Source organism: Hemiscyllium ocellatum, chromosome 9 (genome assembly GCF_020745735.1).
Source record: "Hemiscyllium ocellatum isolate sHemOce1 chromosome 9, sHemOce1.pat.X.cur, whole genome shotgun sequence".
Classification (NCBI taxonomy): Eukaryota; Metazoa; Chordata; class Chondrichthyes; order Orectolobiformes; family Hemiscylliidae; genus Hemiscyllium; species Hemiscyllium ocellatum.
In genome coordinates, this window is record NC_083409.1 from 73,782,535 (window position 1) to 73,926,713 (window position 144,179).

The following is a 144,179-nucleotide window of genomic DNA, read 5'->3' on the forward strand; positions in this document are numbered from 1 at the left end:
CATTCCAGGTAAAACATGCAAAAGCCTACTCGGCCTCTCCCTTCTGCTCAAATCCAGAATTGCACGCAATATTCCAACAGTGGCCTAACCAATGTCCTGTACAGCTGTAACGTGACCTCCCAACTCCTGTACTCAATGCTCTAATAAAGCAAAGCATACCAAACACCTTCTTCATTATCCTATCTACCTGCAACTCCACTTTCAAGGAGCTATGAACCTGCACTCCAAGGTCTCTTTGTTCAACAACACTACCTAGGACCTTACTATTAAGTGTATAAGTCCTGCTAAGATTTGCTTTCCCAAAATACAGCACCTCGCATTTTTCTAAATTAAACTCCATCTGCCACTCTTCAGCCAATCTGATCAAGATCCTTTTGTAATCAGAGGTAATTTTCTTCACTGTCCACTACACCTTCAACTTGGATGTCATCTGCAAACTTACTAACTGTACCTCTTATGCTCACATACAAATCATTTATGTAAACGATGAAAAGTAGTGGACCCAGCACAGATCCTTGTGACACTCCACTGGTCACAGGCCTCCAGTCTGAAAAATAACCCTCCACCATCACCCTCTGTTCTCCCTGTATTCCATGAGATTTAATTTTGCTAACCAGTCTCCCATGGGGAACATTGCCGAACATCCATGTAGCTCATGTCCACTGCTCTGCCCTCATCAAATCTCTTTTTTACTCCTTAAAAAACTCAATCAAATTTGTGAGATGTGATTTCCCACGCACAAAACCACGTTGACTATTCTTAATCAGTCTTTGCCTTTCCGAATACATGTACATCCTGTCCCTCAGGATGCCCTCCAACAATTTGCCCACCAGCAATGTCAGCTCACTGGTCTACAGTTCCTTGGCTTATCCTTACCACCTTTCTTAAAGAGTGGCACCATGTTAGCCAACCTCCAGTCTTGTGGCACCTCACCTGTGACTATCAATGATACAAATACCTCAGTAAGAGGCCCAGTAATCACTTCCATAGCTTCCCACAGAGTTCTAAGGTATACCTGATCAGGTCCTGGGGATTTGTCCACCGCTATGCCTTTCAAAACATCCAGCACTTCCTCCTCTGTAACATGGACATTTTTCAAGATGTCACTATCTATTTTCCTACATTCTATATCTTCCATGTCCTTTTCCACAGTGAATACTGATGCAAAATACTTGTTTAGTATCTGCCTCATCTCCTGCAGTTCCAGACAAAGGCAGCCTTGCTGATATTTGAGGAGCTCTATTCTTTCCCTAGTTATCCTTTTGTCCTTAATGTATATGTAAAAACCCTTCTTCATTATCCTATCGACCTGCCACTCTACTTCAAGGTGCTATGAACCTGCACTCCAAGGTCTCTTTGTTCAGCAACACTACCTAGGACCTTACCATTAAGTGTATATGTTCTGCTAAGATTTACTTTCCCAAAACGCAGCACCTCGCATTTATCTAAAGTAAATTCCATCTGCCACTCTTCAGCCCATCAGCCCATCTGATCAAGATGCCGTTATAATGTGAGGTAATCTTCTTCACTGTCCACTACACCTCCAATTTTGGTGTTGTCTGCAAACTTACTAACTATACCTTTTATGTTCACATCCAAATTGTTAATATCAATGACAAAAAATAGTGGACCAGCACCAATCCTTGAGGCACTCCACTGGTCACAGGCCTCCAGTCTGAAAAACATCCCTCCACCATCATCACCCTCTGACAGGAAAGAACAAAAGGATAAATTTGTAGTCGGCTAGAGGATGAGAAACTTTGTATATCTAAAATGTTGAGTATTTCCAGTAATTTGCGCTTTTATTTCAGATTTACAACATGTTATTTCGTTTTTGAATTTCTCTTCCCTGCCATGATTTAGCTCACTTCTCAAAATAATATATTCAAAAAGTGTTATTGTGACTAATTAGTCACTTAACCAATCAAATTTCTGCTGCCCAGATATTGTGATGTCATATAGTTAGCAAGTTTACTGACTAAAGTCAAACGGCAAATGGTAGCAGCACATGTTAGCTGGAGCTTCAAAGTATGAACTGATGACAAAGCTTACTCAGGTACTGCTTTGATATAATGTCATAATATGATTTAGAGTGTGCAGAATTTGATTGTTTAAGCGATAAATGATGCTGGCAAGTAATGAGGTAATGAGATTTGAATTTGATTGGCTAATCTCAAAAGCAGTGGTCACATCCAGCAATCTAACCCCAATTTAACTAATTGATTAAATTACTTCTAAAAAATTTGATATATCTCATGGACATAAAAATGTTGTCCATGAAAATAATTTTTGAGATGTTTAAACCTTAATGACAAATCTTGGCATAAAGGACAGAATTATATCAGCCCCTGAGAATTGGTAAGGAAAGTTATGGGGCTAAAATAGTGGGCTATTTTGGAATAGTTTCCAGTCAGTGTTCTACCATTGTCCTTAGAGGCTGGTCGCTAATTGCATATCTGGAGATAATGGGAGACTGGTTAAGCAAGGTTAGATCTCATGGAATACAGGGAAAACTAGCCATTTGGATAGAGAACTGGCTCAAAGGTAGAGGACAGAGGGTGGTAGTGGAGGGTTGTTTTCAGACTGGAGGCCTGTGACCAGTGGAGTGCCACAGGATCAGCGCTGGGTCCTCTACGTTTTGTCATTTACATAAATAATTTGGATGTGAGCATAAGAGGTACAGTTAGTAAATTTGCAGATGACACCAAAATTGGAGGTGTGGTGGACAGCGAAGAAGGTTGCTTCAGATTACAACAGGTTCTTGACCAGATGGGCCAATGGGCTGAGAAGTGGCGAATGGAGTTTAATTCAGATAAATGATAGGTGCTGCATTTTGGCAAAGCAAATCTTAGCAGGACTTATACACTTAATGATTAGGTCCTAAGGAGTGTTGCTGAACAAAGAGACCTTGGAGTGCAGGTTCAGAGCTCCTTGAAAGTGGAGTCACAGGTAGATAGGATAGTGAAAAAGGCGTTTAGTATGCTTTCTTTTATTGGTCAGAGTACTGAGTACAAGAGTTGGGAGGTCACGTTGCGGCTGTACAGGACATTGGTTAGGCCACTGTTGGAATATTGCATGCAATTCTGGTCTCCTTCCTATCAGAAAGATGTTGTGAAACTTGAAAGGGTTCAGAAAAGATTTACAAGAATGTTGTCAGGGTTAGAGGATTTGAGCTATAGGGAGAGGCTGAACAAGCTGGGGCTGTTTTCCCTGGAGTGTCGGAGGTTGAGGGGTGGCCTTATTGAGGTTTACAAAATTATGAGGGGCATGGATAGGATAAATAGACAAAGTCTTTGACCTGGGGTAGGGGAGTCCAGAACTGGAGGGCATAAGTTTAGGGTGAGAGGGGAAAGATATAAAAGAGACCCAAGGGGCAACGTTTTTAAAAAAAAAAGAGGGTGGTACGTGTATGGAATGAACTGCCAGAGGATGTGGTGGAGGCTGGTACAATTGCAAGATTTAAAAGGCATTTGGATAGGTATATGAATAGGAAGGGTTTGGAGGGATATGGGCTAGGTGGGACTAGATTGGGATATCTGCTCGGCATGGATGGGTTGGACCAAAGGGTCTGTTTCCATGCTGTACATCTCTATATGCCCTTATCAGAGCCTATCAATTTGCTAGTGGTAAATTCAGGAGGCAGCCTCCTGGTGTCACGCCCGAATGGGGTGGGGTGGGGTGGAGGGCGTGAAGGTTATTAAATCAAATGGGGAGGAAAGGTTGTTAAATCAGAGAACAGTCAGTGGACAGGTAAGGCAACTCCCGCACCCCTGATTGTAACCCAAGGGGCGTTTCCCTTCCACAACTCAAACCCTGCCTAATTTTAAATTATCTTTATGTCTTATTTACTGTAGGCTGAAGATTCTGCCTGCCTCAGCAATGACCATTGCCCCTGATGGCACTGTTGAGCTGACAGCCCTCTGATTGTATCTCAAAGAGGATGGCAGCCAGTTAATGGACTGGTCTGCTACTGTAAGTGTATGTCAGTGTCGATGAAAGAAGCTGCCACTCACTAGATTGGCCATAGTATATTTCCCCTCCAATTTTCTCAATTCCTGTCCTCAAGTTACTGATTTAATTGTAGATATGGTATTGCAGTGTATGAGTGAAGATAGTGAGAACTGGCAAATATTTTACTCGATAGATCACCCCAGTCAAATTTACTACTGTGCTCAACTGACATTCACACAGAGCTGAAAATGTGTTGCTGGAAAAGCGCAGCAGGTCAGGCAGCATCCAAGGAACAGGAAATTCGACATTTTGGGCATAAGCCCTTCATCCTGATGAAGGGCTTATGCCCGAAATATCGAATTTCCTGTTCCTTGGATGCTGCCTGACCTGCTGCGCTTTTCCAGCAACACATTTTCAGCTCTGATACTCCAGCATCTGCAGACCTCACTTTCTCCTCTGACATTCACACAGAGACTGTTTCTAGCAGGAATCACTGCTGAACAATTAGGTGAAGGAACTGAGGCTAACTCCCCTCTGTTGTGTAGGGAATTCAGTAAATTCAATGTTCCCATGAATGAATTTTTAAACAAATTCATCATAAATTAGGGGTTGACTGTGGAACATGTTTGAGGTTTTATGTCTTAACTTTACTTGAGCATTAGGGTTTTCAGGAAAAAAGAAGAAAACTGGGGGGAGAAATATACTATGGCCAATCTAGTGAGTGGCAGCTTCTTTCATAGATGCTGACATACACTTACAATAGCAGACCAGTCAATTAAATGGCTGCCATCCTCTTTGGGAAACAATCAGAGGGCTGTCAGCTCAGCAGTGCCAACAGGAGCAATGGTTATGCTAGGAATAAACAAAAATCTTTATTTTAGAATTTTCTGCAATTGTGAAAATACATTTTCAAGAACACATTTTATAAAGAACGATCCCAACTGATCCGAATACCGTGACTGCAGTGTCCATTTAAAGAAGTATACCGTGTGGTGCATTAACTATAAAATAGGATTATTTTAAAAGGTTTTTTCCATCAGTTATATGACTTTATGTATTGCCCTATTCTGATGATAGAATGTTTGTACACCAAATTTTTTGTCTTCAAATACCTGTGATTTTGGCCACTCATGTTGCTGAATCTTCAACATGCTTATAATTACTTCAAAATGTAAAGCACTGTGTGGCTACATGTTACAATCTGTTTGGTCTTTCAGATTTATGTTACGCAACTAGTTTCATCTACATTCTCAAGTCTTCCAGATTGTACGGGAAGTACTGGTTTTGTGGAATTTTTTTTAAAAATGGTCATCCTTTCTGCCATTTGGTACTAGGAATTATCTTGGATTTAGGTACGAGATGATGCAATTTTAAAACTTTTAGCATAAAATGTTAGTTATTTGCTCTGTTATTTTGTGATTACATAGGTTAGCAAGTTGTTACTTTGTAATATAACCAGAAAAGCTTATTTTCTCTGTGTGGATATATTGTTAGCTTTCATCATTTAAATGCCTGGCATGCCAGGTGGATTGGATGAGAAATAGGGAGGTCATTGTGGGGGACAAGCAAAATTGATTTAGTTTTATTGCTTTGATTCAGTCTGAAACAAAGGGTTACAGTAGAAGACTAAATTGGAAAAATAAACAAGGCAAACAGAAACCAATCAGAAACTCAAAGCGAATAAAGGAAATTAAATCCAAAGAGACTAACAAACAAGTTAAATAAAATATAAAGTAACGAATGTCAAAACAGAACTTTAAAAAGCTAGGAGGTACAATAATTTAAAATAGTGAGAGTTGCAGAATGAATGTAGAAAATAGTAAATCACCATAATTTCAGATGATACAATTCAAAATTAGATATCTGATGTTTGTCAGCTATTGATCATTGGCTACTTCAGACATCGACGTTGCAACAGAGCCATTGATTTTAAGACGACATATACATACAGTTATTTGGTAAAATACCAAGAGACTATTACATGGCCACAAACTTTCAACAGAGGTAGCATTATATTAATTATGGTAATGCAGACTCCACAAGGAAACAAATTCTTACTTTAAAATCCCATACTTTTAAACTTCTAACATAAAAATTAGTTATTTATTGCTTGAAAATACATATTTTGTCAAAGCTTTTCATCTTGCACTCATCAGGCAACTCATTGTGGTACAGTATAAACATTTTATTCCTTTTACATTGGTATTTCTTGCAAATTGTCCTGAGAGTAAAATGAAAAGCTTCAACAAAATGTGCTTTTATTCAGAAATACTCAAATTTTGTAAATACCCAGAGTAATGAATATTTTGGTATTTAATAATATGGTCAGTGCTATATTTGGCCCATCATGATAAAAAGATATGCTGGACACTTCCAGGAAAACAATAAGCCAGTGGCAGTTACTTCCAGCTTTCAAGATAAACTGAAAAACAACAAAATTCATAGTTCTGTTTCTTAGAGCTATTCTTAGTGCTACATGTGAGCTGATCTTTGCATCTCTTGTTCCATGTTGCTTTTTCTACCAGACTACTATTCTTTTCAATTCCATTATTTGTGCTAATGATGTGCATTTCCTATTAATCATTAATTTTTTTTGTTACAGTTCCAGTATTACTTTTCTGTTTAAAATCTAACAATAGACAAGGTAATGGTGACTCAATGATCCACTGTGGTTTTCGAAAGCGTGTGTCATAGACTGAGAAGGAACAGGTTCCCCCAAATAATGTTCCAGTGATGTTGATGTCCTAAAATGACAATGGCCAGTATAAGAGGTAATGTAAGCTGTGGCTTGGAAATACATTGACTGTATGGAATAAGGAATGGTATTTGATGAGGAAAATAATGGAGGAGAAAATAAGGTATGTTTTAACAAGTATTTTTTCCGAAGTAGTATGTCACTTTTAAAATCCTTGTTTTAATGCAAAACACGATAGAATAATTTCTAGCAGAATCATGGTGATCTTGCTCTGCTTTCTTATTTATGTGAGAGCACCAACAGAACAAGAAGTTATCAGAGAACCAGTAAGGTTTACTTTGGAAAAGAAAACTCAACTGAGGGAAAAGTGGGCAACTATTAAAGAAGGAACTCTTCAAAATGGGCTTTCTGGGTAACCAAAGCAACTACCGGCTGAGAAACCAATCCTACTGCTTTAAGGTAGGGCCAACACCACTCCATTTGTTCTTTCCGTACAATAGGTTGGATCAAAACTGAGTTATACAAAAGGTCCTGCCTCTCTTTGGCATGGAGATCTGGCCAATTTTTCCAGGGACATTGAGAAAACAGGTTTGATAAAGATCTCAGCATTGAAAACTTTCCAGTGGCTGTATTGATTGAAACATTTATAAAGATATAACAGCGAAAAGCAGAATTTCACAATAAACCCTAGAATATAAGGCATTTAAGTACTGAAAACTGTTAGGTAATGATATGAGGTTGAATTCTTCATTAGTGTTATCCTGTCTGATGAGCAGTGTACTACCCTCTACAGCTGAACATTGACTTTAGTGATTTCAGATCTTTCTTGTATTCCACCATCATCTTTACATAAGGAGATTCTTATGATTTCAGTGAATGTAGACAGTAGATTAATATTGAGAGGTAGAGAGAAACCTTTTGTCAGAACACAATTCTCTTATGGAGGCTGTGACGTTGACCTCAAACATCAATAGTTTAATTATCCTGGATCTAATAAAAATAAAAGAGGCTATATTAAAAATGTAAAATTGAAAGTAATTCCCAATGAACACACATGCATTGTTAAATATGAAAATGAAAATTTTTTTTTAAGGTTTACTGCTCCCCAAATGCTGAACTTCATTGGTAGGTCATTGAGATTCTTGGCAATGAATTTTGTTTACATCATCATGCTGCCGACTTACAATTTCAACTAAACTAGGGTGTTTACATTCCTAATTTTTTAAGAGTTTGGTATATATTTGTCAAGATTTCGGTCACTGAAAAATTAATTATTTGGTTCACGGATTTCAATTATTGTTGGAAAATTAAAGCAATATTTTAAAACTTTTTCCATCTTGCTCAATCCTATTTTTCTCTTTTGCTTTCTGGTGTATGATTTTACATTGAGTTTAATATCTGAAGTGACGCTTCCAGGTCAGCCAATTATTGGCCATGTACAAATACCTCAATGATTAATCAAGGAGATGTACAGTATATATGTCCTGTTCTCACAGAACTAAGGTCCTCTGTGGAGTACGTCCCACTGTTCTAGATTTCTAATCACTGAAAATTCTAATGCAAAATCTGTGGGGAAGTGGGGGTATAGTTAATGAACAGCAAGCATCATTCACATTGTGCAAAAGCAAACTACTGCATCAGTAGTCTAGAGGTTACAAAAATAACAAAAGAGCAAAACCAAAGACTTTGTATCTGAATGCATATATTTAGAACAAAATAGATAAACTGATAGTGTAATTAGAAATAAGTCAGTACAATTAGCTAGCTAGCTAGCTCATATCCAGCTTGAAAGTGAATTGGTAAATATGGTTAGGAAATCAGTCAATAAAGATGAAATGGCAGACATGAAGATATATTTCGTAATATACAGAATAGGTATACTGGAAAAGGAAAGAAAATCAGAAGGGAAGGACCCACCATTTGTGGTTAATTAAAAAAGTTAAATACTAAGAAAATTACAAGAAAAACTTTACGGTTATATCCTCGCAAAACTCCAATAGATTTGTCAAGCATGATATTGCTTTTGTAAATCCATGCTGACTCTGTCAAATCCTTACTGGTATCTAAGCACTGGGATGTTAAATCTTTTATTATGGTCCCTAGCACTTTCCCAACTACTAATGTCAGGCTGACTGGTCTATAATTCCCTGTTTTTCCCCTACCTCAGTTGCTAAATAGTGGGACAGCCACCCTCCAATCCATACGAACTGTTTTAGAGTCTATAGAATTTTGAAAGATGACCACCAGTGCATTCATTAATTCTCAGGCCACTTCCTTAAGTACTCTGGATTGTAGATTAACAAAAAGTGGGGATTTGTCGACCTTTAATCTCATCAGTTTCCCCAACATCATGTCCCTATTACTGCTGATTTCCTTCAGTTTCCATCTCTCATTAGACCAGGAGTTCCTCACCATTTCTGGGATGTTAATTGCACCCTCCTTTGTGAAAAAAAACAGATCCAAAATCTATGTTTAATTGGACTGGGTGAGTACATCCCTCATTTCTGATTGTAAGGGATCCACATTTGTCTCCACTAATTCTTTCCCTTCATGAGCTCCCCCATGCAAACTTTACATGTTTGTACTGCATATCCACCATAATCCCTTGAGGTAATGCTCCCTAATGTATCATGGATAGCTCATACCATTGAAGTTTCCTCTATTTAAATTCAGGACCCTAGATACAGAATAGAGTATGTCACTCTTCATCTTAATGAAAAATTCTATCACATTATCGTCACTCATCCCCAAGAGGCCTCACACAATTATTCCTTTCTGATTACATAATACCCAATCTAGGACTGCCTAATCTCTGGCTTCAGTTCTCTGTCTATCACTTTCTTATTTCCAATTCAGTCTCTTGTTTTTGCCTTTGTTTCCCTTTCTTCTATCTCCCATGTATAGGTTCCCAAGCCCCCTGCCATTTTAGTTTAAACCTTCTCAATTGCACTAGCAAATACTTTCCCTCGGACATCAGTTCTGGTCCTGTTCAGACTGGATAAATAAAAAGGTGTTTCCCATTTTCTAGCCATCTTCCAATCCATGTTGCCCTAAAATTACTTTTTTTTTTCCCCCTGGTTTCTCCACTGCAACTTATCCTTTTTTTTTGAAACTCCTTTTTTAAAAAAAATGGTATCATTATGTCAAAAAAGAATTATATGTAAATTCATAAAACAGAATTAGCCCCTTAAAGATTTGTCCTAACTGTTCTTAACTGACATGTCTTTCTTAGGTTAGTCTTGACATGATTCTATATAGTCATACAGATGTCTCACAAAACCCTTCAATATGCAATCATCAAAAACAACCACCTAACTATTCTAACTCCGTTTTTCCAATATTTGATCCATTGCATGGTTTGCTGTGGGATTGCAAGTTTATATCCGAATGCTTTTGAAATGTTATGAGAACTTCTGCTCGAATCACGTTTACAGGTAGTGTGTTCCAGATTCCCACCATCCTCTGGGTGAAAATAAATTTCCTCACATTCTCTCTAATCCTCCTCCCCTTACTTTAAATCTATGCCCCAAGTCACTGACCCCTTGACCAAGGGGAAAAGTTTCTTCCAATCGCCCTTCAAAATTTTATATATTTCAATCATGTACCCCCCCCTCAGTCTTCTCTGCTTGAAGGAAAACTAATCCAGTCAATTGAACCTTTCTTCCCAACTAAAAAAAACTTTCCATACCAGGCAACATCTTGGTAAATCTCTGCACCCTCTCCAGTGCTATTACATTCCTCCTATATTGTAGAACCCAGAACTGCACATAATACTATAGCTGTGGCTTAACCAACACTTCATCAGTTCCAGCAACATTTCCTTGTTCTTAAACTCTATACCTTAGCTAATAAAGGCAGATATCCCATATAACTTCTTAACCACTTTATCTACCTGTCCTGCTACCTGAAGGGACTGGTATACGTGCACACCAAAGTCCACCTGATCCTTGGTGCTTCCCAGCACGTAACAATTCATCAGGTATCCTCTTGCATGTTCGATATTGCGACACCCCCTCCTATTTTACCACCTTCCATGTCTCATCTGAAGGCCAAATATCCTGGAATACTTAGCTGCCAACGCTGCCCTTCTCTTAACTATGTCTCAATGAAAACAATTACATCATACCCATGTTTGATTTGTGCCCTCAAGGCATTTGCTTTATTCAGGCTCCTTATAATAAAACTAAATATCATCCAACCTTCACAAACTCTGTTACGCCCTAATTAGCCTATAAATTCTATGCCTTCTCAACTCCCATCCAATTTTGGCTGTTCATCTCCCTTGCTTACCTTTCTCTCTGGATCCCATCTCGCTGTCCAGTTAGTTTAAAAACTCCCCAACAGCTCGGGTAAACCACTCGCTGAGGCTGCTGGGCTCATTTCCACTCAGGTGCTACCCATCCATCTTGTAAAGGTCCTACCACTCTAAAAGACAGTCCCTGAAATATCTTTCTAGCCATATATTCATCTAGACTAACTTCCTATGTCCAAAATCACCAACAATTAACACCAGAAGTAATCCAGAGGTTACTACCTTTTGGGTCCTGTGTTTTAATCTACTTTCTAGGTCTGTAAATTCTGCTACAGGACCTCAGCCCTTTTTTGTGTGCCATGGTACCAATATCTATCCTCCCCTTTCAGAATGCCTTGCAACTGGTCAATGACAACCTTGATCCTGGAATGAGGAAGTCAATGTACCTGGAGTCTGGATGTAGGTTTGTTCGCTGAGCTGGAAGGTTCGTTTTCATATTTCATCACCATACTAGGTAACATAATCAGAGCGCTTCCGGATGAAGCACTGGTGGTATGGCCCGCTTTCTGTTTGTGTTTTGGGGTTTCCTTGGGTTGGTGATGTCATTTCCTGTTCCTTTTTCCCCCCCTCAGGGATTGCAAATGGGATCCAAATCAATGTGTTTGTTGATAGAGTTCCGGTTGGAATGCCATTTTAAATCAAAGAGACTACATTGCGAAAGCGAATGCACTACTTGCAGATACAAACAAGTTTGTATCCGACCCGACCCCACAACTAGACAACTGAATCACAGTCCTACTCAAAAAACTTCAGAAGTTTGAGTAATAAGACCGACTTCCAAAAAATGAAAACAGACGGATCCAACACATCACACTTCTACGGATGACCCAAAATTCACAAGCCATGAGCCCCGCTCAGACTAATAGTCTCGCTACCTGGAACACCAACTTACAGATTGGCCAAGGAGCTACAGAAAAGACTAAAACACTTAGTAGAAGACTCACACCACTCCACCCCAAGAATTCCTGAAGACCAAAGACACCATTATAGAAAAGGATGAAATAATGCCATTGACATAACAGCCCTGGCCAAGGAAACACTGACTACACCATTAGAAGAACCAAAGACACATACACCGAACACAACCAATTTCATCAGCAAGGACAATATTATCAAGCTAGTGGACCTATGTCTTACCACCCACTTCATCTTCAACAACAAAACCCACAGACAAACCAACAGAACACCCATGGAATCTCCAATATCAGAGGCAGTAATGCAGAGACTCGAGCAAACAGCTCTGCCAATGATAACAACCCAAACTTTGGGTCCGCTACATGGATGATACCTTTGTCATCACTAAACAAAACAAATTAGAGGAAACCTTCAAGACTATCAATAATACGCTTACTGGCATAAAATTCACAAAAAAAAAAGAGGAAAACAAACTGCCATTCCTAGATGTTGCAGTAGAGTGAACAGCCAATGGGGAACTTCAAACCAGCGTCTACAGGAAAACGCCACAAACGGATCAAATATCGAACAGAAGCAGTCATCCCAACATCCACAAATGAAGCTGCACTAGATCATCATTTCTATGAGCCACTACACACTGCAGCATGGAGGAACTACACAGAGCTGAGGAAAATCACCTTACAGTGTATTCAAAAAGAACGAGTACCCAATGAACACAGTCCGCCAATTTCTCAGCAACAAACCAAACAAGCAGACAAAACACATCCAGAAATCCTTGCCACTTTCCCCTACATCAAAGCCATCTCGGAAGTGACTGCCAGACTACTCAGACCTCTTGGCATCATGGTAGCCTACAAACCCACCAACACACTAAAACAGCAGCTAATCAATTTGGAAGACCCTAAACAGACAACTAGCAAAACTAATAACATTTACAAAATATCAAGTAAGAACTGTAACAAACACACAATGGACAAACAGATAGAAAACTACCCACCAGGATACATGAACACCACAAAAAGACATGACCCACTCTCACTAGTATCCTTACATACAGATGAGGAAGGACATCACTTAGACAAGCCATCCTAGGACAAGCCAAACAGCAACATGCATGAACATTCCTAGAAGCATGCCATTCCAACCAGAACTCGATCAACAAACACCTTGACTTGGATCCCATTTACTGAGAAAAAGAACAGGAAATGACATCACCAACCCAAGGAAACCCAAACATAAATAGAAAGCAGGCCATACCACCAGTGCTTCATCGGAGGCTCTCCGATGATGTCACCTAGTATGGTGACGAAACCTGAAAACGAAACTTCCAGCTCAGCGAACAAACGTACATCAGAACCTCAACCTGAGCTACAAATCTTCTCAAAACTCACTAGTACCTGCAGTCACTTTTGCAGTTACCTATCTATTCCCTTCCCTATATATAGCCCTGCCATTATCTTCCTCCCAGCTTATGCAGCAGACCAACTCATGGTGCCATAAAGTTTCTCCAAAAGTATCCAAAACAGAATCTCTGTTAGAAAGTGGGGACTTCTGAACCACCTGCCTTCCTCTACTCTGCCTGGTGGTCAATCATGCCTTTTTTGTCTGTTCAGTTTTCACTTATGGCATGACCACCTCTTTGAATGTGCCATCCACAACAGGTTCAGCATTGCGGATGCTCTGTAGTGAATTTACCCACAGCTCCAGCCGTGGGCGGCACGGTGGCACAGTGGTTAGCACTGCTGCCTCACAGCGCCTGTAGACCCGGGTTCAATTCCCGACTCAGGCGACTGACTGTGTGGAGTTTGCACGTTCTCCCCGTGTCTGCGTGGGTTTCCTCCGGGTGCTCCGGTTTCCTCCCACAGTCACAAAGATGTGCGGGTCAGGTGAATTGGCTATGCTAAATTGCCCGTAGTGGTAGGTAAGGGGTAAATATAGGGGTATGGGTGGGTTGCGCTTCGGCGGGTCGGTGTGGACTTGTTGGGCCGAAGGGCCTGTTTCCACACTAAGTCTAATAAATAAAATAAATTCTAATAAAATGCAGCTGGACACACTTTCTTCACACATTGCCACCAGACAAATGAGCATTTTAAAATAATTAGAATTTGATCAATAAATGTGCATTTTATATACTTCAAAATCTTTTGCTTATTGAAAAAGAATTCTGATTCTCTTAAACTTGTATTTTCTTCTCCCATTGCTCTTTAGAATGAGTTTGCTACTGGGAGACTGTTCTAGAAGTACCAATCACAAATTGATTTCACTTTCGTCTGACCAAATTCATATGCTAGTTTAGCATCGCGTACGGTCTCAAATCACTGTTGAACCCAAATCTGTCCTCAAAGTTTGCACATAGTAATATAATTTTACTGAGCAGCTACATCAATAAAAAATATCAACTAAACAAAAACTTGATTTTACTGTCCAAACTTTAATTGCTGTGAAAATTCCTTTTGCTCCTTATGTAATTCCTTTGCTCTGTTTTTGAAAAGTTCAGCTTTTTCATTATTTTTAGGTGTACCCTCTCCTAATTTGTACATTCGACTTGTATTTGCACATGCCCAGATATGCCCTAGATCACATGCTTTGAGAGAATATTTTAGGGCCTTGCCCATATCCTTGGTCACTCCTGGTGCTCCCTGGATGTAGATGGTACTTAGATTGAAACAGCTGGGTGCAAAATTTCCATTGCAGGCTTTGGTGTAGTAATCTCTGGCTTTCACAGAGTCTGGTTTCGTATCGAATACTTGTCCATCATGAGCTAACAATGCAGCGTTATGGCAAGCATCAACTGACTTCTTACCATCTTTTTCACATGATTTAACAAAGCATTCGTAGGCAGTCTTCAGATTTTGTTGTAATCCACCTGAGGTAAAGACAACATTCAGATTTATTCTGAAGATATGTCACTGTTCATAACTACATAGAAAAACAGGAGTGATGTTTTAGCCAATTCCCCACTAATGATAGTGAGGCAGTGGTTGTATACATTATTCTTTTGTCAGATTAAGTGTTAATAGGACTTCAGCAAAATGGGATTAAGTTTTGTTTTATTTCAAATTGAAGTGTGAAAAGCATAATGCCTGTGTACTAATTCTGCAGTTATGTTTCATCTTGATCTATCAGCAACTTCAGTCATAATACATTAATCAAAAGGTATGTTACTGGTGCAGATTGTAATTTAAAATTACAATGATTGGTGGTACAGTATTTTTCTTAAGTGTATGTTTTTTTAAATGGCATGGGTACCAATATTGAACAGACTTGGTGGCAACAATGAACATCAAGCTAATAGGAATCAATGAATGCTCAATTTGGTCCCCATATCAGCGCAGGAATGTGTTTTCGTGACTGAGGCTGCAGTTTTACAGCATTGCGGTCAAATGTAACCCAGCTGTTCACAATATACATTACCAATTTGGATGAGGAATTGAATGCAAAATCTCCAAATCTGTGGATGACACTAAGCTGAGTGGCAAGGCGTGCTGTGAGGAGGATGCTAAAAGGCTGCAGGATGACTTGGACAGGCTGGTTGAGTGGCCAAATACAATATAATGTGGATAAATGTGAGGTTATCCACTTTGGTGGCAAAAACAGAAAGGCAGATTATCGTAATGGTTACACCTGAAACATTGACGTCTGCAACTCCTGATGCTGTCTGGCTTGCTGTGTTCTTCCATCCTGCTGCCTGTCTATTATCTGAATGGTGGCAGTTTAGGAAAAGATGACGTGTCACGAGACCTGGGTGTCATGATGAAACAGTTACTTAAGGTTGACATTCAGGTGCAGCAGGTGGTAAAGAAAGCTAATGGTTTGCTAGCCTTCGTAGCAAGAGGATGAGTGTAGCAGTAGAGATGTCATCCTGCAGTTACACAGGGCCTTGGTGAGGCCACACCCTGAGTGCTATGTGCAGTTTTGGTTTCCTAGTCTGAGGAAGGATTCTTGCTATTGAGCGAGTTTGGCAAAGGTACACCAGCCTGATTCCCGAAATGGCAGGACCGATGTATAAAGAAAGACTGAATCAACTGGGCTTGTTTCCATTGGAATTTAGAAGAATGAGGTGGGGGGGGGGGGGGGGGGGGGGGGGGAAGATCTCAGAAACATATCATATCCTGATGGCACTGGAGAAGCTAGATGCGGAAGAGTATTCCTGATGTTGGGAAAGTCCAGAAGTAGGCATCACAGTCTGCGAATAAGGGGTAAGCCATTCAAGACTCAGTTGAGGAAGAATTTCTTCACTCAAGAGTTGTAAGCCTGTGGAATTCTCTCCCACAGAAAGGTGTTGGTACCAGTTTGTTACATATATTCAAGAGGGAGCTGGACATGGTCTTTGGGGCTAAATGGATCAAATGGGGTATGGGGAGAAAGTAGGAATTGGACACTAAATTTGTATGATCAGCCATGATCACATTAAATGGTGTGATGTAAAATATACGTTGTTAGTTTTACACTACTTAGTAAGTAATATTACTATTTAGCATACTTCTGAACAAAGCGTGACTGTAGCTGTCTACTTCAGTGAGCTTTTCACATTTTTAAAAGAAAACTCAGTGTTATAGAGCTCTAGCAAGCTATCATCTGATTTCCAATGACTAAAGGTAACTGTACTCTCAACTCCTGTACATATTTTAGAAATCTCCTCTGTAATTGATAGACTGTCAACAATGCTGATGCAAGTAAGCATATCAAAGTAGAAATGGAAGGGCGAAAAAAGACACACTGTACCTTTTCCAACTATATAATAAGAGCCAAGTTTATAGCAGCTTTCTCCGTGCTGGTTTTCCTCACAGTTGTGTTTCAATACCTGAGCAGTTGCTTCATAATTTTTTTTAATCCCTTCCAAGTAATCAGCAAGCCTTTGACACCCTGACAAAAAGTGTTAAACTTTATGAAAAAAGTATCACAAGAAGTCTTTGTTAATTTTAAAAAAAACATACATATACTCCAACTGTTCTGCTAAGCAATCTTAACAGATTTACTTAAAATGTTTTCAATTAAAAATGGTTAAATAATGTGATATACTGTGATAACCACAAGTAGATTTACTTATTGTAAAACCATTGAAAAATAAGAATCAATTTTAAACAGTCCTCAACTCAGAACATGCACTTCATCTCATTTTGTACTAGTTTTGAGAAAGTGACCTCAGTGTTATTTTTTTCCAATTAGGTTTGTTTTCATCAAATCACTCTACCTGTGTAACATGGAAATTTAAGAAAAAAAATTCAATTGTGTAACAGTCAATAGCCAATTGGGAGTATACCTCTGGCAGCTGGTTGATTTAAATTTGCCATCAGAAACTCTCAAGTCTAATGGGGGTTTGAAAACTCATCTCAAGAAATGGGTCTGGCTACATTTTGAGGCATAAATGCCACCCAAATTATTTTATAGTTATATACTTCAGAGACTTTGTGAAAACAGTTGAAGAAAAAGATTGCACACAATCATGCTTGGTTTACTTGTACCATGACAATACAATGGACATAAGAAGAAGAGTGGGTCAAACAGCCTTTCAGCCTGTTCCCCACTCATTAAGTGGAAAGATAAACTCAGTTTTTTTTAAACTGAGAGAAATTTAACTTTAAGTGCAAGTGAGGGAAAACATGACAGAACAAGCTCACACACTATTTTTAGCAAGGAAAACAGAAATTACTGGACAAGCTCAGAAGGTCTGGCAGCATCTGTGGAGAGAAATCAGAGTTAATGTTTCACATCAAGTGACCCATTAGTTCTGAGGAAGGGTCACTCGACCCAAAATATCACCTCTATTTTCTCTTCACAGATGGTGCCAGACCTGCTAAGCTTTTCCAGCAATTTCTACTTTTGTTTCTGATTTACAGCATCTGTAGATCTTTCAGTTTTTATTTAGTACCACATTATTTTAAGATTTGAATTTAGACCTAGGCATTGCACACACAATCAAGGCAAAGCATATCTATCACGTGGAATAAGCTTAGAGAGGTGCACACACAAAACATTTCCCATTTTAAATCCATACACTTGTAAATTCCAAAGTCCACACATTCTTAATTCAAATTGCCAATGTAAATCTCGTATTGCAATTGCATTCAGGAGTGACTCGGCAGCACCACCACTGTGTATTAGTGTATGTACAATATGAGGAATTTACATTAACAATTTTATTCTTCATTAGAAATTTCATGTCGTACTTGTAAGGAGCTCACGTGACCTGCACATCAACGAAAGTTTCAAAATAATTGATTGGAAAAAAATGAAGCCATTTAACTTGACTACATATAGTCCATGCCTTGTACTTGTCGAAAATAAGAACTAAAAGCAACACTTTTAAAGAGTCAAGACATGACAATGCTGTTCCTTTTTAAAAAAAGAACACGCCACTTGTCTTGAAAAATAGTGGAAGTAGAATCAAAAGTAAGTCGCAAAGAAGATTTGCATACTATTTTAACAGGGCTATGAGACAAGAACTTTTACATAAGTGCTATAGGTAGGATGAGTCAATTGGTCTCCTCCAGTGCTAAATAATCTTACAAATTATCAAATACAGTTTTAGAAGCGGCTGATTTAATTCATTACCTTCCGGATCTTTCTCTCTGTAACACTGGTAAGTGTATTCGATGCCTAAATTATCCAGAAACTCTCTCACTTCTGCTTCATTCTGGAAATTGATAAGTCCAGCCATCGCTCATTAGTCCAGCAGCGCCTTAACTGCCCCCTCGCTTTAACTCCAAGATCAATTACCAACACAGGTAAAGCCGCCACTTTACCAGCTCAATGCTGTACGACCTAGCAATGAAAACCGGAAATCATTCATTCACTGACAGTGCATCAACAAACCACTCCGTTCCGCCGTACCTTGTCCAACTCTCTCCATTTACCGACATCTGTCTCTGGGCATCACCGTCAAACCTCAGCGACCAGGGCAAAGGGGACCGCCAATAGCGGCGACCCAATCTGATTGACAACTAATCCAACCAATAGCTCGAACGGATGACCTGGAACGGTGAATGAAGAACAGCGGAGGATAGCCAATGGGTTTGTAGGGATTGATAAGGCGGGGTTAAATGTTGTCCTGTCAGCCCTGGAAGTGTTTCCGGGTGGTGATAGGGTCTGGAATTATTTGCATGGCGTATATATAAACAAAATAAACATACAATTCTTGCTGTTGTTTAGAGAAATCTGAAAGAAAACAACACATACTTTCGGCAGTTAGGTTGCGAAAATGACCCGCTCTTCGTAAGGTGCACGCCTAGTGTGAATAAATCTTTGTCGGGTTGTTGTTTTCTTCCAGTCATGTTCAAGTTTTCATTCCTTCGGAAGCTGCCTTAGTCTCGCGGCCGCCGCTTGTCGCCATGGTAAGAGAACGACGTGATGTTTAAGTTTAACGATTTTCGGAATTTTTGAACGTTGCTGCTCGTGACCCGACACCACCCTCAGTCTGGATTAGCTCAGCTCCCTGACAGATGCTTTGATCGGCTTTTTAAAATTTGATGCCTGAAGCGGCTGGGCCACCATGCCAATCGATTCGAAGATCTGTTAGTCAGAAAGGATGTTAGTTTCGTGAAACAATGAATTGAGGACAGTTCACTTGGATAATTAATTATTTTGGTACTCATTTTGTTCAGTATTAAAATTATTTTCACAACGCGCACACTCAATTCATTATGTGTGTATCATACATACCTTCCAATTTGCATCTCAGTTTTTCCTTTGGTACTTCAGAAATACATGCGAAAATGAATTTAATTGAATCCACTGTCCGTGTGAAATGGTGAGTTAATTTACAACTTTCACTGAATTGGAGTAAAAGTGTCCAAATTACAGCAACAAATACTATTGTAATCCATTCATAGGCCTGTTTGATTCTTGTGATTAAGCTTTTTCTAGTATTGTACTTAAAACATCACTGTTCATCGGTTTTGTACAATTGTTAATATTCGACATGTTAAACTGCTTTCGCATTATAATTATGAAATCAAAGCCATTTTGTGAATGTGTCAATCATGTAGCTGGCAATAGCAACAGGATATCTTGCAAAATAGTCAACGGTTATGATCGTCTTGCTTATTTCACAGAATTGTTACAGCTGACAAGGAAGCCATTTGGTCCGTAGTATTACTTCTGAATTAGCGTTTCATTGAGTGCCATTCTCCTAGCCTCTTATGCGTAACTCTACACATTCTTCCTTTTCAATTACCAGTCTAAGTCCCTCTTGAATACCTCGATTGAACTTGCTTCCACCAGACCAACAGGGCAGTACCTTCTCAGCCACTCGCTAATGATTTTGTTTCTCCTACCACTTCCTTTTGCTTCTTTGGTACTTGCATTAAATTTGTGACCTTTGTGTTGGCCCTTTCAATAGTGGGGAACAGTTTTGCCCCATTCTGCCCAGACTCCTGATGATATGTAGCTAAAACAGATCTCCTCTCCAAGAAATTTCACCAACACTGTGATATATAATTATTTCACATTAATGTATTAGATGGTAAAATGTACAGGAGGATGTGAAAGGGTACTTTCTGGCCTTACGGTCTTTTTTTGTTTCCAATTTGGTTCAGTGTGCTTTTGATGGGAAAGGATGTAGAAATTGTGGAAAAGGAAATGGTAGTAAGTAGATAACATCAGATTGAATTTTGAAATCTGGACGTTTGAACAAGAATTTTACAATTTATAACTTTTCAACTGTGATCAATTTTCTTGTATTAGGATTGAAGAGCTTATTGTGTGCATAAATGTTGAACAGATTCTATATAAATTGGAGTTTGGAAGAATTAGATGAGCCTATTGGAAAAATAACATCTTGAGGGAACTTAACAAGATGGAAACAAGAGGATGTCTCCTCGTCTGAATGTCACTAAAACCAGGGGATAAAATTTAAGAGCAAGAGTTCTCACTTTTTAAGACTGCAATGAGATTTGTTTTCTGAGAGTTGAACATCTGGATCTCTTTTCTCAAGGGAAGCTGGATCTTTAAATTTAATTAATGTCTGAGTTTGATGTTTTTGAGGAGGCAAGGGAATCGCTGTTTGTGAGGTGCAAGCGAGAGAGGAAAAGTTGAGCTGCCTTAAATGGCCAAATAGCTTACTCCTTGTCAAAGCAAGTTATTACATATATGTGTACACTTCTGACATTCAAGTTAGCAGTATTTTAAGCAATTTGAAATGTCTAAATTTAGATAATGGGAAATTGTCCAATGGGGGTGTAAGGGAAGTACTACGTTGACATTTGTTCACAGTGCTAAGGTGACCTTTTCAAAATGCAGTTTGTGCTCTCACTCCTGCTAAATATAGGGTGTGAATTGGCTCCCAATGCGAAACTGATTCTGGAGCCAGCCAAAACTGTAATTTTCAGAGAAGCTCACTCCACCTTTAATGTCCTAACTCTGGATTCAAGCCATATTTAGACTATTATTGCAAAGTCAGTATATATTTGTTTTATTTCACCTTTTTTTAGCCACAAACTGAATTGGACTAGCTATCTCAATACTGTGGCATCCAAAAGCTAGGAATCCTGTTGTGGGTAATTCTCCTTTTGGGCTTCCAAAGTCTGTCTACCATCTACAAGAAGCAAGTTGGAAGTGTGATGGAATACTCCAGGTTCTTTAGGCAGCACCTTCCAAGCCCTTGACTATTATTACACAGAGGGACAGTGCACAGCAACATCATCAGCTGCAAGTTCTCCTCTAAGCCACTCACCATCTTGATATGGAATATATTACTGTTTCTTCAGTGTTGGGTCAAAATACTGTTGTCCCAATACCAAATGGATTGCTGTGGTTCAAAAAGACAATTCACTACCATCTTCTCAAGGGCATCTGGCAATAGGCATTAAATGTTGGCCCAGCCAGTGTAGTCTGAGTTCTTTAAAGTAGTTTCTGAAAACACACTGCATAACATGTCAATGGGTTACATCCTAGATCTATTTTTCCTTTTTAGAATACTTGAAATACTAAGGATCTGAAATGGTTGTTTCATCAGGGCAATTGCACATGTTGCTGTCAGCACTTCATACCATAGAGCATGGTAGTATTCATTATAATTCAGTTTTCATTTTAGGATGAACATCTTTTTAAAAAATATCAATGGTACAAGTTTTAAAAAAAAAATACAAAAGAATTGTGGATACTAGAAATCAGAAACAAAATCACATTGCTGGAAAATCTCAGCAGGTGTGGTAGCATTTGTGGAGAGAAATCAGAGTTAATGTTTCAGGTTTAATGACCCTTCAGAAGCATTCTGAAGAAGTGTCACTGGACCCAAAATATTAACTCTGATTTCTCTCTAATAGTATAAATATTGCTTTGAGTTTGACAGCGTTAGTGTGAGTGTTAATCATTTGAGAAAGATTGGTTCAGACAGCAAATACTAATATCTGCACATGTGCAATTACTAAACCTATCAGAATAAGTTGTGTCATTTATTCACATTTAAGTGTTAAAAATGGGCTTAATTGTAAGTAGACAAGTCTTTATTTACTGCTGATCAGCCTCTTTCACATTGAAAAGTAGTAAGTAATTACAAGTAGCCTAATTTCTTCAAATTTTAATTATTGGAGACTTGTTGAAATAAGCTTTACTTTTGCAGTTTTCTCTACCTATTGAATGAATTGGATAAATGCTGTATTCTAATAATTTTGCATTAAATAATTCTCTCACTTGGAATTTTTTGCTCACTAACTTTCACTGAAATTGTTATTGAATTCTATATCTTAGAATTCAATACCAAATTCAGTGAAAGTTAGTGAGAGAAAAATTTCCACTAACTTTCACTGAAATTGGTTTTGAATTCTAGGATATGGAAGACTTCAAATTACTATCTTGCAATGAATTGTACCAGAGTTTTAGTAGTATTTTATGTTCCTGTTTAATGTGTAGCTCCATAATATTTTTACCGCAATGGCACTGCACAATAGTATAATTGTTTTGGAATGTACGCAGAAACTTTTCTTCACATTTTAATTGCATTTATAAAATTGAAGGGTGAACAATGAATATGAAAACTTGCCAATATTGCTTTCGAATTACTGGCTCTTTTATTTTATAAATCCTGATTTTTTTTTTAATGACTACCAGCTACCAACCTGCAGCCAGTTTTAATGTGTTCAGTGCAGCTAGTTCGACAAGAAGCATATATCTGTAGGATTCTGAAGTGTTTGTAATGTGTTATTTAACTTTCCGGGAAGATCATATTGCTGAAATCTTAGAGGAAGGTGGTTCATCAGAAGGAGTAATTACAAGGCAGTAATTTATTGTAAAGGTTCTATTATCAAATGAAATGGGAGCCTCAATGGATGTTAATATTGTATGGGACTATGAATGCTTTGGAAGTGTCATATTATATTTTTATTGTTGGAGTGAGGAGAGGGATTAAAATTCACAGTCCTAAATGTTGTAGTTTCTGAAGAGTTTTGTTGTAAGATTTTACAAATAGATGTACTGATTTTATACATAAATCAAAAAATTTTCTAATTGATTTTCTTTCTTTTCTATCAACAGGAAGATTTCTCTCCCCTTTCATTAACTGATATATGCTTAGATTTCTTGAGGGTGAACTTGGATACATTTTGTAGGGAGAGGACAGATGGCTCATTCTGTCTCAAGGAAGCTGTGGTGTTTCCACAAGAACTGGCAGATCGTCTGCTGCAAAAAATGTCATTGAATGGTAAGACAAAATGTCAGTTTATTTTATTTCTAAATATCAACTTTAAAAATTCTCAGCTGTAGACTATCTGGCTATGCTGATATTTCAAATTGAGAAATAAATTTCAGCTTTCTCACTCCTTGAGTATGTTGGCATTTCACTCAGTTGATTTTAAACTAGCAATGGCTTGTGTGTAATAACACCAAGATAAACCTAGTCAAACTTAAGACATGTAGCATAATATTAACATACTTGCATTACCCTCTGAGACAACCTGTGGGCACCCTGGGTTAGAGTTAAAGGATGTTTGCACAGAGCTCTGAAAATAAATGGATGGTGATTTAATTGGAATTCAGTAATAATTGATGCCACTGTGGCTTGATAAATGTTTCATCAGGAATAAGCCATTTTTATTTTTCCTTTTGTAAGCACACCAGCTGGAGCTCAGGTGAGAGCCTAGTTTTATGGTCAATGCATAAATTAGCTTCTAGATGTAGACTTTATCTATTGCTTTTAATTTTAGATAATTATTTAGTTATTCTCTCGCCCTGTTACGCCCTTTATTGTTCATGTGAATTTTGTTTTTTAATTATTCTCAAAGGTAAAATATCAAAAGTGAAATATTAAAAAACAGTCTTATATGTTGTACCATCGTTTTAAAAATATTCTGAGTTTAGATTAGTACACCAGATAATGATATGCATTGCAAAAGTAAAGGGACTGTATTTTGCTGGGGAGAGTAATGCTGTGAGGGATGTGGAAAATGTTCTTACTAATCCTGTTTAACAAAACCATTTAGCGTGATGATTTAAAACTGCGCTTTCTTCAACTGTTGTTATTCAAGAAAGTTGGAGAGGACAAAGGAAACCAAAAATAAATGAATCTGATACCAGTTTTCAGAAAATGTTGGAATGTATTATTAAGAGATCTTAACTCATTTAAGAAATTTGACTATTATTGGAGAGTCAACATAGACTTACAAAAGGAAATCATGTTTGATTAATTGGGTTTTGAGCATGTGAATAGTGAGCCAGTAGAGATAGTGCACTTGGACCTCCAAAAGACCATCAATAAGGTGTCACATTAAACAAGAGAATGGCTAGTGCAGTTGGAATAATATATTAGTATCAATTGAATACAGGATGTGGCTGAAATGGTGTACAGAGGAAACTTGATTATCTGAATGAGATAGGCTGGCACTATTTTGTTCTGATAATTTGATTATTCGGTTAATTGATTCAATGCCTCTCCTCTAGGGATTGGAGTTTTCTGAAGTTCCTTTTTGCTTGCTCTGCCTGCCTTACTCCCCCTCTCTGTCTCAGTGTTTCTTTCTGAGCAGACACACTCTTGTGTGTAAGGGTCCTGCAGCATATCATTACCCCCCCCCAGCCCCAACACACACACACACACCTGTTCATTGAGATTGACACAGCCAGCACTTGCTAGGTCCACTCCCTATTCAGGAGACTAGACAGCAACACACTGCATGTGAGACCCCAACCTCCCCTGTCCGACCCAGCTCCTCCCCCCCCCCCCCAACCCAACCCAGGGCAATTGTCAAATGTGTTGTGTGGTATCAGCTCATGTGATGACAAGGGCTGGTGTGTGGGGTCTAGGTAAAGACATGGGAGATGATTCCTGAAGCTCAAGAATTGTTGAACTTGATATTGATTGAGTGAAGTGCCTGTAAAGTGCACCTTCATCTGGAAGTTGTGTTTGTGGTTTTGGATGGTGAGGAGGGAGGAAGTAAACAGGCAGGTGTTACATGTTCTGTGATTGCATGGGATGGTATCATACGGTCATGTTGGGAGTGAAGGATGTGGACCAGGGTGTCCTGGGGGGAAATGGTGCTTGCAGAAGACTGCTGGGAGGGAATGTGTATAAGAATTTGAATGCTCGTGGAATGCTAGGTGAGGATAAGGAGGACCCTATCACTATTGTGGGACAGAAGAGGGCTGAAGAGTGGGAGATGGATTGGACCTGGCTGATGGTCCTCTCAGCTAGGTGCTATGAAATCCTTAGTTGTGGGAGGAGGTTTTGGAGGTTCCCTTTATTGAAGTTGGCATCATCAGAACATGGAGGAACTAGGAGAATGGAATAGAATCGTTGCAGGAATCAGGGTGTAAGGCTATATAGTCCAGGGAACTATGGGAGTTGTAGCAGATATGAGACCAGCCTATCCCCAGAAATGAATGCAGATGTCAAGGAAGGGAAGCGAAAAGAGCGATGATGGTGAGGGCGGGTTGGAATTTGGAAGTGAAATCGATGAACTTTAATGATATGGCGAAAGAGTTGGGGGTGGAGATTGGAGTAGGACTAGAACAAGGAATGTTCCATGCATTCCACAAAGTGACAGACATAATTGTGCAGCTATGAATATCCGCATGGGCCTAATGTTTGACCGGAAGAAAGTGAAAGGAGTTTTTAAAGAAGTTGTTCTGAGTGAGGTTGAGCTCGGCCAGATAGTGGTGAATGGGGATGGTTCAGGCACTTTTTTCTTCGCTGGAAGAAGTGGAGATTCCTGAGACCTTGCTGATGGGGATGAGAATGTAAAGAAGCTCTGTCCTGAGTGCTCGATCTGTTTGAAGTCTACAGGAGTAAAGTTCTGTTTTCACAGTTAGGATACTCCATGTTATGTGACATTATCACTGTGCTAAGTGGGATAATGCCACACAACCCAATGGAGCGTAACCTAAGTGTGAAGGTGAAACTTAACCACTGTACACTTTTATGGGAGTTATGTCTGTGTGGCAGGCAGATTGGTGAGGATGTGGTCAAGTATGTTTTTGTATGGAGTTATGTCCTTCACCAACAACTGCAGATTTTTGTTTAAGACTCTGCTGATTTGGTCTAGGGTTCCACTGAGCCACTTCTGGTGATGGACATTGAAATCCTCTATGCAGAGATAGTCTGTAGACTTGTCAACCTCAATGCTTCCTCAAACTGGTGTTCAACATGGATATCTTATTGTAGTCTCAGAATGAGGAAGTTTTGTAGCCCTCGTACAGAGTTTTAGTGATCACATTCAAAGTATGGTGCTGAAAAAGCACAGTCGGTCAGGCAGTATCCAAGGAACAGGAGAGTTGATGTTTCAGGCATAAGCCCTTCATCAGGAATACGGCCTAGTATATAGTGCGCAGTTCTGGTCTCTGTTTTATGATAGCATTCTTACTTGCCTTAGATATATGGTTACTGGGTGAAAGGTGAAGTTTATTAGCCTGAATACTTTGAAGTTAAGAAAAATAAAAGATGTTCTCACTGAAGCAGTAAGGGTCTGAAGGGGCTCAACAGGGCAGACAGTGAGAGGTTATTTTCCTTTGTTTTGGAAACCTGGGAACATCATTTGGGATTGGGATGTGGCGAGATCTGTTCACTCAGGATTGTAAATCTTTGAAATTCTCAGCCCATGGGGATTGTGGATCGTGAGTAGTTGTATATGTTTAAAGCTGAATTGGACAGATTATTTTTTGATGGCTCTCTGGAGTGAAAGAATATGGAAAGTAGCTGAGGTAGATGATTGACAAGGATAGTATTGATTGTTAGAGTAGGGTCAAGGATAAAAGGGATTTTGCTTTTTCATTTTTTTTCTTCCTGTTCTTAAAAGTATTGATGGCAGGTGTTGTGAAGAATGCAGATGGCGATATTGCAGAGTATTATCTAAAAGAAGAATAACTGCATAATTCCATGATTCAGAGGAACCTAAGTAGTCCTAATACATGAATCGCAACAAGTTAGGTACACGAGCAATTAAGACTAATAGAATGTTATCCTTTATTAGGGGAGGAACTGTGCAGAAAGTAAGGGTGTTATGCAGGGCATTTGTGAAATCCATCTCAAATACTGTGGTTTGGTCTTATTTGAGGGTGGATGCAAGTATGTTGGAGATGCTTCAGTGGAAGTTTGCTGGATTGATACCTAAAGAAGTGGGTTGCCTTGTGAGGATAAGTTGGCAGGCTGGGATTGTTACCTCTGTAGATTAGAAGAGTGAAGGGTGACTTAATTGAAGTGCATAAATTTGTCTTGATGTGGAAAAGGTTTCCTCAGCAAGAATCGAGAACCAGGGGATACTGTTTCCAAAATTAAGAGTACCCCTTTTAGGTGCAAGGTAAACTTCATTTTTTCTGAAGCCTGTGAGACTTTGTTGGTCTGTTTCTCAGAAAGTACTGGAGATGGGTAGTTGAATATCTTTAAGGTTGAGCAAAGTAGTTTGTTTCAGGCAATTAGAACCAAAGGTTACCTGGAGCACATGGGAATGTTGTAGTCTAAACACAAACATATCAGCCATGATTTTATTGAATTATAGAGCAGGCTTGAAGACTGACTTCTGCTGTTTAATTTTTATGTTCATTTGTACCAGGAAATACTGGATAAGGTTTCATGTAAGAGATGTGAATTTCCACAATGCAGTTAGTTGCAGCGATAATTTGCTTCTCTAGTTGCTTGACATATTGAAGTTTGACTTGTGAAGATGTGCATGCTTATCATTAGTTAAGTGCTTGTACTGTTTTTTTTTCTTTCCTCAACCCCTTCTAAGTTGCCTACACGTCAGAATAGTTGGATGGGATGTGATGGTTTTAATATTGTTGGGAACAGGTAAAAAGAATGTGTGAAGACTGGTTTAGAGGAAAAAGGCATTTGGGCATGAGCTTGATGGCAGTTCAGAACAACTGTTTCTGTCAATCAATTAACGACCAATCAATGTATTTTTTTCTCTCTGGAGATATTTATATCCTCCAATCCCACCTGAGTTTTTAAAAAAAACCATTGAAGACCTAAATTTCTCCTCTGAATTCATGTAAAATGCATGTAATCTGCAAAGAAATACAAATCAGTGAAGATCTGTTCTATTTCTGTGTAAAATCAGCTGCTTAACCTTGTTTTAAAACTGTAAAATCTCACCAGGAAACTTATGCTGAAGTCATCATGGTTCATTTTTGGTGCTTATTCTGAGCACTTGATAAGGATAGATTGCAAATGGTTAAATCATTCACAGATGATTGTGTGGACCTATGTGCTCTGATCAAGATAACTGTTAATCAGAAATGATCAGTGCTTCTTTATACCAATTAACGTACACTTGAAAGTATTGTTTATCAATCCTTCATTTGTTAAATCTATTGTTTTAGCTGAACTTTCACGACAGCAAATTAATAATGGAGCACCATTGAGAGAAATAGTAATGTCAGTGAGGAATGGCGTACGAAAGCTTCTTCCAGTCTCATACAGTACATATGACAGACCTTAAATTTTTTTCTAAAAAATCATCTTTTGGATTTGCTGGAAGTGTCTTCGAAGTCAGATAGTTCCTTTGTGTTCAATTATGAAATACTGTCTTAAAGTGAAATTGAGTACCCTAATATTGCTGTCAGGAAATTGTATCTGCAGCAATAAACTACTCAGAATTCGCATTTGTATTGCCTATTTTACTCATTAGCTAACCTTTGTGAGAAATGGAAAATTTTATAACAATGTAGCAAAGGACACTCATTTGAGGCAGGGATTTTCCAATAATGTTCAATTACCTGTCCTGGATTCCATCAACGTTCCCTTTCTACATTGAACAAAAACCCTTTCAGTTTACTGATGACTGCCTCTCTTTCTTTTTATATTCCCATAACAGGTGTGCTTAATGAAAAGACTGTGGGTATCTTCCGCAGGAATGATCTGCTGCGCTTGAAACGTGCTTGTATTCGAAATGCTAAACTATCAGCAGTTGCATTCAGGAAAGCATTCTGTCATCACAAGCTTATTGATCTGGATGCTTCTGGTGTAAATGCAGACATCACGATAACTGACATTGTAAATGCACTGGTCACAAACAAATGGAATCAACAGTACCTGCAGTGTCTTATGTTGAATTCGTTAACATTATCTCTGGAAGACCCGTATGAGCGATGCTTCAGCCAGTTAACTGGCCTGCGTGTTTTAAGTGTGACCAACGTTCTCTTCTATAATGAGGATCTTAGAGATGTTGCCTCTCTTCCAAGGTTAGAAAGTTTAGATATTTCAAATACTTCTGTTACAGACATCACATCACTTCTGACCTGTAAAGATAGGCTAAAATCCTTGACCATGCACCACCTGAAATGTCTGAAGATGACAACTACACAGATTTTGGAAATTATTAAGGAACTGGCACTGCTGCAACATCTAGACATTTCTGATGATAAGCAGTTTACCTCTGACATCGCACTTCGTTTGCTAGAACTGCCCGGCATACTACCTAATCTCCGATCCTTGGATATTTCTGGCAGGAAGCACATCACCGATAAAGCTGTTCAGGCATTTGTCCAGCATCGGCCTACAATGCAATTCATGGGCTTACTGGCAACTGATGCTGGGTATTCTGACTTTCTTTCTGGAGAAGGGAGCTTAAAGGTTGGTTTTCCTTAATTTTTTTTATTAGTAATGACTTTGTCTCCACACTTGGTTCTGGTGGTTAAACTGTGATTTACAAGGTTTTTTAATTCAAATGTTTTTGCAGAATATTTTGAAAAAATCTTTGGAGTATCCATTGAAGTTGAGAGGAATGTAAGGTGATCTTATTAAAACAAAAAGTTCCGAAGACAACTTTTCCTGTTGGATTCTGAAATAACGTTTTCCCCTTGTGAGGAAGTGTAGAACCAGAGGACGTAGTTTATAAATCTGTGAGGGAGAGAAACAAGTTTTTTTTTTCAATGACCAGTAGTTGGGGTATGGAATGCACTGTCTGGAAAAGTGGTGGAAGCAGGCTCAATTGAGTCATTCAAGAAGGCTTTGAATGATTTGGATAGTGCTGGAATATGGGGCAAGGCAGGAGATTAGAACCAGTATGCAGGCATGATGGGCAGAATGGCCTCTTTCTGCACTGTTGCAATTTTGTGGTGCAAAGGAGAGCAAAATTTGCAGTGTTTTTTTTTAGGTGATTGACCTTCCATGTCTACATATTTAACATCAGCTGATTGCACATCCGTAACCTTTTATAGAATATGGAACATTACAGCGCATTACGGCCCTTTGTCCCTTGATTTTGCAGCAACTTGTGAAACCAATCAAAAGCCCATCCAGCCTAAACTATTCAATTTACATCGATTTATGTTTATCCAAAGACCATTTAATGCCCTGAAAGTTGGCGAGTCTACTACAGTTGCAGACAGAGCATTACACACCCCTACTACTGAGTAAAGAAACTGCCTCTGACATTTTGTCCTATATCTATCGCCCCTCAATTTAAAGCTATGTCCCCTTGTGCTGGCCATCACCATCTGAGGAAAAAGGCTCTCATTGTCTACCCGATTTAACCCTCTAATTATCTTTTGTCTCAACTAAAGCACCTCTCCACCTCCTTCTGTCTAACAAAAACAGCCTCCAGTCCATCAGCCTTTGTTTGAAGACCTTTCCTTCATATCAAGCAATATCCTAGTAAATCTCCTCTGAACCCCTTCCAAAGCTACCACATCCTTCCTATAATGTGGTGACCAGAACCGCATGCAATACACTCAAATGCGGCCGCACCAGAGTTTCGTACAGTTGTAACATGACCTCATGGCTCCAAAACTCAATCTTGCTACCAATAAAAGCCGAAACAGCATATGCCTTCTTAACAATCCTATCTATCTGGGTGGAAACTTTCATGGACACCGAGGTCTCTCTGCCCATCTACACTATGAAGAATCTTACCATTAGCGCTGTACTCTTTATTCCTGTTGCTCCTTCCAAAGTAAATTACCTCACACTTTTCCGCATTAAACTCAATTTGTCACGTCTCAGCCCAGCTCTGCAGCTTATCTATGACACTCAGTAAACTGCAACATCCTTCGGCACTATTCACAACTCCATCTTAGTGTCATTGGTAAATTTACTAACCCATCCTTCTACACCCTCATCCAGGTTATTTATAAAAATGCCAAACCGCAATGGACCCAAAACAGATCCTTGCAGTATACCACTCGTAACCGAACTCCAGGATGAACATCTCCCATCAATCACCACATTCTCTTCTTTCAGCTAGCCAATTTCTGATCCAAACTGCCAAATCACCCTTAATGCCTTGCCTCCCTATTTTGTGCAATAGCCTGCCATGCGGAACCTTATCAAATGCCTTACTGAAATCCATATACACCACATCACCCTCATCCACCTGTCTGGTCATCTTCTCAAAGAATTCAATAAGGTTGTGTTCAATAAAACAGTGTTGACTATCCCTAATCAACTTATTTCCTTTCTTGATGATAAATCCTATTTCTTATAACCTTTTCCAACACTTTACCCACAACCGAAGTAAGGCTCACTGGCCTGTAATTACCAGGGTTGTCTCTACTCCCCTTCTTGAACAAGGGGACAACATTTGCTATACTCTAGACTTCTGGCACTATTCCTGTAGGCAATGACAACATAAATATCAAAGCCAAAGGCTCTACAATCTCCTCTCTAGCTTTCCAGAGAATCCTGGGATAAATCCCATCCAGCCTCGGGGATTTATCTATTTTCACACTTTCCAGAATTGCTAACACCTCCTCTTCATGAACTTTCACTCCGTCTAGTCTAATAGCCTGTATCTCCGTATTGTCCTTGACAATAGTACTTTTCCTATTTCCTCTGACTCCACACACCGCTTCCCACTACTGTCCTTGATTGGTCCTAATCCTACTCTCGTCATTCTTTTATTCCTAATTTATACCTACATAAAGCTTTACGTTTTTCCTTGATTCTGCCTGTCAATGATTTTTTTCATGCCCCCTCCTGGCTTCTCTCCACTCTCTCTTTAGGTCCTTCCTGGCTAACTTGTAACTCTCAAGCGTCCTAACATAAGCCGCCTTCTTCTTGAAGAGAGATTCAACTTCCTCAGTGAACCACAGCTCCTGTGCTCCTGTGCTCAACAACTTCTTCCCTGCCTGACTGGTACTACTTAACAGGGATATGCAGTAGCTGTTCCTTGAATAAGCTCCACATTTCAAGTGTGCCCATCTCCTGCAGTTTCCTTCTCCATCCTATGCATCCTAAATCTTACCTAATTGCATCATAATTACCTTTTCCCCCAGCTGTAACTCTTACCCTGCGGTATATACCTATCCCTCTCCATCACTAAAGTAGACATAACTGAATTGTGGTCACTATGACTAAAGTGCTCACCTACCTCCAAATCTAACACCGGGGGGTTCATATCCAGTTCCAAATCTGATATGGCCTAGCCCCTTGTTGGCCTGTTTACATATTGTCAGGAAACCCTCTGCACATATTGGACAAAAACTGACCCATCTAAAGTACTTTAACTATAGTACTTTCAGTCAATATTTGGAAACTTAAAGTTCCCCCATAACAACTACCCTGTTACACTTGCTCCTATCCAGAATCATCTTCGCTATCCTTTCCTCTACATCTCTGGAACTATTCGGAGGCCAACAGGGTGACCTCCTTTCCTGTTTCTAACCTGAGCAATACTACTTCAGTAGATGTGTCCTCAAACATCCTTTCTGCCACGTAATACTGTCATTGACTAACAATGCCACACCTATCCCTCTTTTAACACCTTCCTTGTTCTTACTGAAGCATCTAAATCCTGGAACCTGCAACTACCATTCCTGTACCTGTTCTGTCCATGTCTTCGAAATGTCCACAACGTCGATGCTGCAAGTTCACCCACCTTACTCTGGATGCTCCTGGCATTGAAGTAGACACACTCCAAGCCACCTTCCGGCTTGCCTGTGCGCTATTGTGACCTTTCTTAAATGATATTTCTGACCTCTATTACACTCAACTTCCTCTGGAGCTACAATTTTTAGGTTCCCAACCCCCTGCTGAGTTAATTTAAACCCAAATCCCCTGGATCTTGGTATCACTGTGACTCAATTGTAGAGCATCCTGTTTGTAGAGGTCCCACCTACCCCAGAATGAGCGCCAATTATCCAGGTATTCAAAATCCGCCCTCCTGCACCATCTTTGTAGCCAAGTGTTCAACTCCTCTCTCTCCTTCTTCCTCGCCTTGCTAGCACATGGCATGGGTAACAAACCAGAAATAACAACTGTTTGTTCTAGCTCTAAGCTTCCACCCTAGCTCCCTGAATGTCTGCCTGAAATCCCTATCCCTTTTCCTACCTATGTCATTGGTGCTTATGTGGATCAGGACTCGGGGCTGTCCCCCGTCCCACTTAAGGATCCTGAAAACATGATCCGAGACATCACAAATCCTGGCACCTGGGAGGCAACACACCAACCATGAGTCTTTCGCGTTTTCCCCTAACTATGGAGTCCCCAATCACTAATGCTCTGGTCCTCTTATTGCTCCTGCCCCTTCCCTTCTCAACAAGGACTGACTCTGCCAGAGACCTGAACCCCATGACTTACTCCTGGTAAGTCCCTCCCCCCACCCCCCACCCCAACAGTATCCAAAACAGTATTCTTGTGGTTGAGGGGAACAGCCAAAGAGGATCCCTGCACTGCCTGCCAGTTCTCCTTCCATCCCCTGTCATTCACCTGCCTTTTTCTTGTACTGAGGTGAGACAACCTCCCTGTAACTCTTCTCAATAACCCCTTCTATCCCTGAACAATCCGAAGTTCATCCAGCTCTCGCTGCAGTTCCGCTAACATGGTTTTCGAGGAACTGAAGTTGGGTGCACTTCCCGTAGAGAAAGTCAGCAGGGACATTAGTGGTGACACTTACCTCCCACATTCTGCTGGACAAACATCCAACTGCCCTAACTGCCATTCCCACTATTCTATAATTCTCAAAGAGACAACTGAAAAATAAAATAAGTTAGTCACTTTACCAATCCAGTGCACAGAAGCACCAGTGTGAGTGGGTAACACTACCTTTTTAGTCGTGCTTTGGGTAAAGCAGCCACTCAAATGTATTACTTTACCTACCAAGCAGCCCTCTGGTCCTCACTCCTGCTGTAAAAATGCTATGTTCCCTATCAGTTGGTTTCTTAGCATTGGTAGGTACTAATGGTGATTTTTCACATTCTCTTCCTAAAGGCAGGTTTGAACTCTAACACCAGTATGACAGGGAGACAGGTCTCTATTCCACCAGAGCTGAAACTGGAATCAAATCCTGTTGCCAGCAATGTTATCCATTTCAGCCACCTGTGCTCAAGGAAGATTTAATTGTTGTGGTAACATTACACTTTTTTTTTTAATGGAACAAAAGTAAATGATCCAATTTCATTCCACCATATGACTCACTAGCAATCTCACCTACTCATACCATTTGCCAGTGGCATGTGTTGAAGGGTTTAAAAGCTGATCCTTAACCTGCTTGGCCTTGTTATGAACACATCTTCACTGGCCAATAAGCCCTGGAGGATGGTTTGAATGTGGAGCTTCTGGCTCAGATGCATTTGGTTCTCTGATATTGCAGCAATGTGATTTCCCTGAGATTTGAAATCACTGCAAGCTTTTAGCAAGATATTCTGGCTCCAAAGTGTTCTCATTCTTGCTTCCTGCCTTCATGAAAATAAAATAGTCTTGAGTGCTGAGGAATTGAACAATTTTCATTTTTAGAGGCTGCATTGAGTCCATGTTTTGAGTGGATTGATACATTGGTAAATATTCCAGTATAGTATCGAAATGAAATCTTACTTTTAATGTGCTTTTGCTGCAAAGCATGAATTTTTCCCTATGATGTGAAACTTTATTTTTGTGGCCTTTTGAGTAAAATCATGTTAACAGTTCCATATGTGTGATGCGAGGAATGTAGGCTATGGATTCCACAGTCTGGTACATCGTGTTAAAAGCATATTTCTTCAGTTGTTTGAGTACAGCAATATTGCAATCAGTCCATTCTTGCAAACCTCTCAAATGTGCCCAGATGTGATTTCATTACTAGGTCACATTGCTTCACACACTCAGGATTATGTAGCATTATGCTGACATTCAATTTAAAATTTAAGGTTTCAGGTTGGTGCATTTGTGTACTGAAAGCTATATAAATTCATATAAAGGTTATGCTCTTTACAGACAAAACATACACACACAAACTGTGTCTAAAGCAAAAAGGTGACAACCCATTCTTTGGTTAATTTCTTGGGGCAATCCGAATTACCTGGTTTTGTTTAAAATTTAAATAATTCTTGGCAGTTAAGTCAGCCATTAACTGGGTCATTCTTCGTTGGCGGTACCTTTTTTAAATCTGAGCCCAATTGCCAACTGATCAGCATTCTCCTCTCACGTAGTATAAACATTATTTTCCCTTTGCCTTTGAATCTGAGTGAAAATGAAATGCTTTGACAAAATTCATTTTTTAGAAATATTAATGTTTTTGTGGTTTTCCCATCCAAGACACACATTATTAATATTAAGATCATTGTATGTAAGTGGAAAAATGAACTTCTAATGTTTCCCTTAGTGTGTTAACTGGATATTTGGCATGCAAGCATATTTTAGTACATATGGGCATTGCTAAATACTTAAGTATATGCTTATTTATTATTAGCAGAAACAGTTGCTATTTATGTACTAGAAAGTCTTTGCAATTAAGATCATTATTGGATTTGAAGCTCCACTTGGGTCAAAAAATACTTCATAGATAAAATAAATTCATTTTAACCTGTGTATGATCAGGAAGGAGGATAGAATTGGGCATAGATTTGGATGACGACAACAGTACGTTCAAGGGCTTAGACTTGAAGATCCTTTTTTATAGGTTGATTTGATGAGCAAAATAATATTCTTCAAAAAATTCTGCAAAAGTATATATTTTCTCAAAGCTTTTGTTTTAAATTAGATTTTTGAAAGTTAAGCTTTTTAATAAGGGTGGTTCATGCATTTGGACAGATGACATAACAATGTTTAAAATCCATACTTTGTGATTAAATTGACCAACCTTTTAAAGGTTGTAGTGAGTAGTGTAACTTTGACTTTAACTGATAAGTCTCAACTTTTGCTGTGTTAATGGGGAGCAGGTTTGAATGGCAAATTCCTTACTTGTTTGTGCTCCTATTTCTTGTGTTTAAATCATTTATCTTTCAGCATTTCCTTTGAAGTTTTTTTTTCCATTCTATGCAGCTGTTATGCTAACCCTCTGTATTAATATGGAGAGAATGAGCTCCAGTATGATTGCTGTTACTGTAGAATTTAAACATGGTTGGGGAAGAAAGAAGTTATTTCATAAATTTATTTTTGATCTTTTACAACTTTTTTTATCCTTGTTATTAAATGTGAAAGGTATCAGGAGAAGCAAATGAAGTACAGATTTCTGAAGCTCTTCGTCGATACAGTGAAAGAGCCTTTTTTGTAAGAGAAGCATTATTTCATCTTTTCAGTCTGACACACAGTATGGAAAAACCACAGCCGGAACTACTGAAGGTAAAGTTTATATTTAAATCAACTCTTGATACTGAAATTTTTCCTATAGGTGAATGATACCTGTTTAAATGACCTGGAAGCCAATCATTAATTATCTTTGTACTTTTGTGATATAATTGAAAGATATTATACTGTGATGATTCCTCATCACTAAGAGTAATGATGCAGTTCATGTGACAAAAATGGTAGAAAAGTTGCATTTCATATGTTTCTGAGAAAATTCTTGTATCGTCCTGTGGTTCAAAATCAATATTTACGAGCCATTGTTGTGCCAATAGCAAAGTAAAATTCATTTCTACCAGATTTGTGGCGGTCATTTGCCATTGACTGTGTATATGTAGTTTCCTTTGCTGGAAAATGCTTTACATTGTTAATGGGCCACATTTTTCAAGTGGAAAAATAAATCTCTACCTTTAAAAGCAAAATATAAAATTGGCATTACTTAATGCTAATCAGTATGATTGATTCTCTCCATGTTCACGGTAAACCAACATTCCAAGCCCTGATTAATAAAAACAAGGTTTTAAGCATATGATTCTGGAATGCAGACAACACCAGAAAGGGTAATTTTAAAAAAAAATTGATTGGCCAGCTGCTGACCGTCAATGATCTTATTGGACAGGATATTTATTGCCATTACAGATGTCTATATATCCTCCTATGTAATCTACTGGTATCAGTTGAGCTTATAACCCCTCTGAACAACACTGTTGGAAATGAAATTTGGAAGGCAAGGTACTGTAAAAGTATTCCAAACAGGAAATTGCACATTGCTTTTGGGGGAGGGAGTGCAAGGAGAGCTTTATCAAAACAAAATGTCATCCTGACCTTCCCATATTTAAAGAATTTGATCATTGTTACAGCTTGATATATTTTGTTCTTATTTTCAGCTCGTGGTCATTGGAATGAAAAACCATTCCACAAACCTGCCAGTTCAGCTAGCTGCTAGCGCATGTGTATTCAATTTGACAAAACAGGATTTAGCAGGTGGAATGCCTGTGCGCCTTTTGACAGAAGTGACTCGTCTCTTACTGAAAGCCATGGAACACTTTCCCAACCATCAACAGGTAAGTGTTGGAGATGAAATATAACACAGGATAATTAATGGGCATCACTTCATATTTGCATGCCATTAGCTATTTCACATTTTGCCTTCTGTTAATTCAACCAGTCAAAGCAAATATTGCTTTAGCTTAACAACTGACAAGTTAAGACTGCAAATTATTGACCACCAAATGTGTTGTTTTTAAAAAAAAAAGCAAAAGACTGTCTTCCACAAAATGTTGTCCTGTTTAACTTAATTGAGACATTGAATTTGCGAATATGGACTATACTTTCTGAATGGAATGTCAGTCAGGAAGAAGCCACTTAGGTGGTAACTGGGGATTGTCTTAAATTCATTCCTGGCTATGTCCAATCTAATTTGCATTTAATCAGTCTAGTCATTTGACCAGTGTTGAAACAGAAAATTGTTTTAATATTTGTGAAAATAGATTTATTTTTTAGTTGCTGCAGTTTTACTATAGTTCTTTCCACAAACTGTACTCTTTGTCGAAAGAAAGCGTTTACTTTTTAGGTCAGTGACTTTTCATAATTGGTCAAGAGTTTTCATGAAAGATAGTAGACCGATATTGGTGAACCAGCTGATTCCATTCCAACAACTGACAAAACTTTGTCACACTGACTCAAGACATATGAAGCTTGTCAGTATTGCACCTTGGTTATCCCAGGAAGTGGAGTTGGGTCCAAGAAACACTGTATCCTCTGCAGTGGCCTGATGCTGCTACCAAGCTTCTCCTGACTGTTAGCCATGGTCCTCCTGCATCATCTTAGGTACCAGTCACACTGACCAAAATGCACCCAATAACAAAGTACAGGACTCTTCGTGCAAATGACCTACAATAGAAATAGAATGAACAGAAGAGTCTTTTGGATTTCAGAAGACTCATCAGTTCCTCCACATGAGAGCTGAGCACATGTCTCCATGCAGTGAGATGTGCTGCATCCTGATAATGAGGCTCACGTCACCACCAACCATTCACTCAGTATGTGCAGCAACTTGGTGAAGATGCTACTATTGGCAGGTCAGTACTGAGGGAGTGCCAGTGTCAGAGGGTCAGCACAATGACCAGCCAGTGTCTTCTGGAAGAGAATGCCTGCAGAACTCAGACTCTTCCTTTCCCGCACTCAAATCAAGTTCTCAAATTCTCATGGTGTTCTATAGACACCATCATTACACTTGCATGACAGGTGTGTTATGAGTGGTTCACGCAAGGCCACTGGAATTAAATAATGATTTCCCCTTCAGCCAGTATAGCATTAACATTACAACCACTTCCTCCTTCGCCCTGCCATTTTGCATAGCCCCATTAATATTTGCTTGCCTGTTAGTGCAAGACTAGGCAGACATGGTCCTACTGTGTAGTTGGTTGGAAACAAAACATCGTGTTTCCATCAAAATGTCATGCCAGTTGATCAAGTCTGGAATGTGCCTTTAGAGATTGACAATCTAAGCTGGAGAGGGAAAGACATCGCTCCATTTAGTATTGGAGACATTCCATGTTGTATCCTGTCATTTTCATCATATTTTGCATCTTAAACCAGACAGTGTCTCCCCTTTAAGGTCTTCAGGGCACAAATGTATTCTGGCTTACTGTTGTTTGAAAGACATTTACAAATCATCTTGCATTTTGGCAAGCACAATACTCCACTAATCAGAATTTTCATATAAACTATATACATTCAGGAAATGCACTCTTGCAGGATCAGATTATAATACCAAACCAATGCTCCCTTCATAGTAAAGTGTCATCGAAGAGACTACCTAGCTGGAGAGACCAAAAAGGAAAATATCTCTACACTGTTCTTCGATCATAGAATTATAGAATTCCTACAATGCAGAAAGAGTCCAGAGGCCTTTCAACCTTTTGAGTCTGCACAAAATCTCTAAAGAGCATCCTACCCAGAACTTCACCTAGCCTGGACACTATGGGGCAATTTAGCATGGCCAATCCAGATAACCTGCTGTTTCACCATTACTGCCCTCTGACTTTGCAGAATTAATTTCAAATGTCTATTATTGGCAAAGGACTTTTATTGTTAAATGTCTGACCAAGTTTTAACTTCATGCAAAGTATTTTCACAAGATAAATTTGAAATATATTCTTGTTTTAGCTTCAGAAGAATTGTCTGTTGTCCCTTTGCAGTGACCGTATCCTCCAAGATGTCCCATTTAACAGGTGTGTAATCTTGTCAATGATATTTTACCTTTTTCGATTGTGCAAAAAAGGCATTGTCCTAACCTTTATTAATTAATTTTATTAGCAGGTTATTAGATCAGCTTGATTTTTGTTTTGCCTAGTTTAATTGTATATCAGGATCCAAATTTGTAGTTCTACTTCCTCTTACAGTAACCATTCAGCCTTTTTTAAATTCACTTGTGGGATATGGGCATTGCTGGCTAGCATTCATTGCAAGTAATTAAGTTGTCCTTGAGAAGGTATTGGTAGGCTGCCTTCTTGAATCGCTGCAGTTGCTACACAATATATCTAACAAGGGAATTCCCAGATTTTGACCTTGTGATAGTGAAGGAATGGTGACTGTATTTCCAAGACACAATAGTCAGGACTTTGGGTGGGGTGGAATTTGCAGGTGGTGGTGTTCCCATGTATTGGTTGCCGTTGCCATTCTAGATGGATGTGGTCATGAGTTTGGAATATGCTCTTTAAGGACTTCGGGCAAATTTCTGCAGTACATCTTGTAGATCATACAAACTGCTGCTAAGTGTCAGTAATGGAGGGAGTGGATATTTGTGGGTGTCGTGTCAATCAAGCAGGTTACTTTGTCCTGGTTGGTGTCAGGCTTCTTTTGAGTGTTGTTGGAGTTGCACCATCCAGGCAAAAGTGGGGGGAAGTATTCCATCATACTGCTGACTTGTGCCTCCTAGAGCATAGGCTTTTGGAGTCAGAGGGTGAATTACTCACTTTATTTCTAGCCTATGACCTGTTTTATTGTTGCTGTATTTAGATTGAGTCCAGTTGAGATTTTCGCTCAATAAGTTGCTCGTGGGGAAATCAGTGATTTGTTCTCTCTGGTTGTCTCTGCTTCCACCAATTAAATGATTTCCCATTACCTATTCTGTCCAGACTCCTTATGATTTTGAGTAACTATCAAATTGCTCCTCAATCATCCCTTCTCCAAGGAGAGCAATCCAAATTTTTCCATGTTATTGAAGTTTCTCAACCATGGAATAACTCATGATTTTTCTGCACATTCTTAATACCTCCACGATGACAGAAGGTTAGGCAGCATTGTAGCCAGTGTATATGATAGCATATTTGGAGAAGGGATATTGATAGATTAAGTGATTGGGCAAAACTGCAGTAATGGAGTTAAGTATAAGCAAGTGCGCATTATTCATTTTGGATTGAAAATGATAGATCATGGTAGTTTCTGGGTGCTGTAAAGTGGATGTCAGAAGAGACTTGAGGGTTCAGGTATGTAAATCTTTAAAATGTCACAAACAGGTGTGAAAACGAAACAAGAAAGCTAATGGAATGCTAGATTTATATCTGGAGGACTAGAGTACAAGAATGCAGAAATTAAGCTGCAGATGTATGAATGCTGGTTAAACCCCACTTGGAGTACAGTGAGCAGATCTGGGCACTACACCTTAGGAAGGATATATTGGCCTTGGAGTGAGTACAACTTAGGTTTACCTGGACTTCAGGGGTTAAGTTCTGGAGAAATTTGTATAATCTCTTCTCATAATTTAGAAAGTTGAGGAGTGATCTGATCACAGTCTTCAAGATATTAACAGGAAAAGACAGGGTTGATTAAAAATAAACTATTTCCATGGTTGGGGATTCTAGAACTAGGGGGTATAATCTGAGACATCACAACAAGACTGTTCAGGAGAGATGTTAGGAAGCATTTCTGTACACAAAAGGTTGTAGACATTGGGCCACTTCAAATTGATGCTGGAAGCCTAGTGATGGGAGATAAGGAAATAGCAGGAGAACTTAACAAGTACTTTGCATCAGTCTTCACAGTGGAAGACACGAGTAATATCCCAACAATTAAAGGGAGTCGGGGGCTGAGTTGAGTATGGTTGCCATTACAAAAGAGAAATTGCTAGAAAAGCTAGAAGGTCTTAAAATTGATAAATCTCCTAGCCCTGATGGGCTACATCCTAGAGTTCTGTGGGAGGTGGCTGAGGAAATAGCGGAGACATTGGTTGAGATCTTTCAAAAGTCACTGGAGTCAGGGAAAGTCCCGGATTATTGGAAGATCACTGTTGGAACCCCCTTGTTCAAGAAAGGATCAAGACACAAGATGGAAAATTATAGGCCAATTAGCCTAACCTCGGTTGTTGGTAAAATTCTAGAATCCATCGTTAAGGATGAGGTTTCTAAATTCTTGGAAGAGCAGGGTCGGATTAGAACAAGTCAACATGGATTTAGTAAGGCAAGGTCGTGCCTGACAAATCTGTTGGAATTCTTTGAAGAGGTGACAAGTAGGTTAGACCAGGGGAGCCCAGTGGATGTGGTCTATCTAGACTTCCAAAAGGCCTTTGATAAGGTGCCACAGGGAGGCTGCTGAGCAAGGTGAGGGCCCATGGTGTTCGAGGTGAGCTACTGGTATGGATTGAGGATTGGCTGTCTGACAGAAGGCAGAGAGTTGGGATAAAAGGTTCTTTTTCAGAATGGCAGCCGGTGACAAGCGATGTCCTGCAGGGTTCAGTATTGGAGCCGCAGCTGTTCACATTATATATTAATGATCTGGATGAAGGGACTGGGGGCATTCTAGCGAAGTTTGCCGATGGTACGAAGTTAGGTGGACAGGCAGGTAGTACTGAGGAAGTGGGGAGGCTGCAGAAGGATCTAGACAGTTTGGGAGAGTGGTCCAGGAAATGGCTGATGGAATTCAATGTGACCAAATGCATGGTCTTGCACTTTGGAAAAAAGAATACAAGCATGGACTACTTTCTAAACGGTGAGAAAATTTGTAAAGCCAAAGTACAAAGGGATCCGGGAGTGCTAGTCGAGGTTTCTGTAAAGGTAAACATGCAGGTTGAGTCCGTGATTAAGAAAGCGAATGCAATGTTGTCATTATCTCAAGAGGGTTGGAATATAAAAGCACCGTTGTGCTACTGAGACTTTATAAAGCTCTGGTTAGGTCCCATTTGGAGTACTGTGTCCAGTTTTGGTCCCCACACCTCAGGAAGGACATACTGGCACTGGAGCGTGTCCAGCAGAGATTCACACGGATGACGGCTGAGGATCCTGGGATTGTATTCATTGGAGTTTAGAAGATTAAGGGGCGATCTAATAGAAACTTATAGGATAATACATGACTTGGAAAGGGTGGACACTAGGGAATTGTTTCTGTTAGGCGAGGAGACTAGGACCCGTGGACACAGCCTTAGAATTAGAGGGGGTAAATTCAGAACAGAAATGCGGAGACATTTCTTCAGCCAGAGAGTGGTGGGCCTGTGGAATTCATTGCCGCAGAGTGCAGTGGAGGCTGGGACGCTAAATGTCTTCAAGGCAGAGATTGATAAATTCTTGACGTCACAAGGAATTAAGGGCTACGGGGAGAATGCGGGTAAGTGGAGTTGAAATGCCCATCAGCCATGATTGAATGGCGGAGTGGACTTGATGGGCCGAATAGCCTTACTTCCACTCCTATGTCTTATGGTTTTATGGACATTTGAAGTTCTCTTCTGCTAACGGCAGTAGATACTGGATCAGTTCGTGACTTTAAACCTGAGATAGATATTGCTTTTTGCTTAACAAAATTTAAGGAATGTAGACCAAAGGGAGATATTTGGAGTCGGGCCACTGACCAGTCATGATCTTATTGAATAGTGGAACAGGTTTGAGGGGCTGAATGACCTACTGCTTTCCATATGTTCCACATTCTTCCTCAAATGTGGTGTACAGAACTGAAGGCATTATTTGAGTGGAGGTTGACTGAGAATTCTGTACAGATTATTGTGACTTTCTTCAATCTATTTATGTTGCAAAGCATTCTTCTGTCATACTGTTAAAATCAAAAATCATAGCATCTATATACAAAGCAGAAGTAAATCACTCTTGAGATTTGAGTGCCGAGTATATTATTGTTGGGAGTTATGTACAATTTTGTAATTCACATCTACAAGATAAGGAGGAAAAATGACAAAATTAATAACTACTTGGGGTGAGAGACCATAACATAATAAATAGGAGCTAGAGTAGGCCATTTGATCCTTTTAAGCGTGTCCTGCTATTCACTGTGATCATGGCTCATTTAATTGTGCTCTTGACTCTACGTTCCTGTTTGCCCTCCACAATCCTAAACTTTTAACTTGCTGATTAAAACCACTGTCCAACTTGGGTCATTAAATATATTCAGTTGCTGCTGCTCTTTGAAGAAAATTCAAACCTAAAGACCTTCTGAGAGAAGAAATTCTTATGTTCCACACTCCTTGTAAGTGAGACACTCCTTATTTTGAAAATGCCCCACAATTCTAGATGCCACCAGTTGGCTGAATGGCCTTCCTTCCACTCCTATGTCTTATGGTCTTATGATAGGGAAGATGCTAGAGAATGTTTTCCATCATTCTTCTAAACTATGGATTTGCACCTTTCTTCACACAACAGCCTCTTCATCCGTGGAACCTTCTTTTGAAATGCCTCCAATGCATATCCCATTTTATGAAATACTACAAGGGCTATTTCACCAATTTCCTGTAGTAAAAAATCTCCCTCAATTATAATTCTTCTGCTTATTATAAATGATAAAATTCTGTTTGCTTTTCCAAACTAATGCTGGACCTGCATGTTAACCTCTTATTGTTCAAGTACAAGGACACCCAAGACCCCAGCAATTGCTCTTTACAGGAATAGAAAAATAGAATATTACTTAATAAAGTGGACAAGCTCTTATTTTCCAACACTGAACTACATTTAAGTTTATTTTTGCTCACTTTTTTTAATGTATCCATATTTCTTTGTAGACCCTTGTGGTCATATTTTCATCAGCAAAGTCATGGTTCATAGTATAGTAAAATGTGTTCAGAAAGTTTAGTCCGGGGTGCAGAGTCAGTTGGGCTTGTCAGTCCATAGAAGGTGTAGTCATGGATAAGTGCCTTGGTGGGCCTTCTAACAATTTGCCTCCGTTCTTTTGGGAATTTTATCTCAATTGTTTACAAGCTGTTGTGTTCTCAAACACTCACCTCTCACATCTTCCATATTCCATTGCCTCATACCCTTCCCTGTTGCCTTTATAGTCCCATGGCCAGTATCCATCATGGACAGATCTTGAGCCATTCAGTGGTTTTAAAAAAAAAAATTTGAGACCGCTTTCACCCATACACCATACATCTGTGTCAACCAGTCAGTTTTTAAATTCACCTGGTTAATCTCTCAAACTACTTCTGCTCAGATAGCATTTATTTTAAGATAATTAATCCTTCAATAACCTCTTTAAATTGACAATCTGTGAACTCTGTATTCCTATTCTTAAGATTATTGGTTTAAAACTCAGCCAAACATTCACGACAATCACTGTTGAAACTGCATGAACAATACTAATGCTTTATCTTTTCTACCTTACATGAGGATGACCTAACAATCAAAGCAATCCAAAAGTGCAGCTGCAGGCCTTTCATTTTGATGGTCAAAGAGCAAGGAATTTAATCTTCATATCATAGCAATTAAACAGATGTATATCATACTTTGAGAGCATTTATGTTTGCTGAGGCCAAAATGGTGGTATTTTTGAACTCTGTACTAAGTTAAATAGCCGTTGTTATGGTTCTGTTCGCCTAGCTGGGAATTTGTGTTGCAAACGTTTCATCCCCTGTCTAGGTGACATCCTCAGTGCTTGGGAGCCTCCTGTGAAGCGCTTCTGTGATGTTTCCTCCAGCATTTATAGTGGTTTGTCTCTGCCGCTTGGTTGTCAGTTCCAGCTGTCCGCTGCAGTGGCTGGTATATAGGGTCTAGGTCGATGTGTCTGTTGATAGAATCTGTGGATGAGTGCCATGCCTCTAGGAATTCCCTGGCTGTTCTCTGTTTGGCTTGCCCTATAATAGTATTGTTGTCCCAGTCGAATTCAGGTTGCTTGTCATCTGCATGTGTGGCTATTAAGGATAGCTGGTCATGTCGTTTCGTGGCTAGTTGGTGTTCATGGATGCGGCTCGTTAGCTGTCTTCCTGTTTGTCCTATGTAGTGTTTTGTGCAGTCCTTGCATGGGATTTTGCAGGACTTCACAAGAGGTTCCCAAGCACTGAGGATGTCACCTAGACAGGTGACGAAACGTTTGCAACACAAATTCCCAGCTCGACGAACAGAACCACATCAAAGAGCACCCGAGCTACAAATCTTCTCCCAAACTTTGATGTTAAATAGCCCTGCTGAGGTAAAGTTTTCCTTCCACTGATGGGAAAATGCAAAGTACCATCTTTTGGAAAAAGGGATAGAATTTCTGCATCCAGTGCCCTTGTGCCTTTTTTTAAACTGAGAAAATCCAATTCTTAACTTGCTTTCTGAACTGCTTTTTTCTATTAGCTACCAATTTGGCTGCAATACACTCAAGCCTATCATTCAAGTTGTTAATATAGATTATAAGTAGTTGAGTCCCAGCACTCCTTGTGGCACCCTATTGAAATAACTCCACAGAGGCCAGTATTCCATCACTGTTCTCCTTGATCTTAATATCGACACTGATCCAGCTCCCTAAGAGCTAGGTCTGAATGAACAGGATGTCTAACACTTTTTTCTCTTGACACTCCTGTTTTTATCTATCAACCAGGGCTCCTTGATTGGGATGTGACAACACCAACGTGAACCCTCTGTTAAGTAAACCAAACACCCAGAAAGGCTCACCTTGCCTTGTTATCTTTAAAATATGGATGACCGAGAACACTCAGATTCCATTAGTTAAAGAAAATAACATCAATTTATTTTTTTAACTCCAAAAATGTACATTAAACAACTATTCACAATTTTAAGCCCCCTTGCTCTTAAATGCTTTTTATCTGTCTCCAACTCTAACAATATGCTGTTCCAGTTAGACACTTGTTAAAATTACATCAACTATAATTTCAAACATACACCGCTGCTGTTTTTCTTCTGGCTGAGGATCTCCCTGGGTCGTCTTCTTTCTTACTGCGAGTATGTTATATATGAAAAGCTACCTTTGTTTCCTAATTTCTTGGAGAGGAGGATGTTCGGCATCCATGCATTTGTGTCGATGGTAGTTCTGTTTCTTCAATTTTCAAAATGTCTGCATTTTTTACACCTCCGAGATTAGATCATCTCATTGTTATGATATTGGCAAAACAATAAATTCAAAAGCAACTGGGTTTTAGTTTCCTGGGGCATAATTTTTTCAACTGATTAGTCAAATTCGAATAGTTGTCAAAACAGCAACCAAAACTCTGGTATCCAGTTCGCTGCCAGATATTAAATATTTTCAATTTTCCAGTGCACTCTGTCTTGACCATCTAGTCATATACACAGATGCTTGTAAGCTCTCAGTTCAAAACAGCTCCCGCTCAAAACTATAGTACATGTCTTCAACTTGAAAACAGAGGCTATTAATCTGGCCCAATCAGGGAACTCCTTGAGGTCCACTTGACTGACCTCATTACACCTGTTAGTTCCATTGAAACAGGATGACCGAGAACACTCAGATTCCACCAGTTAAAGAAAATAACAGAAATAAGAGCAGCAGTAGGCTATTTGGCCCTTCAAGCCTGCTCTGCTTTCTGTGTGATCATGGCTGATTATCCAATTCAGTAGCCTGTTCCCACTTTCTCCCATATTCTTTAATGCCTTTAGCACAAAGAACAAACTCTATATCCTTAAATATTTAAGGTTTTAATCTAAACCACTACCTGTGGCATAGAATACCAAAGGCTTACCAGTCGGAATGAAGCAATTTCTCCTTTTTCTCCGTCCTAAATGGTTTACCCTGTATCCTTAGACAGTGACCCCTTGTTCTGGACTCCCTGGTCATTGGCAACGTCTTTGCTGTCTTTCCTCTACATACTCCTATTAGAATTTTATAGGTTTTTGAGATTCTTCTTTCTTCTTCTTCTAAATTCCTATGAATATAGTCCTAAACAGTCCAGTCTGCTTCATATGTCTGACCGGCATCCGAGGAATCAGTAGATCTTTGCTGCATTTCCCTCCATAGCTAGAATATCCATCCTCTGGTAAGGAGACCAAATTGCACATAATACTCCAGACGTTGTTTTAGTTGTACAGGGGCTTGGTGAAACAAGACATCCCTGCTCCTGTACAGAAATCCTCTCACTATTAAGGCCAACATGCCATTTGCTGCCTTCACTGCCTGTTGCTTGCTTTCAATGACTAGTGTTGCAAGGATCCCCAGGTCAATAAATTTCATAATCTATTGCCATTTAGGAAATCCAAAGTGGATAACCTCATCTATATCCACATTATACTTTTATCTTGCACGCATTTACCTGCTTACTCAACTGGTCTAAATTGCATTGAAGCATCTCTGCAAACACCTGGGATGGCACGGTGGCTCAGTGGTTAGCACTGCTGCCTCACAGCACCAGGGACCCAGGTTCCATTCCAGTCTCTGGCAACTATCATTCTCCCCATGTCTCTGTGGGTTTTCTCTGGGTACTCAGATTTCCTCTCACAATCCAAAGATGTGCAGGTTAGGTGAATTGGCTATGCTAAATTGCACATAGCGTTCAGGGATGTGTAGGTTAGGGAATGAGTCTGGTGGGATACTCTTCAGAGGGTTGATGTGGACTTGTTGGGCTGAAGGGCCTGTTGGAGAAAGTGAGAACTGCAGATGCTGGAGATCAGAGCTGAAAATGTGTTGCTGGAAAAGCGCAGCAGGTCAGGCAGCATCCAAGGAGCAGGATAATCAACGTTTCGGGCATGAGCCCATCTTCATGGCCTGTTTCCACACTTTAGGGATTCTTTGATTTTTATGATTTTCCTCACCGTTCACCCTCCCACAAAGCTTTGTGTCATCTGCAAACTCGGAGATATCACATAATATTTTCTCCCCTTCAGCTTTCTGTGGCAAGGAGTTCCAAATACACTCAACCTCTGACAGAAAATTCCTCCACCTCTTAGCCTTAAATTGACACCATTAATTGAGAGAATGCCCTCTGTTCCTAGAGTCTGGCATGAGAGGAAACATCCTCAGCATTTATTCTATCAAGCCCCTTGAGAATCCTTTATGTTTCAAGGAGATCTACTCTCATTCTTTGTAATTTCACTGAGTAGAGCCCCAACCTGTTTAATCTTGTCTCATAAGGCTACCATTCTGGGATTTGTCCTTGTGAGCTTTCTCTGAATTGCCTGTAGTGAAATAACACACTAGCAAAGTTTCCCCTTAAGATATCAGTTCTGATCTTTCCTGGGTGTACAGGACCTACCTCCCCCAGAAATCTGAAGCTCTCCCCTTGTACCATTTGTCCAGCCATGTATTAATCTAATATATCCTCCTATTTCTACTCTGATTGATTTACACATTTGCACTGGTAGCAATCCTGAGATTGCTACTTTTGAGGCTCTAATTTTTAACTTGCTTTCTTGTTCCCTACATTCTGTTTTTAGCACCACTTTTTTTTTAGAAAAGTTTGTATATTGTTGGTACCAATGAGTGCTATGACCACTGGCTGTTCACCTTCCCAATTTATAATGTCCTGTAGCCACACTGAGACATCATTGACCCCAGCACTTGGGAGACAACATGCCAACCCGGAGTCTCATTTTGCAGCCATGAAATTTAGATTAGATGCCCTACAGATTAGATTCTCTATAGTGTGGAACAGGCCCTTTGGCCCAACAAGTCCACACTAACCCTCCGAAGAGTAACCAACCCAGACCCATTTCCCTCTGACTAATGCACCTAAACACTGAGCAATTTAGCATGGCCAATTCACCTGACTTGCACATCTTTTGACTATGGGAGGAAACCGGAGCACCTAGAGGAAACCCATGCAGACACTGGGAGAATGTTCAGGCTCCACACAGCCAGTTGCCCGAGGCTGAAATTGAACCTGAGATCCTGGTGCTCTGAGGCAGCAGTGCTAACCACTGAGCCACCGTGCTGCCCATAGAATCCCTACAATGTGGAAACAGGCCCTTTGGCCCAACAGGTTCCCACTGACTCTCTGAAGAGTAACATACCCAGACCCATTCCCCTACCCTATTGGTCTATATTTATCCCTGACTAATGCACCTAAACTACACATCCCTGAGCACTATGGACAATTTAGGATGGCCAATTCACCTAACCTGCACATCTTTGGATTGTGGGAGGAAGCTCATGCAGACCCTGGGACAATGTGTAAACTTCACACAGTTGCCTGAAGCTGGAATTGAACCTGGGTCCCTGGCACTGAGAGGCAACAGTGCTAACCACTGAGTCACTGTGCTGTGTCTATTTATTCCCCTTATGATTTGATCCCCTATTATTATAGCCTTTCCACACTTCTTCTCTCTTGTGCAACACAATCAACTATGTACAACAAATTTGGCTGTTGCTATTTTGAGTAGATGCCTCCTTTTTGCTAGGGAATGGTTTAAGACCGTGTGGAGACAGGCCCTTCGGCCCAATAAGTCCACACCAATTATCATGATACGAGATTCCCACAATGCGTGCCTAGACTTGTTATTGTGCCTGGTGGTCATCCATTCCTCTTTCCCCTGGCCGTCCCCCTCACCAACCTGTGAATGCTTAACCTACAGAGTGACATGCTATTCATAATCCTCTCTGTCTTGCAGATGGTCCGCAGTGTCCCCAGTTGCTTCTACAACTCCATACTAGGTTTCCAGGAGCAGCTGCTGGAAGTACTTCCTGCACACTTTTTCTTGTCTTAGCACTGGAACTGTGTCTGACTTCACACACAGCAGAAGGAGAATACTGTTCTCATTCAATACTTCACTCCTTTATAAATTAGACCCTTTAGGTCTCCCTTAACATTAATCAAATTAATAACTCCAAGGCCATTTTTCTCTGGATGTCTATATCTGAACTCTTTCGCTATGACTTTAGGGTAGTCCTTTGCTTTACAGTTTGCCAAGCTAAAAATAACAATTTATTTTAACTTCGTTTCCTGTTACTTAATTTCTCCTCTTTATACTATGTAACTTCTCCATGCCATTGTTCTTATTGTGTAATACAATTTTGTAAGGCATATTTTATGTAGTGTTTCTTGGAATTGAAACGTGCCACATTTACTGGTTCCCCTTTGTCCATCCTGCTTGTTTCATCCTCAGAATGATAATAAATCTGTCATGCACTTGATAAAGTACAGATTTGAAACTGCCCAGGAAATCCCTTGTGAATTCAACCTGTAAGCCTCTCATGGTTCATCCCAGAGATCATACTCTTTGGCGGTCTGGAATAAAAAAAACTCTAACAGACAGTTTTTAATTTTAATCCCCTTTTACTGATTAATAACATAACACATATAAGCTAAACTTATTGGATTCTAATAACCCAAGAGAGTAGAACATCAGGTCTTTAAGAGCTTTGGCAGGCTACTCAGTTGTACTATCTCAAATAGACAACCTTTATACGCAAGTTTACAAAGGCACTACTATCACAAACACAAAGTTAACAAAAGCACGGCATGTTCTGAACTGGACAGATAATGGTGAAGGACAATAATTCAAGAAACAAGTTAATTCATATAGAGTTTCATTTTGAGGTAAGATTCAAACATTGTTATTAATTTCACAAAGGAACAGCCGTAATGTTATCACTCGGTGTCCTGTTTATACAGATTCACTGATGTAAAGGCAAATGCTCTTAATTGTCTTACCCTCCTGCCTGTCTCTTTTCTCGTGTGCAGCAAATGTGTTCGATGTTTCAAAATTACATTTTAGTCTAAATGTTTAAGGACAAGTTTTAAGGCTCAATACTTTCTCATTCCCTCCTTTTGTCATTTCATGACACACTATTTTCCTTTCCACAAAACTGACTGTGCTTGATTGTGTTATGACCTTCTACATGTCCTGCTATTAACTCTTTTTAATAATGGATTCTAGTTTTTTTCTCGTTTAGCAAATGCTCGGCTAAATACCTCCTAGATTTTTTTTCTTGAATAGCAATGTTACATTTGGAGGTTTCCAATCCTTTTTAGACCTCTTATACAATCTAGTGAATTTACAGAAAATTGCAACCATGTATTCACTATCTCTAACACCACTTTTAAGATCTAAAGATTCAGGACATCCGGTCCAGTTCAAGCTTCATTTTTGCCTCGTGATTTTTTTTCTTTAAACTATTGCTTGACATGTTTTATTTGATTCTTGTCCTAATGATAAAATACAATATATTTCAGAGTCTGCCTTTTTCCTGATTCCTATTATAAGTTTTCTAGTCTTGTCCTCTAAGAGATCAAAGCTGACTTTGGTTGCTCTCTTTTATGCACTTGCTGATTGTTCATTCTAAGCTTTGTTTTTCTTCGGCATTCTTGGCTCTAATATGTTCCTAATCTACTGCAACATTGTATGCATTTTCTTTGAATTTGAAATTGTCCTTAATTTTCTTAGTTATATCCATGGATTTGACATGGATAAAAATCTTGTGGAATATATATTGGGAGTTGTGAAAAATTTCCTTAAATGTTCTACGTTGCTTCTTTACCATCTTGCCTTTCCTGTTTTATTCTCTTCATGCCTTTTATAGCTTCCTTTGTTATATCTCATCCTCCAACTTTTTAAAACAAAATTGGTCATGTGATAGGGGATTTATTGCCCATTCCTAAAAGTCACCAACTTTATTGTAGCTCTGGTGTCTCTCATAGACCAGGACTGGTAAAGACACCAGTTTGCCTACCTCAAAGACATTGATTGACAAATGAGATGCTTTGTTTTAAATTGCAATGGTTACATTGATACCTTTTTATACTAGCTTTTTGTTCTGAATTTTATTGAATTTAAATTTCTTCATCTTCCGTGGTGGGATTTGAACCTGTCCTTGCCCTGGGGTTCTGGACTACTCATCCAGTGACATTGCGATGGTATCCCCTAACTAAAATTGCAAAACAATTATTTATGACTGAACTTGCCTATAAAATCCTTTTACTATGGGATCATTTAATCCTTTCTTATCGCACGTTAACAGGGACGAAATAGCCTGTTCCCTTGTTTGTTCCTGATCATATTGCTCGATGAAATGGTCCTGACTACACTCTACAAACTCCTCCTCAAAGCTACTTTCTGCCAATTTGATTCTTTCACTAAGAAATTGAAAACTACCCACCATTATTGTAATACTTTTCTTATAAGCCAAATGACTTGTTGATTTATGTTCTGATTTGTAGCTACTGTTAGAGGCATTTTTCCCCCCAGTAACTTATTTTCCTCCTTTTTCCTTGCTAATCACCCAAATTGATTCTACATAGTGATCCTAAAGCCAAGTTCACTTTTTACTTCAATAGTGATCTAATCATAGAATACTACAGTATGGAAGCAGGCCATTGCACACTGACCTTCAGACTGTCCCACCCAACTCCCCAGCCCATCCTAGTAACCCTAACACTTCCCATGGCTAAATTACCTTGACTGCACATTCCTGGACACTATGAGAAATTAAGAATGGCCAGTCCACCAAATCTGGATTGCTATGCTTGGGATTTATAGGCCAGCTATCATGTTACTTCAAGGCTATAAGTTGGCAATCTTTGTCTAATATCCTCATCAAGAGTGATCTACACCTGGAGTACTGTGCACACTACTGGTCAACATGAGAATGTGTATGGGGAAAAGCAGGCAGGGAAAGAGTTAAGTTCTGAGTTTTGTGAAACAAGAGGTTTAGCTGAGCATGATTCAGATCAGACAAGAATTTGCAGTTAACGGTGGGTTGCTGGAGGCAAGGGTAATAGGTTAACAAGGTGGAAAGCAGTCATTATGTAGAGCCATTTAACAAAATTGGAAGCATTCAGTATGCAAGATGAGCTAACAAGGGAGAAAGTATCCTTTTGTATGAATCCAGTTAACAAGGTTAAGCACATTCATTGTATAACAGTAAAGGGCCTGGTATCTACTATTGATACTTGTTGTTTGTAATGATCACCCAATTAATATGTATGTGGCCTTATCTGGATGCTCCATCCTGTAAAATGACTATATAGTTCATTGACCATATAGTTTGAGAGAGGACTGGAAACCCATGTCCCTGCGCACATGGGCGATCTTGCTCTCGCTCTCACCCTCTCTCCAGGCACTAGAGAAAGGAAGGTAAACTACTGTGTCTGTGTTTTGCTTCAACTGAAGGGGGAACGGGAATGACGAGCATACTTGCAGAAGGATGTTAATGCATTGGAAGCACTTCAGAGAAAGTTTATTAGACTAATATCTGGAGTAAGTGGATAGCTTTATGAAGAAAGGTGTGACAGGCTAAGGTGCATTCTCTGGAGTTTAGTATCACAAGTGACTTGATTGAAACCTAGAGGATCCTGAATGGATGTGACCAGGTAAGAATGTTTGCTCTTGGAGGAGAATGTGGAACTAGGGGTCATAAATTTAAAAATTAGGAATTGCGTGTAAGAGCAATACAAGGAAAATTTTTTTGAGTGCTGAGAATCTTTGGAATTGCCTTCCTTAAAAGGCAATGGATGCAGAATCATTGGAGTGTAGAATTGAGGTTAAAATCTGATAAGCCATGGTCATCATAAATGGCAGAGTAATGCTCAAAGAGCTGAGTGCCCTACTCTTGTTCCTTGTTTCTATTTTTAGACACTGCACAGGGAAGGAAATTCTGAACCCATTTCCTTTCATAATAGGTATCTTGCTTTCTTGGAAACGTTATTCAAATCTCTGCAGACGTAAAGCTTCGAGATCAGGGAAACGAGAAAACAAAATGGTTTGAAGCTTGATCATTACTTTTGTTTTTCAAAATGAATCATTTTGGCTGGCTGTCAAAGTAATTTCAAACAATTTTAAAATGACAGTCTGTGAAATTGTTGGAATATTACCCATGAAATAAGAATTAACATAAGAGATCTGTTTAATAAGTTTATATTTAAATGTTTAAACTTCTTAAGAGAGGAATTGTGAACGTATGAGAAATGGAGACCAGTGGCACTCTTTTCCCCACCACCATCCCCACTTTACAGAGTGAAGTAATGAACAGTACAAGAAACTGAGCAAGGAAAGCAGCAGGAAGAAACCATACAACTGAAGAAAGTTTAAAAAAGAATGTGCTGTGTAATCACCATAAAAATGTGGAGTGTGTACTGTAGCTGTACCTTTTTTAAAATTTTCATCATTTGTACAACTTGACCTTGTAATACTTCAATACACTTGCATTTATAAATGTGTAGGCAAAATGTCAATATTGACTTATTTTGGTTTTACAGGTTTGAGGCTGCCAAATTAGTAATGCAATGGCTTTGTAACCATGAAGATCAGAACATGCAAAGGATGGCAGTGGCTATTATCTCTATTTTGGCAGCAAAGGTATATTATGATGTTTGCATTAATCAAGTACAAATTGTTTGTGGAAATTGACACCCAACCCTCCCCAATACAAACTGCAGTTATCCACTTTCTCTCTCTCTCGACATCCGCCATAACTATCTAAAGCCAAATACTGAGGATCATAGAAATCTAAAATAACAGGAAATGCTGGAGAAACTCAATAGATCTGACTGCTTCTGTAGAGAGAGTAAAGCAAAGTTAGCATTGAGATGTTTCCTAACTGTTTCCAACATTTTCTGTTTTTATGGCTTAACAATGTGTTTTGATTACAAAGAACAGAGACCATTTTAAATTCTATAGTTGGATTTTATTTTTACACTTGCATACTTGCTTTGCATTGGAACAGGTTGGTACTGCCTCTGGACAGTGTTGTGCTGTAGTTCTGCACCCAGTTAAAAACAGGGTTGATGCTGCCCAAAACTGATTATTTACAGTAAACAGATTGTGATGAAAAATAATTAGACCCCACCATTGTTGGACAAGCTTTGATCTAGTCCTAAAAGAGAAGTGTGACTAAATGTAATATGAAACAATCTCCAGTAATAGAGATTGGATATCCATTGTGTATTTCTGAGGACCCAAAAGTATCACTATTCAAAATTTACAGAAAAAATTGAGTAAACCATCAAATTGCACTATATTCCCATGGCATCAGAGAGGTGAGAGAATAAGAGATTTGTTTTGTTTTTCTCCTTCACAGGCTGGATGTTTCTGCTGTATTGTCCAAACATAAGGCACTTACAAGATAATTAGTCAATTGTCCAGGAACCAGCCAAGGAGTTGGTACTATGCCATTCCTTTGAAAAAGAATCCACACAACTGGTTGATATCAGTCAAAATACTGTGCTCAGGGCAGTTTTATCCAGACACACAGACACTGCCAGTCTGTCTAGCATGTCTCCCACTCCTTGAATAAGGCAACGTTGTAAAGCAAACCTTTTTATTAACTGGCACCTATCGGGCCAGGAGTGTGCTGGTTGATCAATTATTCCAGTTGATCAAGAGGTCCACATAATCGAAGTGTGTTTTTACATAAGTAATAGAAATGTAATGCAGGGGGTATATACATCATTGCTTTGCTTTATTTATAGCATAACTAACTATTAATAATACAACTTTGCATTAAATAAACTTACTGGCAGAGAGCCTTTTCACTCGCACCCTTAGCTGACTAATCTGACATAGGAGAGATTGCGATAATACAGTGAAGTTCTGGTATTTGAGGTATATAGTTTTTGATGATTATCAAGAGTGCCCGCTAAAACAAAGTTTGCTGTAATTACAACAGATACATCATCTCTCAATGAGTTTCAGTAACTTGTTTTCAAAACTGCGAGAATGTGTTCCAGTATCCTGGGTTTAAAGCAGTATTGTTTGCCATTTTCTGGTCCAAAATCCAAAATAAAAGTGGTCTTAACATAATTTCAATGAATTATAAAAGGAAATTTGCAATTTATTGTCATTTTTGCAGCTTTCTACAGAACAAACTGCTCAACTTGGTACGGAGCTCTTCATTGTTAAGGTAACATTACTTTTCCTTATTATTACAATACTAATTTTAAATAAAAATCTTTGATTTCCTATATAATGGGATTACTCTATTCCTTTACACAAATAATATTTTTTGTTTTGTGGTTCTTCAAATTTACCAATACAGGTTCTTCTACACCTGCTGACTCTCTATCACTTATTGTTGTCGATTTTAATTTCATTTCTTACTAACAAGGCAACTACACCCCTCTGCTTGTCTGCCTGTCCTTTTCAATAGAACGTATATCCATGGATATTCAGTTCCCAGTCCTGATCCCTTTGCAGCTACAAGTCTTTGATACCCACAACATTGTACTTGCCAACTTCAATCTAACTACAAGCTTGTTTACTTTGTTTCATATGTTGCATGCATTTATGTACAACACCTTCAGTCTTACATTGACTGCTCCCCTTCTCATCATTGTACCCTTATCTTCTGTGCCTGAAGTTAGATTCCTGACCCTTTCCATACTCTTCGTTCTACTACATGTTCTGGCCACTAATAACCTCTCCTCTTTCTTTCCACCACCCCTCTTCTCCTCTTCTTCCACCTCCCCTCACCTCTCTAAGTTTTTCCATAGTTTCCATGCTACTGATCTCAGCACCCCCAGTGTGTAGTTTCAAGCTCTAGTTTGCAATTTGCCAGGACTCCAGTCTCAGCCTGGTTTCAGTTGGAGCCGAACAAGATTCCATCCAAATTCTCAGGTTGGATTCAAAGATCCCATGGTTATATTTTTTAAAATGAAGAACAGCAGGTCCTTGTGTTTAGGCCAACATTTATTTCTCTGTTCATATCACAAAACTTCATTACCACACTGCTTGCTGTGAGCAAATTTCCAACTGCATACTATTCATTACAACCATGATCAAACTTCAGAAGTACTCTTCATTACATGTACAGTATTTTTGGGATACCTCGAGTTAATGAGAGGAACAGTATAATTTTTTTTAAATGCAGATCTCTCTCTTCCACTTTATAAAAGTTGCTCTACACACCAGTATACAATTGGAGAATTCCAGCTGACCAGATAAATCACAATGGAGCATCTAAGTGAGAGTTTTAATATTTTGAGCTGTTGGCTATCTAGCTGAGAGATTGGTGATTCACTGGAGATTGCAGATCCCTCCTTTATCTGTCTTGCTTTTTAAAATGGTTTTTCACCACTGCAAGACTTTTTTACTCCCACAGTCCAAAGATGTGCAAGTCAGGTGAACTGCAGTGCTAAATTACCCATCGTGGTGGGTGCATTAGTCAGAGGGGAAATGAGTCTGGGTGGGTTACTCTTCAGAGGGTCGGTGTGGACTGGTTGGGCCAAAGAGCCTGTTTCCACACTGTAGGCAATCTAATCTAAACTGATTACCGCAGCTAGGTTGTGAAGTTTGTTTATTATTTGCCAATGTGAGTTTCTTTCATTCATGTAATTCCACCTAAGCATTGTTTTAACTGTTAGTTTGTTAAAGGGATAATAGCCTAAATGAAAAAGGTATTTAACAAGTACTTACAAATTGGGCAAACTGTTAGTTGTTCTGTAATCTGTTCAGGTCGAAGAGACAGTCGGTAAGGACTGATTAATATTAGTGTTTCGTGGAGACGTGGAGGGGATGGTATTGTTTACAATATTGATGCTGATTCAGAGGTAGCTTTTGGTCTAGAAAGGGTTTAAGGTGAATGGGTTGAAAGGGATGTTTTAATCTTAGTCTATATTGTAATAGTAAAATATACTAAAAACATGGTTTCATTCATTCATTCATAAAACCATGTTATAGTAAACAGTGGGTTAGTAAAAGGTTGAATGAACGAGAACCCGGTATTAATGAGTATAGTGAGCTGGTGTGCAAGTTAGTAAGGATAACGTAAAACACTATCTTTTGGATTATGTACAAATTTTTTTCTGTTTTCTAGAAACTGCTGCATATAGTAGAGCAGAAGACAACCCTGTCACTGGTTGATACAACTTTAAAGTTTACGCTAAGCGCACTTTGGAACTTGACTGATGAATCTCCAACCACCTGCAAGCACTTTATAGAAAATCAGGGCTTAGAATTATTTATGAAAGTACTAGAGGTAATTTTGTTTTTTAAATGTATTATGTAATGATAATATATTATCTCGTTTTTGTTGTTTCCTTCCTGTTTCTTTGCAGACTGATCTTTTAATTAAAAGTTGAACACTTCCATATTGTCTTTGCCTCAACCTGCCACCTTAGTGAGCCATGGTCTCATTGTGGATCAGCTTCTCCTACACATCGTATCTAAGATGGCAGTGGAGAATGGCAACTTTGTATACTTTACATGGTACCCCTGTATCCCTGTACTTGAGTACATGTGATAATAAAACCTAATTCTAATTCTAGATTGCATTGTGTCTTCAGGTTGTGTATATGAATGACCTGAAGTATTGAATCCCATTGTATGGGTGCTTGTTTATACTGCATCTAGAGTATGATTCGATTAGATTCCCTACAGTGTGGAAACAGGCCCTTCAGTCCACACCGACCCTCCGAGTAACCCACCCAGACCCATTTCCCTAACACTATGGACAATTTAGTATGGCCAATTCACCTGACCTGCACATCTTTGGATTGTGGGAGAAAACTGGAGCACCCGGAGGAAACCCACGCAGACCACTGGGAGAATGTACTAACTCCATACAGCCAGTTGCCCGAGGCTGGAATTGAACCTGGGACCCTGGTACTGTGCCACCCCTATGGGTAGTTTTGATTCCCCCCTACCACAGGAAAGATATTAATCCCATTGAGGGAGAGTAATGAACATTCACCACACTTATTCCTAGAATGAATGGCGGGACTGACTGACTGATGAAGAGAATTTGGACAAACTGGGCCTGTATTGTCTTGTATTTCAAAGAATGATAGGTGATCTCATTGAAACCTACAGAATAACTGCGGAATAGATAGGGTCGATGCAGGTAATACGTTTTGTGTGGTTGTGAAGTTTGGAACCTGGATTGGGGTGTGGGGGGAAATGGTATCCACTTCTTAAAAATAAGAGGGTGCCATTTAGGACTTGTATTCAGGTGGTCAGTCTTGGAAATCCTCTACCACAGAGGGCTGTGGAGGCTCAGTCAAACTCAGTATATAAGAAAAAATCAAACTCAGAAGTTGATGTCCCATTATGCCATTGATAATCAAACATTTCTGTGGAAAGTTTGTGAAAGGCATTGAAATGTTCGATCAACCATGATGTTATGGTGGAGCAGCCATATGGGCTGAATTTCTGTCCCTATGTCACTTTACTTTGATAAAATGCCTGGTCTCTTCTCCCATACGTCATCTCTAATGGTACAGAGCTTGGAAATACACTCTCTAGAAATTGCAGGTCCATTGCAAATTCTAATATTTCTTTTAGAAAATGATTATTGGTAGCTTCCGATTATTCAAACGTTTGATGCATTAATGACTAATTTTTGATGGCAGCTTTCACTTTAGAAGTTATAAGCACTACTGAATCTTGTGTACAATAAAATCTCTTATCAGCTACAGTCATGAAAGTAGTAGCCATTGTACAATGGGTTAATATTGTAAGATTTCTGTTCACTATAGTCTTATGCTACAACATACTGTATATTGATAAACTGTGAGCAAAGGTTTCTGTATTCAATTTCCAGTTTCCTTTTAAGCTACTTGGGACAAACATTTGAGGCAAACGATTTCTCCTTGAGAGGCAAGAATTGTAATTTGGCTCCTGTAGGTCAGGCACTTGTTTTTTATTATTAGTACAGATTGTCATTGGTAGGAGGCATCTGACAATGGCACCTTGCATATGGTATTATTTCAAGTAGAGAAGATTTTTGAGGGATTTAAACGGCTGTGCCTTTCCTGCAGCTTCATGTATGTGGAGTTGCTTATCTATTTTAGATATTCTAGGGCATGTCTCAATATTTCATTTAGATTTTTCAAATTGAGGGGCATGGATAGGATAAATAGACAGTCTTTTCCCTGGGGTCGGGGAGTCCAGAACTAGAAGGCATAGGCTTAGGGTGAGAGGGGAAAGATATAAAAGAGACCAAAGGGGCCACTTTTTCATGCAGAGGGTGGTACTTGTATGGAATGAGCTGCCGGAGGCTAGTAGAATTGCAGCATTTAACAGGTATCTGGATGGGTATTTGAGTAGGAAGGGTTTAGGGGGACATGTACCAGGTGTTGGCAGGTGGGATTAGATTGGGTTGGGATATCTGGATGGGTTGGACCAAAGGGTATGTTTCCGGACTGATCATCTCTGACTCTAAATCACAAGAATACATTGATCTTTGGGTAGTACAAAGGAATGTTTAACATTCACCAAAGTCAACTTAATGTATTAACATTCAATTGAGAGCACCTTCACCACTATTTTTCTTATGTAAGTAGTTTGATAACTGTTTGTGTGCTTCTTGAAAACTCTAATTTGTACCTTCTTACGCATTTTCGGCTGTGTTGAATTAACACAACCAAGGTCTGACATCCCCCAACTGACTGGAGAATATATGGGATACTCCATGTTTTCTCTTCATTCAGAAGACAGTGCAAACACAATATTATATTGTCTTAACTACTGATAATGTATATTTCTTCATAATTAAAGATGATTTGTAAAAAATAAATACAAAATACATGGAGGAAAGAACTGAAAACTGACCATATTGGTGAAGTGCTCTTTTCAGAATGTGCTATCAGCTTTTCTTAGTTTCATGGAATATAATCGTTTGCTTGGATATACAGCTAGTGACCCTTTTTATTCTTGGTAAATCAAAATTCAGTTTCAGAAAGTGTTCTTTAGAATTGAAATGTTAAATGTAAAATATGTGGACACCCAAATGTCAATTACCTGAATTAATAACTCTTGGCCAGACCTTAGCTTGCTTATTCTAACTTCTAATGAAGTGAAACAATTTGGAAAAGTTAAGGAAAAAATTGTACAGTCTTCTGATACTTTCCTATTCTTATTTTCAGCTAGATATTAATATGTAACCACAAGTGAAAAATTATATTGGTCTAATAAAGCTATACATATAAATATTATTTGAAAGGTAACAGAAGAACAACTACCATTTTAAACTTACTAGTTGGAATCGTAGAATCTTAGTTGGTTCACCATATTTGTGATGACAATGATTTGTTGTTCACACCACCTATCACTTGTACCTTTATTAAATTTTCTGTTTCAGACAGTTAGTCACTTTCCTCATGCCATTAACATTGTTTCTGATAGAACATTCTGTGACCAAATTACAAGTTACTTGAAAATAATTCTCCTAACAGTTCCCTTTGGTATTGTTTTTGAATTTGTCCTGCACCTAACAAATTAACTGATTAATGGAACATTTACTTCAACAAAATTTTATTTGAAGTCTGTCATATTTTAAAGCCCTTCACCTCTGGTATTATCATAGTGAATCCTTTCTTGCACATACGTATGTTTCTTTTTCTCCCAAAAGTAAGGTGCTTCTGCATTCCATCTGAGATCTAAATAATGATTTTTAAAAGGTATTTTCAAATAATTATAAGACAAATGCTCTTTGATCCAGGAAACTGATGAATGAACACTCAGACTGCTGTAATTTAAATTAATCATGGGTTGTGGGCATCTCTGACTGGGCCAGCACTTATTGTCCATCCTAAGTTGCCTCAGGTAGGTGGTGGTGAGCTGCCTTGAACTGCTGCAGTCCATCTATTGTAGGTAGACCCACAATACCATAGGGGAGGGAATTTCAGAATTATTGACCCAGTGACAGTGACGGAATGATGATATTCCCAAGGCAGGATGGGTGAGTGGCTTGGAGGGAAACTTGAAGTTGATTGTGTTGTTGATGGTGTTGGTATTGGTGTTTTTTGAAGAAGGGCTTATGCCCGAAACGTTGATTCTCCTGCTCCTTGGATGCTGCCTGTCCTGCTGCGCTTTTCCAGCAACACATTTTTCAGCTCTGATCTCCGGCATCTGCAGTCCTCACTTTCTCCTAGTTTTTGTAGAAGTGCCTTATGAATAGTCTTTGGAGAGTCGGGAAGTGAGTTATTCACTACAACATTGCTAACGTCTGACCTACTCTTCACAATCTCAAAATTGTTACCGTGCAAAAGAGGTCAGCCTTATGTGTCTGCATTGAATCCATTACCTAGTGCCAATCTTCTGACTTTTCCTCCCATATCCATGAACACTATTTTCTATCCAAATACAGAGGGACTTCAATTATCCGCATTCGATTTATTCGAATAATCTGGCAAAATCACAAGGTCCCGATGCTTCGCTAAACTGTTATCTGTCATTCGATTGACCAAATGAAATACTCCCTGCCCGTATTTGGATTCCTCTATAATCATCTAATGCTCTCTTGAATGTCTCTAATTTAACCTACTTCCACTGCATGTTCAGGCGTGCTAGTAGCTACTGTATTTGCATAGCTAATCTAGTTCAATTTATGGTCAGTGGTTACCCTGGGATGTTGGTGGAGGTGGATGCAGTGATGGTAACACCATTGAATATCAAGGAACGATGGTTAGGTCCTCTCTTGTTGAAGATTCTCATTGCCTGGCATTTATGAGGTATGTTTGTTGCTTGCCACTTGGCAGCCCAAGCCTGATGTTATCCAGGTCTTGGTGCACTTGAGCATTGAATGCTTTAGTGTCTGAAAGGTCACAGATGGTGCTGAACTTTGTGCAGTCATTCAAACCAGTGACCTTCAATGGATTCCCTCCATGTAAGCAACTGAAGATGCTTGGACCAAAGATCTTATTCTATAGAATTCCTGCTGAGACTCCTGACCTCCTACAACCACAACCGTTTTTCTTTCATCAGGTATGACTCTAATCCACAATGTGTTTGCCCCCTGGTTCCCATTGACTCCAGTTTTGCAAGAGCTCCTTGATGCCATATTCTGTCAAATGTGGCCTTGATGTCAAAGGCAGTCACTTTTCACCCTCTGAAATTCAGCTGTTCATGTTCAAGTTGTAACAAGGTCAGGAGCTAAAGTGGTCCTGTCTGAGCCCAAAAGAGCTATCAATGAATAGATTATTGCTAAGCAATTGCTGCTTGATAGCAGTGTTGGTAACTGTCACTTTTTACTGAAGGGGCAGTAATTGACTGGAATGGATTTGTCCTGCTTTTTTGTACAGGACATACCTGGACAATTTTCAGTGTTGTTGGGTAGATGCTCATGTTGTAAAAGTACTAGACCACATCTTGCCCAGCGGGGCGGTAAGTTCTGAATTGCAAGTCTTCAGTATCATTGCTGGAACGTTATCAGGTCCTGCAGCCTTTGTACTATCCAGTGCCTCCAGCTGTTTCTTGATGACATGTGGAATTAATTAAATTGGCTGAAGACTACTACCTCTGATGCTGGGGCTGGATGAAAGAGGCCAAGATAGATCATCTTGTGGAGCACTTGTGGTTGAAGATGGCTGCAAATACTCCATTGATATGTTAGACTCCCCTATTATTGATGATGGAATATTTATGAAGCTGCCTCCTCCATTCTGTTTAATTTTCAACCACCATTTGTGAAAGAATGTAACCGGACTGCAGAGCTTTGATCTAATGCATTTGTTGTGGAATCACTTAGCTCTGTCCATGGCCTGGTTTGTGACCTGAGACCATAACCAACTGTACCTGGAGAGAGTGCTGATAACTAAACCAAACTGATACTTAATAGAAATTATTGTTACAAACATGTTAAAGACTAAAATGAAATAAAAGTCTGCTTGAAAAATTGTTTGAAGAAAATGTCTTCTAGTTTGTTTCCATACCAAATGATACTAGAAACATTAAGTTTAACTCATGTGTAAAACCTCCTAAATATATAGATGCCACTGCAATTTGTTGGATTTCTGCAAATGTGATTTTTAAAAATTAACAACATGTACTTATTTTGCATGATTAGAGAATCCTAAATGTTCCAAATAGAGGAACTTTTGGAAATAATTACATTTTGATGAAGAAAATGGTGGAAATTGGTGATGCAATAATTAAAGGCCATCTTTTTAGGATAATCACTAAAGAAGAAAGCTCTGTCTTTTTAAGAACATGAACATCCCACAGTAGTAGAGACAATGTCTATAAATGGAATTTAAAAGACAAATGGGTGTATTTTTTAACAGGCTAGTGTAAATTGGAACAACTGAAAGCTATTGTTATATCAGACAGGCAGCATCAAAGTGGAATTTCCTGTCTTTGTGCTGAAAAATTATATGCTTCATTTTAAACCAATTTATGTACTTGCAACATGTCAACGATTTGCTTTTGTATTTTCAGTCCTTTCCGGGTGAGCCATCCATTCAGCAGAAAGTTCTGGGTTTGTTGGTGAGTAACCTTGGTGTGTTATGATAATTTGTTTAGAAAAATAAAATGAGGAGTGACCTGCTATGATACAGCATGGTAGAGCTTCCCATCTGGTAAATTCATGTTCATCGGAAGGCATTGAGTGAAGGGAACTTGGCCCATTGTGCACTGAACATTTTGTCAAAACTTTATCTTGAAACATTCCTCTATAATTTTGTTTCATTGTAGAGGAATGTTTCTGAAATCTGATTTACATGGAGAATTAAATCAAAATGTCCTTCAGGATTTTGTTTGTAAATTCAGGTAGCGTGAACTGTTGAGAACCAAGCTGAATACAGAAGGTTTATGGGTAAGGTTAAGAAAGGAAATAAGTGAAATATGTAGGGAGTGATGGCTGATGGCTAACAATAAAGAAATTCCCAAAGTTTACTGTCAGTTCGTCAACAGTAAAAGGAGGTGTAGACCAATTGGGAAGCAAAAGGAGGAGTTACATTTAAGAGGCAAAAGACATGCCTGAGATGCTGAATGGATATTTTGTATTAGTCTTTACCTCCAAGTTAGATGTTGAGGGCTTAATAACTGAGGATGAAACTCTGTCATTAGAATGATTTTAAAATTAATGAGGGAGTGGTACTGGATTATCTGTTGATATTTAGAGTTGGGGGACCAGATAAAATGCATCTGAGGATATCGGAAAAAATTGAGAGTGGAAATTGCAATGATATTGACAATTCGGTTTCAATCTTCTTTTTGATTTGGTGGTGTAAGTTTGAAGAGTTGCAAACATTATGCCTTGGTTCAAAATGGTTTGTAAAGATTGGCCCAGCAATTGTAAACCAGTCATAGCCCTGTACAGCATGGTCCAAACTTGTCCATGCTGACCAGATATCCTAAATTAATCTACTCCCGTTTTCTAGCTTTGACCTGTACTCCTCTCAACCCTTTATATTCGTGTCCCCGTCCAGATCTCCTTTTAAATGTTGAAGGTTTACCACCCTTCGCCATTTCCTCTGGCTGCTCATTCTATACCCCCACCGTCCTCTACATGAAAACTTTGCAGCTTAGGTCCCTTTTTAAATCTTTCCCCTCACTTTTTAACCTACATCCTGTAGTTTTGGACCCAGCTGCTCTGAGGAAAAGACCTTGGCTCTTCACCCTACCCACGGCCTTCATGATTTTGTAAACTTCTATATGGTCACCTCTTAGCTTCCAACACTCCAGAAAAAAATAACCCTAGTCTATTCAGCTTCTCACTATAGCTCAAACCCTCCAACCCTGGCAACATCCTTGTAAAAGGAGAAAGTGAGGACTGCAGATGCTGGAGATCAGAGCTGAAAATGTGTTGCTGGAAAAGCGCATTTACTGCATCCGCTGCACCCGATGTGGCCTCCTCTATATTGGGGAGACATGCCGCCTACTTGCAGAATGTTTCAGAGAACACCTCTGGGACACCCGGACCGACCAACCAACCCAACCACTCCGTGGCTCAACACTTCAACTCCCCCTCCCACTCCACCAAGGACATGCAGATCCTTGGATTCCTACATCGCCAGACCATAGCAACACGACAGCTGGAGGAAGAGCACCTCAACTTCCGTCTAGGAACCCTCCAACCACAAGGGATGAACTCAGAGTTCTCCAGTATCCTCATTTTTCACCCCCCCAACCTTGTCTCAGTCCCAACCCTCGAACTCAGCACCACCTTCCTAACCTGCAATCTTCTTCCTGACCTCTCCACCCCCACCCCAACTCCAGCCTATCACCCTCACCTTAATATCCTTCCACCTATCGCACTTCCAACGCCCCTCCCCCAAGTCCCTCCTCCCTACCTTTTATCTTAGCCTGCTTGGCACACTCTCCTCATCCCTGAAGAAGGGCTCATGCCCAAAATGTCGATTCTCCTGCTCCTTGGATGCTGCCTGACCTGCTGCGCTTTTCCAGCAACACATTTTCAGCAACATCCTTGTAAATCTTTTCTGAACCTTTTCAAGTTTCACAACATACTTCCTATAGCAGGGAGACCAAAATTGCACACAGTATTCCAAAAATGGCCTGATCAATGAGCTGCACAGCTGCAATGTGACCTTCTTACTCCTATACTCAATGCACTGACCAATAAAGGCAAGCATACCAAATTCCGCCTTCACTATCCTGTCTACCTGAGACTCCACTTTCGAGGAACTATGAACCTGCCCTCCAAGGTCTCTGTTCAGCAACACTCCCCAGGACCTTATTAGGAAGTGTGTAAATCCTGCCCTTTATTTGTCTTTCCAAAGTGCGCATTTATCTAAACTAAACTCTATCTATCAGTAATCAGCCCATTGGCCCATCTGTCCAAGATCCTATTGTTCTCTGGTAACCTTCTTTGCAGTCCACTACACCTCCAATTTTGTTGTTATCTGCAAACTTACTATCCCTTCTATGTTCACATCCAAATCATCACATAAGCGACAAAAATTAGTGGACTGAGCACCAATCCTTGTGGCACACTACTGATCACAGGTCTTCAGTCTAAAAAGCAATTCTCCACCACCACCCTTTGTTTCCTTCAAGCCAGATCTATATCCAAATGGCTAGTTCTCCCTGTATTCCATGTGATCTAACCTTACTAACCAGTTTACCATATGGAACCTTGTTGAAAGCATTACTATAATCTGTATAAAGTCACATCCAATCCTTTGCCTTCATCAGTCTTTTTCATTACTTTTTCAAACATCAACATGGAGGACAGGAAAAAGTTTGTGGCTGTAAGAGCTATTTTTTTTTTCTTTGAGGTATTTTCTGCATTGGATTTCCGTGAATTTTTGGAGCAGTAATTAGTGTTTTATACTGTTGCATTGATTCAGAACTTTGGTGGGAAGGAAAAAGATCAAAATAACAGCTTTACTTAAAAATAAAAAGGGGCGAGACAGCAGGTATGTTATGGGGTGTAAGAAGAAAGATTAGTGAACTTGCACAGCTGATTTATATCAGTCAATTTAATTCTGTAGTGGGGAAACTTACAAAACAAGTATTCAAGATTGAATTAATAGCTCCTTTTTGCGCCCCCCCCCCCACCACCACCACCACCACTCTCTCTCATGTAGAAAAATGTGGAACGATTTGGCACAGTTAGTGCAGATTATTTGAGTTTGAATTGTTCAACTTGCTTGGGTTACTTTAATCATAACAGAGAGGGTTGAGAAGGGGAAGACTTTTGATTTGGTGTACATGCTCTTCAAAATCTATTTGATACAGTGTAACACAGTCTTGAGGAAAGCTATAGGTCACTGAATAAAAATGACAGGAGCTAAAAATCATGCAAGTGGCTAAAGGATAGTTAATCACAAATTAATGGGTATTTTTCAGGCTGGAAGAAATTTTGGAGTGGAGTTCTCCAAGGATCAGTATTGGACCCTTTACCCATATAGAAATGATCTAGATTTTGGTGTAGTGGAGATAATTTCAGAGTTTATGGATGATGCAAAACTTGGAGGATTGTAAACTGAGAATGACAGTGGATGTTAAAAAGACATTGATAAATGGGTGGAATGGGCGAATAAGTGCAGATGGAGATCAGGTTGGAGAAATGGGAGGTGATGTAGTTTTGTGTAGAAAACAAGTATCAAATAACGGGGTTTATTTCCAAGGATTTTGAGGAGTGGAGCTACCTAGGTATTAATAGACACAAGTCATTGAAGGTGGTAGGATAGGTGGAGACAGCTGTTTTTAAAAAAAGCACAGAGTTCTAGGTTTCGTAAATAGGGGCACAGAGTCCAGAGCAGGGAGGTAATCAGACACTGTTATACCACAGCTGGAGTATTATGCACAGTTCTGGGTGTTACACTACAGATCTGATTATGAGTATATTGAAGGAAATGCAGAAGAGGCTTTTGAGAATGGTTCCAAAGATATGAAACTTCCGATATGACAAAATATTGGAGAAACTGACCCTTCTTTTTTCCCTTGCAGAGGAGAAGGCTAAGAGGAGATTTGATAGTTTTTCAAAATCTCTAAGGATTTGGGCAGAGTGGATAGGGTAAACTGATCTAGAATCAGAGGGCACAGTTTTAAAGTATTCTGCAAAAGGAACTAATGCTGAATGAGAGTGACTCTTTTCTTCTCAGAGAGTGGTTGGAATCTGAATACATTGTCATGAAGTGCAGTCGAGGCAGATTTAATTGAAGCATTCAAGAGTCATAGAGATGTACAGCATTTAAATAGAATCATCCAATGTGCAGGGTTTTGGGGGAAAGGCAGGAGATTGGCATTAAGTTAAAATGCTCAGAAGTGCAGGCGTGATAGGCTGAATGACCTCCTGCACCATAAACAATTTGATTTTGATATGTTTGTTTGTTTAAGAATGAATGGTTGGGAAATACCATTGCATGCTTTTCAATGAAACATCTAATTCTGCATATTAGAGTGACAAAGTATTAGGTTAAAACCAAAATTAGGTTAAAACCAAACTACTTGTTTATATATTTTGGTAATTGTGGGCAATTATTGCAAAGGCCTGTATTTACCTGAAAGCTGTAGAAAAATTTGAAATACAATTCCTCCTGAAAATATTGGAGGCGTAGTTGCATTTTGGCCACAGCCATATGTTTCCTCCCCATTGTTGCCTTAAAATAGCACAAGGCTATGAGCAAAGGAAGAATTTCTTTTTGTAGAACTGGGTTTCAGTAGGGGCGGGGATAAAAGATCTGTTCAGAGGGTGAGTGATCAAACAAGTTTTTTTTTCATTTTAGAACAACATAGCAGAAGTGAAAGAACTCCACCCTCAGCTGATGAAGAAGAACTTTATTGAGCATATCAGGTAATACTAATTTTGCTATAAATTGGTTTTAAAATTCTTGATTCTAATCAATAATAGTAGATTCCTCTTGTCACCCAAGGAGGTAACTGGTTTCAAGAATGATAGGCACCCTGTAGAATGTATTGTTCCTGCCCAGAAATGTTCAAAGTAAGTAGTTGTGTAATAGTGTTTTTAAGGCTGCGAACCTGATTATGTTTAAAGTAGGAGGTATGAACACTATTTTTAAGACGTTAAATTGCATACCTCCTTTTAAAATTTGAGCATTTGTATTTCCCGTTATGAAGTCAATAATAACAGACTGTGTTTTAGTTTAGGGTGATTTAGACAATTTTTAATTTAGTGAAAATGCAATTAAGGGGTTATAAAATATCCTGTAGGTGTTTTAAAGATTTGAATATGTTGGGATTGAAATTTGTTATAGGAATGTTTAGGATTTATTGTTGGGGAAAGTAATTGGAAATATAAATATTTTGGTTATATTGTAGCAATAATTGAGGCTTAAGTTCACAAACTGACCATAACATCCAGTTTTTAAAAAAAAGTATTTCATGGGGTGTGAGCATTGCTGGCCAAGCCAGCGTTTATTTGCACAGAAGACAGTTGAGTCAATCATACTGCTATGAGTCTTGAGTAATATGTAGGCTAGACCAGGTAGACATGGCAGATGGGTTTTCCTTGAAGATTGAAACCAAATTGGGGAACATGATGGTAGCAATAATGTTCTTGAATTTAAAAAAGTAAACATTCCATTATTGCAATGTGTGTATAGCTTGATATACCGGACTATCTGATGTACATATAACTCCTTCTGCAGCTGTTCTACAAGTAAAGGTGGATTTTTGTTTTAAGTACAGCTTACTTGCAGACATGTTATGGCATATATATTCTGGATTCAACTGAAATGGAGGTGAAATGGTGATTTGGAAATTAGCTAATTTTTAACTAGCACTCCACTAATGCTTACCACATTGGTTGGGGAGATGGAAAAGTAGCCGATTGTTCCTCCCTCCTATCTGATTAGTGATGTCTGCAGGAGTGTTTGTGTCTGGATATTTGTCAGCTAAAACTGAGGTCCTGCAGTCAAAAATCTAGCACGAAGGCTGGTAACTTTCATGTGCTGGAGAAGATCTGCTGGTCCCTATGAAACCATAAGTCAGCAAGAGTATGAGCCTTTACCACCATGTCAGTTATTTTGTGCAGATTCGGTTAAAAGATTAAGCTGATTGATCTTTGAAAAATCCAATGGAAAATTTGGTATTTTGAACATTTTATGTGATTAATTTTTATCCCATACCGTCAGTTTTTTTTTGAAAATTTCATAGAATTCCATCAACTTGCATTTATATAGCACCCATGTTAAAAAGAACAGCTTCTGGTGCTTCAGGCATAAGGAAGATTCTCATCAACTATGTGGAAAAATTATGGGCATGACTGAAGGCTTGGTTAAACATGCAGGATTTGAGATTTGTGAAGGAGAAGGAGAGATTTTGTGAAGAAGGCAAAGATATAAGCCGGATAGCTGCTACATTGGTGTGACTGAAAGACAAAGGGAGGGAGAGGTGTGTAAAAGGATACTGACTGAGCCATGAATGTTTTTTGCTGTTTGGGAGTACAGCAGAGAAGTTTACCAGAGAGATAATGCAGAGATTCAGAGGAGGAACCCATATTGATTTGGGTTGGGTGATTTGGGCAATGGAAAGTATTTTATGTCAGTAAGGTTCTAATTTATCAAGGATGATTCCAGATCTTAAAATTTTTATTATGAAGGAGGTTTAATGAAATTAAGTTTTTTTTTTCCTAATTGGTGAAAAGGTTGAGGGGACATGTGCCTCTTGTGAATAAATTCTGGAATGGGAGGAAAGCACTTTATTCTGTAATTCATTGTTTCTGTTTTAGTGTTTTACTGCACAATAAAGAAGTGGAAGTCAGTTACTTTGCCGCAGGAATAATTGCTCACTTGATATCCCGTGGGCTGCATATCTGGACACTGGATCTTGACCTTCGAGCTTCTCTTCTGGAGCAGCTGGTATGTTTTAGACATTGATCGTTGTATTTTGTAAAACATATTTTCCATTCTAAGGTGATTTTTTTTTAAACAAATAAACAGACCTTTTTGTTTGAGTTGATTCTAATAACCTAGGAGAAGACTTCTCTCTTTACTATTTAGAATGAAATCATAACTATTGATCTGTACTTTCATACTGTTATCCTTCTTGGATTTCCTCGTGGTCTGTCCTTGACTCTCTTTTCTATTTCTTATCTACATGCTGTGCTTGACATGAAATCTATCTCTGCCTCACCATTACTTCTCTCAACTTTTCCATTGTTTGATTTGTCAGAGCCTGTCTGATATCCAGTATTTTATTGGATTTTCTTCTAACTATATACAGAGAAGACCAAAGCAATTGACTTCGGTCCCCACTACGAACCTTATTGTTTTAGTTACTGATTCTGTCACTCCCTGGCCACTATCTGAGGCTGAATCAGATCATTTGCACCTTTTTTCCTGTTTAGACCACAATTTGACCTTTTGACTGCATATTCACTTTGTTGCCAAGAATCTGTATACTTCAATCAATGTAATATCACCTGAATTCTCCCCTTCCCCACAATCACAGTTAATTTATTGCTGAAACTTTTCACTATATTTTTGATCTCTGGATAACTATTCAAATAGCCTCCTAGCTAGCTTTCCATCTTCTACATATTAAACCTGAAAGCCTCAATTTTATACTGTTGACACCACATTTGCCCATCGTCCTTTATGCTTGTTGAGTCAGTATAGTCCAGTATTTGGCTCCTAGTCCAGTGATGATAGGGCCCTGGGTGGTAGTGTTGAAGAGCGAGATGCCTGGTTTAAGTACATAGTTCTTTGAAAGTTGTCACACGCATGCCTTCATTGCTCAGACTACAGAGTGTAGGAATTCGGATGTCATGTTGATATTGTACAGAATGTTGGTGAGACCACTTTCAAAGTACTGTGTACAATTGTAGTCACCCTGCTTTAGAAAGGATATTAAGGAGAGAGTTCAGAAAAGACTTACAGGGATGTTGCCAAGATTGAAGAGTTTGAATTATAAGGAGAGGTTGGATAGGCTGGGACTTCTTTCACTAGAGTGTAGGAGGTTTTGTAAAGCTTTATAGACGTTTACAAAATCATGAGGAGCATAGATAAAATGAATAGCAAAGGCCTTACCCTAGGTTAGGGAGTTCAAAACAAGGGTCATATTTTTAAGGTAAGAAGAAGAAAATTTTAAAAGGGACCTGAGGTGTAATTTTTTTTCACAGGCTGGTTTGTATGTGGAATAAACTACCAGGGGAGTAATAGATGCAGGTACAGTTACAACATCTTGAAAGACAACTGGACAGGCACATAAATTGGTAGTACAGAGAAAAGAAGGACTTGGCCACACACCAGTTGAAAATAGTATAAGAATTTTAGACGAGATTCCCTAGAGTGTGGAAACAGGCCCTTCGGCCTAACTAGTCCACACCAACCCTCTGAAGAGTAACCCACCCAGACCCACCTCCCTCTGACTAATGCACCTAACACTTTGGGCAATTTAGCATGGCCAATTCACCTGACCTGCGCATCTTTGGACTGTGGAAGGAAACCGGAGCACCCGAAAAAAACCCACGCAAACATGGGGAGAATGTGCAAACTTCACACAAACCGTCACCAGAATCAAACCTGGAACCCTAGTGCTGAGGCAGCAGTGCTAACCACTGAGCCACCGTGCTGCCCTAAACAGGGGAGTTGTAGAGTCAGTGACCAAGTTTTCCAAACTAAGCTAAACTAGTCACCCTTGCCTGTGTTTGGCCCATGTCCCTCTTAACTTTTCCTGTTCAACACCTGAGTGCTGCGTTCTTCAATGCTGTCCACCCCTGATTTTAATAATTTCAACAGAGAGAGCTAAGAGCAGCGAGAAGGGGACATGAAAAGTCCTTAGTTGGTAGGATTAGGGAAAACCCAAAGGCTTTCTATAGGTATGTCAGGAATAAAAGGATGACTAGGGTAGGTATCGGTCCAGTCAAGGATAGTAGTGGGAAGTTGTGCGTGGAGGCGGAGGAGATTGGAGAGACACTAAATCAATACTTTTCGTCAGTATTCACTCAGGAACAGGACATTGTTGCTGATGTGAATATTGAGTCACAAGTGATTAGAATGGAAGGCTTTGAGGTATGTAGGAAAGAAGTCTGGGGAATACTGGAAAGGGTGAAAATAGATAAGTCCCTGGGCCTGATGGCATTTATCCTAGGATCCTCTAGGAAGCTAGGGAGGAGATAGCGGAGCCATTGGCCTTGATTTTTATGTCGTCGTTGTCTACAGGAATAGTGCCAGAAGACTGGAGGATAGCGAATGTGGTCCCCTTGTTCAAGAAGGGGAATAGGGATAGCCCTAGTAACTATAGGCCAGTGAGTCTCACTTCTGTTGTGGGCAAAGTCTTAGAGAGAATTGTAAGGGATAGGATTTATGAACATCTGGATAGGAATAATGTGATCAAGGATAGTCAGCATGGTTTTGTGAAGGGCAGGTCGTGCCTCACAAACCTTATTGAGTTCTTTGAGAAGGTGACCAAGGAAGTGGACGAGGGTAAAGCAGTAGATGTGGTGTATATGGATTTTAGCAAGGTGTTCGATAAGGTACCCCATGGTAGGCTACTACAAAAATTACGGAGGTATGGCATTGAGGGTGCATTAGAGGTTTGGATTAGGAATTGGCTGGCTGGAAGGAGACAGAGGGTAGTAGTTGATGGTAAAGGTTCATCTTGGAGTGCAGTTACTAGCGGTGTTCCACAAGGATCTGTTTTGGGACCATTGCTGTTTGTCATTTTTATAAATGACCTGGAGGAGGGGCTTGAAGGCTGGTGGAGTTGTGGACTGCGAAGAAGGATGTGGCAGGTTACAGCGGGATATAGATAAGTTGCAAAGCTGGGCAGAAAGGTTGCAAATGGAGTTCAATGTAGCTAAGTGTGAAGTCATTCACTTTGGTAGGGGTAACATGAAGATGGATTACTGGGCTAATGGTAGGCTACTTGGTAGTGTGGATGAGCAGAGGGATCTCGGTGTCCATGTACACAGATCTCTGAAAGTTGCCACCCAGTAAATAGTGCTGTGAAGAAGGCATATGGCATACTGGGCTTTATTGGTAGAGGAAATGAGTTCCGGAGTCCTGAGGTCATGTTGCAGTTGTATAAGACTCTGGTGTGGCCTCATCTGGAGTATTGTGTGCAGTTTTAGTCGCCATACTATAGGAAGGATGTGGAGGCACTGGAACGGGTGCAGAGGAAGTTTACCAGGATGTTGCCTGGCATGGTAGGAAGATCGTATGAGGAAAGGCTGAGGCACTTGGGGCTGTTCTCATTGGAGAAAAGAAGGTTTAGGGGAGATTTGATAGAGGTGTACAAGATGGTTAGGGATTTAGATAGGGTTGACAGTGAGAACCTTTTTCCGCTAATGGAGTCAGCTGTTACTAGGGGACACAGCTTTAAATTAAGGGGAGGTTGTAATAGGACATACGTTAGGGGTAGATTCTTTACTCTGGGGTTGTGAGTTCATGGAATGCTCTGCCAGTAGCAGTGGTGGACTCTCCCTCTTTATGGTCATTTAAGCGGGCATTGAATAAGCATATGGAGGTTATTGGGCTAGTGTAGGTTAGGTAGGCTTCGGTCGGCGCAACATCGAGGGCCGAAGGGCCTGTACTGCGCTGTATTTTTCTATGTTCTATGTTCAACATCTACTGCTGTAATCTTCAATATGTCATGCCTGAAGTCCTGAAATTGCCTTCTATACCCCTCTACCCCTCTCTTCCCTCTTACAGACTCTTTTTTTTTGATAAAGCTTTTGGCTACTTCACCAATCTCCTGCTTTATGAAGCAGTGTCTATGCATTTGGTGCTTCTGTAAAGCATCTTGGGATGTTTTACTATGAATCTAAGTTGTTACTATTTATAAATAGAAAACATTGGGAATAGTTTCCTCCAAAGGTAAGAAATACTTGCTGCTTTTGAGTTTAATGTTTGATTTTGATAAAATGCCTGGACAACTAACTTGATTGAGCTTTTTGAAGTAACTAGGAGGATTGAGGGTGGATTGATGGATATGATCTTTATGGACTTCAGTAAGGCACTCAAAGGTTCCTCATGGGAGACTGGTGAGCAAGGTTAGATCACATGGAATACAAGGAGAAGTAGCCATTTGGATATTGCACAGGCTTGAAGGTAGAAAGCATAGGATGGTAGTGGGGAGGGTTGCTTTTCAGACTGGAGGCGTGTGACCAGTGGTGTGCCATAAGAATCAGCGCTGGGTTCACTGCTTTCCGTCATTTATATAAATGATTTGGATGCGAACAAAGGAAGTACAGTTGGTAAGTTTGCAGATGACACCAAAATTGGAGGTGTAGTGGACAACAAAGAAGGTTACCTCCGAGTACAACAGGATCTTGATCAGAAGGACGAATGGGCCGAGGAATGGCAAATGGAGTTTAATTCAGATAAATGTGAGGTGTTGCATTTTGGAAAGGCAAATCGGGACAGGACTTGTACACTTAATGGTAAGGTCCTAGGGAGTGTTACTGAACAAAGACCTTGGAGTGCAGGTTCATAGCTCCCTGAAAGTGGAGTTACAGGTAGATAGGATAGTGAAGGTGGTGTTTGGTGGGCTTTTCCTTTGGTCGCAGTATTGAGTACAGGAGTTGGGAGGTCATGTTGCGGCTGAACAGGACATTGGTTAGACCACTGTTGGAATATTGCGTGCAATTCTGGCCTCCTTCCTATCGGAAAGATGTTGTGAAACTTGAAAGGGTTCAGAAAACATTTACAAGGATGTTGCCAGGGTTGGAGGGTTTGAGCTATGGGGAGAGGTTGAATAGGCTTGGGCTGTTTTCCCTGGAGCGTCAGAGGCTGAGGGGTGACTCTATGCAGGTTTATAAAATCATGAGGGGGCATGGATATGGTAAATAGACAAAGTCTTTTCCCTGGGGTGGGTGAGTCCAGAACTAGAGGGCATAGGTTTCGGGTGAGAGTGGAGAGATTGAAAAAGAACCTAAGGGGCAACTTTATCACGCAAAGAGTGGTGCAGGTATGGAATGAACTGCCAGAGGAAGTGGTGGTGGCTGATACATTTGTTAGTACATTTAAAAGGCATCTGGATGGGTATAGGAGTAGGAAGGTTTAAGAAAGATATGGGCCACGTTCTGGCAAATAGGACTAGATTAATTTGGGATATCTGGTCAGCATGGTAGAGTTGGGCCGAAGGGTATGTTTCTGTGCAGTATATATCTGACTCTATGACTTTGATTTTAAAAAATTCAATTCATTTTCCTCCACCACAATTTTAACAAACTAAACTAAAGATTACTGCTCTATGGCTCAATCATAAAATAAGTTTGGGAACAAATACGTTTTGTTTCATTCTTTAAGAATAACAACCATACAGTCTTTGCATTACAGTGCCAGGATGTTTCTTGAATGCATTTAGTGTCCTTTTCTAGCAACCTGCTGCATTGGTTAATTTTTCCTTTTGAAGAAATTCTCATAATTTCTCCTTTTACAGATGTGAAACTTTTTGCCTTTTTAAAACCTTATTATCCCTTGCTGCAATGCTTTCAAATACTTTGGGTAGTATTTCAAATGTACAGTCTCTATCTTGATTGGTTTCAATGTCGGTCCCTTTGTACTACTACTTTAGTTTAAATGGCCTGCTTATGTTGTGATGATAATGGAGCATGGTTCATTAGTTTGTTTGGAATTTGTAATTTCTGCTTCCTCTGTTGACTTGGTGCCTTTTACTTTCTTAGTTTATAAACTTAATGGGCTGTATTATGTTGTGGAAATGAAAATTCAGTTTTGGATGGTATTCCACTTCTAAAATTGATAGCATCTTCTGGATGTTATGTAGAAAGTTAAACACAGAAATCCAGGATTTTTGTGATATAATGTTTATCTAAAGGGTATGTTAATACTTAAACTCCAAAATGAGTTTTTGGCTTGTGCTATTAGTTTTACTTTGCATATCCTTGGAAAATGTTACACCTTTTGAATGCTAGTGAGTTTAACGTATTCATAATTATTGCTAAAAGTTTTCACTGGGCTTGAGCAAAGTTTTTTTTTAAAAAAAAATTAAACATATCAATAAATCTAGTTTCTCTTGTTTAAGGTAGAAACTAAAATATCAAACAAACCATTATTGATGTTTGCTCCCTTAATCTCCTGCGTATCACCGGACCTTTTATAGGACTTTCCTCCTTGCTTAGTGGTGAGCATATCTGTTTCAGCCTGAACTAAAATCCAGCTCACGAGTATTTGTTGTTAAATGGATCATTTCTAGTGATCTTCTGGTACTAAAATAGTCACTTTAATTTCTTATGTTTTAAAATGTGTATTTTAACTGTGGGAAGCTGTATCCGGTCTCTCGAACTTCTAAATCTGCTCTGTATTGCACTTTTCCATGAATAATTTGATTGCCTGCTAAAAGTGCATTTCAACATGGGGTTGAAGGGGAAAGAGCAGGAAATTGTCATGATTGAGGTTTAGAACTTATTAAATATGGTAGACAAAATGTTATATTTAACAAACGACGTGGAGAGTTTAATTCTACTGTCCATTTTACTGTTTCCTTTCCAGTTAGGATCAGCACAAGTGTTGGGTAAATTCTGACGTAAAACAGCTTTAGAGTGAGAATTTCCTTTAATGTTATAGCAGTAGCAGCACACGAATTATGGTGATAGCAATTGTAACTGTTTGGTATACTTCTGTCCCCAGAGGCAAGGAATGGGTGAACACAATAATTCTTTTAGTATTTAAAAAGCAGCTTACTTGTTTTCACCCTCGTTAATTGGATTTCAACTGATCAAAGAAAAGAACTGACTGTTAATCAGCTTATTATGTACAAAGACAACCCATTCTGTTAATCTTATTTAAAATGGAAGTCATAAAAAATCTAGTTTGAACTGCTGTTGATGGAATAGAAAATGACTTACTCTCTTTAATGAAGTGGTCTCATAAGTATCACACTGATCGCTTTAAATTGTTCATTTGCAGCATGAGGGCCATCTTAACACACACGTGTCCTTTTTTTCTTTTGTTTAATTCCATTTGAATTTATGGCTTACTTTTTTTTCTTATGGTGGCATACATGTGTGTTTATGATTTAAGCTTTTAAGCTTCAATTCAGCTAAGTAATTCAGACAACTTGAACTCCAGCACATTTGCTAGAGTGATTATTCTGTAGTTATTCACTATTTATAGTATAGAAACACCTTTTGAGTGAGCTCATGTGGTGCAATGTTTTAGTGTCCCTACCTTTGGGCCAGAAGGTCTGAGTTCAAGTCCCACCTGCCCCAATTGTATTATGTCTGAACAGAATTTTTTTTAATAATAATAAATCTACTAATGCCTTTTATGCTCTAGTAATTTTCAAAACACACTCTTTATTTTGCTTTATTTATTCAAAGGCAGTTGGCTAACTTTTAGTTTTTCTTTTTTAAGCATACTAACTTCCAAAGAATCATTATTTTGCTTTATTTATCCAAAGACAGTTGACTAACTTTCTCTTCTTCTTTTCAGCATTCTGTCATTCTAAATTGGCCAACTCCAGATTGTGAAATGGTAGCTTATAGGTATGTTCATGATTTTAAAAGTGTACTTTGTGATGGTTTCCAGTCCCTGCTCCATAATGGATGCAACTGTGAGATTTGAAGATAATTTATAAAATTTTCAATGTTTCAAATCTTTATTGCAATCAATTACCTGTTGTCATTTTACAGATTATGTTAGCCTTTCTTGGTAGCAATCTTGTCCCTTGAATTAAAAGGTTGTGGTTTTGAGCCTCACTGTTGAGAAACTTGACACCTCCTGCAATGTCATCTGTGCTGTATGTTGAATGAGACATAGCCCATCTAGTGGAGATAAAGAAGGCACTAAAATAGCTTTCTTATTTAGCTCATTGTTTGAGAATACTTGCTGTATAAATATTGGGTACTACGTTTATACATTTGTGAGAAAAAAGTGAAATAACAATGTATAGTGCAGTGCTTTGGACATGCTAAAGCTATGAAAGGTACTGTATAAATAATTTATTCCTTTAGCATTGTTGAAGAAGTTGTATTTTTTTGGGGTAAATCAGATTCAAAAGTGAAAAAATGTGTGAACTAAGATATGGATGTTAAATATACTTTTATACAAGGAGAATGGAAAAGATCATTTTATGAAAGTGACAAGATTCAACAGCTCATTTAAATTTAATTTGCCTCAGTTTTGTGAATATAATTGGAATTTAAGCTCATTACAAATGTTCTTTTTCCTTTATGCTAACATTGTGAATATTTATTTCCAGGTCATTCAGTCCCTTTTTTCCATTATTGGAGTGCTGTGATACACCAGGAGTACAGATTTGGGCTGTCTGGGCAATGCAACATGTCTGTAGCAAAAATGGTAGGTGTTAATGATAGACAAAGTGCAGGATTATTTCTGCTCACATGCTTGAGCAGAATTAATTGGTGTGTTTTTTCCATAAAATTCAGATTTATGAAGTGAACCATTCTCTCTTTTTATTTCTAGCTGCTTTTGTATTTTACAGAAATTCTTTATGAAGTTTAATTGGAATAACAATTATTAATTGACTTTTTGTTCTTCATTGTTAGTTAATGAGATGCTCCATTTCTCTCTCGCCACAGTTCATAACAAGATTAGTGGATGTATTGGTGATCTTCTTCCAAAATTCTATAGATTCTCGAATGTTTCCGAAGATTGGAAGGTAGTAAATGTCACCCCACTACTTTAAAGAGTGGGTGAAATACACAATGGGGGCTGCAGATCTGTTGCAGGGAACATGTTAGAATCCAATATAAAGATTTGGATAATATTGGTCTGGTTGGGCATTGTCAGCATGAATTTGAGAATGGAGGTCCTGTTCAATGAATGTATTAGTTGTTTTTGAGGATGTTACAAATTGAATTGATACAAGGGAGTCAGTGGATGTAGACTTTCAAAGTTTTTGATAAAGTTCCAACAGTAATTTGGTTAACAAAATTTAAAGCATACTGGATACGATATAATGATATATGATAGCATGGATTAACAATCAACTAACAGGCAGGCGCAGTAGAAATAAACAGTTCATTCTGACATTGGCAGGCTGTGATCAATGGGTTCTACAGGGATCAGACCTTTGTTGGATTGCACCTGGATTTCTGTGTATTATGTTTTGGTCCTCTTAGCTTAGGATATTCTTGCAATAGAAGGCAACAAAGGTTCACGAGACTGACCTATAAAGACAGATTGGAGAAATTGGGGATGTATTCTCCAGAGTTCAAGGAATGAGAGGTGCTGTCATTGAAACTTAAAAGTACTTGAAGGGATATACAGGATAGATGTAGTCAAGATGTTTTGCTTGTTGGGGGAAATTGGGGACACAACTTTGCAATGTGGGAAGACATTTCAGACTGAGGTGAAATTATTTTACTAAATGTTATGAGCTCTTGAATTGTTTACTCTCTTGTGGGCTGTGGAAGCTCAGTCACAATTTTAATACTGCGTGTTACACTGGAAGCTAAATGAGTAAAGTGTTCAGGCGATCTGACCCCATCAGTTTCCCAAAGGCTTTGTGCAGTTAAAATTGTGCTGTGGAATTTTGAGTCCACCTGGAATCTGTTAATTGTCTCTCATATAATCACTGCCAGAATATATTGTTTTAATTTCATCATGTTTGAGTCAAAAGTGACATCCAATTTGTTTTTTTTTGCTCTGTCCTACAGCTCCCAGGTACTGTAGCATGCTAATTGAAGAGAGCGGAATGCAAAAATTGTACAGCATTAAGGAACACCCCCAAGTTTCACCAGATGTTCTGCGTATTGTTAATAGCATTATTGAAACTTTGGAAAAGTATATCATGCGCCATGGGAAATTGGTCTCCAGTCAGAAAAAGCCACAAACTAAGCACAGTATGGTCTAAGCAGATGTTTTGGACAGATTGTATGAGTAAGTTTTTTTTAAAATAGTTTGGTAACTTCTGATTATTGATGAATAAAAGAAACTAAATTTTTAGTCTTGCTCATCTGGACAGCTGCAAGAATGCTAACATTGAAAGGCAGTAACAATTTATATCTCACATGAAAGTGGTGCTGATTGGTTCGCAAGTTGACTTTGACTTTGGTGACCATAAGACAAAGGAACAGAAATTAGACCATTATGCCCATAGATTCTACTCTACCATTCATCGTGGCTAATAATTTTCTCAACCGTATTCTGCCTTCTCTTCATAACCTTTTGATCCCCATAACAATCAAGACCTATCTATCTGTCTTAAATATACTCAATGATCTGGCCTCCACAGCTTTCTGTGGCAATGAATTTCAAAGATTCACCATTGTCTGGCTGTGAAGAAGTTTCTCTTCATCTTCATGCTAAAGGATCTTCCCTTTTACTCCAAGGCTGCGCCTTCGGGTCCTAATCTCCTGCTAATGAAAAGATTTTTCCCAACATCCACTCTATCCGGGCCTTTTAGTATTCTGTAAGTTTCAATTAGATCCCCCTGCCCTTTCCTTCTAAAACTCCATCGAGTATAGACCCAGAGTCCTCAAGCATTTTATGTGTTAAGCCTTTCATTCCTGGGATCTTTCTGGTGAACCTCTGCTGGACCCACTCCAGGGCTAGAATATCCTCCCTGTGATATGGGACTGCAAATTGCTCACAATATTTTGGATTTGGTCGACTAGAGCTTTATAAAGCCTCAGAAATACATCCCTGCTTTTATATTCTAGTCTTTTCAAAATAAATGCTAACATAGTATTTGCCTTCCTAACTACCAGCTCAAACTGCAAGTTAACCTTCAGAGAATCCTGGACTAGGACTCCCAAGTCCCTTTGCACTTAAGATTTCTGAAATTTCTCCCCCTTTAGAAAATAGAAAATATTCTTCCTACCAAAGTGCATGACCTCACACTTTCCCATATTATATTCTATCTGCCTTTTCTTTGCCTATTTTCTTAAGCTGTCTAAATCCTTTTTGCAGCCTCCCCACCTCCTTAATACTACCTATCTCTTCACCTATCTCTCCACCTCCAAACTTAGCCAGAGTGCCCTCAATTCCTTCATCTAGATCATTAATGTGAAAAGTTGTAGTCCAAACACTGATCCTTGTGGAACACTATAAGTCACCAGCTGCCATCCTGAGAAGGACCCTTTTATCCCCACTTTGTTTTTGCCAAACAGCCAAGCTTCTATCCATGCTAGTGCCTCGCCTATAACACAGTGGGCTCTTAGCTTAGCAGCCTCCAGCGTGGCACCTTGTCAACGGCCCCCTGGAGATCCATTGACTCTTCATGGTCTAACCTACTTGCTACCACCTCAAAGAATTCTAACAGATTTGTCAGGCATGACCTCCCCTTGATGAAACCATGCTGACTTTGTCCTATTTCATCATACACTTCCAAGTATTCAGAAATCTCTTCTTTCACAACCGACTCCAAAATCTTACCAATGTCAGGCTAATGTGCGTGTAATTTCCCATCTTTTGCCTTACTCCCTCCTTAAACCGGAGGTTTTATTAATGATTTTGCAGTCTTCTTGGATTCTCCCCGACTCTAGTGATTCCGGAAAGATCACCACTAATGCCTCCACTATCTCTCTGGCTCTCTGCTTAAGAATTCTGGGGTGTGGTCCATCTGGTCCAGGTAATTTATCCACCTTCAGGCTTGATTGTTTTTCTAGCACCTTCTCACTACACTCACCCTGTCTCCTGACTCTCTCGAATGTTTGGGATATTGCTCTAGTGTCTTCCACCGTGAAGACTGATGCAAAATACTTATTCAGTTCCTCAGTCATTTATTTTGTTCCCCATTACTACTTCCCCAGTGTCATTTTTCAGTGGCCCAGTGTACAGTTTTGCCTCTCTTTGCTCCTTTATATATCTAAAGAAACTCTTGCAATCTTTTATATTATTGGTTAGCTTACCATCACGTTTAATCTTCTCCCTCTTTATTTCTTCTTTTAGTTGTCCTGTCTTGGTCTTTGTAGGCTTCCCAATCCCCAGCTTCTCACTGCCCTTCATCACGTTATATACTCTGTCCTTTGCTTTTATGCTGTCTTTGAGTTCCCTTGTCAGCCATGGTCACTTCGTCCTCCCTTTAGTATGCTCCCTCTTCCTAGGGATGAATTTTTGCTGTGTCTCCTGAATTATTGTACCATGGAGAATGCACTAGGGAATCTATGTCCCTCCCATGCATTTGTTTCAAAGGCATGATGACTGGGCATATTCTGTTTGCTTGTAGGTGTATATATATCTATCAAACGTATAAATGAGCCACAATGTGAGCCTTACTGATACGTCTGAAATATAATTTTTTATTGATTTTTGAGATGGGGCTGTTTGCTGATATTTCCAGCATTTGCTCTCCATTTTTATTTGTCCATTGAATTGAGTGGCTTTCATGGTCAGTTGGGAGTCAACCACATTACTGTGTACTGGAGTTACATGTAGTGCTCCAGGTAAGGACACAAGAGTACCTTTTCAAAAAACACAAAGTGAAACCAATGTATTTTTTTGAACCTGAAATGATCATAGATGATCAATGTTACTGAGAATAGCTTCCAATTCCAAATTTTATTTTAATTTAAATTGTACCAGCTATTTTGGTGAGATTTAAACCCATGAGCCCAGGCAATATTAACCCAGAGCTTCTGAATTCCTGGGTTAGTGACATCAACACCATATCCACTCCATTCTTAATACATTTGGGATTATTCAATAAGTGCTGTTCCATTATTGATTCACATCTAACTACTGAGAATTTTGCAAATACAGACTTACAGTTCCCTGGTACTTCCTTTTGTGATAGTACCTCATCAGTTCAGGTTCAACTTGCCAACCAAGCAACATACTTTACTCCAAATTGTTGCTGTCTTTTGAACTTTGTCATTTCTGTACCTATCCTAATGAGTTCAACACAAAAACTTCAACCTTTCTTATGCAATACTAAGGTCTGAAAACTTTTTAAACTCCCTATTCTGTACAATAATGTTATCTGATCATCTAACTTTAATGGGGGGGGGGGGGGAAGAGAAGAGATTTGTAACATGGATTTTTGGACCTTTGAATAAATAGATAGCATAAGACACATGAAACCCCTCTGAATGTACCGTATGTCTGAATAATAAACAATGCCATTGGTAAAGACTTCAAAATATAATTAATATGATGTTATAAAGATGACAAATTTTATAAAATGTATCACCATTTTGCAGCGCACTGTGCACATGTTGGTTGTTTGCTACATTTGGAAACAAACTGACTTCCCTTCTCATGTTAACATGTCTTTTTTTTCTTTGCTTCAGTATTTTCTCTTTAGTGGTCTAAAAGACAAATCAATCCTGCTTTAAAGATTTTCTTTTATATCACCCTTTCTTAATTTTCCTGGTGATTTAAAAAGAAGTTCTTCATCTACGTTTTCTAAGGTTCCAGTTTCCATTCTGTAATTTGAGTTACCTCAGAACCCTTAATTCTTGTGCTCTCTTTCCCAATTTAAATGTACTACTAACACCATGGTGCTTTATTTAAGTGCACAGTCTTTCAGGCAGTCATATTTAAAAGTTTACATATATATTCAACTTCTCATTTATGCTTTTTTTTTCTCATTTGGCTTCCATTTAAACAATTGAAATTTTAATTTCTAGTCCTTTTTGTCTTTTCCTTCTCCCTCATGTCTGGGGTGCATTTAAGAATGGTCCTCCGTTGGAGGGAAGTTTTAAAGTTCAGGTCTGTCTGCAGCAGACTTGAAAAGTGTTCACTTGGGATACTTGTATTATAAAGATTTTGTATTATTTAATGGATTACCTTTTTAAAATACCTAGAAAACTTAAGTTAAAAATTTACACAACACCAGGTTATAGGCCAACAGGTTTAATTGGAAGCACACTAGCTTTCGGAGCGACGCTCCTTCATCAGACGATAGTGGAGGGCTCGATCGTAACATAGAATTTATAGCAAAAATTTACAGTGTGAAAACTTAATGTTGCTTCTCCTAAGTGAATATTGAAGTGGAATCTGTCCTTTTACCTTGTTAAATGCTTGTTATTTGCATTAGAATGTTGAGTTGGACCAGGTCTTGTGGAAAGAACAAACTAGATATGTAACCCATATGCTCAGGTCCTTTTTATCTTGCTCGTTTGGCAGTTGCTAGGACCTGCATGCTGCGTGTAAATGAAGATTGCGTACTGAACTCTAGTACTTTGTAGCTTTCGATTGGGTTCTTGCTACGTTCCAGCTGAATGCTACACTTGCAATAGTATGATTTGAGTTTAGCTCTCCATTTTATTTTAGCACTCAGATGGTACTAGTGTAAATTTCCTTGCTGTTTGTGGCTTAATAATAGGGGTTCACTGTACTATCGGAAAAATAAATCAATATATTTGAGGTGAAATTTCAGTAAATATGTCAAAACTGATTCTTACAACATTGTTGATAACTTTGCAAAATTAATTAACAATGGCAGCAAAGACTAGGCTGAATGATGGTTTCTTTAAAATGTACCCATCCAAATCTGGGGTCCAGTATTAGTGTTGTGCAATATGTGGAAGTGAATACTATAGTGAAACATTAACAAGTCTCAAATTAAATTAATATGCATTTACTTTTTCAAACAGGTGGAGGATGTTCAGCGCGTAACTTTTTTTTTTATTTTCTGAAGACTATGAAGAGAATTTCCTTGATTGAAACTGTCTGCTGTTAAACATTTCTATAAGCTATTCTAAGTGCAGGAAGAATTTATCACAGTGGAGTGTTGGTGTAGTCTGTGGTATTGTCTTGTTCGACCAGAAGCAGCTGATGCTTGAATAAATGCTGCTCATGAAATGTTTACTTAATCTGGATGTCACTCATATATCTTCTTTGCAAAGAATAAATCCATGTTTAGAACAGCTGAACTGTGATTAGCTTAAACGTATTTGATCCCCACTTACTTTTAAAAATATTTTGTCTGAAATGTTGATGACTCCTTCAGGGGAAATTGGCATTTGAAGTTGCCAATTTGTATTAATGCTTGTTTTGTTTGTCTTATTGCTTGTACAGATAAATGTATCATTGGTTTTAAGATTTTCTGCTCAGAGGGACTCTTGCCATCAATACCTCATATTTTAAACACCATTCTATTAAAAGAATTGATTTTGCATTGTTCTATTTTTAAATGGTATTTTTTTTACAGTAACTGGTATTTGGTGTCAGCCGAACAAATGTTACTCTCCCACACCTAACCCTAGTGAATGCACAAACCTGACTTGAATTCCATGAGCCTCATTTGTTATGGTTTTGCTTGGGCAGGATCTGTCTCTAAAGAACCTTGTAAAATAGGCCAAGGCTAAATTAAAGTTTCCAGCTATCCCGTTACAGATCCTTTGCTGGGAAGCTGCTAAATTTTTATGGGCAAATTGGGACATTGTCATTCCTATTTATAAATTGTAATGTTCTGTGAATAGCCATTTGTAATCCATTACAGCCAAGAAAAATGCGTCCTCACACCATTTGGGAGGGAGCAGGCTGTCAAAAAAAGTCTGAAATGACCAGGTCACTGAAGGATCTCTATCCAGTTCTGCCACAAATGGCTGAATGGCCACCACTTGTGCTGTAATACTTCTATGATTCTGTAATTTTGACTTCTTGCTCCAGTTTTTTTTTGGAGTCAGTGGAGCTGGGTGTGAGAAACTAAGTCTTATATATGTTCATAATTTAATGTGAAAAGAATTCAAAAACATTCTTTTACCAGGTAGTCTGAGAGGGGATCCTGATCTCTATAATTTCTGACTCCCACATTTGCAGTGTGTGTAAATGGTCTCACTTCATTTCAATACCATAATTACCATTTTTCTTCAATATACTCCTATCCTATCAAAATACTCTTTCAGCTCCCTTTTTACAAGGGATTGACTACATCATTCTTTGTTCAGCACGGTCTTTGTAACTCAGCTCATCTTGGCAGCCTTTTATTTACTCCATTTGAAGTTGGAGCATCTCTAGCAGTTGCTTCCACCTACTATTTCTGCCTATAGCCCTTGTGTACTAAGCATTTTGAATGGATGATGGTATAGTTGTCTTGATTCTGCTTGCCTTGGTCTTGTCAGTTCGCTTGATTAACATTCAGAAACTGAATGTGCTTCAGCATTCCATACTCATCACTGACTGATTGCATGTGACTCCTGTTCTTTGTCTGTATATGTTGTCTATAATGTTCAGAAAGTTTCCCCTTTTTCAGTGCTGAACTGAATTTTCATTCTCCATATCATCATCAACCAGGACATACTGCATCAGTTGTTAGGTCTTAACTCCACTGAAACTTGCTCATCCAAATATCTACTACTTCTGGCATATAAGAATGAGTCCTTATTGATGTCCAATGCACAAAATTTTAAAATTACCTTTTGTGGTTAAATTTTCCCAATTGATTATCCCCAGAAACCGGTCTCTATTATTGGTAACTACTGTTAACCACTTAGGCCCTAAATGTTAAAATTCCCTTGCTAAACATGTTGCTTTTTTTTTTGTTTTTCATTCTTTTCCCCATGCAGCCTGCCACATCTGGGTGTTTCTTGACCATTTTCCGCACTGACATAAATGTAAGTTCTTTCCATCCAGCATAGCTTTGGTGAGATTTCATAATAGTTTGCAACACTGCAGAAACAGATTTTGTTTTTCTTCTCACTAGTTCTGTTCTGGTCATGGTAGATGATATCCATTTCTGTTTTTCTGTTGATGTGAGCCTTGGACCAAATATGGGCAGCTTGTTGAGCATGAATAGCATCTTGAAGTGCAGTTTAATCATTTCCTCATTCAATATCCACACACTACTTTTACAGCAGGGATTACTAGGTATGATCTGCTAACAATACAAATCACAGATTAAACCAGCTATCCTGCAGTCTTGTATGCTGCTTATGCCACATAGGTATAGACAGTATCTTATGGGTTGGTGGATATTTGGAACACTGCAGAAGGGCTCATCTTGTATTGTAATTGTATGATGTAGAATCCTATCAGTATACAATTAAAGGTTTGCTGTGGTTTTCTCATCAGATTTAATAGACCACTTTCGATTTTAATACAATATTTGGAAAAAAAACCCTAATTTTACTAACATAGTAAGCAGTTGAGATCCATGCTAGAGTCATCTGTAGTGATCAATGATTTCACATGATCAAAGTCTTTTTTCCAAAGCCATAACTTGTACTATTGTGATTGTGTGCTGGTAGCAGTTTTTGGATCTTGAAAGATAATTGTAATACTAACTTAGAATTTAAAGAACTGCTAATTTGTTTTTATTGGCTTTACTCAAAACACAGTTTGAAACATTGCACTGCCGTCAAGCACTCTGCCTCAAATGAAGTAATTGTTAACAAAACAGCTATTTTGACTCCAGAGAAATAAGAACAAATTAACAAGCAGCATGGAAAAATCAACCTAGCAAAAACCAGCAGGAGACCACCTATTTAGTCAGTCATGCAGAGGTACACTTGAAAAAGAGTAGTGCAGTACCAGGGTTGCTACCTTCTGATATACTCATCACTGGGACAATTAACGGCATTCATTTTTACTATAATTCAATGTTAAATGACAGTTGAAAACATTATTTTGGATGCAACTGGGACTACAAATTTTATTACATGGTGTGGAAATCATGTGAAAAATTCAGTAACCTTCATATCTTTTGTCAAAAAGTTTGTAAAAGTTCAGTACTTAAGCAATTCTGTGGTTGTTGTTTGTACATAGGATCGGATAAAATATGCATCTCAGATATGGGACTTGCCATTTCATTATTCTCCAATAAAATGTGGTAATCGTTTTTCTTTAAATGCTGCCATCCCCTCCAAACGGTCTTTTGTAGGAATAACCTGTATTTGCAGAAAGTACAATTACCTTACCAAAATATTTCAGATGCAGCTTCTAAAGCATTCATTTCAAAGAAAGTAATTGTTTTTAAAAAATAGCAGAATCACCATACCTGAGCATAACACATTTCTTCAATTGCCATTCCTGATCCAAGATCTACCTGTGTGGGTTTAGAAATAATATTTCAAATGGAAAGGCTAATATTGTTTTAATTGGAAGGTGAAAATAAAATTGAAAGTTAATTTGTTGGTTCTTTACTTTTGAACAACTGACTTTATTTCAAAGACCTCCTCTTTCATCCCCCTCTGCTCACGCATCAATGAATTTAATACACGACGTGACGTCAAACACTTCTGCTGCCTCCAAGCCCATTTTTACAATCGGGACTCCCGCCCACCTTCTGAGGATCCCTTTGCTCACCTCCTAGACACTCCGAGCTGGCCTATTACCTGCCCTCAATCTCTTCATTTCCAACTGCCGCTGAGACATTAACTACCTCAACTTGTTTACCCCCAACTTCTCATCCTCTCAATGCACAGCCCTCCACTCCCTCTGCTCCAATCCCAACCCCACCATCAAACCAGCAGATAAAAGGGATGCAGTGGTAGTTTGGTGCACTGACCTCTACACTGCTGAAGCCAGACGCTAACTGCCCCCTCGACCATAACTCCACCCTCCATCACCATCTCATAGACCATAAAGAACCTCAGCACATCTCCCAACCTCATAGTCCGGGAACCCCGCACCACCCGGTTCTACCTCCTTCCCAAGATCCACAGACCTGACCACTCTGGCCGACCCATTGTCTCAGCATGCTCCTGCCCCACTAAACTCCCCACATACGTTCGAGACACCACCCACACCCTCCACCTCTTAAGACTTCCGGTTCCCCAGCCCCCAATACCTCATCTTCACCATGGATATCCAATCCCTCTACACCTCCATCAGCCATGACCAGGGCCTCCAAGCCCTCCATTTCTTCCTCTCCTGACATCCTCAACAGTACCCTTCCACTCATACACTCATTCGTTTGGCTGAACTGGTCCTCACCCATAACAATTTGTCCTTCGAATCCTCCCATTTCCTCCAGACCAAAGGGGTAACCGTGGACACCCATATGGGCCCCAGCTATGCCTGTCTCTGTTGGCTATGTAGAACACTCCATCTTCCACAGTTACACTGGCACCACTCCCCAACTCTTCCTCCGCTACATTGATGACTGCATTGGCACCACTGTGTGTGCTCCCGTGAGGAGGTTGAGCAATTCATTAACTTCACCAACACATTCCACCTCGACCTTAAATTCACCTAGACCATCTCTGACACCTCCCTCCTCTTCCTGGACCTCTCCATCTCCATTGATGACTGACTTGACACTGACTGACTTTTTTTAAAAAATCCACCGACTCCCACAACTATCTGGATTACACCTTTTCCCACCCTAACTCCTTCAAAAATGCCATTCCGTTTTCCCCACTCCTCCGCCTCCACCGTGTCTGCTCCCAGGAGGACCAGTTCCACCACAGAACACACCAGATGGCCTCCTCCTTTAGAGACCGCAATTTCCCTTCCCATGTGGTTAAAGAGGTCCTCCAAGGCATCCCGTCCACACTCCGCCCCTCTGCCCTCAAACACCACCCCTCCAACCGTAACAAGGACAGAACCCACCCCCCACCCCGTGCTCACCTTCCACCCTACCAACCTTCACTTAAACCACATCATCCAATGACATTTCCATCACCTCCAAACAGATCCCACTACCAGGGATATATTTCCCTTGCCACCCCTTTATGCTTTTTGTGGAGACTGTTCCCTCCATGACTACCTGGTCAGGTTCACGTCCCCCCCAATAACCCACCCTCCCTTTCTGGCACCCTCCCCTGCTACCGCAGGAAACCTTTGCCCACACCACCTCCCTCACCTCCATCCAAGGCCCCAAAGGAGCCTTCCATATCCATCAAAGTTTTACCTGCACATCCACCAATATCGTTTATTGTATCCATTGCTCACGATGCGGTCTTCCCTAGATTGGGGAGTCTCGACGACTCTTGGCAGAGCACTTTAGAGAACATCTCCAGGACACCCGCACCAATCAATCCCACCCCTGTGACCCAACATTTCAACACCACTTCCCACTCAGCCGAAGATATGCAGGTCCTGGGCCGCCTCCACCACTGCTCCCTCACCACCCGACGCCTAGAGGAAGAACACCTCATCTTCCGCCTCGGAACACTTCAACCCAGGCATCAATGTGGACTTCACCAGTTTCCACACTTCCCCTTCCCCGACCTCACCCCAGTTCCAACCTTCCAGCTCAGCACCATCCCCATGACCTGTCCTTCCTATCTTCCTTTCCACCTATTCACTCCACCCTCCTCTGAACTATCACTTCCCTCCCCACCCCATTCACCTACTGTACTCTGCTATTTTCTCCCCACCCCCATCCCCCTCTCATTTATCACTTCACTCTGCCTCTATTCCTGATGAAGGGCTTTTGCCCAAAATGTTGATTTTCCTGCTCCTTGGATGCTGCCTGACCTGCTGTGCTTTTCCAGCCCCACTCTAATCTTTATTTCAATTATAATCCTACATTTTTTATTTAGTCATAGAGATGTACTGCATGGAAACAGATGCTTCGGTCCAACCTGTCCATACCGACCAGCTATCCCAACCCAATCTAGTCCCACCTGCCAGCACCTGGCACATATCCCTCCAAACCCTTCCTATTCATATACCCATCCAAATGCCTCTTAAATGTTGCAATTGTACCAGCCTCCACCACATCCTCTGGCAGCTCATTCCATACACGTATTACCCTCTGAGAAAAAGTTGCCCCTTAGGTCTCTTTTATATCTTTCTCCTCTCACCCTAAACCTATGCCCTCTAGTTCTGGACTCCCTGACCCCAGGGAAAAGACTTTGTCTATTCATCCTATCCATGCCCCTCATAATTTTGTAAACCTCGATAAGGTCACCCCTCAGCCTCCACTCCAGGGAAAACAGCCCCAGCCTGTTCAGCGTCTCCCTATAGCTCAAATCCTCCAACCCTGGCAACATCCTTGTAAATGTTTTCTGAACCCTTTCAAGTTTCACAACATCTTTCTGATAGGAAGGAGACCAGAATTGCACGCAATATCCCAACAGTGGCTTAACCAATGTTCTGTACAGCTGCAACATGACCTCCCTTGCTCTGACTTTACTGTCAGATTTTGACTCAATTACTGACATGATAATTTCATCAAAAAAAATATATTTGGCACTTGAAGCTCATCTGTGTGGTACCTCAACCTATTTGAATCCTAATTTGTCCAATCTAAACTCCCTCAAATGATGGCTTCACTTTCTCATCTAATGGCTTTTTAAAAAATATTTTGTGTCAAGTGTTTTCTAAAATAGTACTTGAAGTTTGAATTGTGACCTTAGTAACTGCTGGAGTATGAATTATTGGTATTCTGTACCATTTGTGCAAAACATTGAGGTTCAAATTTGTTTTTGACAATCAAGATAATGGTGTACAAATTAAAGACAACAAACTAGCTACTTCAACTTTTAGTCAGCAAATAACTAAGTTCTACAGGTCATAGCTAGTTACACCAGCAGTGCTGTTAGGAATGGTTTTGACCCAGTGAAAGTGAAGGAGTAGGAATGTATTTCTAAGTCTATGGTGTGTGGCTTGGAGGGGAATCTGCAGGGGATGATGTGATTTTCTAGATGGAAAAGGCTGTGGAAATAGGTGCTGCCTAAGGACTAAGGAGTCTTGGTGATTTATTGTGGCGCATCTTCTAGATAGCGAATACTGAGGATGGTGAATGGGAAGTCAAAAGTGGACTTCTCAAGTGATGCAGGAGCTTCATTCATCCAGGCAAGTGGGGACGTTTCATTACATTCCTGAGTTTCACTTTGTGGATGATGAACAGAATTTGAGAAGTCAGATGAGCTGTGCTACAGAATTCCCTCTTTTCTCCTCACCTACACTTTTGCTACAATACTTATGCATAGTCCAGCTCAATTTGTAATCATGTAACCCTCCAAGGTATTGATATTAGGGAATATAGCAACAATAATAACATTATGGTGTCTCTCTGGTTCATGTGTGGTAAGATGTTACTTGGAGAAAGTGAGGACTGCAAATGCTGGAGACCAGAATTGAAAAATGTGCTGCTGGAAAAACACAGCAGGCCAAGCAGCATCCGAGGAGCAGGAGAATCTACGTTTTGGGCATAAGCCCTTCTTCAGGAATGAGGCTGGTGTGCCAAGCGGTGTTGAAAATGTGTTGCTGGTTAAAGCATAGCAGGTCAGGCAGCATCCAAGGAATAGGAAATTCGATGTTTCGGGCATAAGCCCTTCATCGGGAATGTGCCTGCTTGGCACACCAGCCTTATTCCTGAAGAAGGGCTTATGCCCGAAACGTAGATTCTCCTGCTGCTCAGATGCTGCCTAGCCTGCTGTGTTTTACCAGCACCACATGAATGTTACTTGCCTCATTAGCACAAGCTGAAGGTTATACAGGTCATTTTGCACTCAGACTCACTGATTTTTGATTCTGAGCTCTTTAGTCACAAACATGGCAGTGTATTGATTAAAATGTTTTAAGAATATAAAAAGCATTATACAAAACAGATGTGATTCTTTTTGTATAATGCTTTTTATAGTCCGAAGTGACATACTAGGTGGTGATGATCAAGTAACTAAAGATTTTTTTTCTCTTTAATGCCTGTTGAGTCTTCATGACTTTAAGGCTTGTGTTCAAAAATCAAAGTTTCCCAACTGATTGGTTTCTGTCAACTTGGCTTGTTCTTTAATAGGCTTTATTTTGCTCATTTAATTTCATGTCGTCTTCTTCTTAAAAACAGCACATCAAACATCTACAATAGTTAGTCTGTCAGTAAACCATTCTGTGAATTAGATAGCACTCATAACTGGTGAAAAAACAGCTTTGTTTAACTATTCCACCCAAAGAAAATTTAAAAATCTTTCCTTCAGTCTTTCAGTAGCTCAAAAAGTTATTTACGTTGTTTTGGATTAGAAGAAACAACTCTTCCTTTGATTTTCTAGCTGGGCCAAATCTTGTATTTGGGCTGGTTTCTGCTCCTACTACAAAGTTATTCATTCTTTTCAAATTAGCCCTCAACTTAAAGTCAAATGAGATCAGCTAACTAATGAAACAAAGATCACATTCAGGACCTTGTTTCTCATGCCTTTGCACTGCACTGAACCAGCAAAGGGCTTGTACATGTTTTCAAGTGTAGAATCTTAAAAAACTGAGGGGAAAACCAATCAGTGATACAGAAAGGTGAGGCCTGATGGATTTTAAACTACTGGGGTTTACTTAAACTGCTCATCAGCTGTTTACCCATTTCAGGCAAAGTGAAGTGGCAGGCATCTGTGGGGGTGTTGCATCACATTGAATTTGATCAATAAGAATTAATCACATTATTACATAATACACCTAGCACATTACCTCAATGCCTTTGTTCATTGCCTGCTTTGCCATCCTGAGAGCTACTGGACCCTTTAAACAGAAAGAAAAATTTACTGTGTGTGCAAGGCATAATATTCAAATATTTATAAACAGAAAAAAAGCTGTAATCTAATTATTTATTAGCAACACCACCCCACCCTGTGTTACTGATTATACACTTCAATAATGTATTTGAATCATGCACTGTTTAGTCAAGTTTCCCATGTGTGTTTTATTTACAAACCTGTGGAAGTATAGCTTTGGCCAGATCCAGTGCTTTTTGATAAGCTGCATCCCCCACATCATTTTGACATACGGCACTATTCACTAGGCCCATTGACATTGCTTGTTCGCCATCTATCTGTCGACCAGTGAAAATAAGTTCCTTTGCCAGGCTGATTCCTATAACTCGAGGCAGCCGTTGACTACCGCCTTGAAAATGGAAATAAAGTTTTGAGTAGCTATCACAGCTTAGATCAATAGTTTGGTTATACTAAGATTTCATTTGTTAATATTTACTCATGCAATATGCAACTAATTTCTAACTAACTACAAAATAAATTTGATGCCCAGCATATATTTCCTACACCAGAAATTGTCATGCCTTTGTGTAGCATTCAGGTATTACTTTTAAATACACCCTCTTACTTCTCAATTCCATCAACACTATTGTGCTTCCAAAGTAAAACAAAATGCTTAGCAGAAAAAGCTGCAAGTGTGGGGAGGGTAACATAATATTGTCTGTGACCTTTCTTCAGACCACTGCTTCAGCCGACAGTTTCTATAAGCTGAAAGGTAGTTAGATATCTAAGAACCAGTCAATTCACTGCAGGAAGCTCGAGCTCCAACTGTCTGAACAGGACAAAACAGACTCAAAGTAGAAAAGGGGAAGAAAGGAACTGGAATTAGCCTAGATTTAGATTTTATTGTCATTTGTACTCTAGAGTACAGTGTAATCTTAAGTACAAAGGCAGAGACAAAAATAGAAATTGCTGGAAAAGCTCAGCATGTCTGGCAGCATCAGAACTCTAAAGAAGGGTCACTTGACCCAAAATGTTAACTCAGTGGAGAAAAGATCAGATGCTGCCATACCTGCTGAGCTTTTGCAGCAATTTCTACGTTTTTGTCTGATTTACAGCATTTCTGGTTCTTTTGGTTTTTATAAGGTACAAAAATAGAAAAATAAAGAAATATGTTTAAAAATTTCATGAGTTGAAAAATAAAGGAGGCCAGAAAATAGAAAAAATCAAGCTGATATCAATAAAGAATCACATATGGTAAGCAAATTGCTAAAATGAGAGCATTATAAAGTCATACAGCATGAAAACTGACCCACAGATTCAACTAGTTTCAAAACTACATTAATCCCACCTGCCTGCATTTGGCCTATATCAGTCCAAATCTTTCATATCATGTCCTTATCTAAATATCTTAGCTGTTGTATCTGTACCTGCATCCACCACAACCTGTGGTAGTTCATTCCACATACTAATCACTGTGTTTAAAATGTTGCCTCATGTCTTTTTAAAATCTTTCTCCTCTCACCTTAAAAGTATGCCTCCTAGTTTCTAACAAATATCACACAAGAGGGGTGGAGCATGACTCACTTCACCTTTTCCTCTCAGCCAATTTTGTATCCATGTTGCTACTTTTCCTTTTATTCCACGAGTTATAATTTTTCTCAAGTCTGTTGTGTGGCTTAATACCAAGGACCTTCTGTAAGTTCATGTGGACAACATCAACAGAATTGCCTTAATCAACCATTTCTGTTACCTCTTCCAAATTAAAAACTCAAGCAAGTTAGTTCAACAGGATTTCCCGTTAGAAATTCATGCTGCTGTTCCTAATCAGTACCACTTTTTCCATGTAAGTATTAATTTGATCCTAAATAATTGTTTTCAGAAGCTCTCACATCAGTTAAAGCTAAACTGACTGGTCTGCAACTATTTTTCAACAGAACAATTCTCCAGTCTTCTGGCACAACTGTGATTATAGCCAATGCCTTTGCAAATTCCACTCTTGCTTCTTTCAATATTCTTGGTTGCATCTCATCTGGTCTGGGTGCAAACTCAACTTTAAGAATCAACTAACACTTCCTCCTGATCAAACTTAAACCCTTCTAGTACCAAAATTTCTTCCTCTGTCACTATGACCTGACCTGGGTAGCATTTCCCTCTTTAGTAACAACCAATGTGAAGTATTTATTTAATACCCCAGCCATGGCATCTGGCTCCATGTCTGAATCTGGCTCCCAATCGGCTCTAACCTGCCTTGCATCACTCTTACTACTTACATGCCAAGAAAGTCTTTAGGATTTCCTTTGATGCTGGCTGCCTGCCTTTTCTCATAATTCTTCTTTGCTTCTCCAATAAAATTTTTCACAAATTCATACAGTCATCGACATATACAAAATGGAAACCTTTCATCCAACCCTTCCATGCCGACCAGATATCCCAATCCAATCTGGTCCCACCTGCCAGCACCTGGCCCATATCCCTCCAAACCCTTCCTATTCATATATCCATCCAAATGCCTCTTCAATGTTGCAGTTGTACCAGCCTCCACTACTTCCTCTGGCAGATCATTCCATACAGGTACCACCCTCTGAAAAATTGCCCCTGAGGTCTCTTTTATATCTTTCTCCTCTCACCCTAAACCTATGCCCTCTAGTTCTGGACTCCCCAACCCCAGGGTAGAGACTTTTATTCTTGATGAAGGGCTTTTGCCCGAAACGTTGATTTCACTGCTCCTTGGATGCTGCCTGAACTGCTGTGCTCTTCCAACACCACTAATCCAGAATCTGGTTTCCAGCATCTGCAGTCATGGTAAAAACAATGTTGTCTTTTTATCCTATCCATGCCCCTCATGGTTTTCTAAAGCTCTACAAGGTCACCCCTCAGCCTCCGATGCTCCAGGGAAAACAGCCCCAGCCTGTTCAGCCTCTCCCTATAGCTCAAATCCTCCAACCCTGGCAACATCCTTGTAAATCATTTCTGAACCCTTTCAAGTTTCACAACATCTTTGATAGGAAGGAGACCAGAATTGCACACAATATTCCAACAGTGACCTAACCAATGTCCTGTACAGCCGCAACATGACCTCCCAACTCCTGTACTCAATATTCTGACCAATAAAAGAAAGCATACCAAACAGCTTCTTCACTATCCTATCTACCTATGCCTCCATTTTCAAGGAGCTATGAACCTGCACTCCAAGGTCTCTTTGTTCAGCAACACTCCCGAGGACCTTACCATTAAGTGTATAAGTCCTGCTAAGATTTGCTTTCTCAAAATGCAGGACCTCGCATTTATCTGACTTAAACTCCATCTGCCACTTCTCAGCCCATTGGCCCATCTGGTCCAGATCCTGTTGTAATCGGAGGTAACCCTCTTTGCTGTCCATTACACCTCTAATTTTGGTGTCATCTGCAAACTTACCAACTGTACCTCTTATGCTCACATCTAAATCATTTATGTAAATGACAAAACGTAGTGGACCCAGCACCGATCCTTGTGGCACTCCACTGGTCACAGGCTCCAGTCTGAAAAATAATCCTCCACCACCACCCTCTGTCTTCTACCTCCCAGTTGAAAAATCATGTTCTTGCTTCACAACATGTATTTTCAATTTAACATCATCTCTATGACTCTAAAAGTGCACTTTTTCATCTTCATTTCTATCTCTTTTGTCATCCAGACATCTCTGAATTTGTTTCTCCTACCTTTCCCTTTTGTGGAAACATGCTTTAACAGTATTCAAACCACTTCCTCTTTGAAGGTAGCCCATTGCTAATTTACAATTTTAATTTACAGTCTGGAGTCGATTAAAGTGTGGCGCCAGAAAAAGCACAGGCAGACAGCATCCTAGGATCAGTACCCTACCCGGCTCCTGCCTGAAATGTCAACTCTCCTGCTCCTTGGATGCTGCCTGACCCACTGTACTTTTTCTAGGACCATACTTTAAGTCAATAGAGTCCAACACCTGCACTGTCTCCTTGTTTCAGTCTATCCAACCTAACTCCGTTCTTGCCCCTTGAAATCAGCTCTCAGCCAATTGGTTTTTCTTACCAGTTATTTTCCACAGTCACACTAAACCTTATGATACAATTATCATTGTCTCCTGTGTGTTTCCCTATTGTCACTTGAGCCACTTAACCAACTGTATTTCCAAGAACCAGGTGCAATGGTGCTTCTTGTTGGACTGGATGTACACTGCTGGAAATTCTTCTGAACATATTCTAGTACACTTGCTCCCCCTCTGTCCCTTGTAAAATGGAAAAATAACTTGAGAGTAGGATCTCACGGGATTCCTGCTGTATCTGCCTGGTGGTCACCCATTCCATTTTGCCACCAGACTCCTAAACTGCAGCGTGCCTCCTCTCTGAACGTGCTACCCACTTGATACTCAGCCTCACGGATATGCAGTGGCTCCAGCCATTTCTGCAGCTGGTGGCACTTCCTGCACAGGGCCAACGACTGTTTCAGTAGAGTCTATGACATCCTACACACCAGAGGCCATACGTTTCATTCAATCAAAATCCCCTGCTATATCTTTACTTCCCTAGCATTGACTTTATTCTGTTTTGAATTACTTATATAGGCCCTAGCTTTCCCTTATTCCATAAGGCCATAAGATGCAGGAACAGAAGCAGGCCATTCAAGTCTGTTCTGTTATTCAATGAGATTATGCTATTTGATACTATTCAACTCCACCTTTTGCTTTTTCCCCACAAAATGTGATTACTGATTAAGAATCAGTCAGGGTATGTCAGCCATGAATATATTTAACAACCCAACTCTGACAGCCCTCTGTGAATGAATTCACTAATGCACTACCTTTTGGGAGAAGAAATTCCTCCTCAGCTGTCTTAACAAGGTAACCTGTTACACTGAGTTTATGGCCTCTGACCCAAGACACACTCAATGAGAAATAATGTCTCTGCATCTATGCTGTTAAACTTCCCAACAATCGTTTTTCAATAAGGTTGTCCTCATTCTTCTAAATCCCAATGAAGCTCAACCTACCTTTCCAAGTATGGCTACTTCTTTAGAAATAAAATGTTTTACTAATTTAGAGAAATTCAACCGGTGTCTAATAGCAGTTTTTACCAAACAAACAACTTACTGAAAAAGAAGAAAATAAGCCATTTGTCCCCATCTTGCACACTTTACATTTTGCAGCAGTCCTTACTTAACCTCTGTCCTTCTCCTGTCCCAAATTTCCACTTTGAATCAAATTCCTAGATTGTACACACTTGGTCTTTTTCTCATTCAGGCAAAGTTCCTTTTCACACAGCTTTAACTTGTGAAAGTAATCAGCACGTTATTGGAGCAAAGGTTTCGACATGAAAGCAAAAAATGCTGGCGATCACAGCAGCTCAGGCAGCATCCACGGACGGAAAGCAAGCCAATGTTTTGAGTTTGGATTAACGCTATAATGGTGCTGGGGGGGGGGGGAAAGGATGTTGATTATTCCAATTAGGTGATCACATTCTGATCAGATTGCATTACAGATTTCAGCATCTGCAGTAATTTGCTCCTATATGGATTCTAAGGTGGCTGATTGTGGAGGTATCGATCAGACAGCTGTTTCTTTAATTAGGCTACTTAAAGATTGTTCACTAGAGGTCAGAATCAGACTTTTACTCTAAAATTGAATCATCTATATAAAAGACTTACCCACGTCACCAATTCCATTCATCTCCAAAATGCTGTCAAGTTAAAATAGATGATTGAAAATGATTTGCCATAAAGGCTAATCACTAAATAATACATCAATCTCTCTGCCTTTACAGCACCACTGTGTTGATCTGCAGCCACAAAGACCAACTCCTGTCATTGCAACTGTGTTCTGCATTTGATGGTATAATTCTTCAGCAGAAAAAATTTGGAGACTTTGATTAGACTCTACGGAAACATTATCTCACCCTCACCAAACTGTTCAAATGACAGAATATTGCTTTAGAATCCTCACAGCATTTTACTGTTAATTGGATGGTGGTAGGGTTTAGCAGTATTTGTGCTCCATTGCTGAAAGGATTTCTGATTACTTGCAGGTGAGAATTATAGTCATGAATCTAGAAGTGTGGTTGTCCCAAGTTTGGGCATCAGTGATGATGGGGAAGGGAGGTGGGCACCAGAGGTTACACTTTGCACCAAAATGGTGAAGCCCAAAACACTGCAATTATTTGACTTAATATGGCACATACAGTTCAGAATCAACCAGGATTGGTCTGCACTCAGAAATAAAAATGTGAAACCATTACCTTATTGGTTGCAGGCAACAGAGGTCTGCTTTGACAAAATGCAACCAATGGAGTGCACATCATCGCCATTTTTATTACTCGAGATGATACAAAATACTCCCAATTTTCAAACTGTCCACTTCATTATAAAAGTCTCATTTTATATAGTGAATAAGTAACTCACCAGCACCTGGAAGAAGACCTCTGGTAACTTCAATAAGGCCCATTTTGGCAGATGATGCTAAAGTTAAAGAAACAAGTGGCAATAAACTGACTGCTCTTTAAGACATCCACTAAATATTGAGAGTTGTAAATTATTGAAAATTGCAACTCAGAGTCAGAGATGTACAGCATGGAAACAGACCCTTCGGTCCAACCCGTCCATGCCGACCAGATATCCCACCTCAATCTAGTCCCACCTGCCAGCACCCGGCCCAAATCCCTCCAAACCCTTCCCATTCATATACCCATCCAATTGCCTCTTAAATGTTGCAATTGTACCAGCCTCCACCACATCCTCGTGCAGCTCATTCCATAAATGTACCACCCTCTGTGTGGAAAAAGTTGCCCCTTAGGTCTCTTTTATATCTTTCCCCTCTCACCCTAAACCTATGCCCTCTAGTTCTGGATTCCTCAAATCCAGAAAAAAGACTTTGCCTGTTTATCCTATCCATGCCCCTCATAATTTTGTAAACCTCTATAAGGTCACCCCTCAGCCTCTGACACTCCAGGGAAAACAGCCCCAGCCTGTTCAGCCTCTCCCTATAGCTCAAATCCTCCAACCCTGGCAACATCCTTGTAAATCTTTTCTGAACCCTTTCAAATTTCTCAACATCTTTCTGATAGGAAGGAGACCAGAATTGCATGCAATATTCCAACAGTGGCCTAACCAATGTCCTATACAGCCGCAACATGATATCCCAACTCCTGTACTCAATATTCTGACCAATAAGGGAAAGCATACCAAACGGCTTCTTCACTATCCTATCTACCTGCGACTCCACTTTCAAGGAGTTACGAACTTCCACTCCAAGGTCACTTTGTTCAGCAACACTCCCGAGGACCTTACCATTAAGTGTATAAGTCCTGCTAAGATTTGCTTTCCCAAAATGCAGCACCTCGCATTTATCTGAATTAAACTCCATCTGCCACTTCTCAGCCCATTGGCCAATCCAATCAACATCCGATTGTAATCTGAGGTAGCCCTCTTTGCTGTCCACTACACCTCCAATTTTGGTGTCATCTGCAAACTTACTAACTGTACCTCTTATGTTCACATCCAAATCATTTATGTAAATGACGAAAAGTAAAAGTGTAGGACCAAGCATCGATCCTTGTGGCACTCCACTGGTCACAGGCCTCCAGTCTGAAAAACAACCCTCCACCACCACTCTGTCTTCTACCTTTGAATCAGTTCTGTGTCCAAATGGCGAGTTCTCCCTGTATTCCATGAGATCTAACCTTGCTAATCAGTCTTCCATGGGGAACCTTGTCAAATGCCTTACTGAAGCCCGTATAGATCACATCTACTGCTCTGCCCTCATCAATCTTCTTTGTTACTTCTTCAAAACACTCAATTGAGTTTGAGAGAAATGATTTCCCACGCACAAAGCCATGTTGACTATCCCGAATCAGTCCTTGCCTTTCCAATTCATGTACATGCTGTCCCTCAGGATTCACTCCAACAGCTTGTCCACCACCGATGTCAGACTCACTGGTCTATAGTTCCTGGCTTGTCCTTACCACCCTTCTTAAACAGTGGCATCACGTTAGCCAACCTCCAGTCTTCTGGCACCTCACCTATGACTATCGATGATACAAATATCTCTGCAAGAGGCCCAGCAATCACTTCTCTTGCTTCCCACAGAGTTCTAGGGTACAACTGATCAGATCCTGGGGATTTATTCACTTTTGTGTGTTTCAAGACATCCGCACTTCCTCCTCTGTAATCTGGAAATTTTGCAAGATGTCACCATCTATTTCCCTACAGTCTATATCTTCCATACCCTTTGTCACAGTAAATACTGATGCAAAATACTCATTTAGTATCTCCTCCATTTTCTGTGGCTCCACACAAAGGCCACCTTGCTGATCTTTGAGGGGCCCTATTCTCTCCCTAGTTACCCTTATGTCCTTAATGTATTTGTAAAAACTCTCTGGATTCTCCTTAATTCTATTTGCCAAAGCTATTTCATGTTCCCTTTTTGCCCTCCTGATTTCCCTCTTAAGTATACTCCTACTGCCTTTATACTCTAAGGATCCACCCGAACTATCCTGTCTATACCTGACAAGTGCTTCCTTCTTTTTCTTAACCAAACCCTCAATTTCTTTAGTCATCCAGCATTCCCTATACCTACCAGCCTTTCCTTTCACCTTAAAAGGGATAGACTTTCTCTTGTTATCTCATTTCTGAAGGCTTCCCATTTTCCAGCCCTCCCTTTACCTGCGAACACCTGTGCCCAATCAGCTTTCGAAAGTTCTTGCCTAATACCGTCAAAATTGGTCAATCTCTGATATAGAACTTCAACTTTTAGATCTGGTCTATCCTTTTCCATCATGATTTAAGTCTAATAGAGTTATGGTTGCTGGCCCCAAAGTGCTCCCACTGACACCTCAGTCACCTGCCCTGCCTTATTTCCCAAGAGTAAGTCAAGTTTTGCACCTTCTCTAGTATGTACACCCACAGACTGAATCAGAAAATTGTCTTGTACACACTTAACAAATTCCTCTCCTTCTGAACCCTTAACACGATGGCAGTCCCATAACCACCCTATTTTACTTACAGATAGCTGAGATCTCTCTCCCCCCCCCCCACCTTTCTGTCCTGGAACATTAAGCTGTCAGTCCTGCCCATCCCTGAGCCATGATTCTGTAATTGCTATGATATCCCAGTCCCATGTTCCTAACAATGCCCTGAGTTCATCTGCCTTCCCTGTTAGGCTCTTTGCATTGAAATAAATGCAGTTTAATTTACTAGTCCTGCCTTGTCCCTGCCTGCCCTGACTGTTTGACTCGCTTCTGTTCTCAACTGTACCAGTCTCAGGTTGATCTCTTTCCTCACTATCTCCCTGGGTCCCACCCCCCACCTTACTAGTTTAAATCTTCCCGAGCAGCTCTAGCAAATCTCCCTGCCAGTATATTAGTCCCCTTCCAATTTAGATGCAATCTGTCCTCCTTGTACAGGTTGCTTCTACCCCAAAAGAGATTCCAATGATCCAAAAATGTGAATCCTTCCCCCATACACCAGCTCCTCAGCCATGCATTCTTCTGCTCTCTCCTCCTATTCCTGCCCTCACTTGCTCGTACCATGAGGAGTAATCCAGATATTACTGCTCTCCAGGACCTCCCTATTAAATTTCTGCCTAACTCTGTGTAATCTCCCTTCAGAATCTCAACCTTTTCCCTTCCGATGTTGTTGGTTCCAATGTGGACAATGATTTCCTGTTGGCCCCTCTCCCCCATGCGAACATTCTACACCTTCTCTGAGACATCCTTGATCCTGGCACCAGGGAAACAACACACCATTCTGCTTTTTCTCTGCTGGCCACAGAAATGTCTGTCTGTACCTCTGACTACAGAATCCCCTAACACAATTGATCTCTTGGAAGCTGATCTACCCCTCATTGTATTAGAGCCAGTCTCAATACCAGAAACTTGGCTGTTCGTGCTACGTTCCCCTGAGATCCATCACCCCCAACATTTTCCAAAACAGCATACCTGCTTAAAATGGGTATATCCACAAAAGACTCCTGCACGAGCTGCCTCCCTCTCTTATCTTTCCTGGAGTTAACCCATCTATGTGACTGTATCTGAGACTTTCCCCCCCTTCCTCTAATTGCCATCCATCACATACTGTTGCTGTTGCAAATTCCTCATCGCTTCTGTTTCTCCAACCGATTCATTCGATTGGATAACATTCACATCCAGCAGCATTTATGGCAGATATAATCCACAGTAACCCTTAAACTCTCTTTAAACTCACCCATCTGACAATAAGTACATATCATTCTATTAAAGGCCATTTCTGCTCCTTCACAATCTACAGACCTAGAAAATAGCACCTAAGAAGATAGTTTCATAATTGCAATACTGGAATATTGAAATTTGAAACAAAGATCTACCATGCAGCATCTTGTTAATACAACATCACTGAGAAAGGAAACAAGAGGAAGCAGAAAAAAAAACAAGCTTACGCATGAAAATGAGGAAGAATATTTTGAATATAAAGTCCACAAGGATTTTTAGGTCTTGCAATTATTCATGGAGTACGTACTATCCATTGCCTTTTCTTTGAGCGACTCTATTCACTTGGGCTGACAAGTGGCAGGTAATATTTGACATACAAATATCATAAAGCCATAGAGATGTACAGCATGGAGACAGACCCTTCGGTCCAACTTGTTCATACTGACCAGATTCCCAACCCAATCTAGTCCCACCTGCCAGCACCTGGCCTGTATCCCTCCAAACTGTTCTGGGGAACGTGGCCTGAAATGCTTCTACTTTAATGCAAGGAGTATAGGGTGTAAGGCAGGTGAACTTAAGGCTTGGATTGGTGCCTGGGAGTATGACGTTATTGCAACCACAGAGACTTGGTTGAAGGAAGGGCATGATGATTGGCAACTAAATGTTCCAGGATATTGACATTTCAGACAGGACAGGGAGGGAAGTGGGTGGGGGTGGGGGAAGAGAGAGAGAGAGGTGGAGTTGCATTGCTGGTCAGGGATGATATCATGGCTGTGCTAAAGGAGGACACTATGGAGGTCTTGGGTAGTGATGCATTATGGGTGGAGCTGAGAAATAAGGAGGGTGCAGTTACATTGTTGGGGCTGTATTACAGGCCTCCCAACAGTGAACGTGAGGTAGAAGAACAAATAGGTAAATAGATAATGGAAAGATGTAGGGGTAATAGGGCAGTGGTGATGGGAGATTTTAATTTTCCCAACATTGACTGGGATACACTTAGCATCAGAGGTCCGGGTGGGGTAGAATTTGTAAAAAGCGTCCAGGAGAGTTTTCTAGAGCAGTATGCCAATAGTCCAACGAGGCAAGGGGCCATATTGGACCTGGTACCAGGGAACGAGCCAGAAGTTGCGGTGGGGGATTTCTTTGGGAATAGTAACCACAATTCTGTAAGTTTTAAAATACTCGTAGATAAAGATGAGAGCGGTCCTAAGGGAAGAGCGCTAAACTGGGTCAAGGCCAATTATATCAAAGTTAGGCAGGAGCTGGGAAATGTGGATTGGACACAGCTATTGGAAGAAAAGTCCATATTTGAGATGTGGGAGGCTTTCAAAGATAGGTTAAATATAGTGCAGGATTGGCATGTCCCGTTGAAGGCAAAGGATAGGAAGGGTAGGATTCGTGAATTGTGGATGACAGGAGAAATTGTACGACTAGCCAGGAGGAAAAGGGAAGTGTATATAAGGTTTAGGCAGGTAAGAACAGAACGGGCCACGGAGGAATATCGGAAGAGTAGGACAAGTCTTAGACAAGGAATCAAGCGGGCTAAAAGGGGTCATGAAGTAGCTTTGAGTAAAAAATGAGGTCTGCAGATGCTGGAAATCAGAGCTGCAAATGTGTTGCTGGTCAAAGCACAGCAGGCCAGGCAGCATCTCAGGAATAGAGAATTCGACGTTTCAAGCATAAGCCCTTCATCAGGAATAAGAGAGAGTAGCCAGGCAGGCTAAGATAAAAGGTAGGGAGGAGGGACTAGGGGGAGGGGCGATGGAGGTGGGATAGGTGGAAGGAGGTCAAAGTGAGGGTGATAGGCCGGAGTGGGGTGGGGGCGGAGAGGTCAGGAAGAGGATTGCAGGTTAGGAGGGCGGTGCTGAGTTGAGGGAACCGACTGAGACAAGGTGGGGGGAGGGGAAATGAGGAAACTGGAGAAATCTGAATTCATACCTTGTGGTTGGAGGGTTCCCAAGCGGAAGATGAGGCGCTCCTCCTCCAGCCGTCGTGTTGTTATGTTCTGCCGGTGGAGGAGTCCAAGGACCTGCATGTCCTCGGTGGAGTGGGAGGGAGAGTTAAAGTGTTGAGCCACGGGGTGATTGGGTTGGTTGGTTCGGGCGGCCCGGAGGTGTTCTCTGAAGCGTTCCGCAAGTAAGCGGCCTGTCTCACCAATATAGAGGAGGCCACATCGGGTGCAGCGGATGCAATAGATGATGTGTGTGGAGGTACAGGTGAACTTGTGGCGGATATGGAAGGATCCCTTGGGGCCTTGGAGGGAAGTGAGTGTGGAGGTGTGGGCGCAAGTTTTACATTTCCTGCGGTTGCAGGGGAAGGTGCCGGGGGTGGAGGTTGGGTTGGTGGGGGGTGTGGATCTGACGAGGGAGTCACGAAGGGAGTGGTCCTTGCGGAACGCTGATAGGGGAGGGGAGGGAAATATATCCTTGGTGGTGGGGTCCGTTTGGAGGTGGCGGATGATACGTTGTATGCGGAGGTTGGTGGGGTGGTAGGTGAGAACCAGTGGGGTTCTGTCTTGGTGGCGGTTGGAGGAGCGGGGCTCAAGGGCGGAGGAGCGGGAAGTGGAGGAGATGCGGTGGAGGGCATCGTCGATCACGTCTGGGGGGAATTTGCGGTCCTTGAAGAAGGAGGCCATCTGGGCTGTGCGGTGTTGGAACTGGTCCTCCTGGGAGCAGATGCGGCGGAGACGAAGGAATTGGGAATATGGGATGGCGTTTTTGCAGGGGGCAGGGTGGGAGGAGGTGTAGTCCAGGTAGCTGTGGGAGTCAGTCGGTTTATAATAAGCAGAATTAAGGAGAATCCCGAAGCATTTTATTCTTATATAAGAAGCAAGTGGGTAACTAGAGAAAGGATTGGTCCACTAAAGGATAACGAACGAAAGTTATGTGTCGAACCTGAGAGAATGGGTGAGATTCTGAATGATTACTTTGCATCAGTGTTCACTCAGGAGAGGAACATGATGAATCTTGAGATTAGAGATAGAAGTTTGATTAGTTTGGATCACGTTGACATAAGTAGGAAAGATGTGCTGGGTAGGCTAGAGTTATTAAGGTGGACAAATCCCCAGGACCAGATGGGATCTATCCCAGGTTGCTGAGGGAGACGAGAGAGGAAATAGTTGGGGCCCTGACAGATATCTTTGTGCATCCTTAAATGGTGAGGTGCCGGAGGACTGGAAGGTTGCTCATGTTGTCCCCTGTACAAGAAGGGCAGTAGGGATATTCCAGGTAACTACAGACCAGTGAGCCTGATGTCAGTGGTGGGAAAGTTGCTGAAGAGGGTACTGAGGGATAGTATCTATTTATATTGGGAAAAGAATGGGCTTATCAGTGATAGGCAACATGGTTTTGTGGCGGGGGAGATCGTGCCTTACCAACTTAATAGAGTTCTTCGAGGAAGTGACCAAGTTGATAGATGATGGTAGGGCCAAAGAGGTTATATACATGGACTTTAGTAATGCATTTGATAAGGTTCCCCATTGTAGACTAATGGAGAAGATGAAGTCACATGGTGGGCAGGGTGTTCTAGCTAGGTGGATAAAGAACTGGTTGAGCAATAGGAGACAGAGAGTAGTAATTGAAGGGAGTTTCTCGAAATGGAGAAAAGTGACCAGTGGTGTTCCACAGGGGTCAGTGCTGGGGCCACTGTTATTTGTAATATACATAAATGATCTAGAAGAGGGCACTGTTGGTATGATCAGCAAGTTTGCAGATGACACAAAGATTGGTGGAGTAGCAGAAAGCATAAGAGACTGTCAGAGAATACAGGAGGATATAGATAGACTGGAGACTTGGGCAGAAAAGTGGCAGATGGATTTCAATCCAGACAAATGTGAGGTGATGCATTTAGGCAGGACTAATTCTAGAGTGAATTATACAATGAATGGAAGAGCCTTGGGAAAAGTTGATGGGCAGAGAGATCTGGGAGTGCAGGTCCATTGTACCCTGAAGGTTGCTGCACAGGTGGATAGAGTGGTCAAGAAGGCATATAGTATGCTTGCCTTCATTGGATGGGGTATCGAGTATAAGAGCTGGCAGGTCATGTTAAATTTGTACAAGACATTGGTTCCGCTGCATTTAGAATACTGTGTATAGTTCTGGTCGCCACATTATCAAAAGGAAGTGGATGCTTTAGAGAGGGTGCAGAGAAGGTTTACGAGGATGTTGCCTGGTTTGTAAGGTGTTAGCTATGAAGAGAGGTTGAGTAGGTTAGGTTTGTTTTCATTAGAAAAAAGGAGATTGAGGGGGGAACCTGATTGAGGTTTACAAAATCATGAAGGGTATAGACAGGGTGGATAGAGACAGGCTCAATAATGAGAGGTCACACTTTCAAGGCGAGAGGTGTAACGTTTGAGGGGGATACACGCGGCAAGTACTTCATATAGAGGGTAGTGGGCTTCTGGAACGCGTTGCCAGCAGAGGTGGTAGAGGCAGGCACGGTAGATTCATTTAAGGTGCATCTGGACAGATGCATGAGTAGGTGGGGAGCAGAGGGATACAGATGCTTAGGAATTGACCGACAGGTTTAAGACAGTACATTTGGATCGGCTCAGGCTCAGAGGGCTGAAGGGCCTGTTCCTGGGCTGTAAATTTTCTTTATTCTTTGTACTTCAGTGTTGCTAGGTTATAATCCTGGAACTCGCTCCCCAATGGCATTGTGGGTCTGCCTATAGTACATGGATCGCAGCAGTTCAAGGTGGCTTCTCACCACTATCTTCTCAAGGGTAACAAGTTATAGGCAATAAATGTCCACATCTCAAAAAAAACAAAACTTGTTTGTATTCAATTTCCTCTATTTTTCTGTTCATTTAAATACTTTAACCCACACAATTTGTAGTTTTTAAATTGCATTATTCAACTTTTCAGCCTCCTCTGTAAATTTGACCAATTACTAAATTAATGTAAATGATGTATATCAGAACCAAATTAACTCTAATACAGAGTCATGAGCACCTATTAGATATTCTCTGACCCCGTTGATTAACAATTGTTTCCTACTTTTCAGCCTGTTCTTATCCAAGATTTAGCCAGAATTCCCAATATTTTGAAGTTGAACAAAGTCTTTTGTGTGAGACAACTCAAATGTTCATAGCTAACACAAGAACCCAAATACCCACCTATCCATATTTTATTTGTGTATTCTCCACATTTTAGAGACATAGAGATATAGAGCGCGGAAATATACCCTTTGGTCCAACTTGTCCATGCTGATCAAATGTCCCAAATAAATATAGTTCCATTTGCCAGCATTTGGCCTATCTCTAAACCCTCCAGGAAGGGTTTACCTATCCAGATGCCTTTTAAATGCTGTAATTATATCAGCCTCCACCACTTCCCTCTGGCAGCTCATTCCATACACACCACCCACTACGTGAAAAAGTTGCCCCTTAGGTCCCTTTTAAATCTTTCCCCTCTCACCTTGGATTCCCCCTTCCCTGGGAAAAGACCTTGCCTATTTACCAAATCCATGCCCCTCATGATTTTCTAAGGCCACCGCTCAGTTTCGGACACTCCAGGGAAAATAGCCCCAGCCTAGTCACAGAGTTATACAGTAGAGAAACAGATCCTTTAGTTCAACTTGTCTGCGCTGACCAGATTTCCCAAACTGAGCTAGTTCAGTTTGCCAGCATTTAGCCCAAATCTCTCTAAACCCTTCATATTCTTGTACAGATGCCTTTTAAATGTTGCATCAGTCTCCACCATCTCCTATGCAGCTCGTTCCATACATGCAACACCCTCTGCATGAAAATGTTGTCCCTCAGGTCCCTTTTGAATATTTCTCCTCTCCCCTTAAACCTATGCTCTCTAGTTTTCAACTCCCCTATCCTGAGAAAACAACCTTGGCTGTTCACCCTTTACTTGCCTCTCATGATTTTACAAACCTCTATAAAGTCACTCCTCAGCATCTGATGCTCCAGGAAAATAAAAGCCCCAGGCTATTCAGCCTCTCCTTATAACTCAAACCCTCCAATCCCAGCAACACAAGTGGATGTAGGAACTTTGACAAAGATGATTAATTTCAGCCTTTGCCTCCTTATTATGAGGATGCTGGGGACAAAAAGAACAGCAATGCTTCTGTGAAATGTTTAATTAATTACTTTAAGTAAAACTCCACCCAGATTGATTAAAGTAGTAAAATAACAACTCAAGCTCAGCAAATCTCAAAGTTTGTAGAGCAGACTTTAAGTTAGCTCGCAACCATCTTCTCAAGGGCAACAAATGCTATCCAGCTAGCAGGCCCATGTCCTGCAAATGAATTTTAAAAAAAGCAACTTATGAGATCTCAGTCTACAGTGGGACAGTGGCTCAGTGGTTAGCACTGCTGCCTCACAGCAGCAGGGACCTGGGTTTAATTCCAGTCTTGGGCGACTGTGTGGAGTTCGCACATTCTCCCAGTAACTGTGTGGGTTTCCTCCAGGTGCTGTGGTCTCCTCCCACAATCCAAGATGTGCAGGTTAGGTGAATTGACTGGGCTGAGGAGCCCATCGTGTTCAGGAATGTATAGTTTTAGATGCATTAGTCAGAGGTAAATGTAGAGTAGTAGGGGGATGAGTCTGGGTGGGTTACTCTTTGGAGATTGGTGTGGACTTCTTGGGCCAAATGGCCTGTTTTCACACTGTAAGGATTCTATGATAAGCTAAACAGTCTAATAATGTGATCCTACCTGCAACACGAAGATCACATGCCAGTGCTAGCTCCAGACCACCACCAAGAGCATATCCATCTATTGCAGCAATGGTAGGCATTGGTAGACATGCTAAAAGAAAACGCATCATTAATACTTGAAAAACATTTAGAAATTATTTACACAACATTAAAAACAAATCAACAGCTAAGCCATCAAATGACAGTTTCTAGAAATCTCATTGGTTAAGAAGCTTCTATTAAGTTACTAATGTGGTTTGATTGCTACAATTAATCACATGACCAAACTGAACAATTCACTTTTAAAGGGTAAGCCCCTGGAGCCAAGCCAATGGAAGTTGGCTCTGTAGGTACTAGATTGTGGCAGCTCTGTTTACCTAATAATGGATAATGATTTATCTAACAAATGAGGCCAAAGTTGGCTTATGCATCGCTTTAAAGGAATCTCATATGTTCAAACAGCTGAACATGGAGGTGATGAAAAATGAGTGCTCATTTGGATTTTGGTGCAGGAGGGGAGGTGGTGCTGGTTTTTATTTTATCGCAGCCTCCAGCAGCTGGTTAATGTTCAAAGGCATTAATCAGATGAGCATGTGAATGATCAGTTGATTACTTGGGAAGTAGTTTTTCTTTAATCCTTTATTGGGATGTAGATTCATCAGCAAGACCAACAGCTGTTGCCTATCTTTGAACAGGAGGCCATTAAGTATTAACCCCATTTCTCTATATTCAAACTCACTTGTCTGTCAGACCAGATAAGGATAGCAGATTTCCTCCTCTAAAGGGGAATAAACAGTGAATGGGTTATTACATCACTTGTAGGTTCATGGACACCATTACTAAGAATAGCTTTAAATTCCAGATTTAATTAGTTCACTAAAGATCAAACCAAATGCCAAGGTGAGGTTTTAATCCACCACTCCAGAGCTTCTGGATTAATAGGTCAGTGACATTACTACTGCTGCACCATTTCCCAAAGTTAAGGATGCTATCAAATTAAGCAACCAAAAATGTAGCAAAGAGTATCAGTAAACCTGAAGATTGGCAGTGTTTTAAAAACCAGCAAGCCACCAAATAAAAGGGAAACATTGAAGCAGATTGTAAAGACTTTTATAATTCATAAGCATAAAGTAGGGAAACCAAACCCTAATCCCATAGATGCAAAATTTGGAAAATGATCACAGGGAATTAAGAAATTGCAGGTGTTAAATCAGCTTGCTCTTTTTGAGAGGATGAGAAATTGGCTAAAGTCTTATGCTCGAGATGTGACTCTCCTGCTCCTCGGATGCTGCCTGACTGGCTGTACTTTTCCAGCAGCACACTTTTTGACTCTGATCTCTAGCATCTGCAGTCCTCACTTTCTTCCAATTCCGACTCTGACTACACAAGCACAGGAGGCCTTGCTGGAAGCCAGAGGTGGGCAGGATTAATTTTAAGACTAATTTGTTAAGGCATTGGCCTGAGAATAAACCAGTGAACGGCTGTCACCAAATCTCCATGGCAATGCCCCTACCAGAATCCACTTGCCAACCAGTCAGGGCTGTTCTTTCATTCAGTATAAATGTTGGTGTCCCCTTAAAATGGTATTTTTGCAAGTTGTCCTGGTGAGAGCAAGACCAAAAGCTTTGACAAAATGAGTCTTTTTTTTGCAGCAATACCCAAATTTCAATATATCAAATCAGGGAGACTCATTCCGAAATTGAATTGCTTTTGTGCTACTTAATAACAGTGGATTTCACAAAGATCAGTTTGGTGAAACTCTACACTGGCTTTCACATGTTGAGTCAAGATTAGAGTGGTGCTGGAAAAGCACAGCAGGCCAGGCAGCATCCGAGGAGCAGGAAAACCAACGTTTCGGGCAAAAGCCCTTTGTCAGCAATCGCTCTAATCTTGATTCTAATCTCCAGCGTCTGCAGTACCCACTTCTGCCTTTCACACGTTGAGTTATTTTATACCAATACACCTAAACTAAAAGACTATTGACATGTGCTGCTTTATTTTAAGAAAATGTTTGAAACTACTCTTTCCAAAATAAAGATGGATCTTTATGTCTTCTACTTGCCTATGTTGCTCATCAAATTTCGCAGCCTATGAACAAAGTGGCCAACCTCTGCATTACTCATTTCAGCACGTTCCTTCAAGTCAGCACCTAGAAAACAATTGGGGAAAAAGGGAGGAGAAATAATTTGAGAAACAATTTCTATATAATAAAGATACTTTATGTTGGCACTGGATGAAAAGAAGCAAAATATAAAATACAGTAGCAGTAATGTCCACTGTAAACATTTTTTACAAATCATAACTACTACCATCCCCCTGGAAAAGGTGGTGATGTGCTACTTTCTTGAACTGCTGCAGTCCATGTGGTGTAGGTACACTTACAATGTTGTTAGGGCGATGTTCTAAGATTTTAACCTAGCAATACTGAAGGAATGCCAATACATTTCAAAGTCAAGGTGGTGAGTATTGCAGATACATGGTATTCCCATGTACATACAGCCCTTATTCTCCAAGATAGTAGTGCTGGAAGGTTTGGAAGGTGCTGTCTAAGGAGCCTTGGTGAATTTCTGGAGCGTATCTTGTAGATGGCACACTCTGCCACTACTACTACGATGATAGAGTAAGTAATGGATTGTAGATATGATGGTAATCAAACAAGCTGCCTTGTCTTGGATGGTGGTGTCAAGCTTCTTGCATGTTATTGAAGCTACACTCACCTAGGCAGGCATGAATATTCCATCAAACTCCTGACTTGTCCACCATTTCCAAGGTACATGCTTAGGGCAATCAGGAGTAAAGTTACTTGCTGCAGACTTCCTAGCATCAGACCTACAGTAATACTATAGTCACAGTATTAACATGGGTTAACTACTTCAGTATTTGGTCATTGGTAACTTAAACATGTTTGTGTGTGCACACAATGCAATGGTGAATATAGTCATTCAGAGAATGACACAGCCAGGTTAAAAATTGCCAATAATTTAAAATCAGTTCAATAAAGTATTTTAAAATTCAATATATTTTTAACTTTGGAGATTTTCAATCATTGATTTGAAATAAATTTTCATATTGCAATCATATTTATAGCATTATCAATTCTCATGTCACCACCCAGCAGAACCAGTTATATAATGCTATATCAATGTCTACAATGCATTGCTAAAACTGCAGAGTGTAACAGCCCATTGCTGGACTGCTCCAGAAAGGTGCAGGATGGAGCTTTACATCTGTGCTTGCCTGCATGGAAGGAATTTCATAGCCAACCCCAAGTCTGGATGTTGTTCAGGTGTTGCTGGATTGAGATATTAGCATTCGTGAATGGTACTGAACATTGTGCTATCAAGAGGAAACATCCCCCCTTCTGACCTTATGATGGAGGGAAGGTCATTAATGAAGCAGCTGAAAATGGCTGGACCTAGTACACCACCCTGAGGAACTCCTGCAGGGATGTCCTGGAGCTGAGATGACTGACCTTATGGAAAATAAAGAAGATGAAAGCATGGGAAGGGTTAAAGCACGAAGACCACTGGCAGTCTGTGGTTTGTGGAAGGCAGGATGGGATAGGAATAGTGGAACATTCTTACACCAATTAGCAGAGTAAGGTTAAGGTTGAAAGGTCACCATGGCGAGATGAGTTAATACAAGTAATAAAGCAAGTTTCTCTGTTAAGTGTTATTATGACAGGATTGGGACAATAAATATTTGGAACATGACATTAAAATATCTAATTAATAGTAGAGTCAGCTTGAGACAGGAGACTATTGTAACAGATGGAATAGCTAAATATCTATCATGACAAGTTAGTCTGGAATAGAAAATCATTATAGCAGAGTTAGCAATAAATATCTAACCGTGACATTGGAATAACATTAAGTAGAATGTACAACTAAAGAGATAATGGGAACTAACATCACTGGTTCATTGTGCGGCTAAAGTGAGATACTTTGATTAATATAGTTGGACATGCTGATAAGCTAACAGAAACATGATTAAAAAAAATATAAAATTCACAGACCCTGAGGTTCGGGGGCATTCAAGAATCTGCTTTCTCAGTGTCAGTTTTTTGTTTGCAAATAAAAGACCTACTTCTTGAAGAACTCTCTGCATCTCCTGGTGATGCTCTATATTTTCTCCACAATAACCTCCAACAATCACTCCAAATATTGGAGGGATTTCCCCGATTCCTATTGACCCTAGTTTTGTAGGGGCTGCTGATGCTACACTTGTGAAATTCCTTGTCATTTGTCAATGGCAGTTTCACCTTACTTCCAGCATTCAGCTTGTTTATCCATATTCAGTTCAAGGCTATGATAAGGCTCGGACCTTAGTGTCAGTGAGCAGGTTAGTGCTAAGCAACGGGTATGGGACAGCCCTGTTGGTGACACCTTCAATCACCTTATTGATGATCGAGTGTTGACTGATGGATCAGTAATTGGCTGGGTTGGATTTGTTCTGATTTTTTGTGTACATATCTGGCAGTGTTTCACATTGCTGGGTAGATGCCAATGTGATGGTTGTACTGGACCAGAGTGACTAGGTGTGCAGCAAGTTCTGCAGCACCCACAGCCTTTGCAGTCAGCTGTTTTTTGCTATTTTGTGGCCGAAGTCTGCACCTGTAATGCTGGCGTGCTCAGAGACAGGCTGAGATGGATATAAATCACTATGTTCAAATTTCAGGCATAGAATTTATTTAGAGAATTATTACTTAATTATTTAAAAAGGCTAGATTGTAGTTTATCAATAACACACTATTTATAATACATGATTTATATATCTCAAATAAAAATATCACACATAACCAAGTACATTAATGTTTCAATTTAATATTTGAAATATTTAGGCTGTATTTTAATAATTGTATTATCACCCACTTGATTCTTGGTATGGTAGTTCCTTATCAAATACTGAGCCATGATTTTGCTACTTAAATTTCTATCAGAGAGATAAGAGGAACCCAAACTCAAGACTTCCAAATTACAGCAGGGTTTTGAATGTCTAGGAGAATGTTCCATCATCGTGACAGAATAATCCTAAATTCAGACTCTAGTTACAAAATACTCCGAACGTAGAGCTCTTACCTGCACAGAAAACTCCTTTGATCTGACTCTTAAAGAGTACCACACGCACACTTTTGTTGTGACACAAATCTTCAACTGCTTCTTCGAGCTAAAAACAAGTAATCAGTTCCAGTTTTTCATTGTAGATCTTGTGAATATTGATAAGGATGAGGAAAATCAAACTTCTCCCATGTAAATGCTCATGTCAGAAGGCTTGATCAAAACTGATTAGTGTATTGGCACAGGTATTAAAAGAGACAAAGCAATCAAAGGAAAGGGAAAAAGTGAGCAACAAGAAAGAGAAACTTGAAAATATTCATCAGGTAACAATACAAATTAAGAGAGGAGGTCTTTCTTAGATGTACATTTAGTGAAACTGTCTAAATAAAAACCAACATGCTTTGCTCCAGATTTTCCTGGAATTTTGCTTGGTCTCTATAACCTAAGGCACCATCTAAAGATCCAACAAAATAAAAGACAATGCAACAAGTGAATTATTAATTATGATTTTCCTGGGACATGTTATCACCCTGTTTGAAAACAGTGATTAATTATCATTGCTCCATCCCTCCCACTAAAATCTATGTTGATTGTGATTGTCTTAACTTTACATCAATACAAGTAAAAGTTCCAAATATTTTACATATGTCTCCAGTTACAGAAAAACTAGCAGATCTTTTTCAGAGTTAGAAATCTTCCTCCAAAGTGGCGTTGCTCTAAAAAGATTCATCCTAAAGTTCAGCTTATAAAGTCCAAAAGTGATCAAAAAATTAACTGGGAATATAACACAGTTACTTTAGTTTCAAGAACTAAATGTTAGGAGTTAAACCACAGGTAATATAGGAGGGCAAGTTAGACATTCCAGAAATACATTCCTTTTAAGAAAAGGTAATAAGACTTCACACACCTGTGTAACAAATACATTTCCGAGGGAATTTCTTGCATGAGGTCTGTTCATTAAAACAGCTGTAATTCCTAAAAGAAATTAAAGAAACAGACTTCAGGATTGCAAACATCAATTTTGTTTCCACACTTAAGATTCCTCAGTTTGTTCTTAAAAAGCAGCACGTAGCTATCAGTACTTTTGATTCATACAGAACTAAATGAGTACAATGAGGTGCTGCACACATACCACTCCCAAATAAACATTTGTCCAGCTTCCACTCCATAAACCATTCATGGTAGACTCAATTCACTTTAATCTTCTATAGGTGACAGAAGTGAAAAGCATTTCATAAGATGATGCGTTGGTTGATCACTATCTATTTGACTTCAAATAAGAAAGCCTGCTAAACTTCTTTATTGAAATTTAGAAGGGAATGTTTTAACATTTAAACTGCTGGGGCTATGTTCTCTATCCAAAGCTCGTGTAACACCAGTTACAGGATGAAAATGTAATGCAAGAGGTAGGAAAGCAGCAAAAAACACAGCTGTTGGTTTTAACCAAGTTAGTTTTAGGGCAAGAAAAGTAACACAAGGCAATTTACAAGGCAAAAGTTTTCTTTTAGGAATCACCTTGCTTCCACCCCAGAAGGTTCTACAATCAGTGTCTACCATGGATTTGAACACATTGCAAAATCTGGGGCAAAAGACAGCTAACAATTAGCACTTGCTGTCCATCGCATTGTTGCTTCCCACAGGCCTTATATGAGCTTTGAAACAACAAACAACAACCTATGATCAATGGACATTTAAAGCATCACCCTCCACTGGATCTGTATGGGTAAAGTAAATAACAACATGTTTATTCAACCAGATTCAAGAATCCTCACCGAGAAATACAGAGATTAAACCAGGCAGTGAATGTCCAGTGCAAAATCATGGAAGGCAAAATTAAAAATATGAAAAGAGACAGGAGGAAAAATAATAATTTTAAATCAACTGCAAAACTCTGAAGGAATGAGACTCCATGTTACAAAAGTGAATTTTCAGTCTTACAGAGAATGGTTGGTGGTAAATAGATTTGCCACAATAAGGAATATAAGATGGAAGAACAGAAGTAGGCCATTTGCCTGAGGGTGGAATTGAACCCAAGTCCCTAGCTCTGTGAGTTAACAGTACCAACAACTGAGCCACCCTGCCACTTAAAGATGGTGCTGAAGTGTGGTGACTCTTTGCATATACCAAGCAAAAGAAAACTTCACTGTATTGTTATATTTGTGTGGTAATAAATCTAAATCTAAATCTAAAACAAAGGCCAACATTCCATTTACCTTCTCTATTACTACCTGAAGTTGGATGGTAGCTTTTTTGTGATTCATGCACCAGGACCCCCAAATCTCTCTGTTTTGAGCTTTCCATATTCTTTCCTCACTTAAACATTATCCAGCTCCTCTGAATTAACAATTAAAGTAATGTTAATAAATCACTGATGTTTTAATGAATGAGCTCTAATTTTCTGATGTGCTTAATGTTTAATTAGTAGTTTAATGTTTAATTTTTGCCTTTATTTGTAAGTGAAAGCTCATTTCTCGACACGATAGTCATGTGGCAAAGCTTTTAGTAGTGCAAGTCCACAGCAACATCCCAACTTCACTGTTTAATGTGCATGAGTGAATGTCAGAAGTTGATTCACAATAACAGTAAACGTCCAGGCCTTTACCTATGCTGAAACTTCAGTGCTGCAATGAGGAACACTCCACTGTAAGAAGTGCTACTTTACAAATGAAATAGTAAACCTTGGGTCATCTTCTCTTAATGGATGGAACAAATTCCACAGAACTATTTGAAAAGAAGCTCGTGACACCTTTCAGTCACCTGCATAAGGTGACCTTCAATTACAACCATTAACTGATTATTTAAATAAAAAGGACTAAAGTATTGACATTAGAATTCTGAAACTGCAGTAACAAGCGCTGCAAATATTTAGATTAAGAAATATCCGTGCAGAAGAACGAGATTTAATATTAAAGATAAATGCAAAATCGTTTTTATTCGAATTAGAATAATGATTTTACAGAAGGGAAACATCAGAAGTACAGTGTAGGAAGAAGCTCTGCATTCCGTGTCCTCTCAAGCAGCGTAACTGTTAAATAATCGGCATGACGCGAATCTTTTACCCGAGTTTTCGCCCTGTAAATGTTGGATCTGGACTTCGGCAGCACCACAACTCCCTGAGTATCGCCTTCTACCAACAGCTGGAAACATGACTCTACCCCATGCACGGCCCACCTCTCCTTTGGTTAAACAGCTTGTGGCATTCTGTAGGCTCATTCCTTTACCGAACTGCATAAATCCAACTTTGCCACGTCCAACCAAACACCCCAGAGAAACAAAATTCCTCATTGCTGCCACCGACATTTGCAATTCGTACATTCAATATCAGGGCTGCAAAAAGAGGAAATCCCGCCTCAGCGACGATCCTATTGGATACAGCAAGAGCGAACTCACTATTCAGATCGGTTCCGTACAGTAGGTATTATTAAGATTGAGGCAGAGATGGCCAATGAGTGATTACTAGCGAAACCTGTAATTAATTAGGAACGCAAATAGAATTTTAACCATTTTTGCAAAGAGAGATGAAGCCTTTCTTCAACTGTACTTGGTGTTGACAACACCAGGTCGTCCAACAGGTTTATTTGGAAGTACTAGCTTTCGGAGCGCTGCTCCTTCATCAGGTAGTTGTGAAGCAGGATCATAAGACACAGAATTTATAGCAAACGATTACAGTGTTATAAGGCTGAAATCATATATTGAACAAACCTCGATTACTGTTAAGTCTTTCAACTTTTAGAATGGGTTGCAGGTTTTGGTTTATTAATATGTAAATCCCAGGACTTCTTTTAAGTCACGTTCTTGAGATAACTTAAGGTTTTATGAAAAGGTGACATCTCAGCTCAGATGATGTAGTAAAGGTGTGTGTTAGAGTCAGTCTGTCTTAAACTTGAGTCAGACTGGTCCTATTTCCAAAGTAGGAATTGATAAACTGTCATACGGATTGACTGCCTACAGATTGCGTTTTTTTGAAGAAAATAGAATGTATCTGCAAATACAGAGGAATATACAGAATGACATGGACGGGGAGTATTTTGTTAGGATAATCGATTGTTTGGATAATCAAATGCCGGATAACACAGTTTAGCCAAGTATCGGGACCTTGCGATCTTGTTCAGATAATCCAAAATTGGGATATTTGCATTCAGATAATCAAGGTTCCTCTGTAAATTCTGCTAATACAAATTCACCCCGTAGACTTATGTATGGGTGTGTGAGTGTGCGTGCAGGTGAGTGTGTGTTTGCGTGTTCATAATTGGTAAAGTGTGTGTGTGTGTGAGTACACGGAGTTTAAGCCTTGAGAGGCTGTATGCATGGGTGTGAGTGTGGGGGGGTGTATGTGTGTGTATGAGAGAGGGTTTGCATGAGTGTGTGAATATGTAAGAATGTGTGTGTGTGTCTTTAAGAGAGTGTACAGTGTAGTGGGTCACCTGCAGTGTTACATGAACCCAAGGTCCCGATTAAGGCCATCCTCATGAGTACCGAGCTTGGCTATCAGCCTCTGTTCAGCCACTCTGCATTGTTGAGTATCCCAAAGTCCACCTTGGAGGATGGACAACCAAAGATCCAAGGCTATATGTCCCTGACCGCTGAAGTGTTTCCCAAATGGGAGGGAACACCAATGTCTGGCAACTATTGCGTCGTGTCCAATCATTCATTGTCGTAGCGTTTGCTCGTTCTCAACAATGTACCATGCCTCGAGACATCCTTGCCAGTAACAAAGGAGATATACAATGTTGATTGAGTCACAGGAGTACCTGCTGTGTGCATGGTGGGTGGTGTCCCCACGGATAATGGTGGTATCCATGTTGACGCTTCAACATGTCTTGCATTGGTTGACATGACAGTGTTGTATGGTCAATGTTGTCCTGAAGGCTGAGCAGTTTGCTGCAAAAAATGATCTATTTAAGGCTTGGTGGTTGTTTAAAGGCGAGAAGTGGAGATGTAAGAAGATCTTGCAAGGAGCTCATCCTCATCGATAATCTGTTGCAGACTGCAAAGAACATGGCATAGTTTCTCTACTCCTGGGATATTTTGAACAATGAAGGGTAACCTATCAGTTGCATCCCATGTCTACCTCCTGAGAAGGTCATTATGGTTCCTCGCTTTGGCACGTCGGAACTGGTGATCGATGAGTTGAACAGCGTAGCCTGTTCTTATGAGGGTATCCTTGAGCACCTTCAGGTGTGTGTCATGTTCCTCCTCATCTGAACAGATCCTGTGAATGCATAGGGCTTGTTCATAGGGTATGGCGGTTTTAATAAGTTTAGGGTGGAAGCTAGAGAAGTGCAGCATTGTGAGATTATCTGTGGGTTTGCAGTAGAGTGAGGTACTGAGGTGCCCATCCTTGATGGAGGTGCATATGTCCAAGAATGAGACATGTACTAAAAAGTAGTCCATGGTAAGTCTGTAGGTGGGATTAAACTTGTTGATATCAGTCTGTAGTTGTTTCAGTGACTCCTCGCCATGGATCCAGGGGAAGAAAATGTTGTCAATATATCTGATATACAGTGTTGGTTGGAGGTCCTGTGCAGTAAAGAAGTCTTGTTCGAACTTGTGCATGAAAATGTTGGCACATTGGGGTGCAAATTTGGTCCCAATGACGGTTCCATTGTCAGGATTGACAAGACCAGAGATGCAAATGTGTTGCTGGTCAAAGCACAGCAGGTTAGGCAGCATCTCAGGAATAGAGAATTCGACGTTTCGAGCATAAGCCCTTCATCAGGAATAAGAGAGAGAGAGCCAAGCCGGCTGAGATAAAAGGTAGGGAGGAGGGACTAGGGGGAGGGGCGATGGAGGTGGGATAGGTGGAAGGAGGTCAAGGTGAGGGTGATAGGCCGGAGTGGGGTGGGGGCGGAGAGGTCAGGAAGAGGATTGCAGGTTAGGAGGGCGGTGCTGAGTTGAGGGAACCGACTGAGACAAGGTGGGGGGAGGGGAAATGAGGAAGCTGGAGAAATCTGAATTCATACCTTGTGGTTGGAGGGTTCCCAGGCGGAAGATGAGGCGCTCCTCCTCCAGCCGTCGTGTAGTTGTGTTCTGCCGGTGGAGGAGTCCAAGGACCTGCATGTCCTCGGTGGAGTGGGAGGGGGAGTTAAAGTGTTGAGCCACGGGGTGATTGGGTTGGTTGGTTCGGGCGGCCCAGAGGTGTTCTCTGAAGCGTTCCGCAAGTAAGCGGCCAAGACCAGAGAACAAAATAAATCTTCGTGTTGTTATGTAAGAAGCACATACATATAGAGCTTTAGATTATTACAGCACAGAAACTGGCCCTTCAACTCATTGAGTCCATATCAGTAAACAAGTACTGATCTACTCGAAAACCATTTCGCAGCACATTATTCAAAGCCTTGTATTCTGTGGCAATTCAAATAAACATCTAACTAATTCCTAGCTGTTTCAATGGTTCCCACTTATATGGTTACCATTGTGGGTGAGAAATTATTGTATAAACTTCCCGTCCCTTGTTAATTGACCCCTCCACTAAAGGGAAAAGTTTATTTCTATTGACCACCTCAATATTCCTAATAATTTTGTAGACCTCAGTCAGGTTCTCTGCTTAATCTTACCTACAGCAAAGAAAATGAACCTAACCTTTGGAGTCTCTCTTTAGCTGAAATGCTCCAGCCTGGGCAATATTCTGGTAATTCCTCTGCAGAGCAATCACATATTGAAGGCAGACATGTTTTTATTCATTCACGGATCTGCGTGAAAATTGGCTGGGCCAGCATTGATCAACCATCTCTGTTTGCCCTTAAACAGGTACTGAGCTGTCTTTTTGAACTCTGTAGTCCATTTGTTGTAGGTAGCTCAAAATGCCATTCCAAAATTTTGACCCACTGACACTAAAAGAATAGTCATGTCTTTCTAACTATGATTGAAGAATGGCTTGGAGGAGAATATATGCAGCTATTGGTTTTCCTATATATATGCTGCCCTTGACCCAGTAGATGGCAGCAGTTGTGGATTTGAAAGATATTGTCTAAGGAGCCTTAGTGACTTTCTCCAGTGTACTTTCATATGAAATACACTGTTGTTACTAAACACCAATGGAGGACTGAGTGAATATTTGTGGTTATGATGTGAATCATGTGGCTGCTTTATCCTGGAAGTGTCAAGCTTCTTGAGTGTTGTTGGAGCTGCATTCATCCAGCAATTAGGGAATATTCCATTCACTCTTGGCTTCTGCCTTGTAGATGGAAGAACTTTGGGAGGTAGGAGGTGAGTTACTTGCTGCAAGATTCCTAGTGTCTGACCTACTCTTGTAGCCACAGTATTTACATCACTAGTCCAGTTGACTTTATAGTCAATGGTAACCCCCCCCCCCCAGGAAGTTGATGGGGGTGGGGAGAATTCAAGTATATGCAGTCATCAGTCAACAGTCCCACTTTTGACCTTATGATAAAGTGAAGGCGTTATGGACCAGGTCAGACCCCTCAAAATATTTGGGTAGCCTACAGCCTTTTTCTTATTTTCAAGGTAGATGTGAAGTGGGTGTTCCAGGTGTGATACAACTAGTCAAACCACTCAGCTTTAAGCAAAACACAAATTTATTTAAACACTATAGTTAAAACACAAACAAAGGAAAATGGAATTTAGAACAACTTAACTATTGGAAAACCTAATTGACCCAATATAGCAATTATTACTAATTAGCAGTTCCAATATAGTAACATTCCATAAACACAGCCCGTGGCAAAAAGGTAAATTTAAACACAGATTCTCTACAGGCAGGATTCCAATCCAAGAGGGAACAATGAGAGGTTTCAGAGAAAGTCAGTTAGAAATTATTTACTGAAGCTTGCAATCCTTCTGGCACACAACTTGTGACTGCTACAACTAAAAAAAACTTGGAGTGTTTTGAATTGGGAGAACTGGCCACTCCCTTTCTATTGTTAAACTGTGTTAGCTTTCTAATTTGTTGGAGTCTTTGGTGCCTCTGCCTTTACAACCTCTCTTCAAAAAAACCCAGACAAAACAACCTTTTTAAAGTGACAGCATCATCACAAAGGTCATTGACGTAGCAGCTGAAGATGTATGGACAAAGGTACACCTACACTGAGAAACTCCTGCAGAGATATCCAAAGCTGACTGCAGGTATATTCCAACCAGCAGAGAGTTTTCCCCAATTCCTATGGACTCCAGTTTTGTGAGGGCTCCTTGATGTGCCACTCTACCAAATGCGACATTGACACCAAGGCTGTCAGTCTCACCTCAACTCTGCAATTCAGCTCTTTTGTTTATATTTGGCTAAGGCTAAAATGAGGTCAGGAGCTGAATGACCCAAGCAGAACCCAAACTGAGCTTCAATGAACAGGTTAATGTTAAGCAAGTGCTGCCTAATAGCACTGCATGACACCTTCCATCACATTACTTGACAGAAGACTGACAGTAGACTGATGGACAATAATGGAATAGGTTGAATTTGACCTCCTTTATATGTACAGAACATACCCTGACAATTTTCAACATTGTCAGTAGATGCCAGTGTTATAGCTATAGTGGGACAGCTTGGCTATTAGCACAAGTTCTGGGGAACAAATCTTCAGTACTATTGTGGGAATGTTTTCAGTCCTCATAGCTTTCGTAGCATCCAGTGCCTCTCATTTCTTGATATCATGTGGTGTGAACTGAACTGGCTTAAGACTGGTATCTTTGAAACTGGGGATTACTTGAGGCAGCTGAGATGCGTCATCCACGTGCATTTCTTGCTGTAGATTGTTGTGAATACTTCAACCTTGTCTTTTACACTTATGTGCTGGGCTGCCCCATCATTGAGGATAGGGATATTTCTGTAGCCATCTTCTCCAATGAGATGTTTGTCCATCATCATTCACAGCTGAAGGTAACAACTGCAGATGTCAGATCTGATCTTTTGGTTATGAAATGCTGTTTTGTATCATCACCAGGTTGACACCTCATTTTTGGGTACGCCTGTTGCTGCTCCTGACATGCCTTCTGGCTTAATGGTAATAGTTGAAGAAGCTCTTCCTGAAGAAGGGCTTATGTCCGAAATGTCGATTTTCCTGCTCCTTGGATGCTGCCTAACCTGCTGCGCTTTTCCAGCAACACATTTTTCAGCTCTGATCTCCAGCATCTGCAGTCCTCACTTTCTCCTGGTAACAGTTGAGTAAGGGGCATGAGTTTGCAGATTGAGAGTATAGTTTTGTGCCTGATGACTCACAGAGCTTCATGAATACACAGTCTTGACTTTCTAGATCTGTTTGTAATCTAACCCATTTAGCATGGTGATAGTATCCAAGCATTTAATGGAGGCTATTCTCAATGTAAACATTAGGATTTGTTTCCACAAGGACTGAGCAATTGTCACTGTTAGTGATAACTGTTACGACTCACCACAGAGTCAGAGTCAGACTGACAGAGTCAGTCTCGTAGCTATGATTTTTAAGACCATAGGACATAGGAGTGGAAGGAAGGCCATTCGGCCCATCGAGTCCACTCCGCCATTCAATCATGGCTGACGGGCATTTCAACTCCACTTACCAGCGTTCTCCCCGTAGCCCTTAATTCCTCGAGACAACAAGAATCTATCAATCTCTGCCTTGAAAAAATTTAGCGTCCCGGCCTCCACTGCACTCCGTGGCAATGAATTCCACAGGCCCACCACTCTCTGGCTGAAGAAATGTCTCCACGTTTCTGTTCTGAATTGACCCCCTCTAATTCTAAGGCTGTGTCCACGGGTCTAGTCTCCTCGCCTAATGGAAACAATTTCCTAGCGTCCACCCTTTCCAAGCCATGTATTATCTTGTACGTCTCTATTAAGTCTCCCCTTAATCTTCTAAACTCCAATGAATACAATCCCAGGATCCTCAGCCATTCCTCGTATGTTAGACCTACCATTCCAGGGATCATCCATGTGAATCTCCGCTGGACATGTTCCAGTGCCAGTATGTCCTTCCTGAGGTGTGGGGACCAAAACTGGACACAGTACCCCAAATGGGGCCTAACCAGAGCTTTGTAAAGTCTCAGTAGCACATCTCTGCTTTTATATTCCAACCCTCTTGAGATATGTGACAACATTGCATTAACTTTCTTAATCACGGACTCTACCTGCATGTTTACCTTTAGAGAATCCTCGACTAGCACACCCAGATCCCTTTGTACTTTGGCTTTACTAATTTTCTCACCATTTAGAAAGTAGTATATGTTTTTATTCTTTTTGCCAAAGTGCAAGACCTCGCACTTGCTCACGTTGAATTCCAATAGCCATTTCGTGGACCACTCTCCCAAACTGTCTAGATCCTTCTGTAGCCTCCCCACTTCCTCAGTACTACCTGCCTGTCCACCTAACTTCGTATCATCTGCAAACTTCGCTAGAATGCCCCCTATCCCTTCATCCAAATCATTAATATATGGCCCCAACACTGAACTCTGCGGGACACCGCTCGTCACCAGCTGCCATTCCGAAAAATAACCTTTTATCCCAACTCTCTGCCTTCTGTTAGACAGCCAATCCTCAATCCATCCCAGCAGCTCACCTCGAACACCATGGGCCCTCACCTTGCTCAGCAACCTCCTGTGTGGCACCTTATCAAAGGCCCTTTGAAAGTCTAGATAGACCACATCCACTGGTCTAACCTACTTGTGACCTCTTCAAAGAATTCCAACAGGTTTGTCAGGCATGACCTCCCCTTACTAAATCCACATTGACTTGTTCTAATCAGACTCTGCTCTTCTAAGAATTTAGAAACCTCATCCTTAATCCTTAATGAAGGATTTTAGGACCAATAGTACTGCTGCTAAGCCACTCTTGGTGGTCTGCATTGGAGACTCCCATCCAGAGTGCATTCCACGCCCTTGCCACCCTCAGTGTATCGTCGAAGTGCTGCTCAGTGTGGAGGAGCACTGATTTAGGAGCCAAGAGGGGCGATACATGGTTTCCTTGCCTCTGTTTGACCCAATTCTGAGACTTCAATAGGTCCAGAGTCAATGTTGAGGTCATATAGGACAGCTCCCTCCTGACTATATACCACTGTACCACCACCTTTGCTGGGCCTGTCCTGCTTGGGGCACTGGGCATACCCAGGAATGCTATCTGTACCCTAAATATGACTGTCAGGCTGTTGCTTGACTTGGGTTTAAGACACCTCTCCCAATGTTGGCACCAGCTCTCAAATATTAATAAGGAGGACTTAAGGGTGAATAGTATGTTGCATTTGCTGTTGGCATTTCCAGTCTCAGTCCATGTTGACAAAAAATGATCCATCCAGTTTTATTCCACTCAAAAAAAAAGCAGGTCAAAACCAACGTGGCTACTTACCATCCAAGTCATTAAAGGGTGAAAGAGGTTGTTAGTAGTGGCATCAAGCAGCAGTTGTACAACAACAACCTGCTCACTGATACTCACAATTTGGGTTCTGCCAGGGCCATATTGCTTCAGATCTCATTACAGCCAGAGTCCAAACAGGGATAAAACAGCTGAATTCTAGAGGGGAGGTGAGTGTGACTGCTCTTAACAAAAGGCCTGTTTCCACACTGTAAGGAATCTAATCTAAAATCTAATCTAAATGACCATAAGGCATAGGAGCAGAAATAAGCCTCACACTTTGTCTACTTTAAGATAAATTACTGGATAATAAAGATATAATGACAGAGGCCTCATGCGGAGTGAAAATATCAATCGACAGTTAGGTCAAGTGCCTTGTTTCTATGCTGTAAATTTTAAGTAATTTTATACAAATATAAACTTTCCATAACAGACTTGTTTTTACATTTTTGTAAACAAGAAACTTAACCATAATATCTCTTAAAAGCAATCATTTAACTGGAATTGATTTATATCAATTGAATTAAATCCCCTTGTAGACATATCACTTACACCATCAGTCCAGCAGGAAGATACTACTTTTTGGAGTGATGAATGAAAGTGCATAAAAGTGTTTAATACAATTCGAACAGCAGATTCCCAAGATTAAGTGGAAGTCTACTAATGTAACTGAGGTGCTTTAAGCTGATACATTAAAAGTTGAATACAGAAATTAGCTGAAAGCCTAGAGCTTGTGCTATAGTTAAGAGTACTTTAGATGGGCCAGTTTTTGTCCAATGTGTGCAGGAGGGTTTCTTTACACAGTATGTAAACAGGCCAACAAGGAGCTAGGCCACATTGGATTTGGTACAGGGTAATGAACCCAGCCAAGTGTTAGATTTGGACTTAGGTGTGCACGTTGGGGATAGTGACCACAATTCGGTTATGTTCACTTTAGCATTGGAAAGGGATAGGTATATACCACAGGGCAAGAGTTATAACTGGGGGGGAGAGAAAGAGGCATTTATGATGCAATTAGGTAAGATTTAGGATGCAAAGAATGGGGAAGAAAACTGCAAGGGATGGGTATAAATGAAACGTGGATCTTATTAAGGAACAGCTACTGTGTGTTCTTGATAAGTATGCACCTGTCAGGTAGTTTGGGGGTGGGGGTGGGGGGGGGGGGGGGGAGGGGGGAGAGAGGAGTGGTTGAGAAGAAGGCAGAGGGATACAGTTTCAGAGCCATTGGATCATGTTGGAGCTGTTCAAAACTTTGGTGCGGCTACACTTGGTGTATTGCGTATAGTTCTGGTCACCGCATTATAGGAAGGATGTGGAAGCTTCGGAAAGGGTTCAGAGGTGATTTACTAGGATGTTGTCTGGTATGGAGATAAGGTCTTATGAAGAAAGACTGAGGGACTTGAGGCTGTTTTCATTAGAGAGAGAAAAAAGTTGAGAGGTGATTTAATTGAGACATACAAGATAATCAGAGTTTTAGATAGGGCAGACAGTGAGAGCCTTTTTCCTTGGATGGTGATAGCTTGCACAAGGGGACATTGCTTTAAATTGAGGGGTGAAAGATATAGGATGGATGCCAGAGATAGTTTATTTACTCAGAATAGTAGGGGAGGGGAACGCCCTGCCTGCGACAGTATTAGATGTGCCAACTTTAAGGGTATTTAAATAGTCATTGGATAAACATATGGCTGAGTATGGAATGGCGTAGGATAGATAGGCATCAGATTGGTTCCACAGGTTGGCGCAACATTGAGGGCTGAAGGGCCTGTACCGCACTGTAATGTTCTATGTAGATTAATTGGTTTATATATTCAACCAGTGGTTGTTGTTTAACAAATGTTTGATAATTTAAGTGCCTTGATACAATGATATTCACAAGGTGGCCTCGAATGGAACAGTTGTTACAGTATAAACAGTCATTTAATAAAATTGCAAAGATTACTGTACAGAAAGAGTTTAAAATCAAAACTTAAACTCAGAATAGTCTAAAGAAGATTTGTGAGCTATACATTTCATGTTCTTTTACGGGGAGAAATTAATTAAACATTAATTTCCTTGGCTTTAACATCATTAAACACAAACATTAAACATATACTTCAATTTGTTTCATAAGAGTGACAAAAGATTCAACCCCTCAAAACAAAAAAATGCATACTAGTCTTGCCACATGTGCAGACATAGTGTGCTGTACATTTAAACTATCACTAGCAGTTAATATGAAGGCATATATGCTCTGTTGATATCTGCTTCAAATTAAATTGTCATTAAAAAAAAAATCACAAAAACACCAAATGCCCCTAATTTGAAAAAGCATCACCTTCATATTATTGTTTCAAAGTTGCTTCCAGTTAGAGACTGACAATATATCAATAGTATTTACTAGCCATAATTTCTTGTTTACAAATTTGGCGTTTTATCTTTTTCCAAATATTATTTAAATTGGTCACATTAAACAATTTAGCGATAATACAATGGAAAGAATATTTTCAAACAAATGCACCATATTTTAGATTTGATGCCTACATCTTCAAAAAAAGCAACCAGTGCAATCATAATTAGGACAATGCATATTCTAAATTAGTTTCAAGATTTACATTAGCTAGAAAGAAGTGCAACAGTGAACTGAAGTTTATTTGGTAGCAGATTTTAATTTTGCTGGATAACTAGCAATTTAACATGAAAGAGTTGTGAAAACATCTAAAAAAAACTGTTGGGAGCAATGGTTTTCTCAACGTGTACACCACCAATACAATGATCATGCCATTGAGCATAAGAGGTACAGTTAGTAATCATGCCATTTTCAAACTTATTAATGTTTCCCACAGTGTTCATGGCCCCTCTGTATGCCACAAAGTATTTCATACTGAAAAAAAGATCTTCCATGTCCTTTAACATCTTTTATACCTCCCACTTTTCCAACCCTTTAGCCATTGACTCTAAATAAATATCAGGCTGCTGAATTTCTGCTTTTGATGCACTTGGAACTTTCATGACACCCAACGACTCCCATTCTCGCCAGTATAATATACATTCTTTCCATTTTTAAATCAAAGGGTTGCAAGCTTAACCATCCAAGGGGCTGGACTTTCCCTCTGGGGATAGTAAACAGAATGCATTCCCAAGAGACAGGATGGGGAACAAGCACACCAACCAGTGGGGTTAATTTTTGGTTGCACTCACTTCCATTCCCTACTAGGGTGGGAGCCAAGAATGTAGTCCATGGTGTCTAAGTAATTATTACCATCATTAGATGTGACTCTAAGATATGATATTTCAGCTAAATAATCCTGTTACTTTGGGAACATTTGAAGGAGGCATGGTGGCTCAGCAGTTAGCACTGCTGGCTCACAGTGCCAGGGACTGGGGTTCAGTTCTCTTCTTAGGCTACTGTCTGTGTGGAGTTTGTACTTCCCTTGTCTCAGTGTTTTCTCTCAGTGCTCCAGTTGCCTCCCACAGTCCAAACATGTGCAGGTTAGATGGGTTGGCCATGGTAAATGTAGGGTTATGGGAGAGGGCAGTGTGATAGGCCTGGGTAGGATTCTCTTCAGAGTCAATGTGGACTCAATGAACCGTGTGGCCTGCTCCCACACTGTTAGCGGGATGGAAATTACAAACTCCTTTCTCTACTGCTACCTTCTTCACTCTCTTTTCTCTGCCCTTGTCATCTTTTCATTTGTCACTACACGAGGAACAATTATCTTTAGTCCAAAGTTATAATCTATTGCACCATTCACAACTGCATTCCACAACTACTTCCAAGATCCCCCAATGTTAAATCTGACCTTACAATTTTATCGGTTCTCCCTGTTTACTTCACTACAATCCTCATCTTTTTTATGGAATTCACATCTTGTTACCTTGAACATCATGCAACTCCAGATCCAGCTGAGCAAAGTATGAATTAATGTTAATTTAACCCTTTCTGTTGGCAATGTTGCTTTGCTCAATTTTCAAAACCTTTGTAGTAATTCTTAAGACTACTACTCTTAAATCTCTCTTCATGCCGTTCCATCTCCAATCTCCATTTTAAATTCTGAAGGTCGTGGATAGCATTCATCCCTCTAATTCTCTATTCACCCCTCTGACTACTTAATTCACAAAATCTGGTTCCCACCCTAACCACAAATGCTGAGACCACTTTTGTCAATGTCATCAGCAATATGCTAAATATCTGCATATTATCCTTTCCTAATTCTTGGTTTTTTAATCTGTGGACCACACAAATGATCTCAACTTCACTTATCTGGTGGATTGTGGCCTCACAGTTCTAATACTACCCGTTAGAATATCTGTTACCTCCCCTCACCACAGCCATTCCTTCATAATCATGTTGCATTCTAAGATTCCATCCTTGCTCTCCTATTCCTAAAAACATTTATGAATGCTGATTGATATATTTGCCAAAATCTAGTTTTCTCTCTCCAGTTCCATCTTTATTTCAACAACTGTCAATGGGTTATTGGACTGACAGTGCAAGAAATTGGGATCAGTTGCTGGTTGAGCTAGAATGAAAGTGTACAGTTATTCTGTTTTGTTCCACTCAACTATGACTTTATTTTCCAGTCCTTTGGATAAAAATTCAAACACAACCCATCAACGTGAAATATGAATTTACAAGCTGTACTACAAACTACATTCAGAGCATGACTAAAATTACCTACTTTCACCTTTGGAACATCACTTACCTCTGTCTCATTCATCATGACGGTTTTGAAACTCTCCTCCACAATTGTCATGTTCCAATCTGACTTCCAGTGCCAATTGCTAATCATGCCTCATGTATTTGCAATACTGGCCCCCTGTGACTTAGTTCCCTCAACTTGGTCAGTCAGAGAACTTAATGACATCATGCCCTATATCTTGGAACTCCCCATCCACTGCCCATTTCATTTTGTTACAAATATTTGACAAAGTTAAAATTCACTACTTCAGGTGAGGTGCCGGAAGACTGGAGGTTGGCAAATGTGGTGCCACTGTTTAAGAAGGGTGGTAAAGACAAGCCAGGGAACTATAGACTGGTGAGCCTGATTTCAGTGGTGGGCAAGTTATTGGAGGGAATCCTGAGGGACAGGATGTACATGTATTTGGAAAGGCAAGGACTGATTAGAGATAGTCAACATGGCTTTGTGCGTGAGAAATCATGTCTCACAAACTTGATTGAGTTTTTTGAAGAAGTAACAAAGAAGATTGATGAGGGCAGAGTGGTAGATGTGATCTATATGGACTTCAGTAAGTCGTTTGACAATGTTCCCCATGGGAGACTACTTAGCAAGGTTAGATCTCATGAAATACAGCAAGAACTAGCCATTTGGATACAGAACTGGCTCAAAGGTAGAAGACAGAGGGTGGTAGTGGAGGGTTGTTTTTCAGACTGGAGGCCTGTGACCAGTGGAGTGCCACAAGGATCGGTGCTGGGCCCTCTACTTTTTGTCATTTACATAAATGATTTGGATGTGAGCATAAGAGGTACAGTTAGTAAGTTTGCAAATGACACCAAAATTGGAGGTATAGCGGACAGCAAAGAGGGTTACCTCAGATTACAATAGAATCTGGACCAGATGAGCTGAGAAGTGGCAGATTGAGTTTAATTCAGTAAAATGCAAGGTGCTGCATTTTGGGAAAGCAAATCTTAGCAGGACTTATACACTTAATGGTAAGGTCCTTGGGAGTGTTGCTGAACAAAGAGACCTTGGAGTACAGGTTCATAGCTCCTTGAAAGTGGAGTCGCAGGTAGATAGGATAGTGAAGGCAGTAGTTTGGTATGCTTTCCTTGATTGGTCAGAGTATTGAATACAGGAATTGGGAGGTCATGTTGCGGCTGTACAGGACATTGGTTAGGCCACTGTTGGAATATTGCGTGCAATTCTGGTCTCCTTCCTATCGGAAAGATGTTGTGAAACTTGAAAAGGTTCAGAAACGATTTACAAGGATGTTCCTAGGGTTGGAGGATCGGAGCTACAGGGACAGGCTGAGGCTGTTTTCCCTGGAGTGTCGGAGGCTGAGGGGTGACCTTATAGAGGTTTACAAAATTATGAGGGGCATGGATAGGATAAATAGGCAAAGTCTTTTCCCTGGGGTCAGGGAGTCCAGAACTAGATTTAGGGTGAGGGGGGAAAGATGTAAGAGATCTAAGGGGCAACTTTTTCATGCAGAGGGTGGTTCGTGTATGGAATGAGCTGCCAGAGGATGTGGTGGAGGCCGGTACAATTGCAACATTTAAGAGGCATTTGGATAGTTATATGAATAAGAAGGTTTTGGAGGGATATGGGCCGGGTGCTGGGAGGTGGGACTAGATTGGGTTGGGATACCTGGATGGCATGGACGAGTTGGACCGAAGGGTCTGTTTCCATGCTGTACATCTCTATGTCTCTAATATTATATTTGACTATTTCCAATCAATGGGTTCTTATTACTGCCCAAATCTGATCTCCAATGAGGAAGTATTGGAGAACACTTTTCTCTACAGAAGATATAAAGCACAATGCATTGTTGAAGGTGGTGAACACATACTTGCATGTTCCTGAAATTTAAAAATATAGATGAAGAGAATATCTGTAAAAATAAATCTTCAAATAGTTGTTGTTCATGGTAGCCAAAGGTGCCTGCAATACTAAATCTTAGAATGATTTTAACAATGGGGATCGTAAAGCTATCTACTGAACGATATTTCACTTAAAATTTCACTTGAGCATTTGCGTCTCCTACAACAAGAGTTCACCCATAATTCTCTTTTTAAAATATTGCTGTAAGTAAAGGAAGGATATGTTACAACCCCATGGTCTAGATATTTTCTAATCAATCAATCTGCTCAGAGATGATATTACACACCTCTGCAGCAGGTGGGATTTGACCCCTTGTATTCTGTCTCAGAGCTAGGGACGCTACCACTGTTACAAGAAATCTCACACTCTGCCTCAACCCCATGGTCTACTTGAAGGCACGTAAAACAGCTGGCTAGCCCACCATCTTCCCACCCAAATCCAACCTGACACTATATTTTGGTGGGCATAACTAGGATCACCCAACCCATGCTTTAACCTATTGAGGTTCTTAAATTGCCAATTAAAGACTATTTGAGGGCTTCTTTCAGTTTCCACAGCAATGATATTGTGTGCAAGGCAGAAGTATTCAGCTCACTACTTCGACAATTTGGGGTGAAAAGCAGGAAGACAATAGCTCCTTTGGAGTCCCTTCTGCTTATCAGTGCACCTGCCAAAGATAGTATCTCAACACCCTCTTGTGCCTCAACACCACAACCCCTGCCTCTCTTGCTCAGGTCCTTGATTCCTCCCTATCCTAAAACTCTGGACTTAACCTTCAGACTAGTATAGATGGATTTTCTTCTTGGCACTCCTTTATAGTTCCAGCGGCAGTAGCAATTGTGCTGATTGGCTAACCACTTTGAAGCTGGAACTTCCTGTCCCTTAGAGGTAGAAGTCCCATTCTCACCTTGTTAAGGCACAAGTAATATGCCTGAACCCATCTTGAAAACATTCACAACATTGTGTTTGGTTAAATAAAAACGGTGGTGGGTAGTATTATCACAAGAAGACTTGAATGTCAAGTTTAGTTCATTGGATTCCTATAGTCTATTAAGAATGAAGGAAGGTAAAAGCATCGACCTGACCCAACCAATTATAGTTTCTGTTGTGCAATAGCACTGGTTTCTAATTCCCGAAGGGATTATGCAAACCATTTTTGGAGTTTTGTGATTAGTTCCTCATCTTGTATCAGTGTCTGCCTGTCTCTAGCTCTAAAAATTAAAGCAGATAAATGACTACGAATCAAACATAGACAGTATAACCAGAGGTTTCAATATTTAACATTTTACAAAAGCTGAAAACTAAAATCATTCAATGGTTCTGTCTCTGACACTTTGCTATATTGATGGCTAGAAACATTGCTATGTCAATGACCAGTAAAATAAAAAGCTGTTTGCTTCAAAGAAATTGAAAAATAAACTCAATTATGTGAAAAGACTCTTTGACTTCATGCACTGTCATTGATCAAATGGCAGGAACTGTTCTACAGGATTCTGAATGCATCTGTCAAACTCAAATGATATTCTATGGGCTATAGACTATAGCAAAGACTCAATGCTAATATTCCCAGGACAGCCAATTAATGGCCAGAAACCTGCCTCACTGTTTTTTAAAAATTTTATATCTCAGTGTGGGAGAATACTTCTGGATGGCTTTAATAAGCTTTTATGAACTGGGTTGGCCACTTATCACATGAATGGTGTAATGGGGTTGTAAAACACAGTGAAAATGGTCTTAAAGTAGTAGGGTTCCTGATGAAGGGCTTATACCTGAAACGTCGAATCTCCTGCACCTCAGATATTGCCTGATTTGCTGTGCTTTCCAGCATCACATTCGACTCGGAGTAGGAAGGAATCAAGGATTTGACACTTGCTGGCGATACTAGTCTTAAGCACCTAACTGCCTCTGCTCCTGGTGGGGTTTAAAAATCAAGCCCATACATATTAATGGAATGTGACTTTTTTTTTGTCAATCACAATGTTCTTCTTTTTAAAAGCAGACTCCAATGGAAATATTTTGAAAGCTAGCATTTCTTCACATTTGAGCAGCAAATGTTAAAAGGTTGACCAAATGGCACAGGTATATCCTGATAAATGAAAGTTCAGCACAATGAAAGTTCAGCCAATAGAATCAAAGTTCTGGGCAAAAATATCAAATCCAGTTCTAGGCCTTTGTCTGATGGTGGTCAAGTAAACACTTTAAATACAGCACGGTGGCACAGTGGTTAGCACTGCTGCCCCACAGCACCACAGACCTGGGCTCAATTCCCACCTCAGGCAACTGTGTGTGGAGTTTGCACATTCTCCCAGTGTCTGCATGGGTTTCCTCCAGGTGCTCTGGTTTCCTCCCACAGTCCAAAAATGTGCAGGTTAGGTGAATTGGCCATGCTAAATTGCCCGTAGTGTTAGGTGAAGGGGTAAATGTAGGGGAATGGGTCTGGATGGGTTATGCTTCGGCGGGTCGGTGTGGACTTGCTGGGCTGAAGGGCCTGTTTCCATACTAAGTAATTAAAAAAAAATCTAAAGGCAATTCTGTAGATTATGAAATTTACATTATTGATCTAAAAAAAATAAATTAAAAACAAAGTCAGAGTCATAGACATTGTCGATAGACTTCAGCTTGACAAGGTGCTGCACGGTAGACTGGTTAGTTAGATTAGATCAAATGGGATCGGGGCAGTTACCCAATTGAATACAACATTGGCTTGAAGGTAGGAGATAGGGGATGGTGGTAGACAGTTGCTTTTTTGACTGGACCAGTGTGCCACAAGGATTGGTGCTGGGTTCACTGCTGTTCATCATTTATATCAATTATTTTGATGTGAATATAGGTGACATAGTTACAAAGTTTGCAGATTACACCAAAATAGGTGGTGTAGTGGTCAATGGAAAAAAATCTCAAGAGTACACCAGGACCTTGATCAGATGTGCTAATGGGGCTAGGAATGGCAGATGGAGTTTAATTTAGATAAATGTGAGGTGTTGCATTTTGGTAAGGCAAAGTAGGGCAATGTCATCCCATTTCCACCCCCACCCGAAGCAAAAATGGTCAGTGACAGTATAGTTTTACCTCCTTCATCTTTACTCCAGGTCCTAGAGGGAGAGAAACAATCACCCATGTACACAGAGACAGGAGTTCAGTCTTCTCTGGAATAGCAGTTTCTTAATGAATTATATAGTCATTTTACAGGGATGAGCATCCAGTTAAGGCAACATACATAATAATTGGGTGACCGTTACAATCAGCAAGTGTCAATAGGAGAGATTAAGCCATCTGCTGTTACACAATGGATAACTGGCTTTATATAATGAATACCTTTCACCTTGTTAAGCTGATCTTACATATATACATACTGAATGCTTCCCATATTGTTAAATGGCTCTACATAATGAATGTTTTTCCACCTTGTTAACCCATTACCCTTACCTCTAGCACCCCATTGTTAACTGCAAGTGCTTGTCTGATCTGAGTCATGCTCAGCTGAACTTCCAGTTTCACAAAACTCAGAACTTAACTTTTCCCTGCCTGCTTATACCCTATACACATTCTCAGCAGGACTTAAACACTTAATGGTAGGATCCTGGGGATTGTTGCCGAACAGAAACTTAGGGATGCAGGTGCATAGTTCCTTCAAAGTGGACTCATGTGGTAAAGGCAGTGTTTGGCGTGCTTGCCATCATTGCTCAGCAGGATAGAGTATAGGAGTTGGGATATCATGTTGCAGTGTACAGGACATTGGTGAGGTCATTTTTAGAATACTGTGTGCAATTCTGGCCATCCTTCTATTGGAAGGATGTTGTTAAATCTAAGGCACAGAAAACATTTACAAGGATGTCGCTGAGACTGGAGAGTTTATGTTGTTGGGAAAGGCTGAAGAGCTGGGCTGTTTTTTCCCCCTGGAGTGGAGGCTCTGGGGTGACCTTGTACAAGTTTATAAAATCATGATGGGCATGGATAGGGACTCTAAAACTAGAGGGCATAGGTTTTAGGTGAGAGGGGAAAAGATTTAAAAAGGACCAGAGAAGTAACTTTTTCAGAGGGTGATGCGTGTATGGAATGAGGAACTGGTGGGGTAGGTAGAATTACATAATTTGAAGATATCTGGAATGGTTTATAAATAGGAAGGGTTTAAAGGGATACGGGGCAAATGCGACTGGGTTAGATTGGGATATCTCATTGGCACAGATGAATGGGCTGAAGGGTCTGTTTCTGTACTGTATGACTCTATAACCTTTATTTTAGACAGGAATCATTTTATTTAGAGAGAAACATAAAAGTACTTATCTATAAACACTCTTGAGACAGTTAGTACATGAAAACGTTAATGGATACATTAAGTCAAAATACAAGTGCATTGATATATTTCACAATCTTCATTTACTTTGTTTATGAATTCAAAGCAGGAGTTGGCCATTTGAACCTTTAATCTGCCCACCACTCAATAAGATCCCACTGATCAAGTTATGGCCTCAATGCCACCTGTAGTCACATGTAGACCAGACAAGGTAAGGACGGCAGATTTCCTTCCCTGAAGGATATATGAAAAATGATGGTAAGTTTTTTTTTAAATCTCCTGAAACTACAGAAACACAGCAGCTCTGACAGCACCCATGGAGACAGAGTTAATGTTTCAGATCTAACAATTCTTTTTATTAAGTGCATTTAAATTCTACTAACTGTTGAGGTGGAATTTGAATCCTTGTCCCCCAAGGCATTAAATCGGGGCCATTGGAATACTTGTTTAGTGATACTACCACTGTATCAGTGTCTCCTTGAGAAAGAATCAGGAAAAAGAATGACAGAAAAAGGATGGATTCATGTATTACAGAAAAAGAAACAGGAAAAGCCTATTAATTCATCTTGTCCAAGTCACAGTAAATTCAAAAAGACAAGAGAGAGTTTTTCTTACATCATTAACATACCAATTGTGCCATAAAACTTAAGAATTCTATGGATCCTTTCCTTGAATGAAAGATACTAAAGCTGAAACCAGTCTGTGTGTTATGGAATGCAGTAGAAAGAAGTGCAGACAAAAATCATGTGACACTGCTGAACTTTCAAATTCTGATTAAAATTAGAAATATTCAAAAGGCCAGATCAGGGACATGCCAACTAACTGCAAATAAGAGTTAAGAAGATAATAAACTCAATTTCAATACCATAAGTTGACACCAGTAGCAGCTCAAAGTGGTAAAATAAAAATCCACAACAAATAAAACCTAAAAACGAAGTATACTTTTTAAAACCTGCAGACTAAAGAACAACTTGAGGAACTGAAACAGAGATCCAGTGCAAGACTACCTTATGGGTTGGAGAGGCTTATAAACTTTACTTGCTTGCATGGCTACAATGGCACCAAGTTCTGGATGACAGGTTTTCAGCCAACTTATCCAGAAGCAAAGCAACATTGATAACCTGCAATTAAAAAGCATTTTGTACACTAAAATGAACAAAGGCTTTTCACAGCAGTATGTAGCTCAGTACCAAATTAGATAGAGATATTTGGATAGGTGATGAAAAACACAACCAAAGGAGCATATTTCAAGGAAAGTCATGAGGAATGAAAATATTCAAGTCCTTCATTCTTGAACTCCCTAACTTATAGCATTGTCAAGAAGGTAAAACACATGAACTACAACAGTTTAGGAAGACCACCACCACCTTCCCATAACAATCATGGACAATAAGTTCTGGCCTTGTCAGCAATGCTCATGTCCAGAAAATCAATTTGAAAATTCTTCAATTTCTGTAAACCATTCAAAATAATATTGCTCTGTTAATACATTTTTTTGCCAGACAAGAATGTTAGATATGAAAATGTGGTGCTGGAAAAGCGCAGCAGGTCAGGCAGCATCCAAGGAGCAGGAGAATCGACGTTTCGGGCAGGAGTCCTTCTTCAGGAAAAAAAAGTGTTAGATATGATGTTTTTACCTCTATTATACAAATAACTTAGAGATAATGATTGATTGATATTTCCAGAACAAAAATTACAAATGAAATTCGGCTTTTGTGACTATTGCTGGTTTTCCAATTTTGTGTGTGCAAAATCTCCAAACATTATTGAAAAAAAAATCTTTAAGAAACATCCTGTCTGAGGTACTTGGAAATGTTTAAAACGACCTAATTCCTGACATTGAAGGTGCTAAAATGTTGGGTGGGTCAGCCTTCAAATTTCACTTGAAGTAGCCATTTCTCATATGAGCTGAGACAAACACTGTAACAGGTTATTCAATGATGAAGGGTAAAATTTGGTTAAGCTTAATACTATTGGTCACCCAAAACTCATGCACATTTTCTGGTAGGACTCATTAAACAACAAATAGGAAGGTACTGACTGTTTCTTCCTCTTCACAATTGTTGTGTTTGACTCCCACCTTGATCATTGTATTAAATGTTTTTTTTTGTCAAATAATTTAGATAAGGTGTTTTCTGAATGCATTCTTTGAGGAAATTTAAGCAGAAGTTAGAATACTTATCAGGGAATTCTCGAAAGTGGTTAACATGCTGTGATGTTTCAAAATCTACAGATTGCACCTGAATATTCAACATTTTTCTAGTGTTGATCATTGCCTCTATATCCTTGTAATAAACAATTTTATCTGCTTTTGAATACAAAAAAAGTTGAGGCCACCTTGATGCGTCCACCTTCAATGCATCATAGAATGGCAGGGAGACAAATTGTGTTACTGGATAAAGCATAACCTGAAGTAATACCATCAAAACAAAAACAGGAATTGCAATGCACTTTACAATAACATTGGTTGAAGAATCCAAGACAGTGTTAAGTGCTCGGATACTACCCTGGAGATTTCTGTTTCCAGGTGCACTATCAAAAATGATTCCAACTACTCGTAACTTAGTGAAATAAGTTTCAGTTTTGTTACATTGGAGTTCAACTATGTGGCGGTACAGCATGCATCCAGCATTACTGAAAACATGGAACAATATTGGATGCCCTTCTATGCCAATGTCAAACAGGAGATCTAACAGTTTTCTTGCTGTGCGTTGGAGATTTTTGCTGAAGATTCCACTGAAAAATATCTGCTGCCATGGAGCAATATATCTGAGAACTATACAACCCTGCAACAAAAAAAAAGTAAAATTTTAATATGATATGAAAAACATTTTTAATTTCATGATGATCATCTTCTTTAGGTGAAGAAGAGAATGGTGAATGCTGTGATAACTGAAATTTAAGTGGAAGTTAAATTTGCATAACATGAGTGGGGTTTGGGAGGTTTAATTTGCTAAGCAACCAGCTATCCTTTTTTTGGTCCTTCACAACTAGGAAATTAGTTGTTTCATTATGGCTAGCCAAACAAAATCATTTATTACTGTGAGAATAATTCTGTTCAAGTGTACCAATAATTAACAATACATTCTTGGAAGAAATGCTGGTTGGTTTGATTAACAATCTTATTGGCCAATCTTTGGTGGAGAATGGAACTGAGACAACCCTCCAATTTAATAAGGCAGCAGATAAGATTGACACCCTGTACAGAAGACCATAGCAAGAAGCAAGACCAGAGTAGAAAGCCAAGATGCAGACGTTCAGTTTTTTTGCACCAAGAGATTGTTTCAAAGGAAAGGTAATGCTAAAAATCAGCATGCCAACCACGACAGGGATAAGATATGTGGTTCACTGCACTTTTCAAGGAGATACCTATAATTGACTAGAAGAAAATGTTTGGCTTCATTGACAGCCTATAAATTTACTTGCTGCCTCAAAAAAAAAGCAGCTTAATTAAACTGCATCATGATATGCCTCACTGAAATGTTTCTCTGTCTGCTTACAAAAAGATTAGAGAAATCCTAGTGAAAGCCCACATGAAAAACATGCAAAAAATCCTTCATGAATGACCAGTACAATATCTTTGGAATTTTATACATATCATCCAAAAGGTATGATACTCAATAAAGACAGCTCCTAAGGAAATTAGAACGACAGATCTTTTCTATTAAGGAGGCCATTCAACCCCTCATGTTTGTATTGGCTCCCAAAAGAGATGATATCCCGCTAATCCCATTCTCCAGCCCTTTCTCCGTAGCCCCCGTAATTAATCACTCTCACATATCCATCTGACTTCCTTTTGAAGCCTCCTATGGAATCTGCCTCCACCATTCTCTCAGGCAGCATATTCCAAATCCAGACAACTTTCAAGACTTGGGGGGCACATTTTTAAGGTGAGGAGGGAGATTTAAAAAAAGACATGAGGGGCAAATTTTCTACACAGAGGATGGAATGAACTTCCTGAGAAAGTGGAGGATGTCGGTACAATTACAACATTTAAAAGACAGTTGGATAAGTGTAACAGTAGAAAAGATTTGGAGGGATATGGGCCAGGAGCAGGGAGGTGGGACTAGTTTAGTTTGGGATTATGTTCAGCACAGACTGATTGGACCAAAGTGTCCATTTCTGTGCTGTATAATTCTGTTACTCGGACAGCCATAACGTTTCTCCTCATCTTACTGCTTAAATCTGTTGTTAAGGATCTTGAAATTGTGACCCCCAACACTGATATACCAGCACGTGGAAACAGAATATTCTTGTTTTCCCTGTTAAAATTATCATAATTAGATCTCCTGCTCCAGGGATAATAAACCCAACTTCTGTAATATTTTCTTATAATTAAAATCCCTCAAGCCTCGTATTATTCTAGTGAATCTTCTTTGCATTCTCTCCTTAAACAAGGCACCCACAACTGAACACAATACTCCAAATGTGATCTGACCAATCATTTGTAGAGGTGTAGCAAAAATTTCTCATTTTTATACTCTATGCCCCTATTTAAAAACTCAAGGATCTTATAAACCTTCTTAACAAGCATTTTAACTTGCTTGGCCACCTTCAGAGAACTATGTACGTGAACTCTGATGTCCCTCTGCTCCCTTACTCCTCTCAAAGCTGTACCATTGAGGCAGCATTATCTCTCTGTTTTTCTTCTATTAAAATATATTGCCTCACAGTTCTCTGCATTGAAATTCATCTACCAGGTGTCTGCTCATTTGGCCAATTTGTCAATATCTCTCTAAGGTTGGTCAGCATCATCCTCACAGTTCACTATTCTACCTAGTATCATGTGGAAATTTAGAGATTTTGCCTTCTCCAAATCTTTTATATAAATCAGAAAAAACAAACATTGATCTCTGGGGAACACCATTTTCAACTTGTCTATAGATCTGAGAAGGGTCTATTTATCTCCACCCTATCTTTTAGTCACTGTCTAATCCGTGCTGCCAAGGACCCAGTAATCCAAAACATTTGCAGTTTGATA

At 39.9% G+C, this 144,179-nt stretch overlaps 4 protein-coding genes across 6 annotated transcripts in view; 1 reads left to right on the forward strand and 3 right to left on the reverse strand.

The window, feature by feature from the left end:
- Positions 1-14,284: 14,284 nt before the first annotated feature.
- Positions 14,285-18,749, reverse strand: LOC132819102 (cytochrome c oxidase assembly factor 7). Its single transcript, XM_060830473.1, has 3 exons — positions 18,429-18,749; positions 16,599-16,739; positions 14,285-14,739 (listed from the first exon to the last, which is right to left on the reverse strand). Exons 1-3 carry the CDS (start codon positions 18,532-18,534, stop codon positions 14,291-14,293), a joined length of 696 nt encoding a protein of 231 aa, XP_060686456.1. The 5' UTR covers positions 18,535-18,749; the 3' UTR covers positions 14,285-14,290.
- A 209-nt stretch (positions 18,750-18,958) lies between these two features.
- zyg11 (zyg-11 family member, cell cycle regulator) lies at positions 18,959-86,699 on the forward strand. 2 transcript variants are annotated; one of them, XM_060829834.1, is made up of 16 exons: positions 18,959-19,207; positions 23,346-23,511; positions 29,111-29,868; positions 36,631-36,771; positions 37,662-37,838; positions 39,946-40,010; positions 55,130-55,229; positions 56,722-56,772; positions 58,684-58,845; positions 65,025-65,072; positions 69,782-69,849; positions 71,746-71,875; positions 79,415-79,467; positions 80,184-80,281; positions 81,604-81,826; positions 86,488-86,699. In XM_060829834.1, exons 1-15 carry the CDS (start codon positions 19,205-19,207, stop codon positions 81,798-81,800), a joined length of 2,217 nt encoding a protein of 738 aa, XP_060685817.1. In that variant the 5' UTR covers positions 18,959-19,204; the 3' UTR covers positions 81,801-81,826; positions 86,488-86,699. The 2 variants fall into 2 exon arrangements, with proteins under 2 accessions (XP_060685817.1, XP_060685818.1); XM_060829835.1 differs by lacking the exon at positions 18,959-19,207 and adding an exon at positions 19,596-19,623.
- Positions 86,700-89,125: 2,426 nt separating this feature from the next.
- echdc2 (enoyl CoA hydratase domain containing 2) lies at positions 89,126-120,430 on the reverse strand. 2 transcript variants are annotated; one of them, XM_060829837.1, is made up of 10 exons: positions 120,150-120,430; positions 117,998-118,065; positions 117,112-117,199; positions 114,096-114,182; positions 112,053-112,145; positions 101,608-101,664; positions 95,424-95,611; positions 95,180-95,230; positions 89,832-89,875; positions 89,126-89,721 (listed from the first exon to the last, which is right to left on the reverse strand). In XM_060829837.1, the coding sequence occupies exons 1-10, from the start codon at positions 120,403-120,405 to the stop codon at positions 89,541-89,543; spliced, it is 1,113 nt and encodes a 370-aa protein (XP_060685820.1). In that variant the 5' UTR covers positions 120,406-120,430; the 3' UTR covers positions 89,126-89,540. The 2 variants fall into 2 exon arrangements, with proteins under 2 accessions (XP_060685820.1, XP_060685821.1); XM_060829838.1 differs by having other exon boundaries at positions 89,554-89,721; positions 89,832-89,879.
- Positions 120,431-136,942: 16,512 nt separating this feature from the next.
- The window catches only part of tmem53 (transmembrane protein 53), a 14,264-nt gene continuing 7,027 nt past the window's right edge, over positions 136,943-144,179 (reverse strand). Inside the window, exon 3 of the mRNA XM_060830474.1 lies at positions 136,943-141,984. Within this exon, the coding sequence (XP_060686457.1) occupies positions 141,292-141,984 (693 nt within the window). The 3' untranslated portion in view covers positions 136,943-141,291. The remainder of the gene's footprint in view (positions 141,985-144,179) is intronic.

Excerpts from the sequence above, each read along its gene's own strand:
- LOC132819102 (XM_060830473.1), bottom strand. The coding sequence starts at position 18,534 with ATGGCTGGACTTATCAATTTCCAGAATGAAGCAGAAGTGAGAGAGTTT. Across the intron at positions 16,740-18,428 it reads CAGAGAGAAAGATCCGGAAG|GGTGTCAAAGGCTTGCTGAT; the intron begins GTAATGAATTAA and ends ACTTTTTGTCAG. Across the intron at positions 14,740-16,598 it reads TTATTATATAGTTGGAAAAG|GTGGATTACAACAAAATCTG; the intron begins GTACAGTGTGTC and ends TCTTTACCTCAG.
- zyg11 (XM_060829834.1), top strand. Across the intron at positions 55,230-56,721 it reads TCTCTATTTTGGCAGCAAAG|CTTTCTACAGAACAAACTGC; the intron begins GTATATTATGAT and ends TCATTTTTGCAG. Across the intron at positions 69,850-71,745 it reads AACTTTATTGAGCATATCAG|TGTTTTACTGCACAATAAAG; the intron begins GTAATACTAATT and ends TTTCTGTTTTAG.
- echdc2 (XM_060829837.1), bottom strand. The coding sequence starts at position 120,405 with ATGTACGAATTGCAAATGTCGGTGGCAGCAATGAGGAATTTTGTTTCT. Across the intron at positions 95,231-95,423 it reads CCAAAGCTATACTTCCACAG|GGTCCAGTAGCTCTCAGGAT; the intron begins GTTTGTAAATAA and ends TTCTGTTTAAAG. Across the intron at positions 89,722-89,831 it reads AAGAAATGTGTTATGCTCAG|GTTATTCCTACAAAAGACCG; the intron begins GTATGGTGATTC and ends CTGCAAATACAG.